At 33.9% G+C, this 113,338-nt stretch overlaps 15 protein-coding genes, 1 long non-coding RNA gene and 1 other non-coding gene across 38 annotated transcripts; 7 read left to right on the forward strand and 10 right to left on the reverse strand.

Annotated features, from left to right (window-relative positions):
- Positions 1 to 1,681: 1,681 nt before the first annotated feature.
- On the reverse strand, positions 1,682 to 12,458 carry UGT80B1 (UDP-Glycosyltransferase superfamily protein). 2 transcript variants are annotated; one of them, XM_023695045.2, is made up of 15 exons: positions 12,023 to 12,456; positions 11,534 to 11,743; positions 10,075 to 10,468; positions 9,501 to 9,746; positions 8,916 to 9,027; positions 7,409 to 7,579; positions 7,103 to 7,166; positions 6,221 to 6,278; positions 5,907 to 6,084; positions 4,678 to 4,808; positions 4,215 to 4,317; positions 3,322 to 3,398; positions 3,026 to 3,073; positions 2,803 to 2,952; positions 1,682 to 2,684 (listed from the first exon to the last, which is right to left on the reverse strand). In XM_023695045.2, the coding sequence occupies exons 3-15, from the start codon at positions 10,138 to 10,140 to the stop codon at positions 2,478 to 2,480; spliced, it is 1,611 nt and encodes a 536-aa protein (XP_023550813.2). In that variant the 5' UTR covers positions 10,141 to 10,468; positions 11,534 to 11,743; positions 12,023 to 12,456; the 3' UTR covers positions 1,682 to 2,477. The 2 variants fall into 2 exon arrangements, with proteins under 2 accessions (XP_023550813.2, XP_023550814.2); XM_023695046.2 differs by having other exon boundaries at positions 2,517 to 2,684; positions 2,766 to 2,952; positions 12,023 to 12,458.
- Positions 12,459 to 13,670: 1,212 nt separating this feature from the next.
- On the forward strand, positions 13,671 to 17,615 carry LOC111808848 (G-box-binding factor 4). Of its 2 annotated transcripts, XM_023695050.2 has the most exons (4): positions 13,672 to 14,670; positions 14,792 to 14,863; positions 15,765 to 15,794; positions 16,943 to 17,615. In XM_023695050.2, the coding sequence occupies exons 1-4, from the start codon at positions 13,900 to 13,902 to the stop codon at positions 17,021 to 17,023; spliced, it is 954 nt and encodes a 317-aa protein (XP_023550818.2). In that variant the 5' UTR covers positions 13,672 to 13,899; the 3' UTR covers positions 17,024 to 17,615. The 2 variants fall into 2 exon arrangements, with proteins under 2 accessions (XP_086985648.1, XP_023550818.2); XM_087129522.1 differs by lacking the exon at positions 15,765 to 15,794 and having other exon boundaries at positions 13,671 to 14,670.
- Positions 17,616 to 19,886: 2,271 nt separating this feature from the next.
- LOC111809299 (Cupredoxin superfamily protein) lies at positions 19,887 to 21,823 on the forward strand. Its single transcript, XM_023695741.2, has 4 exons — positions 19,887 to 20,206; positions 20,301 to 20,416; positions 20,741 to 21,133; positions 21,573 to 21,823. The coding sequence occupies exons 1-4, from the start codon at positions 20,056 to 20,058 to the stop codon at positions 21,636 to 21,638; spliced, it is 726 nt and encodes a 241-aa protein (XP_023551509.2). The 5' UTR covers positions 19,887 to 20,055; the 3' UTR covers positions 21,639 to 21,823.
- On the reverse strand, positions 21,645 to 24,491 carry LOC147789758 (uncharacterized). The gene is made up of 2 exons (XR_015411536.1): positions 24,284 to 24,491; positions 21,645 to 24,155 (listed from the first exon to the last, which is right to left on the reverse strand). It is a non-coding gene; the product is annotated as an uncharacterized LOC147789758 (long non-coding RNA).
- A 500-nt stretch (positions 24,492 to 24,991) lies between these two features.
- LOC111808846 (protein ROH1D) lies at positions 24,992 to 26,993 on the reverse strand. Its single transcript, XM_023695047.2, has one exon. It carries the CDS (start codon positions 26,599 to 26,601, stop codon positions 25,426 to 25,428), a length of 1,176 nt encoding a protein of 391 aa, XP_023550815.2. The 5' UTR covers positions 26,602 to 26,993; the 3' UTR covers positions 24,992 to 25,425.
- A 2,858-nt stretch (positions 26,994 to 29,851) lies between these two features.
- On the reverse strand, positions 29,852 to 38,399 carry LOC111808847 (uncharacterized). 4 transcript variants are annotated; one of them, XM_087117093.1, is made up of 14 exons: positions 38,187 to 38,399; positions 38,028 to 38,093; positions 36,624 to 36,689; positions 36,465 to 36,540; positions 36,181 to 36,258; positions 35,195 to 35,292; positions 34,706 to 34,779; positions 33,445 to 33,532; positions 33,192 to 33,349; positions 32,771 to 32,813; positions 32,603 to 32,668; positions 31,509 to 31,586; positions 30,844 to 30,988; positions 29,852 to 30,685 (listed from the first exon to the last, which is right to left on the reverse strand). In XM_087117093.1, exons 1-13 carry the CDS (start codon positions 38,283 to 38,285, stop codon positions 30,872 to 30,874), a joined length of 1,107 nt encoding a protein of 368 aa, XP_086973219.1. In that variant the 5' UTR covers positions 38,286 to 38,399; the 3' UTR covers positions 29,852 to 30,685; positions 30,844 to 30,871. The 4 variants fall into 4 exon arrangements, with proteins under 4 accessions (XP_086973219.1, XP_023550817.2, XP_086973220.1 ...); XM_023695049.2 differs by lacking the exon at positions 29,852 to 30,685 and having other exon boundaries at positions 30,695 to 30,988; XM_087117094.1 differs by lacking the exon at positions 29,852 to 30,685 and having other exon boundaries at positions 30,695 to 30,988; positions 38,028 to 38,083; positions 38,187 to 38,385.
- Positions 38,400 to 39,207: 808 nt separating this feature from the next.
- COG0212 (NagB/RpiA/CoA transferase-like superfamily protein) lies at positions 39,208 to 42,466 on the forward strand. Its single transcript, XM_023695824.2, has 6 exons — positions 39,208 to 39,737; positions 39,854 to 39,944; positions 40,587 to 40,813; positions 41,091 to 41,166; positions 41,763 to 41,888; positions 42,135 to 42,466. The coding sequence occupies exons 1-6, from the start codon at positions 39,318 to 39,320 to the stop codon at positions 42,311 to 42,313; spliced, it is 1,119 nt and encodes a 372-aa protein (XP_023551592.2). The 5' UTR covers positions 39,208 to 39,317; the 3' UTR covers positions 42,314 to 42,466.
- A 71-nt stretch (positions 42,467 to 42,537) lies between these two features.
- TRNAN-GUU (transfer RNA asparagine (anticodon GUU)) lies at positions 42,538 to 42,611 on the reverse strand. Its single transcript has one exon. It is a non-coding gene; the product is annotated as a tRNA-Asn (tRNA).
- A 5,744-nt stretch (positions 42,612 to 48,355) lies between these two features.
- On the forward strand, positions 48,356 to 50,122 carry LOC111809177 (uncharacterized). The gene is made up of 2 exons (XM_023695558.2): positions 48,356 to 49,120; positions 49,307 to 50,122. The coding sequence occupies exons 1-2, from the start codon at positions 48,655 to 48,657 to the stop codon at positions 50,020 to 50,022; spliced, it is 1,182 nt and encodes a 393-aa protein (XP_023551326.2). The 5' UTR covers positions 48,356 to 48,654; the 3' UTR covers positions 50,023 to 50,122.
- Positions 50,123 to 54,639: 4,517 nt separating this feature from the next.
- Positions 54,640 to 61,609, reverse strand: LOC111808980 (protein S-acyltransferase 8-like). Of its 2 annotated transcripts, XM_023695254.2 has the most exons (5): positions 61,193 to 61,609; positions 57,928 to 58,113; positions 56,364 to 56,669; positions 56,034 to 56,267; positions 54,640 to 55,582 (listed from the first exon to the last, which is right to left on the reverse strand). In XM_023695254.2, exons 1-5 carry the CDS (start codon positions 61,229 to 61,231, stop codon positions 55,067 to 55,069), a joined length of 1,281 nt encoding a protein of 426 aa, XP_023551022.1. In that variant the 5' UTR covers positions 61,232 to 61,609; the 3' UTR covers positions 54,640 to 55,066. The 2 variants fall into 2 exon arrangements, with proteins under 2 accessions (XP_023551022.1, XP_086973096.1); XM_087116970.1 differs by lacking the exon at positions 57,928 to 58,113.
- Positions 61,610 to 65,848: 4,239 nt separating this feature from the next.
- Positions 65,849 to 78,230, forward strand: ASHH1 (SET domain group 26). 4 transcript variants are annotated; one of them, XR_002817155.2, is made up of 12 exons: positions 65,849 to 65,933; positions 66,748 to 66,820; positions 68,729 to 68,793; positions 70,583 to 70,739; positions 72,631 to 72,717; positions 73,359 to 73,443; positions 73,524 to 73,617; positions 73,767 to 73,965; positions 74,139 to 74,173; positions 74,806 to 75,298; positions 75,442 to 75,860; positions 78,019 to 78,230. XR_002817155.2 is itself a non-coding variant. In XM_023695183.2 (11 exons), exons 2-11 carry the CDS (start codon positions 66,818 to 66,820, stop codon positions 75,715 to 75,717), a joined length of 1,494 nt encoding a protein of 497 aa, XP_023550951.2. In that variant the 5' UTR covers positions 65,849 to 65,933; positions 66,748 to 66,817; the 3' UTR covers positions 75,718 to 75,985. The 4 variants fall into 4 exon arrangements, 1 of the variants encoding a protein (XP_023550951.2); XR_002817156.2 differs by having other exon boundaries at positions 78,039 to 78,230; XR_002817158.2 differs by lacking the exon at positions 65,849 to 65,933 and adding an exon at positions 66,100 to 66,122.
- A 1,900-nt stretch (positions 78,231 to 80,130) lies between these two features.
- LOC111809418 (phytosulfokine receptor 2) lies at positions 80,131 to 81,708 on the forward strand. The gene has a single exon (XM_023695874.2). It carries the CDS (start codon positions 80,288 to 80,290, stop codon positions 81,431 to 81,433), a length of 1,146 nt encoding a protein of 381 aa, XP_023551642.2. The 5' UTR covers positions 80,131 to 80,287; the 3' UTR covers positions 81,434 to 81,708.
- Positions 81,709 to 84,037: 2,329 nt separating this feature from the next.
- On the reverse strand, positions 84,038 to 85,547 carry LOC111809407 (light-harvesting complex-like protein OHP2, chloroplastic). The gene is made up of 2 exons (XM_023695858.2): positions 84,887 to 85,547; positions 84,038 to 84,286 (listed from the first exon to the last, which is right to left on the reverse strand). Exons 1-2 carry the CDS (start codon positions 85,339 to 85,341, stop codon positions 84,172 to 84,174), a joined length of 570 nt encoding a protein of 189 aa, XP_023551626.1. The 5' UTR covers positions 85,342 to 85,547; the 3' UTR covers positions 84,038 to 84,171.
- A 1,525-nt stretch (positions 85,548 to 87,072) lies between these two features.
- On the reverse strand, positions 87,073 to 89,800 carry LOC111809268 (uncharacterized). Of its 12 annotated transcripts, none has more exons than XM_087129601.1 (5): positions 89,616 to 89,800; positions 89,166 to 89,294; positions 88,449 to 88,517; positions 87,790 to 88,244; positions 87,073 to 87,520 (listed from the first exon to the last, which is right to left on the reverse strand). In XM_087129601.1, exons 4-5 carry the CDS (start codon positions 88,227 to 88,229, stop codon positions 87,454 to 87,456), a joined length of 507 nt encoding a protein of 168 aa, XP_086985727.1. In that variant the 5' UTR covers positions 88,230 to 88,244; positions 88,449 to 88,517; positions 89,166 to 89,294; positions 89,616 to 89,800; the 3' UTR covers positions 87,073 to 87,453. The 12 variants fall into 12 exon arrangements, with proteins under 12 accessions (XP_086985727.1, XP_023551472.1, XP_023551476.1 ...); XM_023695704.2 differs by having other exon boundaries at positions 87,790 to 88,347; XM_023695708.2 differs by having other exon boundaries at positions 88,449 to 88,530.
- A 4,684-nt stretch (positions 89,801 to 94,484) lies between these two features.
- LOC111809162 (UDP-rhamnose/UDP-galactose transporter 6) lies at positions 94,485 to 98,176 on the forward strand. 2 transcript variants are annotated; one of them, XM_023695539.2, is made up of 6 exons: positions 94,485 to 94,749; positions 95,157 to 95,357; positions 96,652 to 96,836; positions 96,924 to 97,124; positions 97,352 to 97,513; positions 97,600 to 98,176. In XM_023695539.2, the coding sequence occupies exons 2-6, from the start codon at positions 95,228 to 95,230 to the stop codon at positions 97,930 to 97,932; spliced, it is 1,011 nt and encodes a 336-aa protein (XP_023551307.2). In that variant the 5' UTR covers positions 94,485 to 94,749; positions 95,157 to 95,227; the 3' UTR covers positions 97,933 to 98,176. The 2 variants fall into 2 exon arrangements, with proteins under 2 accessions (XP_023551307.2, XP_023551306.2); XM_023695538.2 differs by having other exon boundaries at positions 94,486 to 94,749; positions 95,115 to 95,357.
- An 825-nt stretch (positions 98,177 to 99,001) lies between these two features.
- On the reverse strand, positions 99,002 to 100,929 carry LOC111809441 (small ribosomal subunit protein uS13z/uS13y/uS13x). The gene is made up of 4 exons (XM_023695906.2): positions 100,773 to 100,929; positions 100,494 to 100,654; positions 99,845 to 100,033; positions 99,002 to 99,308 (listed from the first exon to the last, which is right to left on the reverse strand). The coding sequence occupies exons 1-4, from the start codon at positions 100,773 to 100,775 to the stop codon at positions 99,203 to 99,205; spliced, it is 459 nt and encodes a 152-aa protein (XP_023551674.1). The 5' UTR covers positions 100,776 to 100,929; the 3' UTR covers positions 99,002 to 99,202.
- A 1,362-nt stretch (positions 100,930 to 102,291) lies between these two features.
- Positions 102,292 to 110,275, reverse strand: LOC111808293 (protein GIGANTEA). Its single transcript, XM_023694185.2, has 16 exons — positions 110,062 to 110,275; positions 109,604 to 109,704; positions 109,273 to 109,475; positions 108,965 to 109,036; positions 108,790 to 108,844; positions 108,535 to 108,677; positions 108,169 to 108,440; positions 107,745 to 107,800; positions 107,330 to 107,570; positions 107,088 to 107,238; positions 105,749 to 105,958; positions 104,094 to 105,638; positions 103,950 to 104,018; positions 103,492 to 103,710; positions 103,179 to 103,271; positions 102,292 to 103,016 (listed from the first exon to the last, which is right to left on the reverse strand). The coding sequence occupies exons 3-16, from the start codon at positions 109,360 to 109,362 to the stop codon at positions 102,717 to 102,719; spliced, it is 3,516 nt and encodes a 1,171-aa protein (XP_023549953.1). The 5' UTR covers positions 109,363 to 109,475; positions 109,604 to 109,704; positions 110,062 to 110,275; the 3' UTR covers positions 102,292 to 102,716.
- Between the last annotated feature and the right edge of the window lie 3,063 nt (positions 110,276 to 113,338).

Consider the following 113,338-nt stretch of genomic DNA (forward strand, 5'->3'; position numbering starts at 1 on the left):
TTTTTTAAACATTCATACACTAAACTTCTAATTTAACTTATTCTTTACTCATCTTCACGTTCTTAAAGATGTTATTGCATTTATAATACTAAACCACGTTTCGAACGTATGTAACTGTGTGTATAAGTCGAAATGTTGTTCAATTTTTTTCATCGGGTAGTAAAAGTAAGCATAACTCAACAGTAATTAACATGTACCGTTACCCACAAAGTCGGTGGTTCAAAAAAATTGATCGAGTAATTCAAATACAAGTAACGAGTAAATAAACTATATAGTAAAACGTATATACAAGAAATAGTGTGACAGACTTACGAGAAGTGAGCACCATATACAAATATCCACCCTAAATTCAAATCATTCAACCTTCAATCTTCATCTTCTTCATCTTCTTCATCTTGTTTGCCCTAATTTTCATGGTGGGGTTCTCAGTTTCCTCTTCAATGGCGGTTCTTCCTCCATGGATTCCCACAAAATGGCTCTCTTTCTCTCTAACACATGAATTTATATACCAAATATTGGGTTTTTTTTTAATTTTTTTTAATATAATGTATAATATAATGTAATGATTACAAAATTATATGTATTATAATCTGAAACAAAATAACGTTTGATTCTTTAAGATCAAATCCCCCAAATAAGATTGATTTTAAATAGAGGGAGATGGTGGGCAATAACCCATGATTTAGAGAGAGAATTAAATGTTCATTAGTGATATATAATGGTGTTTAATTAACATAAGAGAAGATAATTAATTCATTAATGATATTTTTTTGGTAATGCAAAGTTGCTTTATCATAGTTTTTTGGTATAAATTTGTTAAAGGTGATGCATATGAGCTCCATTGATCATTTTAAATTAAACAACTCAATTATCTCACATATATGATATACTGATTAATATATTGGTAAGCGTGAAGCAATAATCATGATTAAATTAAAACCCCAAGGGCCGTTTTGTACCTTCCGATGCAATTAATGATAATTATTGGATATAACGAGAGAACTTTCTGTTTCAATTAACGATAAAGGTACCAATTAACATATAAAAGATCGATAATGGGATCTTTCACTCTGCTCTAATTACTGTAAATTCGAGTACAACTTCTCAAAGATTGACTGTATAACAACTCAAGTTCACTGCTAGTAGATATTGTCCTCTTTGTGCTTTTCCTTTCTAGCTTCTCCTTTAGGTTTTTAAAACGTGTTTGATAGGGAGAGGTTTCCTCACCCCTATAAAAAAATGTTTCGTTCTCCTCCCCAACTGATGTGAGATCTATGGGAGAGTAGATCGTGAGATCCCACATCGATTGGAGAGAAGAACGAAACATTCTTTATAAGGGTGTGAAAATCTCTCCCTAATAAATGCGCTTTAAAAATCTTAAGGAAAAACTTGAAAAGAAAAGTCCAAGAGAACCATATCTGCTACAGTGGGCTTGAGCTATTACAAACAGTGGTTCGATTTTCCATCCTGCAATGGTTGAATTCAATTCGAGTATAATTTAGTAGATAAAACACTCGTTATCATCTTAGATAGGGACGTTGTTCGATCTTCCAACTGCCCAAAATTACAATTCAATGCTCTTAAAGGTAGCAAAAGTTGAAAGGTTGAGAAGCTCAAAGGAAGGAGGGATTAATTAGCAACTAAAGATAATTAATTAGGGGGCACCACTTATAATGGGGAGTTACATAAACTCATCAACTTCACTTCATAAATAAACCAAATCCCATCATTTTTCCACAAGTACAGAAAATAAACAGAATCCTTCCCTATATAAACCCTACACTACAGAAAACACTAGCAAACAAAGAAACTTAGCTTCCTTGTCATCCATTACCAAATGGCCTACCTTCCAAACCTCTTCATTCTCACATGTCTTCTAGTTTTCGCCTTCTCATCCATGGCGGAGTCGACGCCGAACCTAACAGTAAGCTTAGCAACACGATTGAAGGTAGAAGGCAATGCCTCAGAATGCTGGGGATCTCTGTTTCAACTCCAAGCATGTAGCAGCGAAATCATCACATTCTTTCTTAATGGAAAGATTCACTTAAGTCCCAAATGTTGTCACTCAATCGATATCATCCAGCATAAGTGTTGGCCAACATTACTCAGCTCATTGGGATACACAGTAGAAGAAGGCAACATTCTAGAGGTCTATTGTGACAATACTGGTAGCAAACCTCCAACTCCACCCTCACCTCCACTGCCACCATCCATGGAGCCTGAAGGTCTTGCTCCTTGAGAACTAAAGGGATCTTAATCGTAGGCTTCTAGCTATTATGAGTTTATGCTATGCTTATCTATGTCTTAAATCTTTACATTTTGCTTATTATGAACTACCATTGACATACTGCTACAATAACATGATTTTATTTTCATCTAGCAAGCTTTATGAATTAATGTATTTGAATGAATGAAATACAAAAACTAAGAATGAGAAGAACATATTTCTGTACCTATACCTACAATAGCATTGCAGATCAAAACCTGAGACCACAGGGAAGGCAGCACCATTTTTCCACCTTTAGAAGAAGCCATTGGAGAGGGCTAGCGAAGTCTTCCTCGTCGACAGATACAGGTGGAAGAGGCAACTCTGGAGGTAAATGATGATGAAATGCATTAACAGCTGCTACAACCCCGTCCTCGCTCTCTATAAGTTCTGCTATTTCAGCTGCTCGACGTTTTACCTGGTTCATTTGATTCTCATTAAGATCCAATATGCATCGAAAAAACCGAACATTCTTTCCAACTTTAAGTTGAAAGCCTACATCTATCAGTTTGAACAATCGTTATTGACAATCCCACCTCAGGCTGGAGCATAAAATTTATAGCATTTGACAGATTCCCGACGTTTAGCTGAGATATAGGGATTGGTATCGGTCCAAGGCCCTTCTGATGTGTTGTCTCGCCCCAGAAAAATTGATCTCCAAAGAACGGTACTATGGTCGTAGGGCACTGAATTTCAAATTTTAAAATCAGAACTCAAACAAATTTCCCATCAGAACTGAATCATCTAGACAGTTCTTACCCCAGCTTTTAGTCCTGTGCTCGTAGTTCCAGCACCACCATGATGAACCTGCAGCCCCAGATATAATATAAATAGTTCACTATGCATTAATACAGTATCCCTTAAGAAAACATATTTTAAAGTGATTTCCTAGTGATGAGCCAATTCCTCCAAAAATAATGTATGCTGAGGGTGGGCTGTGAAAGTTACAAGAACAGTAAAAATTCAGGGAAGTGAACATGACGAATGCTGAAAAGATTCAGCCTTTGGAGTCTGCTTCATGAAAGATAATGTTTTAGAAAGTAAGTAGCACTCACCACAGCTGAACATCGACGAAATAGCCAATCATGGGGGTAGTCTTGTATAAGGAGTACATTTTCAGGAACTTTTATACCTGTATAAGACAATTCTATTCAGGAACTTCTCTCTAAACCGCATGGCTACAATCTCCAAAGTTATCATAGTTAACAGGATCAGAATAATATTGTCCCTTTCTAAGGAAAGACACTAAATCTAAATCAAATTCTCTAAATACTAGCTTATCTAAATCTAATAATAATCCCTAGATACTAGGTAACTAAACCTAAATAATCCGATCCTAAATAACTAAATCTAAATAATAATCCTATAAATCCAACCAGATAAATTAGGATGGTCAACTATAGATATCATTCATTCTTAACTTGGATACCAACTCATGAATTACAAAAATATCTCATAACTTAAAGGCTAATTCTTTCGACGAGTTCTATTAATTGGAGAAAAGATTTTCACTTCACACCGTTACTTCTAGCGGGTAAGCTCTTGGTAATTATTGATATCCCATCATATCCTGTTGCCTAAAATCAGATATTACAGTGATATTGGAAAGTTGACGTTAAAATAAATTTGTTAAAATTGATTCCAGGAATTTGGATGAACATGAAGGAACAGTAACTGGAAGGAAACAAGGAGAACCGAGAAAACAGAATGCATAAATGGGAGACAATCAGATGAAAATGAAAACAATATGTTTTACTATTGATGCATATTCTCGCTAGACCGACAGACTAAACTACTACCACTATTGGCAAGTATCAAATCCATAGCTTGTGGTGTCTAAGAAAAGATAGGTATAGAGTGTCCACAGTAACTAAAAGCAGTGAAGAGAGGTAGAATACAACCATTAAATGGAATAACTTTAAAATGTAAGATGGAATAATACACTTACAATTTCCTAGGCCTCCTAAACCCCGGTCAATTATCCCTCGTTGCCCTGTTTCCTTTAATGCCTCCAATATGATATCAGTTGTCCTCTGAGGCTCCGCAAGAGGCTGATCAAGCAAAAGTAAAAGTTCAATAGCTTTTACGCCATGGGTTCACATACTTGAAAAACATTTATAAGAAAAAACAATGGGCACATTGAATAGTAATTAACAAATGTTAAATCACTATTTAACTCAAAAGCTTAAACTAATGCCTATTGGGTTAGGATAACTATAATCTCTTACCAATACTTTTTAACACTCCCCTAAAATTCCTATCAAAGAATTTTAAAATGATACACTTACAACCAAGGATCCTACCCAATGATTGCAAGATAAAATGAATTGCAAGAAAAATGGAGTCCATGACATTTGAGATTTGACCAACAATGTTATAAAAATACATATATTGTGGTGAGGTCACTATACCATACTCCCGAATCCTACATATATGGGTTTTGTTCCTTTTTGAATCCACTGGACGACCGCCTCTTCAGGCTGATACTTGAATCCACGGTCCAAAAAACAATAGCCAACAACATCAACTAAAGGCCCCCAATCTGCAAATAAGTTGCACCATATGTATAAAACAATTATATGTATTCAGAAACTCCAAGCACAACACAATAAGAATATAGGTAGAAATCAGAGTTGGCAATGACGTAAGACATCCTAAACTTGTAAAAGAAAAGGTGAGCAAAAGAAGACGAAGTTTAAGTTCTAAAAAACAATATTAAATTCATATGAATAATGGTCACTAAACTTTGTGCAAAGAGGTTAAAATAGTGAATGAAGAAGACAGATACCGAAGAGGTTTTTTTTCTATTTGGTTCTCTACTTCCATATTCGGAATAGAATACCAAAAGAAAAAACTAGTTTAAAAGTTAAGCAAATATCAATTTTGAACACCCCAACCAGATAATCCTTCCAAGCCAAGCTCTAATTGCTTCCTTCTTAAATAATCTTACTGCTCCTCGATAATGCCCATTGGGCCCGAATCAATGAGTAGAATCTGTTCTCTTTAGACTACAAATGTAAACATGATTCGTAGCATAATGGTGGAGTACAGTTTTCAACTTCAGTTAAGCTATAGATCTCAGACCAAAATGGATCCCTGTGCCCAGTAATGAGGATTGTTAACTCCACCCACATCCAACGATTTGGAGATGGAAGCAAGCAGAGGATGATGATTTGACTGGGTGGTCATCTCTTTGATCATCTCTTGCTATAAATACCAAGCCTCGACAGTGAAAACCACTGCAAATTTGATTGCAATGAATGAGAGAAATGAAGCCCAGTAGGAGCACTCATGACAGAATCCAAGGTTTTCCTTCGTAGCTCACTTGTCCAGAGAGTTACAAATTGTTCAAATAAATATCATCCAGCAATTAGAGAAGAACGTGTTGCTACTTTGCCAAATTTCAATTGATCTCTCTCCTAATGGCTTAGCCCAGACCATCCATCCAATTACTGACTAACTAATCATTAATGCGTATTCAATTGATACTTACCATATCCCCGTTATGTAAGGCCTTCAAATAACAGTAAATAATAAGAAAAAGTAAGCAAAGGCATAATAAACACCAAAAAAAAAAAAAAAAAAGATGAATAAAAATAATTTTTCAATTTTTTTATTTAATTCAGACATTGCATTGTACCCTTTGGCTTTGGCACAACGGAAGGACTCCACATGTAGGCTGTAGGCAAATGAGAAATTGATCCACGATACGTACTAAAATATGCAATGGGAGCAAGATTCAGCTTCTTCCTCCTGAACTCATTAATGGAACCCCTTATTCCCCACCATATCAGTAGTTCCACAATGATGTAAGAAATCTGGATAATGCAATAATGGTGATCGAACATCGTTACTGGTGAAATCAGCTAAACAGCTGACTCATGAAAAGAAAATTTTGCGATTACAAGAGAGAGAGAGAGAGAGAGATTTCAGGCTCCAAACAAGAATACATACCCAATAACCTGTATTTTGGGGTACACGTGCCAATGGATGGGGAAATTCATTTGTTGGCCTGCCTATCAATAGAAAACGTAAGAAGAAGTGATCTTACATTTTTATCCATATTGATTTAATTCAGAAATTAGGAGACAATAACCAGACATAAGCTTAAAGAATTACAGGTCCTTTTTCCTTCTTTAAACTTTGGCCTGCCCAACCTATGCAACTAGGAACAGCTTCCTCATAGATCAACCTACCCAGTCAATAGCATTGTCTAGGTTGTTGCATGGTAAAATACACCTCACCATCAGCTATCAAAACAAATTTCTTTCATACTGAGGTATGTAAAAGAGAAAAAAAAAAGTTGAGAAATATGGAATGAGGTGTGTAAAAGAGCAATCGAATTTCCTATGAATGTAATCCAAATCGCTGAATAGAAGCCAAACTCAAAAGTCCTTTTGTCCAATGCTATTGAAGCCATCCTTTCAGTTTGGGAGATATGGATGGGAGGAATAAAGGAATCTTCAAATAGAATAATTGGAGTTTCCCAGAGATTTGGATCTTTTTAGACACTCAGACTCAAGATGGTGCATTGTATACAAACTTCATTGTAACTATGTCCTAATTTTCTGTTCGATCAAGTGCAGTGCCGTTTTGCAAGCTATATGGCTGCTTGGGAGATTCACTATCGCCCTCTTTTGTATTTGGGTTTAGTAAATGTGTTTGTTTCTTATTTTAAGAAAAAAGTGAACATAATCCAAACCAAGCACCCCATGAGAAATCCTAAAAGGAAGGTCACTGATCTTTCTTTTCCACAAGATTAGAATGGAATCTTCTTCCCAAAATGTGTACTAGAAACTATCAACATCAGCACAATGACAATTATAATCAACTTACGTCCAAGGCATTGTAAAGAAGATATGTAAAGGTACACGAAGAGCTTCAGCAACATGTGTATGCCCTGCACCACAAATTAAATAAATAAGCACAATATGAAATTTGGAAACTAACCTTTCAAAAAAAAAATATATATATATAGTCGAAAAGCAACTAACAAAAACGATACTGATGACCCAGACCTGTTTTCAGTAAAACTTGTAAGACATCAAGAAATAATTCAAATGGTTGATGTGCATCTGTTGGAAAACACACCTGAAGAATGATATTGAAGTGAGATGCTTAACTTTGCCTACAATCACTCACCATAAGCAGGAGCGTTTGCAATAATTGCCTGAGCCCTAAAAGGCATCCCAGTTTCTAGATCTGGTTCAGTGCAAGCAGGAAGTGTGGACTCTATAATGACCTTTAGATGTTTCCTTTGGACAGATATTTCTCCTGGTCCAGACGGAATGAAACCCTTGTTTCTGGTCATATCTAAAATTGAATTTTACAAAATCATTAATGCACGACAAGCAACTGAGAAAGAAAGAAAATAAAAAGACAATAGTAAGAAAGCAAGCTCAATTATATTATTATTGTTTTTTGGATAAGAAGAGAGAAAACTCTAATGATTATACTAACCATATCAGGCATAATTAGAGAACTATAATAGTATTAGCAAGCTTTTTTCCTTTTCACAAGAACCTCCATGAGAATCTCATAGTTAATAGAAAATGAGTATATCATTGAAGCGATAGAGCACCTTCCTATTCCTTTAAATCCCTCTCTCAACATCCATATTTGAAGAGCAGATAGCTAAGAGATTAAGAGAGTCGTCCTTATCCTAAGATCTTTTTAAAAAAAAGTCTGGATTGGGCGGATTAAATACTCAGGGACAAGAGTCAACCAAGATGTCCAAGTGGACAAGAGAAATGAATTGATTACCTACTTAGCGACCTTTCATTTTTTATTTAGGAGAGTTTTTTATCACTTCCATTTGCACAGGTTTTCCTCTTATGTGGACAGCTAAACTTTGTGGCTCAATGCAATTAGAGTTACTGTTAAGGAAGCATGACTAGAGAAAACTAGGATAATATTTCAGGGTTGAGTTCATCAATGGGGGAGTTTAAGGGAAATAGTGTTCTTTTCTCCTCTTGGCGGTCTCCCCATCAAGAGTTTGGTAATTGTGGTCTTGCGACTTTGTAGAGGGTCTCTGTCATTTGGCTTTTGTTTATTAAATTTAATCGAATCAATGAAATTAAAGTCAGTTCCTCATAGAAGACATGAATGAGTAAATCAAGATGTCAAACTCAAATGTAGAAAGATCTAAATAAAGTCAAGAAAGTTGTGGATTGTTAAATTTATTAAAGAGCTTCTGATGGGCAGTAGCCACAATATCAGTCTTGACACATTGCAAGATCAAAGGATTTCTTTAATGGAGGAATAAAAGATGCTTCTGCTCAATCAGTGGTCGTGAAATTATAAACGAATAGATATTCTGGTGATCCATGGTATAGTTTAAGATGTAATTGAATTTTATCATAGCCATTCTGTTCAAATACAAAGAATGAAAATATATCATATTCAGGACTTCATTTTATTAACTGAATAATGTCAAATTGGATGTCTTCTGACATAATTGGTCATATTCAAAAGCATCAATAACCAACAGACCTTCAGAAGATGGAGATATAAATTTGTCTAAGGCCCTAATTGAAAAAAAATTTGTTTTACACTTATCAAATGAATTCTATAATAATGCAATCAAGAATAGGTAAAGAAGTGTGTAAGACATAGTGCATATAAGTCTTTAAAATTTAGGGCATCTTACATTCAGCCAAACCACGAGAGTCACCACCCAGAGGATAAAAGTCAACATCAGCAGACTTCACAAAGTTTCTGAAATTAGTATGAGTGGCAAGCCTAACACGATGGCCAAATTCCTGCAAGCAAGCTCAGAGAATTATACAGAGTTAACAAGAAAAGGAAAGAAAAAAAAAACAAGAAGAAGAAGTCACTACAGAGCATCAACCACAATGATTTTTTTATTAATAACTTCAATTTTTTAGTAATGGGAAATGGATTAAAAAATTATTCTAATTAATCCCTGAAATTGAACATTGAGATACAGACTCTAGATGCAGTGCTAAAGAGGCAAATCCAGCACCTTTTCCAATCAGGGCAATTCACTATCGTAATAATTTCATGATGACAAAATCTTCTTTAACAATTTGTGTAGACAAAATCCAGTTGAAAAATGATCGACAAATTAACTCACTTGCACCTCTAAGATCAATATACAACCATAGTTCAATGACGGCCAGATCACGAGTTCAAAAAAAAAAATATGGTGAAACAGAAAGAGAATAAAAATAAAGTGCAGGTAGTGAAAACTAATAAACTATTTCAAACATGCCTGAAGCTTCTTTGCGATGGCCAAGAACGGCTGCACGTCTCCTCTTGTTCCAACAACAAGTATTGCAATGTTCAGCCTTGGAATCAATTTGATGGACTCAGGAATGATGTCATCAACTTTGGGAGATGACCCTTTCAAGGTAGGATGAAGCTTCAAGAGTTCTGAAGCAGCAGGGGCATTTTTCTCTATATCAACTTCTACAGTCCCATCATGTTGTATCTTTACTAGATCTGCAACTAATTGTTTCTGCCAGCCAACAGAGATATTAAACATTGAATCAAAGCATATCTAAACTAGAGCAAGGAACATGGAGCAAGAACGAAAGAACAATAAAAAAGCAAGAATGTCTATATTTTCCCTCAGAAACACCAAATCACGAAATTAGGCCCAAGTATAAAGGCATCTTCCACCTAGATAATTACAAGGATTACAAGAATAAGCCACTAAACATGTGAAATAAGTTACAAAGAAACGTCTAGGCACACTTATCATTATGCATGATGAACCGAGCATATCAAGCAGTAGATGCATGAGCTCAAATTTTTTAATGAGAACATGGTATTCTAATAACTACCTCTTTATCCCCTGACAATTCATCAAATTTGAAGTCAGGCCTCTGTGTACCTATCCACTCAGTCATGGATATGAAAAAAGTGACGTTTTCCTCCTCTAATAGTAGACTTCTTCCACTGCTGATAGGTGCACTAACGCACTGTTCCTATAAATGGGGATACCTAGCAATCTAGCCTCCAAGTGTCGAGCACATTTTATTCACATTGTGGTGGATCATTACACAGTCATTAGAATATGATTGCAGAGGACTGGTGTAGTAAGCTCCTTGCAAGTGGAGAAAATCCAGATTTTTTTTGTGGAGAGTCGAGTAAATCACTTATCGTGCTTCGCTCGCTTTATCACTGACGTGATAGTGCGTTTCTCTACTGTCTGTATCCTCCATATGCCGCAGTGCTCTGTGAAACATGACACTTTTATGTTCCATCTCAACCAATTGCAATTAGCAGTCTAAATTTCAAGTGTTAAAGAAATAACAATGATGCAACATTTTTCTAACTAATTTGCAAGTAAAGATCTCAGACGTCCAAAGTAAGATATCAAGATGACCATAAAGATGCAGTTGCCATATGGAAAAACAAAACAAAACAAAGCAAGTTCTTGGAGGTGCAGCCAAATTAAATTGTTTAGTTCCGATTCTCAGCACAGCATTTGAAAATTTAGCTACTGTAGTCAGATGTCCTAGGATATAAATATAATTAGTAACAAAAATTTCAATGATTTCATTTTTCTGAAAATGTCACTAGAAACTCTAGAAAAGATCATCCAGAGAAAAAGTTATACAAATTGTTTGAAATATTGGATACCAAGTAAAACATTCTTCAAGTAATCCCAGAATAATCATTATTAGTCATTATTTTCATGCATAAACATGATGTTAGTAGATTTACACTAACATGAAAATTATTCAGCACCTGAATATTATAATTTTTACATAGCAAAGTGCAAATAAATGAAATAATTTAGACACATAAAAATAAAAATAAAAAACGGTAGAATACATGAAGTCCAGAACATGGACTAGACCAGAAGCTTTTATGTTAACAACTTGCTGAAAGGAAGATTTTACGAACGTGTTGTTAACGATGGTCACCAATTATCAAGGTCAACACTTCGTGTTGTAGGCAATATAACAATAATATACTTGGAAGGCCAAAAGTCTGAGTTCAACGAGTAGGATTGGCGACTATACGCCTTAATCAATTGAATTGTGCTTAAGTTGGCAACACCTAAAGTTAAGATTGAGGCCTACTGTATTTGAAGAACTCTTAATGACCTAGGACTTCTACTATACATTAAGTATTACACATATATATAACAAACTAATTTCATCAAAGCGTGATCAAGCAATTCACATAAACTATTTCTTAATACTTAAAATATCAACTCAATGTTATAGTTTCAATGTTCAAAATATATGTAACCATAAAGAATAGTAGAACTTGAGATTGCTGTACACTGACCTCTTGAAGTAGAGGAACTAACATTCTTGAACTCAAGAGACTAAAAGATCTCAAAAATTGGTAATTGATGAATTGGATATGTTTCAACTGCTACACATATAGATTCTGAGTAAAAAATTTCACGCAAATGCTTGCTAACTAAAGGCCCACGTGCACCCTTGGCCACAAGCACATCCTTCTTCACTCCTAGGCTGCTAGTGCTAGCTCCCTCTGCCAATTTTTCAGAAGCATGGTCAAATTCAACTTTGACACAGTTAAGAACGCCCCAAATAGAAGAAACCCACAATCCCAGAAGTCTCAATCAACATTATTAAAGTCCCAAATCAGTAAATTAAGCACACTTTGAGCTGGAAACAAAAGAGAATAACATGGGTACTTCGCAGCTAAGACTAGCAAACCTCGTCTAATGCGTACACGAAAGTTCATGGTGCCTATTTTAAACCAAGCCGCCAATATTAGCGACCAAAAACATGGGAAAAGAAAACTAACCCACTACACAGCCAGTGAAGAAGTCACACGAGCAGCGCCTTAGTCTCGAGACTCTCGGCAAATAGAGATACACAGAAAACTAACTCCGAGAAGCAGGACAGGGACAGGGATTAAGCACAGATATTGGCGCCATACAAGTCAAAGAAATCCATTTGAACGTAAGAATTCTGCATTCGTAATCGCTTCGCTGATTAAACAGATAACAGGAACAGAATTTAATGGAATTTAAGGCACCCACGGAGGATTGTCTCTTTTCGTCTAGCTCTATGCGTCTCTGGTACTGAAATTATGGCTCCAAAACGAACCCAATAAACTGAAACCCGCAATTAAGCTTCGTAATGGATCACGTGAAACATGATTTCGCTAACTGTTTGGCGCTTCAAGAAAAAAAAGAAAACTCAAATGTCGGCCAAAGTGAATCAGAATCGAAAATTGAGGTCCAATTTCTATCGTCTTCCTTTAAGTAATCGACCCCTAACTTTTTCCCCTAAATATTTTCACATCATCCTTATTTTTATTTATTTTTTCCATTTAATTCTTTTTTTTAACTTAAAACACAACTTAATCATTTAATTTATACCATTCAATTAAGTAAATTTAAATGAATATTTTACCAATACGAGTTCGTTTATAAGTCTCGTAAATTTATTTTTTTATTTTTAAATAATCCACATTTCTCTGAACTTTCTAGAAAGAAATATAAATATTTTAGTTTATTTGTATATAATAGCAATTAATCCATGCATAATTTAAAATCAATTAAACATTAATTTAATTCAGCACGATTATTATTGTTAATTTGAAATTAATTATTTATTAATTTAAGTATGATTCAATTAGTTAAAATCTTATGGTTGTTAATATTAAAATTAATTTAAATATTAAGGTTTACCAAACAAATTGTTATATAATATTATTTGTGGGTTTGGTAAATAAATTAAGAAATTATATTTGTTTTAATAATACAATGGGTAATAAATTTTTTAAAAATTATAAATATTTTTTTAAATAAAAGTAAAGTTTAGAAGTATTTTTCATTTTTATTTTATAAGTAACACGAATAATTATTATCGATAAGTATTTATTTTATTTTTACTAATGTGACGTCATTTTCTTAATTATTGCTGCTCGCATATTCCACTCTAAAAATTATTGTAATAGCAATTAATGATATTATAAAGCCCAACCAACAATAATAAATTTGTATTATTTATTGAATTTAATTTTGATATGGGTAGATGTGACAAATAAATTTTACCTTTAAATCTAATTTTAACATTTAAACCGATCTTATGTAAGAGCTTAAGTTTACTGTTAGTAGATATTATCTGTTTTAGTTCGTTATTGTCGGTCTTATAGTTTTACCGTTATAAGGAATGCTTCGTTCTTTTCTTCAACCAATGTGAGATCTAACAATCTATCCCTTGGGGTCCAGCGGCCGTTATGTATCATTGTCAGTCTCACAGTTTTATGAAATGTTTCGTTTCCCTCTTCAATCGATGTGAGATCTAATAATCCACTTTTGTAGGGGTCAGTATCCTCGCTAGCACATCGTTCTCATGTCTAGTTTTGATACCATTTATAATAGTTTAAACCCATCACTGGTAAATACAGTCACGTCCCTATTAAGTATAGTCGGTCTGAACTTCACGCGCTCTCAGTCGCCATCTTTCTTCCTGCGTGCCCTCGCCCAGACCAAAATCAACCACCATAGGCCAAAAAAACAGGAAGATCGAAACAAAAACCTTGCCGCGCACAATCCAAATCGATAGAGGTAGCCATAAATTCTTCCCAAATTTTGTTTTTGTCTCTAGAAAGATTCCCACTCGAGTTTCGAGAGAATCTCTGCGAATTCCTTGCCTATTTTGACGAACATAATGGCATCATACAAGCTCCTGGCATCTTCCAATTCGCGAAATTCGGATCTATCGCGAGGTTCTTCTTCTTCTTCTTCCTCTTCTGCTTCTCTTTTAGAATCCCAATTTCTTTCGAATCACCTGAGGAATAATGACATCCCGACTCGCAATCGAAGCCATAGTCGTAGCTCAATGACCGTCGATGGCTTACTTGGCAATGGGTACGATTCCAATCCCACGGAGTCGTCCATTCTCTTAGATGCCCAGATTACTCTTGTTGATTCCCATAACCCTTCTTCTCTTCCCATGAATACGACTACAACAACCACCACCACCACCACTAATTCCTCTGCCGTCATTGATAGCAATCACAATACCTCCTCCGGTGCGGCGCCCAAAACTGTGGATGATGTGTGGAGGGAGATTGTTTCTGGTGAGAGGAAGGAGTTGAAGGAGGAGGTTGCTGACGAGTTCATAACCCTCGAGGATTATCTCTTGAGAACTGGAGTTATGCCTGTTGAGGATGTCAAATTGCCGCAGACGGAGAGGCTGAGTGGAGGGATTTTTTCGTTTGATCCAATTCCGGCCAGCACATTTCAGGCATTGGATAAGGTCGAAGGATCCATTATTGGATTTGCTAATGGGGTCGATTTGATCGGTAGTGGAGGAAGTGGGGGGAGAGGCAAAAGAGGGCGAGCTGCTTTGGAACCTTTAGATAAGGCTGCAGAGCAAAGACAGAGGAGGATGATCAAGAATAGGGAGTCTGCAGCAAGATCAAGGGAACGGAAGCAGGTGACTGAATCTGCTCTTTATAAACAACTTTCATTTCCAAATTCTTGTTTGATTCTATATTTTGGTGTGATAAAGTGTTTGATAGTGTACTTTTTGAACTTTTTTGGTTTTGGGATCTCAGGCTTATCAAGTGGAATTAGAATCATTAGCTGTAAGACTAGAGGAGGAGAAGGAGCGGCTTTTGAGGGAAAAGGTACTCTTTCCCCCACCACCCCCAAATATTCATACATATGAGAACATCTTTCTGATTCAATTTTCTATTCCACTGGATTTGGGATCTATTTTTTTATTGCTTGCATTCATTTTAATCGCGTTCCTTGAGAATCTGTAAGACGAAGCTGCGAGACCGATAGGGAGAGGGGCGAAGCGGTCAGGTCCGCCCCCATTCGAATTGAGAACCTCATGCAGAACGTGTCACTGAGATTGCTTTTCTTCTTATGCAAGCTACAAGCTATACATTTAGATCCAGAGAGACCTTATAATATGTTCTTCCTCCATTTGATTCCTTTTTTCTTTTTGTATTTTCCTTATCCTTGAGACCTCCCTGAAGTTTCTCTTTATCAATTTCACTCCAATTCCCTGTTTTTAGTTTCCAACAACAACAAACTAGGATATAATTTAAACACATTGGTGCGATGAATTTCTATCATGTTATTGAATCAATAATTCATCATCCTAGCGGTTTATGTCTTTCAGCTCGATCTAACTACAATTGGGCTGCATCAAATCTTTTTTCTTATGTTAATATTTTTGTTATTAGTTTATATATTAGATCATAAGCCATTTTACAGCAGTGCATATTGAAGAATCATTTGTTTGATTAGGACTAATGTTGGATCATTTTCAATCAAACTTATTATTTAGTGCCGAGCATTCTTGGTTTGCTGTGTTTGGAGGCGTAATTAAAGTAGGATTAAAATTGGTGATTAAGAGCTTAAAATTCTTGATAAAATTGGTGATTGAGAGCTTAAAATTGGTGATTAAGAGCTGAGTTGTAGATCTATAAACTTGTAGCTATGTAAACAGAAGACTGTTGTCTGTTTGTAGTTGTGTTGATTACATATTAGCGTTTCATAATTATCTCTCTTTTGCAGGCTGAGAGGACTAAAGAGAGGTTCGAGCAGGTATTGATTTAAACTTTGATCCTATTGTTATTCTGTAATGAAAAAGTTTTTGCGTTGAATATTATCTTTCAGCCCTCTTGTTGATTAAAAATTCTGTTGTTGAAAAGTGACGAAAAATTCTGTATGGACAATCTCCATCGTCTAGCCTTCTTTAGATTTCTAATTTCTCTTAGAAAGAACTTTATAGTACATCGTAGGATAACTAGCGTTCATTAGAAACTAGAAAGCCACAATATCTTTCACTATAAGTTTTGATTATTCACTGGCTAAAAAGAAAGGTCTTAGTTATTCCCAAAAATAAAAAAGAAAACAGTTCAGTGAGCTTCATCAAGTGCTGCAATATCAAGGTGTTCTGGAAGTTGAATAAGAGATTAATATTATGCTGCTTCTTACATAAATTTGTTTTGATTAAAGAAGTCGTAATGTGAGATTCATCTATATATAGTTTGCAAAATTAAGGCTAAGTTTGGCCTTTAGTATAATACTGAGGACGTCAGTTTTTGTAGTTTAGGGGGATTCAAAGCAAATGATGTCGGTGTCGTTGATTTGATTATTGGTTCTTTCTTTTTGGGGTCTGCATATATTTACTTAGATCTGAGATCCCTCATCGGTTGGGGAAGAGAACAAAGCATTCTTTATAAGGGCATGGAAACCTCTCCCTAGCAGACGCGTTTTAAAACCCTTGAGGGAAAACCCGAGAGGACAATATCTGCTAGCGGTAGGTTTCGGCTTTTACATAGTGTCTATTTGAAATATATGATGTCCCACATTGGTTGGGGAGGAGAACAAACAAACCACAATTTATAAGGGTGTGGAAACCTTCTCCTAGCAGACGCGTCTTAAAGCCTTGAGGGAAGCCCGAAAGGGAAAGCCCAAAGAGGACAATATCTGCTAGCGGTGGATCTGGGTCGTTACAAAATGACTTTCATAAGAGTATTTTTAATCATTTAGAAAGTCATTCCAAACTGACCCTTATTAATTTAAAAACTTTTATGCATATACTTGTCTTATAAATTTGACAAACAGGGGTTCATCTGTTAGCTCAATGTTTTGGTTTTGATTATACGGTGACAAGTCCAAAGTTCAACTACATCATAGGTATTTTACATGGTAATGATACATCCTGGTCTGATCTTTCTCTGGCGCAGCTAATGGAAAAGGTGATTCCTGTGGTAGAAAAGCGACGACCCCCACGAGTAATTCGGCGAGTTAATTCCATGAAATGGTGAACCATTGTTTCTCCACAAGACAGGTTCAACAGACAAGGAAACCTGTAGGAGCAAGAAGCAGAAGAAGCAGAAGAAGCAGAAGAGATAGGCGGCATAGTATTAAGAGTTACTGAAAACACATTCTTTGCAGCTGATGATGGGTGAGGAGCATTAGAGGTGTCTGCTGCAAGCAAAAATGCCGGCGATCACAATCCTTTTACCAAACAACAGATTTAACAGAGACAAAACTAACACAGGATACATGAAAGAAGAAGATGATGATTTATAGGCGCTATTAAAACAAAGCGGATCAGAGCTAATAAAGCTACAAAACTTTGAGGTACTCAGCTCTCTGTCTCATTTTCTGTTTTTTGTTGAATGCATGAGAGAGTAAAAGAGGAAGAAGTTGAGTTGAGTAGCAATTTTATAGCATTTTTTTTAATGGTTTTGTTGGATAGAGGAAATTTGTTATAGTAGTTGGTAGTGTAGTTTGGTGATATTAGAGGTATATTATTTTTTTCCCTCTTAATGTTATATTTTTTAGTTAAGAAAAGACTATTGGTGACTGTAATTTCATGTAATTAAGAATATGGTATAGTAATAATTTAGTCTATACTACAGTATTTAATCTATATAGTTTATGAAATTATAATTTTTACTATAAAGTATTTTATTTGCGTTGAACGTCTTTTATTGTTTCAAGTTTTTATATAGTGTGACCATTTTTAAATGTCTCTAAAGAATAAAATTATTGGTTCGAATTTTGAATAGAAATTATGAATTGACGGTAACTTAGAACGATGTGACTTGAGTAGAAATTAGTTAGAATTTAGGGTCTGACAATAACCTAAAACGATCTTAATTTGGCTCCATTAATCTTTCTTCAGTCTGTCTTTGTTGTTCAATATACTATCAGGTAATAAAAAAATATAATAGACAACGGTCTTTAATTTGACTCTCCGTGTAGATTTTATTCGATTTTAGTTAGAATCTTGTTTTTTTTTTTTTCTACTAATTTTAATATACTTGAATTTATTTTTAAAATATTTATGCATAAGACTTATTTAAATACAATTATTAATATAAATTATAGAGACATTGGAACAAAATAGAAAGCGTTTGTCACAATCACACTTTTGTTGCAACAAGACAGTGATTATGAGACACTTATTCTAACTCAAACGAATAAGTGACGAATAAGTGACGAGTGTAAAAAACATTTTTGTTGCAACATGACAGCAATTAGGAGACACTTATTCTAAATCAACGAATAAGTGGCCAGTGTAAAAAACATTTTTGTTGCAACAAGACAGCGATTATAAGACACTTATTATAACTCAATGAATAAGTGGCCAGTGTAAAAAACATTTTTGTTGCAACAAGACAGCGATTATGAGACACTTATTCTAACTCAACGAATAAATGGCCAGTGTAAAAAAACATTTTTGTTGCAACAAGACTGACTAGTGTAAAAATAAAACAGTACAGATCAATTGAATACATGATTGAGCCTCGAATACTTTTATTTAAGTGATTTTTAGTTTGTTTTTAAATGAAATTGAATGAAAATATGTACAGATTATTAACCATCGAAATTATCAATCTTTTGAACATTAATTAATTCAGCCAAAGATTATGATAAAATGATTTGTTTCAAACATATATGAAAATGGTCAAGATTCCAGGAGCATGCACATTACACACAGCACTTTATCATTTTCTTTTTTTAACTTTAATATTTAATAATATCAGATAGGGCCAAAAATTCACCAACAACAAGAAATCCTGAGAATTCAATTCCTAGGAAGCATCTATTTTTATTTTTTATTATTTACTTTTGCAGCAAATGATAAATAATAATTAATAAATGGGTTAGAGATCGAATTAATCTAAATCCTCTTTTCTCATCTCAGTTTAGATTACTTAATTTCAAGGCTAAAATTCAACTTAAAATAACTTTTTATTTTATTTTTGGGTTAAAAAATATAAAAATAATGGAAAAGGGAAAGAAAACATAAAATAATGCCCTAAAAATGCATCAAAGTATGAGCATCATGAGCTTTGTGTAAAGCAAAGATTAGGTAATCTATAAACAAAGGTAGAGATTTCAAGAAAGGAAAGATAAAGATAACATTATATTATATCATATGGTTTTAAAATATTAAATAAAAGTCTTTGAGAATGAGGTAATCATTTAAGAATAATAATCCCCATCATCACTCCTTACACCCACTCAAACCTCTTATATATATAATATATATATATATATATACATACATATATATAAGATTGTATGAGTATTTGTTCTTGCCAACTTAGGTCGTCGTTGGTCAGGACGACACATGCACACGGCTCTAACCCTGTTCTTAGAAAACAGTTTCTAATGACATAGAATTTTGATAAACGTTTGAAAAGTAATGTTATCCACTCTCAAACAATAGGCAACAATGACGACATTAATAACATATAGCTCAGATAAGAAGAATTGACAACTAGTTGTATCCCCCATAACATATTTTGAGATAAATACTCCAACATCGTGGTTCATAGCCACGTGCTTTAATCCCCTGAGTTACAGGTCCCACCCCGTCTCCACTGGATTTGTTCTCGAGATACCCTAAAAAAGAGTAGCCTTTCTTCTCCCCAGTCATTTCCCATTTCGGGTTAAGAAGATGTGAAAGAATAAACGTCTTAAATACTAAAATTGAGAAGTACTTTAGGATTAAAACGTTATCTAAGTTGGAAAAAGGAAAAGGAAAAGGAAAAGGAAAAGTTCCGTTGCAGTGTTGTTGATGCCCAATTTCACTTCTTTTTCTTGGAATTTCTATGGCTGTTTTTCCACAAACCAAAATCATTACAACTTTTACTGTATAAAAAAATGCATGAAGTGCACATTCTTCAACATTTTGTCTGTCATCCATTCAAAGCTTTTGCAATGGCAGAGCCCCCAACACTTACTGTCATTTCCACTTCACCTTCTTTCCTTTCTCTCTCTGTTTTCAAAACTCCAAGTTTCAGAAGAACTGAAACTTTAAGAACATTTCTTAAGGAAGATGAAGATGAAGACGAAGATCCATTTATTAGTGGTTGTGTTCTTCGGCTTTCAAGCGTTGTTGATTCAGCTTTGTTGCTCCTCTGCTACCATTGTTGTTGATGGAGTTTCACAATGGAAGAATCCCTCTGTTCATATTGGAGATTCCATCAGTAAGTACTTTGAAATATATTTATGTTGTCTTCTTTTGAATGTCTTGCTCTGTTTTCTGAATCTTTTTGCCTTTTTTCTTTGGCTTGTTCTTAGTTTTCAAGCACAAGTTTCATTATGAGCTCTTTATTTTCCATAATCAAAGGGCTTTTGATCTCTGCAACTACACTCATGCCACACTTCTCAGCAAACCCAATTCCACAGTATTCATGGTATCTCTCTCCCTCTTTATCTCTGTTTTTTGAGTTCAAACGTCGATGTATCGAGTCGAAGTCGATGGTAGATGTCTAAACCAACTGAGTTATGGTCGGGTTGAGGGAAGGAACTTGAATTGATCGTTCTTAAAAGGGCTCATTCCCCCATTTTTCTATGTGGGGTTTACAAAATTAGTGGAAATTTGTCATTTTTATCCAAATTCCTATATGGGTTTTGAGTTTCCACTCCTTTTTAGTGGAAAATGTTCTTCTTTCCCCAAATTTCCATCTGGGTTTTGAGTTTTTGATCGGATATCTCTGTTTTTGAACTTTAAAATTCAGTGGCATCCATCACGGCTTGGTGTTTTCTTCTTTGCCTTCAACAACGGCTCTAAAAGCTCCTGCAATGGCTCTCAAAAGCTAGCTGTGAAGGTCACTGATTCAGCCCCACCTCAAAGTTCCCACCTTTCTCCACATAACCCTCCAATGGCAGCTCCAGCACCAATTTCCGGCGGAGTTCTGCCGTCTACTCCAGCTTACCCGTGGCCGTTTCACCCTCGGCAGGGAGCGCCGTCGCCGAGTCTCCCTCCGAGTGAAAGTTTGCCTCTGACAGTGCCGGAGAAAGGTGGAAGTCTGCCGTTTATCAACAGTAATCCGGCGGTTCCACTACCCACCGGCGAAGTGGACACTGCCACTATTCGCCCGTTGCCAACTTCAGCCCATGGAACACATAGGGTACCGTCTCTCTCTCTCTCTCTCTCTCTCTCTCTCTCTCTCTCTTCATAGGGCTAAAATGGTCATTTCAAGCTTATTCCTCTCTCGTTCTAATTACTCTTAAAAACCTGAATTTAATTACCTTAAAGTTCAAATCTCCATATTTCAACTAACAATAGTAATAATAAACAATACCCAAATTTTGTTCTTCCAAAGTAACTTCTATGTCACTGCTAAAAAGTTGACAATTAATGGTTATTTTTTTAAAAAAAATTATCCTTCTTTATCGAATTTTAAAAAAAGTTGGGCAAAAGTCAAAAAGAGAAAAGGTAATGCTTGATTGAAGGAATGGGTGTGGGTTAATTTTATGGCATGATGATGAACTTTTTACCCTTCAATTTCTGTCTTTCATGATTGGGATTTCTTGCTAATACAAATCTCTTTGTATGTCAAAATTCAGGCAATCATGGGCTTTCCTCTTCCACTTAAATTGGCTCTAATTTCAACCTTCTTCTTATTGCAATAAACAAAAAAAAAAAAAAAAAAAAAAAAAAAAAAAAAAGGAGAGATTTTTAGGGTTTAGGGTTTCTTAGATGTGATGATTTTGGGGGGTTTTTCCCAATTTTTGTGTAAAAAAAATGATGATGCTATGGTTGATGATGATGAGATATAATCAAATCAATGCATTTGGATGTTATTTTTAGTACTAAATTTTGGCATATGCTCCTTTAGTTATATAAAACTTCTCTCTCCCACTTAGATAATATATTTTAAAAGTTAACATTATGATGTTGGCCATATTTATGTGTCTGAGCCTATTGTAATGGAGAGGGCAGGTTATGAAACAGGTTGTATATGTCCTTTCTTTTGCTTTCGGCTGGATTAATGTTATTTCAACCTTAAATGGGTTAAGTTGGAGGTTTTGTTTCTTTTTTAGATGTTAGAACAAATACTTAATCTTCGAGATGTTCTAAGTTTAGGTTTTCTTATGGGTGACCCAACTCGACCTGTGTATTTGACTCAAATCCATGTTTGATGGAACCTGTCGATGACATGATTACATAATTGATGGTAAGTCTTGAGTACTCCATTAGTGTTTCTAGAGTTTTTAGAGATTTGATCCTCTAACCTTAAATAAAGAAGAATATCTCTATTACCTGTTGATCGGCCTAACCATGGGTGGATTAAATGGGCACTTAACTGTGTCATCTTAGTTGCAATGAATGCCCTACCTATATATATCTCTTCCTTCTCTCTTTTCAATAATGGTGGAAATGGACTTTGAAATACTCCTCTAATCAATCCCGATTGTCCACCTTTTCTTATTGACATGATCAGACATTTAAGCTAGCAAATTAAATCATGGGTTCTCATTAAGAAAGGCAAGTGAATCAATCGTCAAGGCTGTTCTCACTTTGACATATTCTTCTTATTTGAATAAGAGTACACTGGTAGGTTAGGTAGGGAAACCTATCGTTCGGTGTTTAAAGGATTTCTAATTGAAGTTTGGTATCGTTTTTACCACAAAGTTGAGTTCAAAATAAATTCAACACGACCTTTTTTTTTTCTTTCTATTTTCGAGCCAACGTCTAATAATTTAAAAGCAAAGAATAGAATAAGCTTTCGATCCTTTTGATTGTCCATCAATAAGCTTTCGATCTTTTCCCTATTTCTCCATTATATCTCATCCATGGAGATGCTATTTGCATAGGGCCAAATCCCAGGTCAATGCTATTTGCATAGGTACACGACAGGGAATAGTAGCTCAAAATTATGGATGAAATTATTACAAAGCTCTATTATTAACAAGTAATTAGTCATTTTCCTCGAGGGGTCATCTTACATTGGCTTATCGTCTAATAATTTGGTTCGTGATTATTGGCAAGAACTTATTGTAGGTCACCTAGGCAAAACGCTCCAACCATAGGCTCACGATACATACAAAGTTCATTAAATTCCGGGTCTAAGAATCTTTCAAGATTCTGAATGAATGGTCAACTTTATAAACATAAAACCCCAGGCGTCTTTTCATGCTGAAAGGATATGATTTTTTTGGTGGGTGGCTCTACTCCTTTATCATGAAAAGAATATCATGAACTAATGGTTAGCAGAAAAGAGTGAGTTAACATCAAAGATGATGAAGAAAGGGACCCTGTCCCATGATTTGTAGGGGGCCGTAGCCAGTTCATCAACTGAGGAGAGGATGATAAGGGCTACCCCAAAGGGTAGAATCAATGAGGAATAGAAGAAACCAGAATTCCCAAGATGTCAAACCCTATAAAGCTGAGTGGCCTAAGTGGGGTTCAATAAAATGTCAACTTTTATCAGAAGGGATCCTATGGACAGCAGAAATTCCAGCACTAACAAGAATTGAGTGAAGGTTTGATTACAATGAATAGCAGAAGTCAAACTCTACCAAAAGAACGACCTCGGTCGTCGGTGGAATTCGATATAGGTTCGAATTTCACTAGTCGAGAAAGCTTGAAAAGATTGTACTTCAACAACAACCAGCACCATAGAAAAAGATGGAAGATTTTAGATATCGTGCATTGTAGAAGTCAAACTCTACAAAAGGAAGGACACCTTGGTGGAATTTGATTAGAATTTCTTGACTTAACCAGCTCCAGAAATAATCTAATGAAGTTTAAGTAACAGTACACACAGACATGCTAGAAACACAAAACAAAGCAAGGCAGAGGCAGAAACACAAAGAAATGGCAGCAGTGAAATCAATCCAAGAGTGTTATGCTTAAACAAAACAGAGAATTGTCATGACTAAAGCATACGAAGAACCAGACAAGGACCATTAACTGTATTGTGCAGAGAAGGCCTTACCTCCATCCATGATGACGAACAAAGCCACTGAAAGCTCCAACTCCCCCTCTTTGTAACCGCCCAAATCCACCGTGAGCAAATATTGCCCTCTTTGAACTTTCCCTCAAAGTTATTAAAACGCACCCGCTAGAGAGAGATTTCCTCACCCTTATAAAGAATGTCTCGTTCTCTGTGGGATCTCACGTCTAGAGTAACTTTAGGATTATCACTGTAAAAAAGGTGTTGTGGAGAAAGGAGACAGTCAAACAGAAGAAGATAAAGTCCAAACATGTTGGTTAGGACAATTTTTCCAAGTTAAATTTAGACTTTGACTAAAAGTGTAGGAATAAATCTTACCATTATTGCTGACCAAGTAGTCAACCTCTTTCTCTTTCCTTCAAGGGACAACATCCACGAACTTGGCAGATCCTGCGGAAGACCAAGTCAAGATCAGATCTCTGTAATAAACTAACCAGTAAGCTTATCAATTTGTCAAAGCTTCCACCCAAGACCATTAAAATTCTGTCAGTAACAATTTTCAATGGTCACAGACAAGGAACATGACAGGCACCTCAAAGTGTAAAATCTGGACCACCATATCCTCCATTGTAGCCACATACCAGAGTGGTGCAGGATAGTTTCTCCCACACTATGGGGCAGCTTAACAAAGTTCAAACAAACTAAAAACACATTCATTCATCTGGTCAGAAACAAAAAATTGCGAGTTTATTTGAAAAAATACATTCATTCATCACTAATTCAAAGGAAGAAGGAAAAAAAAAACAATGGGTATGACAAAAGGTAATTTCCCAAGATGAGTGTTCCACTGAATTTTTTAACCTTTCTGTTCTTGAAAAGAGTTCCTTCCTTTCAGTATATCAAAAGGTCATCTAGACTTAAGATAACAGGCACCTCAAAGAAAATTTTCCTGAGGGCAAGAACTCTAAAATTTTCTCACAATTTTTCTTAGAATGAACACCGAGAGAACACGAATCTAGTGTCGAAAGAAACAAATGAGACAATTGATAGTAATGTCATATTTTGCAGCAGAATTAGAACAAAACATGGACCAACAGACAACTTTGTAAGAATGAACAATACATGTCAACAATGGGCTGATAAATATGGCATTTGTGAAACAATGTGACATTACCAAGGCCACCAGATGGAGAAGATCCATGCCAATGTTTCCATATCCAAATTTCTTTACACAATATACGCTGAGTAAATAAATACAAAGAGTCCCCTCACCACTTTATAACCTTCACTCTCTTCTTCATATTTTCATCCTCTCTTTCTCTTATTCCTAGAAACCATGAAAACCAAAGTAGAACATGTTCTGAAATTCCAACAATTCTATTCAGAATGATTCGCTCGTCCCATCGAGTCGAGCCCTTCAGTCCTGCTGCGAACAACCCTGTGAAAAGCTTCCCTCGCCTGCCGTTCCAATGAGTCTAATCCAAAGAGTGATTTTGCTTTGTTCTGAAATTCCAACAATTCTATTCAGAATGATTTGCTCGTCCCAACGAGTCGAGCCCTTCAGTCCTGCTGCGAACAACCCTGTGAAAAACTTCCCTCACCTGCCGTTCCAATGAGTCAAGTCCAGTCCTCAGAGTATTACAAACCGTAGTTAGCTCTTGCACTCTCTCTCTCAGCTCTGCTTCTCTCTCCTCGGCCAATGGGAACTGAGCTGTGTCGGCCAAATCATTCATGAGACGCGTGCACTTTTCAATCTGGTGAATCTCCTTCAACAGCCCACATGAGTTCCTTCGATCTCGCTTCTTGGACTCCTCCACAATTCGATCATGCAGTTGAAGGATTGGAACCGCCCATGGGGAGTTTCGGGACAAAGAGAAATGAACCTGTAAACCCCGATCCTGGCAAGGAATAGCCGCCACCAACGCCCACATTACAAACAATAACACCATGTTCATGGTAAAGATAGGAACTGCAAGCCCATTTGTAGCCAAAAGCTCAGTCGCTTTAGGGGCCGCCAAATTGTTACCAATGGATTGCAGCTGCCTGGCAGCCGACCACGATCGTGAAACGCTCCACGAGAGCGATCGGAAGTGGCCCAATGACCGTGGATCCTTCGAGGCATTGTTCCGTCCGAAAGAACGGTTGCGGTGGGCTATAGCAGAGGCATGCGAATCTTTCTCATCAAGCATACAAATAGCCAAATCGATGAGGGCCTTCTTGGCACGACGAAATTGACCCTCGCCAAGAGTCTTCTGGTGATTACAATTGTCCAACGCACTTAGAACAATCTCCAAAAGCTTCTGCCATTGCCGGAGCTGCTCAATCCCATCACGAATCGCATTACACACATCAAGCGCCTTGACGGTTCTCTCCGAGTAATCAGCAACCAAACGGTCCAAAGGGGGTTTAGAGATTTGAGATTTGTGGTTGATGAGAACGAATTTAAACTCCTCCTGGCAGCACAAGAAGGAATCCAGAAGCTTCTGAACCCATGATAAGGAAAGCAACTCATCAGGACCAACCGAGGCAAGGTCCATGAACCGTTCAGCAACTTGCCTCTGAAAGGAGTCAAGATCCTGCTCCTGAGACGTCGGAGAACCATCCATTGCGTAAAGCTGATCTCGCCGAATACTCTGAACCGGACGTCCAATGTTGGTACAAGCAGCCGACGAACCCTGATAATCTGTAGCTGGCATCCTCGCACAGAGAAACTCCTTTTTTACATATCACGCACCAGAAACCCTAATCACCAAATTCCTCAATCCAACAAACGAAATTAAATACCTCGACCGATAATCAATCAATCAGTCAATCAATCCCCTTTCACCAAACCAAAATTCAGATCTCCAAAATGGATTTCCCCCCAAACTCAATTCAACGCCACACCCAACACCCACTCGGCTAAATCAACGCCAAAATTTTGAAACCCAGATCCAAATTCCACCATTCAAATCGAAGAACAGAGCTTTAGAGAGAAAGAAGGATCGAAAGAGAGAGAAAAATGGCGAATGAATTGAAAATTTTTAGAAACGGCGATGATAGATGATGACGATGAGAGAATGTTAGATAAACAAAACCTAGGGGACGCCCCTTTTATTGGGAGAACTGACGACCGCATGTCTTAGTTTCTTTTTTTTTTTTTTTTGGCAAAAATACCTCTATATTTTTTGTAATTTACAATATCACCCTTCATATTTTTTAAATTAAAAATTATTTATATTATTCTCAAATAAAATTAAAACATGAAATGGTGATTTAATCTTTAAAATTAATTTAAAATTGAAAGAATATGAATATTCTAAATTTACCCATCAAAATATTTATTTATATTTTAATTAATATGATATAATTTAAGCTACTATCCTTATAATATCTAAAATATGAATGCGACATCCATCAAACTTATACAAAGTAATTAAAGATCTTAAAGACGGATTCAAAATACTCCACCTATATATATATATAATTATTATAAGTAAAGAAAATGCATTTATTACACTTAAGACATTCAACCCATCTTTTAAATTTTTATTTTTGGCTCTATATTATATTATTACTTAATTTCAATTTGACCCTTGTAGCTTTTTAAGAATTGTGATTTGATCCTATAATTTGTTAAATTTATTTTCAATGACCCTAGGGGTTTTGTTGTATTAATTGGAAAATTTTCCATTTTTATTATAAAATAAGGAATAAAGTAAAATTGGATTTATTTAAAGGGGTGGACTAATAAATATTAGAAAAATAAGATGTATGATTGATTCTGACCAGGTAAGGGGAATGTCTTTTATTACATTATAAAGTTTTATTAATATAGAAATGATCGCTAAGATGTTTTTTTTTTTTTTTTTTTTGGAGAATAATACCTAAGATACTTGAATATTGCCACTTTGCTTGACATTTCATTTATGAGCACATGTATTATAAATGTCATATTTATTTTAATATGGAGAAAGGGTATCCAATGTATGGAAAACGATGCACTTATTTTATTTATTTACATGAGTTTTTAATTTTTTTTTCAATTTATTATTATTATTATTTTTGAATCCATCATATCTCACTGGTTGGATTTCAAATTTGAAAATTATATTTAGGTGTAACATTTGAATAAAAGAAGGATACATAAATAAAGAGATCATTATCATTTTCATAATAATATTGAAAATATAATAGTCAAAATACTTTTAAAAATATAATAATAAAGAAATAATAGAAGGATATATGAAAAAAATTCAATTTTTTTTAATGTGTTGCGTTGAAATTGAATTAAAAAAAAAAAACTATGACAAAAATAATCAATTTCAAATTACAGGTCAAATTGGATAAAAATTAAGAACACTCCAAGTTGAAAATATATAAAAATTAAAAAAAAAACACATAATTTCATTTATACTAAAGAAATAGGCATGGATGAAAACTCACAAGATATATATATATATAATATATATTATTGAAACATGTCTTCGTTAAATTTTTGTCCTAAAACGGTAAAAAAAAAGTATATTTATATATATTGGCCACTAGCGATTTAACTATTATAAAAAAACTACATCATCATTTTCTTTTAAAACAATAAACATCTCTTTTATTACTTCAAACTTTTTGGATTTATATATTTTTTAGGAATATGTGTAATATAATAATAATTTACAAAAATAGAAAAAGTTAAAAACTTTTTTATAAAAAAAAAAAAACCCATCTAGACCCCTAAATATGGAAGTTTGCATCATTAATAATTCTATTAATGAAAACCCTAATTAATTTTCATAGTTTAGTCAATTTAAAAACGTTAATGCACCATCTTCACATGATTTCAAATATAGAAACTAATATATAATTAACAGTCGATTCAGCATATTCTTGATTCCTTCTAATCTTCTCTGTCTATTAAAGAAGAAAGAAAGAGTCTAAACGGATTAAATTTCAAAAGTTTAAAATTTAAATTGATACCAATGTTAATTTGAAATTTTAACAAATACAATCCTCCAAATTTAAGAATACAAATTAGATTTTTGTTTTTAATGTATAACCTCAATATGAAATATGGTATCCAATAGAAATAAATGTGACAAAAAAAACCCCAAAAACTATATATATATATATATTAAGGTCTAAAAAATCCAAATATTTAAAATATTTTAATGAGACAGGGAAAAAAAAGAAAAGGAATAAATAAGCATATGGTCACACATCATATATTATATAAATTAAGAATTTAAGTTAGATAGGGAGGAAAAAAATAATTGGAAAGAAAAGGAAAGGTGTGGGAGGTTGATATTTTATTGGTATGAGGCAATTTGTGGCCCTAAAAGAATAGGATATGATGGTCGATAAATTGGAAATAAATAATAGATAAATAAAAGAGTGGGGGCCAAAAAAGAAGAGGTGATGTGAAAAGTAGCAAATTGAGGGATCTAAATGCAAAGTGCATGTAATTGGAATACAGATTTGTCATTGGCCTAACAAGAAAGAAATGGTCTCTCAGTCAAAATACAAAACCCACTTGCATCATTCTTATACCTTCCCACCTTACTTCACTTTCAGGTTTTTTCTTTTCTTCACGTTTCTTACTCTCATCATAAAGACCATAATTAACCCATTTAAGAAGGCTTGGTATCTGGAATCTAGCTATTTATCAAGCAAACCTATGATTTGTAATTTTTCTTTCATGTTTTTATTTTATATTTACTAGGATATATATACATATATTTGATAATTTGGTCGGTTTTTTTTTTAAAAAAAAAATCTTATCTTCTATTTTTCTCTACTTAGAAAAAATTATTTGAATTTTTTTATTTACATAGATTTCAAATGAATTTATTTGAAATTTTAGTTAGTATAACCCTAAAGTAAATTTAGGGAGAGGAGAGGAGTGGCAGACAGATTCTGAAATTAAGACAAAGATCGTGAATCCACTGATTGTATACGTAACACGAAAAAAAAAACAGACAATAAAACAAACAATATTTACTATGTCTATGATTTTGATGCAAAGTATAAAGAAGAATAACATGCTTGAAAGTTTAGAGACCAGATCAAATAAGAAACAAAGAAAAAGGATCAAAATAGAATTTAAACCTAAAATGAAAAGGGCAGGAAGAAGGAGATGTGACGGGAAGAAATGTGATGGAGGAACAGCTAAGACAGCCATATTAGATAGTGTAAGTTGATGGCAGTTGGTGGGCTGTTTGATCAGATGGATGATATCAGAGGAGAAGGGCCCTACGTTTTTCAGGTTTTCCTGGTTGCTGTGATGAAGAAAGGGATTAAAACTCCACAAACGCAACCCAACCAGAGGGCACAGCAAAACCCCAGATCCAGCATTTCTTGACCCTTTGACTTTGAAATGTTCATAATTGAGTTTAGAAAGCCTCAAACTGACCCATAGCTTTCAAGTCTGTCCTAATCCTAACCAAGTGAATGATTTATTTGCCAAATCTATCTCAAAATGACCCAGTCCAATCAAGCGGTTCCTTGTTGCTAAGACTGGTTTGATTGACCTCAAGAATCCATTTCATTCAGATTTGCTTCACCATAGCAACCGAAATTGAAATAAACGAAACGACCGTGATGAGAGAGTCGAAATCCCCACCTAGTTGTTGTATTAGAAGAATTTTTTGTATCCTATGGCTAGGGAATCTAGCTTTCCTCCTCTTTTTGTAATATTTCACACCACTAAATAAATATGTGTTTCTACCGTAACAACAATTATTATGAGGTTGCTTAAATAATATGTGGAGTAAGGGTTTACCTCATGTGCAAGGGTACTAGAATCACCTAACAATGTATAAAGCAAACTGCTGGATCAGTACTAGTAGACAGTGCATTGAATAATAAGCATTCTGATGGGAAATAAATCAAAGGATTGTTTGACTAAAACCTAACTAGCTGCTTCAGTACTAACTTAAAATTATTGATATCAGGAGGAAGAGTACCGTTAAGAGAAGACAGCAGAAGATGGACTCAGGAAAGGCCATTGACGAAGCCATTTGAAGTGTCCGCTTTGCTGTCATTGGCAACATCTGTCAAGAAGATGCTACCTGAATCACACCATCCGCCTAAGACATCCCTCCTGCAGCTCTGAAATTTGACATAGAATCGATATGTCATAATCATTTTCCCCGAACAGCACGAGGAATTGTCATTATATTGATTATAAGGTCAATACAAATTTCTCGAAGAAACAATAATGATTTGACATCACATTAGCCTTTTGTAAGGTAGAAAAATCTTAAGTTTTAATAAATGCTGATTATTTGTCAATATGCTTTGCTTTCCCCAAACACCTTCCATGAAATGGGGAATTATTCAAGACTTTCAATTATGACTGTAGCAAATATATTTCTATTATCCAATTTCGGTTGCTAGTAACTGAGGTGATGTTCGAGGTAGCATGATGACAGAATTATCCAAGGACAAGATGTCAGGTTCAGTTTACTCTACGGTCAAGTTAATAACATACAAACTTGACGTGCTCGCGAAAAATTAACCAATTTCAGCATTGAACTTTACTCAGCCAAAATAACTTCAAATTTAGCAAAGGATTTTTTATTGGCTCAAACAGAACAAAATTGATGCAACATAAAGAGACATTTAATACCTTACTAAACCCAAGCCAATTTGAGTCTCCTCTTAATGAAAATACTTTCTTGCTTTCTTTCCACTGACCACAGAAAACCTGCATGATCTCCACGTTCGTGTTAACATTCAGAGAATTCCCCCTTATCAGTAGAAGAGCACCATATGAGGCATTATAAAGCCATCGTTCTAACATGTAAATGTTATGATAATGAGATCCTTTGCTAAGTTTCACGGGAAAATTGAATTACTGAGGAAATGTGCAAGTTCAATAGATACCTCAACCAGGACATGGAATAGAACACACATGACGTACAGCCCCAAATTGGAGGCCTCAAAAATGAAGAAAACAGAACAAGAATGAGATTAAAACTAAAGGAACTTCATCAGTATCATCATACAAAATATCAATTTGTCAGCATAACGAGATGTACTTTCTTCAATGAGAGGCAAGGCTTTCATTTAAAACGAAGAAAAGAATATAAATGGGTCGAACAAAAAAATAACAAAGCCACAGCATGAAGAGACAAAGCAGATCTACTTGGTTATGAGATAGGCTATTACAGAACTACTTGGTTATGGACCCCGTGGTGTTGAACGTAACCATAGACCTCACCTCCTCTAAGGACTCCTAATCCATCAAAACAAATTCAAGCCAAACAGTCCATAAAATACCAAGAATAATTGCACACAAAAGCGCCCCTCCAATATCCTGAAAATTCAGTGTTTTTCCTCATCGAGCAACAGGATTTATTACAAGCCAAAAACACACCGAAAGTAACCAAAGAAAGCCATCCAAACGAAATTTGGGAAATGAAATTCCCCAAAGGCACACGATGCATCATTGAGATGCACTTCACAGTCAAATGAGAAATACCCATATATTTTTTGAACGTGCTGATTTTAGAATAATTTGAGTATGAACATTACTACCCTAGGAAAAGTATGATGAGACCAGTTTTGGTTTCCTAGGCCAAGATACTAAGCATAGAGGAATTTCCCCCACATAAGAGTTAGATGGCTCAGCTAAGGGATAATATATATATATATATCAATGAGAAAGACTCCATGACCTTTCTAATTGATAGAAAGAAACGTATTAATTGAGAAGCTTACCTCATAGTCAACTCCCTGGACATAAATGTAATCGGAGTCAATTGATGAGAAAGCCAGTCCCGTAATCTGCAAATAAGAAAGATGGGGGCATTGGTGGAAAAATTAAAAGAAACCTACTCGTCGGAAACAATAATTTTCACGGGGGGATTGGTGGAAAGTCTCACTAACCTCATACTTCGAGCAGTGAACCCATCTTGTTAATGCTGACCACCTAAATTTTGAATGTGAATTACATCATTTAGTTGTGGTGAATATGCAATTGAAAGCATGCTAACACTCTATTTTCTCACCACATATCCTTGTAGAGCATAATTAACGGATCACTGACAATCATGTACAGTCAATACAGTTATACCATTTGGCATTATAATGTTGTGAACGTGTGCATTGTTTATGAATGAAAGACTTATATCAAAAGTGTACATCTCAAGAATCGGAATTCCTTGAGCAAATCTCCATACATGAAAGTAATTTCAAACAGATAAACCCGTGTTCTGGTCTCAAAATAATTCAGTACAAAAATCAAGACGGCTTGGAAGAAAAGAAACATATGCAGGTTGTATTTGTAAAAAGGTTCAACAGCAATCACCTTCGAGGATCATAGATTGTTACAGTTCGATCAGCCCCACCCACTGCAATATTACCATTTGAGGATGTGCAGACAGCATAAAAGTTATCACCTACAGAGCCACAGATTCTTTGCACACAACCACCGTTTTCTTTCATTCTCAAATCCCATATCGTCAACTGCAGTTATTGCATTAGATGAAAAGGAAAGCCACCATGGAAAACAAAGTAAAAGACCTATTAGGTAGTAAACGTGGTCTCAAAAACACTTTTACCTGACAACCTTCGGTGACAGCTAATATAGAACTTCCATCCTCAGAAGAAAGATTCTGAATAAAGCTCAATGCAGTTGGATACCAGAGTCTGAAACAATTATTTTATTAAAAAAACACACACACAAAATCTTTATCTTTTTAGCAGGGGAAAAAAAAGAACAGATGTTCAAGAATTCATTTAATGACAAAATGAAGAAGCTTAAAAATGAAGCCCTAAAAAGGCCATAATATGCCACCACAAAGAAAGAAACTGGCCTCTTACACATTATTTCTCAAAGAGTTCTCAAGAGAAAAACTTCTTATTAGCATGACAATAGTGCACATAAAAGAAATCCAAGCAGAATTCAACAGCCTTGTAACGGAGCTCAAAAGGATAATTCCAAGACATCCTTAATCATTCAAACTGAAATGATTCAAAAATGTTAAAAGCAAAGAAAATTGAACCGTTCAAGTTCTTGTTAAATCTTGTCATATTTCTAGCTCTTCTCCTTGAGCAAATTTCTCATAAATCCTTCGAGTTCTAATCCCATTGGATTATTGGAATCTCTTGCTGAGCACCCATTGTCCTCATAGACCCACTACAAGACTTCTCAACTCAGCCCAAAATGAATTTCTATCATGGTAAGAAGTAGGATCATGAAGCCCTGTTATCCAAACTATCATGCATCAATAAAAGAGAACTTAATGGATCAATGTAAAGGCCCCTTTTTAGATCCTCCAGACTGGCACTGTATTAGGGAGAATTTCTGAGAAGCTTGATAGGCGAAAGAAAGGGGACGTTCCAAAGGATAGAAGTGTAATCCCTGCTCCATCTGTACTGCTTTTTTAATAAGAAACTGAATCGACTTGGTTCAATGTTCAACACTTCCATTTATTACCCTCTATGTTTAAAGATCCAAAAAAGAAAAAGTGGCCATACAACTAGAGAGGTATATTAGGAAGTTAATTAATATGGAAAATCTGAAAGGAAACCCTCAAAATGACAATCTTGAGCATGGTAATTTGGCAACCTATTGTCATTGCTTGCAAAATGTTTGATGTTATACCTCTATGTGCTCTCTAAGGTGATATTTTCTGTTAGCTTATTAACTTTTATAGTCAACTATCGTTCCTACTGCTAACAGAACCAAATAGAATGCAGTTATGTTGCCTTCCTTGTGAACTCCGTTTTCAATGCGGATAGACCTGATAAGGTAATGAACCTCACCAAAAAGGTATCACAATAAATAGAATGAATAAAGCAACTAATGTCAGTACTTACGTGCGTAATGTTCGAACATGGACATCCTGGTCATAAATATCAACAGTTCTGCCAAAGCTATGAGCAACAGCTGCCTGAAAGAAATTTAAAACATGATGGTACCTAGTGGGTTACTGTAGTCTGAAGGTCTAGATCAATATGAAAAAAGATAACTCTTCTGATTAAATAAAGGTAGAAAAGAGCATCTGATATTTCTTTTTTTTAACACTCTGCCGCCGTCCTTTAATTCTAAAATCAGGTTTCAGGATGCAAGTGTACGTGCGTCTGCATTAGAACTTGAAACTTAGAGAGTTACATAATGAAAAATCAAGGATGGGAATCGGCAATCACTAATTAAGTTTTACCTACGGTTACACAATATGCAGAAACTTTTTATTCTGAAGATGTATGTTTGTATGCGTATATATGTGTGACTAGTAAGCATCTTGAACATGGCAGAAGGAATGACTTCTAAGCATTTAAAAACTCTTAAATTAAGAAATAGAAAACCGTGAACATTTCACTTGGACTGAAGCATAATCCTGCCCAACTGCCCTCACCAAGACCTGAATTTTGAGGGAGTACAGAATACGTAAACCTGTCTGCATCTGAAATTTGAAGAAAAATTGTAAGGTTAGGTGTACATTTGAAGAGATTATATAACAAAATAGAAGACAACGAGAACAGTTAACAGAAGCACAGGCATGCAAAAAAGGCAAATTTTAAGAGAAGTAAAGGTGACCGATAGACCATGAATGGGAAATGAACATCTACGAAAAAGAAAAAAAAAGGAAGAATATACAACAATCAAGTTTATATTTTAATATCTTGTTGTAAGAAACAATTTCATTGAGGTATTAAATTAACAAAAGGGATGAATAATCCACGGTGATTTCAAAAGGCTTTCCCAATTGGAAGAAAGGGAAACATAACCACATGAAGCAAAGATGTTCAACAATTTACACCAAGAAATAGCATAATAAATGACAAGATCAAAAAACACTTCAAATGTGTGCTTTTGTTTAAAAACTCTTTGATTTTGCTCGTTCCAAATAACCAAAAAGAATACCCTGTCGATTGGATGCTTTTAGATAACGTTGTTTTCTATCTAACCTTCTATTGCAGTTAATTTTGTAACTTATTTTGGTAGATGCTCTTGAGGGAATTAAAAGCAAGTACGGAGGTAAGAAACCCTATAACACAGCTATGACGCACCAAAAGCCAAGTTGAAAGTGGGCATTGCAAAAAACATAAAGAAACGAATCCACTTTTAATTGTCATTAGTAAAGGTTAGTTACAACAAAATTGAATTAAGAGCACGATGTTAGTTTTAATATGCACCATGTCAATGAAAGTCATGACACGTGTTTGTATCATGTACAAACATCATGCAGCTTATTCGACTAATATTAAAAAAAAGCTCCAGATATTCTATGATGGAACTTGACTGTAAATCATTGGTATCCTGACAACAAAACAGTGTAAAGATATTGTACCTTTGCCAGTGGCGTCTAACTTAGAAACAATGAGGTGACCATAGGAGTCAACTGTCCCCAGTAAGAGGTCATTGGATCCTGAATTAATGCACCATATCAATAATTATGATAATAATAATAAATGAATCTTGGAGACTTTGGTTTGTATAGTGTGTTGATGTCCAACTCATAGAAAATGATGTGTCGTTGATTCTTTGTTTTTTATGTGGCTATAAATATACATATTTTATTTGCGGCATTCTATACATGTACAACAGGTGCGAGCAAGAATAAGCTGACTTAACTATCAACTTCAGCCAGGACCAAGCTCTGGATCTCTGAGCGATGAGGACAGCGATTCAGCAATAAAGAGTCTAGAACCTTCAATAAGCAAATTGATATACCAAATAGGTAACCTTAAGCAATTGATATACCATGACTAAAACTATAATATGTTACTATACCTTTGTCTGTACAGGAATCAGTAAGCTATCTTTTCCCTCGACGACTGATGATTCTTCCATGGAAATCTAAAGAAAATAGAGTGGAATATATTGCAATCAATATTTTACCAAAAATGAAAGGCAGGCGCAAAAGAAAATAGATTTAGTACATTAACCATTAATATATGTTGCCAGTTGCCACTGCATTCAAACAGTCACCTTATTCAGGTCTTACCTAAATATGCAGAAATAACCCCTAGATTCAAGCACTACACGCATAAAGAAGGGGCAACAGTCAACGTGACAGCATCTCCCATCAACATGACAATCCAAGCCAATTTTTAGCAAAAACCAACCTTTTAAATGGCTTTCCATAGATAAGGTATGACTCTCTCTTGGGGTTGAAGAAAGAGAGATTTGTAGAGGGACCCCAAAGAGCTCAGATTCCAAATCAAATAATCACCTAATGACAAGGACAAGCTAATTCGAAATAAATTATAACATATCTATCCATTCTAAAACTTCCCTATTGATTAAGAGGCATTCAGAGAAGAAAATTCCACAAATTAGCTCCCGCAGTTCCTTCATTGATTGGCAGTAAAACTTTAAGAAATTGCTGGATAAAAAAAAATCTCAAAATTTGTCCTGTTAAAGAGGATCAGAAGTCCAAGAATAGGCCCCAAAATCAACCTCTACCAAATTTCACATCGAAGCCTCTTTCATATCCTCCTTGCAAATGGAAATGAATGTAAAGGACTCGTATAATTAGTAACCAGAGTTATAGCAGTAAACCAACCACTTCCATTAATCCCGAACTTAAGGGCTATGCCTTTCTAACTGTAATCTCATGCCAAAGAGATCCTCCTTCTTTATGAAAGTATCACGTCCATTAAGAGGAGAAAGCAACATTCCTCCTCCTTAAGTTGCCAACTCCAAGCCTACGTTCATCGTCCAATAAAACTACTGCCATCCTCAAAAGTAATAGCAGGCCACAAAATACTTATGGAGCTTTTCTCGATGAATTAGGAAGTCTTCGTTGGGATTCAAAACAATATAAAATCCAAGTATGAGCACTAGATAGAACATATTGATTGAGAGTTAACTGACACAGACCTCCTTTAGACAAGCAAACAAACATCAAGGAATTGGAGGTGACTATGAGAACCTCCTTCATAGCTCATTTACGGCACTTTGACAATAGAAGAAATACATAAAACTAAAAGCATCAAAGAATCAGTTTGAATCGCCAAAATCCATCCGCATTGCAATCCGCCACACAATGCTATACTTACTAGCAACAACAAAATGGCCTTGTTTTCCGATACAACTCTATTACGAACAGATACATCTAACATCAAAGCACCACACGACGCATTAGTTCGCATTTTGCAATATCAAGACGCTCAAAAGCATACAGCAGCATACCTGGAGTTTAAAAACGCGGGAACCGGAAGCGATGAAGACATAGCAGGAAGAACCATCTGGACTAACCTAGAAGGAGAACGGAAACCAAAATAGATTGAAAGAGACGGAACAAAGAGCTTAGGGTGGATGAATGAGCAGTAAGAAAAACAAAATACGTACATGGAGGGCGAGACGAGTGGGCTGGAGGTTCCCGGGAGAAGGATCGCCGATGAGAGCGGGCGGCACAACCGCCTTCCTCAGACCTTTTGCCTTCAACATTGCTTTGCTGCAGAGGCGGGAAAATTCTCCGGCGGTGGACTGAAAGTTGATACACCAAGCCCAGAAAGGAAATCGCCCGGTAATGAAACCGATGCTACCCGGCCGAATTTTCCGCCATTTTAGGTTTAAATAAGGTTTGTTAATTAAATTATAAAAAAAAATTATTTTTTCTTTTTTATGTGTATTAATAAAGTTTAACCATGCTCATTTTTTAATTTAACTTTATTAAAAAAAAATTAAATTTTAGAAGTATTTTTGAAATAATTAATAATGTTTTTAGAATTTATACTACACAATAATATTAATAATAAAAAAACAGTTTGTTAATTATATTTTAAAAATTTAAGTTTTTTTTTTCCTTTTTTATGTGTATTAATAGTAATTTTTTAAAGTTAAACAATGCTAATTTTTTAATTTAACTTAATTTTTTTTAAGTTAAACAATGCTAATTTTTTAATTTAACTTTAATAAAAAAACTAAAATTTTAAAAATATTTTTGAAATAATTAATAATGGTTTTCGCCAATAATAATAATAATTTTTACCTCATAATTATTTATTTTTTATAATTAAAACATTTATTGTTTTTAGAATTTATAGTACACAATAATATTAATAATAAAAAAAAGGTTTGGTTAATTATATTTAAAAAAATTAAATTTTTTTTTTCCTTTTTTATGTGTATTAATAGTAATTTTTCAAAGTTAAACAATGCTAATTTTTTAATTTAACTTTAATAAAAAATTTAAAAGTTTAAAAATATTTTTGAAATAATTAATAATGGTTTTCGCCAATAATAATAATAATTTTTACCTCATAATTATTTATTTTTTATAATTAAAACGTTTATCGTTTTTATAATTTATATTACACAATAATATTAATAATAATAATAATAATAAAAGAAAAAAAAACCGTTTTTAGAAACAAATTGTCGTTGGATGAAGAATTATCTTATCGTCTTCGGGGCCGAACTATCCGCGAGGCGCGAACACTCGCAGTCATCAGTTCATCCCGACTGAAATTTTCTTTGATGGATTCAAGCTTCCTGCAATTATCTCGTCCACTATCAGTCAAATCCACATTTCTCAACGCGATTCGAAAGACTAGTTCCATTTATTCGATCCCCGTCGGAAGAAATTTTCAGTTCCGAAGGCATTTCAAGCTGGAGAGCAGTAAAAACGGCGGCAGAAAAACTCAACGCGAAGGCGCTTTCGACGAAGCTGCATTCGAGGCCGAGAGATCTCGCCTCGACGCCCTAGCTATGAAATCCATGGCCGAAGCTTCTGTAAGGGACACTGAAGGCGCTTCGGACGACGATCCGAAAGCTTGGAAGTGGGTGATCCGGAAACGAATCTGGGATTTTATGGAATCTCAAAACATTGCTGCTAATCCCCGACCTGTTCATCATCGAATCCCTAATTTTGTCGGCGCCATGGAAGCTGCTAATAGAGTGAGCTCCTTAATTCCTGAATTGTTTTGTTGGAAAGAAAATGTTTGAGTCGATCTTTTCTTTGTTGGAAATTTTGATTCCTTCCGTATATACCTGATGAAATTGAGTTGTATCAGTTGTGCGATTTGGAAGTGTTCAGGGATTCGCAGTGCGTGAAGGTTAATCCGGATTCCCCTCAGAAGGGTGTGAGGCTTCTTACACTTATGGGTCAGTTCTGCTGATACTTTTAATGAAATATCTACCACTGTCTGCCATTTACAATATCGTCAAGAGACTATGTTTCAATGCAAGTGAACAATACATTTTTTGCTTTTCTGCACAACCCTTTAGTGATTATCAAGAACAGAGTTCACTCAAGGATGTTGGATTTGAATCTTACAAAGCCCAAGTGCAAAATTGTATGGCAAAAGACTGGCACGAGTGATGTGAGGGGAAACTCAAAATGTGTCAACTGGTCATGTCTTAGTTTAGTTTATTACTAAAACTAAGAAAGATTTGAAATTATGAATTTCTCTTGGCAAACGTGGTGGTTGGATGAGTGGACGACGTAGTCCGATTTAATTATCATTTTTAGGTGGTTGAATGTGAGATCCCACATCGGTTGGAGAAGGCAACGAAGCATTCCTTATAAGGGTGTGGAAACTTCTTCCTAGTAGACGTGTTTTAAAACCTCGAGGGGAAGCCCTTGAAGGGAAAGCCCAAAGAGGACAATATCTACTAGCGGTAGGCTTGGACAAGCAAACTTCCACTAAATCATATGTATCATCTTTGATTCCCGACGAGCATGACAAGCATGACAGATTTTTTCAGGTTAAATCACAAACTAAATTGTATTTTGATTATGATCAGGTGGCAAAAAACTATTAACACCTCAGCCTCGGTTGAGAACAGGTTTTTTCTCCATAGTCGAATCCGGAATGCTGACTTCTGCTACCATCAAGGAGGCCTGCACTTCTGTTGGGGTAGCAAAGTATGGAAAGCCAATTGGACTTGATGAAAAGATCAAAGTTGATCTGATCGTCATTGGCTCTGTTGCTGTTGATCCCAGAACAGGTGCTCGCCTTGGCAAGGGTGAGGTAAGAGTGTTACTGTTGGCTTAAAACATATTTGCTCGGAAGATTTGATAATCCTCGGTTTTGCCTCTTTGGAAATGGAATGTATTGATTAAGGGTCTGTTTGAAATAGCTTGCTTAAAGAAAGTGTTTTTAAGCCCTTAGAAAGTGAATTTGAACAAGCCCTCTTATGCGATGGAACGAGTATACTTGATTCTATCTATGTTTCTTTACTCGATTCAAACAAACTCTAAAAGTTTATAAACCAAACTTATAATTTAACCTCCACTATAAAGTGCAGGGATTTGCAGAACTGGAATATGGAATGCTTCGGTACATGGGCGCCATTGATGACTCGACTCCAATTGTTACTTCTGGTTGTATAACTGCTCTGCTTCTATCTTATCTTGTAGCATCTCATTCTTTTCATTATTTTCAGCAACATGATGTTGTGTTGATAAATTGCAGTTCTTGATATCAAAATATTCTTTACAATGAACTTTGATCGTGCAATTTTAGCCGTGTAGATAGTTTAGCAGTTAGTTCCCCAATATATATCATTTTCAGACCTCCCCATCCTCAATAAAAGAGAGCTTGTTTTCAAATTATCGGTCGAGATACCTTTTGTCGAGCTGTTGAGATAATACGTGTGCAGAGAGCTGTTGGTAAACAACCAGAAGTTTAGGTACAAATTGATAGCTTACATGTCATTGAGTTCCTCTGTTTGCAAGTTCATAGTGTCTTTGTGAGATCCCACATCGGTTGGAGACGAAAACGAAATATTCTATATAAGGGTGTAGAAACCTCTTCCTAGTAGACACGTTTTAAAAACTTTGAGAGAAACCCCGAAAGAGAAAACCAAAGATGAAAATATCTGCTAACGGTGGGTTTGGGCCGTTATAGCCTTTGTACTTTTAGGTTGTACATGTTTATCAAATGTCCCGTCGTAATACGAACTTCCAATGTCTTGCAGTGCATGATTGCCAATTGGTTGATGATATTCCAGTTGAGAAGCTATTAGTCCACGACGTGCCCGTAGACATCATATGCACACCAACGCAGGTCATTTTAACCAACACGAAAATCCCTAAACCCCAAGGTTAGCAGCTTTGCTTTATCCATGCCAAACTCCCCTCTTGAAATACAAGTCCTGTTATTTCAGGTGCCTGCATCTATATTCAATACTTGTAGAACTTTAAGTCAAATTTTTTCCTAGTAAAGATGTCTTTTCTTTTCATATTTCAAAAGAATTCTTGAGATTGGGGGGACACGAGTATATGAACAAGTTTGTCAAGTATCAATTAAGAGAGTCTCATATAACACCCCAAAATGTTCTGAATTGCAGGCATTTACTGGGAAATGTTGTCTCCTGAGAAGCTGAGCCAAGTTCGAATACTCAGGGAGCTCAAACGTCGGATCGAACGGGAGACCGGAAAACCGCTGCCGTGTGGCCCATCGGAGAAATTACCACCAACAGCTCAACGAAGCTCGAAACCTGGACGACGTGCTTCCTCTAAGAACTGATCAAGGGGAAATGGAGAGAAGAAGAAACAAGCCTGCATCAGTTTTTTTCTTTTCTTGTCTTTCTTCCTTAGTTTTGGTGTTGAATAAAAACTCTCCTCCAAGGAAGATTTGAAAGCAACAAAGAAATGAAAATATAAATATATACTTTAAGGAGTTCGACAGTGGCAATAATTTCAATAAAAATAAATAAATAAATAAATAAAAGGTATAAAATAGAAGAAAAACGCTAGAAGGAGGGCTTGAACCTCCGACCTTGTGGTTAACAGCCACACGCTCTAACCAACTGAGCTATTCCAGCTTTGTTAATACAGATGAAACATTATTTATTTAATCTATTTAAAATTAACTTTTTTATTTCCCAAATTGTCACAGATATTACGTAAATTGTATTTAAATTACGGCCCAAAAAATTATATTCAACCATTTAAATAATTCAAACATAGAGATTTGAACCTAAATATTTAATTTATTAAATGGTTCGGTTTATTTATTTATTTATTATTTTTATAATAAGGTTGAATAACTATTTTTTTATTCTCGTCTTATATCAAACTAATCTAAATTTTTTTTATTTCAATTTATTTTTAGAAAAAAAAAAAAAAAAACTAAATTTCGAAGTCTTTTGATTGAACTTTATTTTGCTTATTGGATTATAAGTACCAGTTTAACAAGCTGCTATCAAGCTTTTTGGATTAATTTTATTTTTTTTCTCTCTCAAGTGACTTGCTAATTAATTATTTTATTTATTTGAAAAAATAATTATTTAGATTTAAAAAAAAAATTATTTAATTAACCAAATATTTATTATTATTATTTTCACTAGAAATTCAATGTTTTTTTCAAGAAATGTGGAAGCATAAAGAAATTGAGAAAAAAAAAACGTATATTTTTTAATATATAAAATTAAAAGATAAAAATTAGTTATGAATAAAATAAATCATACCCACAGAATTCAAATTATTGCATCAGGTTGGTAGAAAAAGTAATTAAGAAAAAATAGTCAAAAGTCAAAGCAAAGCAGCATGCGATGATCCATTATATCAACTCTCAAAATAAATATTTCCAAACTCAAAAGTCAACGCCCAAAAGAGATGATTTTAAACCACTCATTCAAAAACAAAAAAAAAAAACAAAAAATAAATAAATTAAATTCGACCATTTTAAAGTAACGTGCGAATATTTGATGTATGAAGTACGAAAGTTTAGTTAATTGTAACATTATAATATATAGATAATATTTTTTAATATAATTTTAAGAAAAAATAACTTAACAAACACGACCTAATCAAACTCGAAAATAGAGGGTCGGGTTGCTCGAGCTAAAATATTTTCCTATATCTAATTAAAATTAAAATTTATGAACCTCCAAATAAAAATTAAAAAAATAATAATTTATTTACAAAAAGAAAAAGAAAATGGAAATAATTAATTCCACTAAAAATTTGAGAAGTTGGCAAACCCATGTCCCAAAATCAATTATTTGGTCAATTAAATTTATGTTTTTGTAAAAAAGTTTGAAGATTCTTTTCTCACTTCTTAAAACACTCTCTTTTTCCCTAACCTTTAATCTTCTCTCAATTTGTGAGTCAAATCTTCAATATATTCTTCTTTGGTCATAGGGTTGAATTTATATATATATATATATATTAATGCTCGTAATTTTAGAATCAAGTTTCAATACCTAATCGTCTCAATCTTCCCCGCCCACGATCATTTTACATATTTATCTTCACTCAAACATTTATTAGAAAGAAAAAAAATCAAAACTTTGTTTTAAGCTAAACATACTTCACAGTAGAGTTCTTATGATTGAATTACCGAACAGTATAATATACCTTGTTAGTATAAATATTAATTATGAAGCATTTCTCGACGATAAATTTATATTTTTAAGATATTCTCATTTAGTCTTAATTCAAATTTGAATTTTTGAAAACTAGATTCATGCACGAGCATTTAATATTATTTACTAAAATATTAATTTCATTCAAATTTAAAAAAAAAAACAAATCAAACTCATTGCCAAAAATAGTGAACTCAAAAAAAAATCTAACCTTTCATAATTAACCCTTAATGGATTTTTAGCCACTCATATAAATTCTATTAATTTTATTTATTTGACTTTTTTTTTTTTTTTTGGAAAATTTTTCCTTAAGCATGTTTTAAATAATTATTAATTTCCCATACTTTTATTATTATTTGAAAAAAAAAACACCCTTCACTTAAAATTTGTGAAAACTGAGTTTATTTCAAAATATTTTTATTTTTTATTTTTTTTATCGAAGGTATTTAAAAAAATGGTTGCAAAGTTTTTTTTATTTTTATTATTAAATTAAATAATTTAATTGAGAATTAGTTAGGAAACTCCATACTTCTTGTGACGCGTGTCCTCTTATAATTATGTTTTTTTTTTAATTCAATTAACTTTTTTTTTTATTAATTAAAATTATGACTCTTGCACGGGTGTGGGATTGGCACGCCCCCAACCAAATTCCTTCCATTTAATTATTTTGCCCCCGCACGTGCCAATCAACATCCTTTTTCTTGATTTGGTCGCACAAAAGTACCATTTTATTTATTTATTTTTAAATAGACATTAATTTTTAGAAAAACATTATTTCAATGTAGCTTTTATAATTACAGCTTTATTTATTTAAAACAATATTCCACGTCAGCAATTCTTTGGTATGTTTAAAATAGACAATATAATAAACAGACTATATCATGACAGTTTAGCGTCCTATTAACTTAAATTTGATCTGTTTAATTTATTGTGATATCCCACATTGGTTGGAGAGGAGAAGTATCCTTTATAAGGGTGTCAAAATCTTCCCATAACAAACGCGTTTTAAAGCTTGAGGGAAAGCCTAAAAAAGACAATATATGCTAGCGGTGGATCTGGGTCGTTACAATTATGCACTAGTCATATTGATGACGTAGCATTGAAATGATGATTTATTTCATTTTTTTAATAATTATTACGGTAAAAAACAATGTATCATTGCTATTAAGAGGAGATTATTGCACAAATCAGGGACACGAGGCAAAGAGTGGAAGCGAATCCGATGATAATGATACTTCATCATATTTATTTAAAATTTATATATATATATATATATATACATATATATATATATAGCTGACAAAGCTGTCAACCAATGAGCCAAACGAAAAAGAACGGAAAGCAAATAAAATGAATTGATTGATAATAATAATTCATGGCTATTGTCCATAAAATAAACGTGACAAAATTAATTTAGAATGTCTATTCTGCAAAACCAAATTATGTAATTAATTCGAAGTATCTAAATTAAATGAACCCACAAAATTAATATTTTATTTGCAATTCATAAATTTTTAATGTCTTACCGTTAAAATATCATTTTTTAAAATGTTTGCTTAATACAAAAGTTATCTTATTTATAATTAAATAAATTACGAAAATAATAATAAATAAAAATAACAACAAATAGAAAAGGTAATTACTTACCTATTTTTCTTATAATAAAATATCAAATATGATATATATATATATATGGTGAACTATAATTTATTAGTAAATATACTTAACAAATTTATTTATTATATTATTAATTATCGTCACAATAAATTTTAAATTAAACCATTCAATATTAGTTTTTAGAAAAAGAATTGGTAAAATAATCACATTAATTTTTATGCAAGAAAAAAGTGACTAATAAATTCAACTATTATTAAGATTTCAAATAATTAAAAAAAAAATAAAAAAAATAAAACATTGTTAGCAAGGGACATGCAAGCATCCTTTTCCTCGTTGTCGGCCGGAGACTTTCGACAAATCGGACCAGATCCATTCCCTCGCCTCGAAAAATCCAAAAAGTACTAATTATTATCTTTTTAAAAATATAATAATATATAATTATAAAATCAGCAAAATCTTTCTTTACATTTACGTTATGCTATTGCTCGCTATAATTATTAACTAATTATTTTTAATTATTCCATCCATCCACCATTCCAATCAAAAGGTAAATGGTAATTTTTTTTTTTTACTACCTTCCAATTCTAATTTAAATTACCATTTAAGATAACTTTATTACATAACTAATCTCGTGTAATAATTTATTTAGTTGTTATAAAATAAGATTAGAGAATTTAAACGTGATTAATCATCTCTTAATTTAATAAGATGGTCCAAAAATTGGTGGGAAGCCGTTGAATTTATTCAATGTGTGAACTGATTAAATTAATTTAAATTAATTAAAAGTAGATAAATATGAAATTAATTAATTAATTAATTTATTTATTATTATTATATGATAATAAATTTAACAATTCGAAAATGGATTAGGCGGATGAAGCCGTTGAAAAGTTCACAATCCCTTTCATGATTGGCGGGCGGTGCCAACTAAGCCTCTTTAGTGGACCCCACTTTCACCACATCTAGTCCACGTACGATTTCAAAGTTTGACCAAATGCATTTTGACTTCAAAATCTCATAATAAAAAAAATATTTTTAATATTTTAATTTTATTAAGACAAATAATTAAATTATAGGATTTTTAATTAAAATATTTTAATATATTAATTTAGATTTATTGTTTTAAAGTGTTTATAATATATGGAAAATAAAATTAAATTTGCATAAATAAAGTTTCCAATACGACAAAAATCACCGAATCTAGAGAGAGACATGTGAGAGAAAAGTTACTTACGGCCAAACTACAACCTTTTATTATTATTTATATTTATGTTTTTTTTTTTCAATTAAATTCCTATTTTATTAATGTTCTACCGAACAAAGATTTGTAAACCAATGACCACGTGTCTAAAAAAAAGTGAATCCCCGACAAAATATTTTAAAAAATCAAATCCAAATTTAAATTTCGGTCTTTTCCTTTTTTCCAAAATTAAAGTTATAATTTTTTTAAAAAATATTTATACTGTTTTTTATCGAATTATTCTATTAATCATTTAATATAAATTTAAGGTACTTTAGTCAAAATTGTCCGTCTCGAATAATTTAAATTCTTATTCTTTAGAAAATTCTAATAATAACAATTAAAAATTCATTTATAATTAAAAAAAAGTATAATATTTAAATTATTAAGAAGTTGGAAATTTCAAAAATTGTTTCTTACAAGTATAAAAAGCTTGATTATTAGAATTAATTTAATTTGACTTAATAATTCAGTCAAAGTCAACCATCCCCAGTTTACCCTTTTATTTTCTAATTTTAATAACAATAATAATAATATTTATGTGGATAAATCTAAACATATGTCTACCTAGTATTAGTATTTAAATGTAGATTACTTGTCAATCTTATCTTCCCATTAATTATTATTTATTTTTATTTTTCTAAATATGGGATAATATTGGCTTTTAGTAATTATTATAATCTTTGTTATTTAATTATTATATATAAATTATAAGTTAATTAAGATAATTTTATAGCTAGTTTAATTGCACAAGATTCTTCCAAGCTAAAATTGAGTTAGGTCAAATTACAATTATACCACTCGAGTCTTCTAGTTTTACAAATAAACCAAAGGCTATAATTATAATAAAACAAAAAACTATTATTGTCTTTATTCTTGCATTTATTTCAAAATTTGTATTTAATAAATATTTTATTTTTAAATATGCATCCCATAAATTTATAATATATTTGAAAATTATAATTCTAAACACATTTATAGTATTTTTTAATATATTTTATTAAAAACGGGTCATTAGGGGGAGATCAACTCTGTACATCTCTATATTAATATAATATTGTTGATTTTAGTCAAACCCTTCATCGTTCTATATTAATAGATATCATATCTTATCTATTTTTAATATTTTCTCGGAGGAATGCACTGTTGAACAATTTATAGTAGGTTGATATTAGACAAGCTCGATAAAAAATTTAAAAAATCAAGATCAGATAAAATGAGACACAACTTTAAAAGTTTAAAGATATCGGGAAAAGTTGATAATTTTAATTTTTTTATTAAAAGAAATAAACAAAAATGCTTGAAATTCAATTACTAAAAATAAGAAGGAAAAAAAAAAAGGGATATGCAATTTTCAGTCGGCGAAACAGAGAACAATTCCAATATAAATTCTCTGGTTGTCTTAAAAAAAGGATTGAACTCGACCGACTATATAAAATTCATATCCAAAATCTTCATTTTTTGTTGTTGTTTTTTTAACTAATCGGTAGAACAGAGATTCCCTGTTCGAATTTCGGCGGCGCGTGTTTAAAAATCCCCCAATTTCGCATCTCCTTAACGAAATCGAATTCAACTCGAGAAAAAAACAAAAACCCTCTGTTTTTTTTTTGTTGGGTTTTCGATTTTTAGCAAGGATTTTGCATGTGCTCGTTGAAAGTGGCGAATCCGCGAGGAATTGGAAGTGACTTGGCACAATTTCCAAGTGACGGCGCCGGAGATGGCGACGGCGACAGCGGTGGCGACGACCCTCATAGACTATTATTCTACAGTCAACACGATGACGGCGATTATTACTCCGCTGTCGGCGAGGTATCGACGATTGTGTCCACGTTAACTAACGTCATGTCAGGACAGGGAGCTGGCGAGTGGAGCTATGGCGGCAGCCAGGGTTTTGCGACGGGATTTGTTTCTTCTTCTTCTTCTTCTTCTTCTTCGTCGTCGTCGGCGTCGGCGTCGGCATCGGCATCGGCATCGGCATCGGCATCGGCTTCTTCTCCTCTGTCGGCGTACTCGTCGGGTTCTGAACGGAGCTATGCTTCGGCGATGAGTTCTTGCGGTGGTTATTGGGTTGGGCAGAAACGAATGCGTGAAGAAGAAAGTGTTCAAGGTTTCGTGTTCTTAATTTTCTCAAATTTTCAAATATTTTTGTGTTTTTTTAATTTTTAAAAACTATTATTTTAATTTAATGGAATTATCGTTGTTCAGATTATTAAGCAATATAACAGTAAATAAGATTTTATTTATTTATTTTTTGGTGTTAAATTTATAAATTTTTACTTCCATTTTTCAACAGTGAAAGAAGAAATTCCAATTCCAATTCCAAACACGGTGGCTTCAAATCCCGCCGCCGTTTTAGCGTTTCCGGTGACCTCCAACGAGGCGGCGGCTGCCACCGGCGAGAGAAGACGGAGATACAGAGGAGTACGTCAGCGGCCATGGGGGAAATGGGCGGCGGAGATTCGCGATCCACATAAGGCAGCAAGGGTCTGGCTCGGCACCTTCGATACGGCGGAGGCTGCCGCCCGAGCCTACGACGAAGCTGCCCTCAGATTCAGAGGAAACAGAGCAAAACTCAATTTCCCTGAACATGTCAGATTAATTCCACCGACGCAAGACATTTCGGCCACCGCTTCATCTGCCGGTCCCCTGTTTACTCCGCCGCAGGCAGCCGCGTTTCAGACACAAAATTACCGGGATTATATTGAATACTCCAATTTGCTTCAAAACTCCGGCGAATTCCTTGGCCAACCTTCGAGTTTACAGCAAATGTTTTATAATGCGCAGTTGGCTCCATTTCCATCCTCGTCCTCTCCGGTGCCGGCGCCAGCGCCGTCAATGTCATCCGTTTCGAATTCTGTTTTTTTCCCTCCGCCGCCGCAACAGCAGCAGCAAATGGGGTTTTTCCGGCAGCAGCCGCCGCAAAACCAAAACCAAGCTGGCTCCAATTACTTTCCGGCTACGTCGTGGAATGATCCCGGCGGCCAGTACCCTCCTCCGTCGTCCGGTTGATTATACGATTTTCCCCCCTTTTTAGAAGTAAAATAAAAAGCATTTTTGTTTTGGATTTATTTTTGCTCAATAGTTAAATCATTCCATTTTTTAGTTATTAGATTTTTTTTTTTTTTTTTTTTGTAATTTATTTATCCAAAGTTTTGCATGTATTTTTTTTCCATTATCATATGATCCAATATTAATTATATAAAATATTTATTTTATCGAATACAATTTTTCATCCCTAAGCTTAATTTACAATATCTAGAGACCATAACTATATCTAAAATAGATACTTAATTATATTTAAATCGTAATTATTTTAAAATAAGGAACACAAAATAATTTCATGATAACGTTACTCGAAAAAAAATATAAAATAAAATGGTAAGTAATTTAGATAATGTTAAAAAAGTTTAATAGGTAATTTCTTACTTATTTTATTGATTTTTTTTTAATAATTAAATTGAAATCTTAATTCACATTTTTCAATAAAGAAACAAGACAAACATTCCTTTCAAATTGAAGTCAAACAATTTGAACAAATGGGAAGATTTTGCTTTTGGTTAAGTAAACAAGAAGATTAATTCACCCTTTATTTATTTTTAGTTCTGTTATTTGAAATTTCATTAAAAAAATATTATTAAATGATTGTATACGTGGAAATTACACGCTAAAATAATATAAAATATCGATATATATGATTACTTCAAAGAAGTATTTATTCTCGAGTCAAATTTACAAAAACGAAAAAAAATATATAATAGTATTCCATACTTATTTTTGTACCTTAGTCCATTATTGACGATGTAATTGTCACTTTTTTTTTTCTAAAGTTTTTTTTTTTTACTAAAAGTAAAAATTCCAATTTATGATATTCTACCATAAATAAATTACATTTTTCTCAATATTTCTCAATATTTCACGTAAAGAAAATTTAAATAAAATAAATAATATTCTATTAGTCATTGAAAATGAAATAATTTTTTATCTATTTATTGTAGTAATTGACTGAGGTAATTATTTAATTAAGGATAAAAATAATTCGCTGATTATTATTTTTTATAATTATTTTCATTAGATTCGATTCAATTGAATGTTTACATCGATCAAATGGGAATGATTGCCTGTTTTTGGTCCCCACATGCACAGGTGTCGTTTTTCTATTCGTTTATACGAGCACATGTTTCTAGAAACATGACAGGTGGCAAATCCTCTAGAATAAATAATAATCACTCATAACCTAAATTGAAAAAAATAAAAAAAAGTAAACAAATTATTTTTTTTATTCAATTTCAATCGACCACGTTCACGTGTTGCTTACTTTTGAACGTTCGAGAGTTGAATTTGTAATTTTTATAATGATAGGTACCTGATAAATGAAATATATACTAATTTGATAAATAAATTATTTATTTATTTAATTTATTATTTTAAATATTTTCGACATGTGAAAATTTAGAGTATAAATTAATATAGTTTGTTTAAATAAATTAAAAATCAATTAACATTTTTTTTAAATATTATCTTAATTTTAAAATTTTCAATGTTAAGATAATAAATTCGATATTTATTGTTTTTTTTTTTAATTATTATTTACCATAAATTTACTTGAAATCCCGAACGAAAAGCGATTTTACTTAAATACCCCTTGATGTGAACCATACGTCATGATATGTTAGGTCGGTTGCCCGTTTGGTCAGTTACCTACCGCAGATTTATAGGGTACGATGAGAACCCATGAAGGAGGATACGGATGTTTGTCCAGTTGTGTTCATTATCCAATAAAGAGCTTCCACGTCAGATTAAGTCAGCGTTGACCATCTTAGAATGGGACCCACCAATCAAGAGTCCCTTTGCATTACGATTGTTTTTCTTTTTTTAATTATCGTTTTGACAACGGAAGAAGGTTGGCGAAGAACTGAGAAAAATGTTAAATTTTGTCGTTTAGCTTCGCATGAACTCATTGATTTTTAATTTTAAATATTCAGTTTTTTTTTTTTTTTTTTAAATCCATATAATTCGATAACTCGACGCTTTCGAATTACCCAACTCAAATCATAAAATGGGGTTCGGTTAAAATTTTTAAAAATAAAAAAATTTGGGAGAATTTGATGGTTTAACCTAACAAATCTGAAAACAACGTTAAAATACGAATGGGTCGATTAGTAAATCATTCCTATATTATTTTTTTAATTTACACTTTTTTATTGATATATGTTAAACCACCTTACGACGTGTTAGGAATGAGATAACAAGTTGGCATAATTTTATTTGAAGAATGAAATTACACGTAATAGAAAAATTTATACGGGGAAATTATGATTTTTTTTTATTTAATTTTTAATATATATATTAAAAAGTGGGCAAAATAAGGCAATTTTTAGGTGTAGGTAGCTAGTAATTGCAGCCTCTATTTTGTAGTAGAAGGCAGCTAGAATGGTGACAGAAAAAAACCAACAAAAAAAGAAATATGAAAAAGTACCATAGATTTTGATGTCAAATCTTGTTAGATTAGTAAGGAAGCTGTCACTTCAATATCGAGATAAATTTATAGTGTTCCGATCTAATTTTTTGAAGTGCGACACTCGAGTGATCGAAGTGTACATGAATTAATCGAGACAGTCTAAATGCGAGTGACCCGAAAAGTTAAAAAAAATTGACATTAATGTCTGTACCAACACAGTGTTCCTTCATTTTTTTTTTAATCATAAGAATTTCAAAATTAAACGTGCAGAACATGAAGTGTGCGGTGTAATTATATTGCAGAAAAAATGTCGAGATCATTAGATGCCGAATTCGAAGGGTTTAAATTAAAAAATATTTTAAAAAGAAAAATGAAGACTACTTGGGTGACTGCTTTGTATTTTTGTGCTTTATAGTACTAAAGTTTGGTCGGTAATTGATGAGTTATTCTTTTTTTTTTTTTATTCTCTATTATTAGTATATTGATTTTATTTATTTATTTTTTGAATCTAAATAAAGTTTATATCTTCTTTGAAAAATGGGTTTCAAACACTTAATAATTGGTTTTTTTTTTTTTTTTTTCAAAATTTAGTTAAAAGTTTCAACTGGATTTGAAAAAATGGAAAAGGAAAAGAAAAAAAGAAAAAGAAATTAATATTATTAACAAACGTGTAAAAAAAAATACAAAGAGCTATTGATGAGTGGTTTTGAAATATATATATATATATATATATATATATATATCGAATTATTTTAAAGGATTTTTCCTTGGGGGTTTTGTAAAAAGATATAATTATTATCTATGATTTGATATTTACTTTATTGATCGAAAAAATAAATTATTTGTGGAATAAAAAACTAAAAGATTAGATTAAACAAAAAAAAAATAAAACATTTTTATATTTTGTGGATAATTATTATTAAGAAAGTATAAGACAAGTAGATGAATTCGACCTACAAAACTCACTTCGTGAAATTATTTTTTTATATTAAAAATTACGATCTAGTTTGATAATTATTTTATTTTTTAATTATATATATAATTATTTTTTTATATTAAAAAAATTAAGAATCTCGTTTAATTCTTAACCAACTAGTTTCATAACATAATTGTTATCTAATCCTATTTTCTTTTTCAAATACAACGATAATTATTTTATTTTTTAATTAATTAATTAATTAATTAATTAATTATATATATATATATATATATATATATATATATATAAAATTTATAAACGGTAATTCTAATTATAGTTTTATTGTTTTATGACCTACAAAGCCAATAAAATTATTTTTTAAAGAAAAAAATAATAATAAGCAAAGAACAAGAGGCTATGATAAATTTTTTGTTTTCATTTAAAAATAAAATAATAATAATAATAATAATTTGTTTGAAATTAAGAAGTGACCCAAACCAAACTTGGAACAGCTAAGGATTAAATTAAATTGTGGGGTTTCTAAACCTAATTTTCTTTAAAAATGGATGGTCCAAATAGGGATAAAATATTAATTTTTTTTTTTTTTTTTTTTTTTTTTGAATTTTGGGGTATTTTTTAAAATCACTGCCAATCTGTGCCTCTAATTGAGGCAGTCCACCATTGCCATGACCCTTGCCTAATTTTTTTTAAGATTCTTCACACTTTAGTCCCTAAACTTTCATTACCTTTGCAAAGATGGGTACTTCTTTTATGTTAATCACATTTCGGTCCAAATGTTTGAACAGACAATAATAAACCAACTATCGAGTTTTAGATTTATGTGTAAAACATGCATTCTAGTTATCGAGCAACCCCAATGGAGTTTTACCCTATCCAAGCATTCACGATCAAGGCATGCTAGAACGTGTTTTAGGTGCGCCAAATCCAAAAGACGGAAGATCGAAAAATTTTACAGTTAACTGGACTCAACAGTTCCTTCCTACTACTTCCTGCTATTCTATATTTCCTTAAAAAGGGTGCTCAAATGAATGGAAAGATCTCCAAGCTCAATTCAAACATTCACGACCAAGAAATACTAGAACGTGTTTTAGGTGGGCCAAATCTAATAGAATGAAAATTGGAAAATTTTACGGTTCAATGAAGTCAACCCTGCGTTCTTGCTATTCTATATTTTCTAGAAAAGGGTGCTCAAACGAAAAGAAAGATCTCCCGCCATGATTCGTTCGACTTTTAATACGAAAAATATCTGACTAAATTCAACTGATACATCAGAGTTCAAACTTCAAAGAGGCATTACAACTTGATTGTTCTTGTTTTTTTTTTTTTTTTTTTTTTTTTTTTTTTTGAAGTCCAAGCTTCATGTAGTGACTAATTACACAAAGAATAAACCACACAGGAAATAACTCAGTTCACAGACAATGTTACACAAATTATCAACATCAAAGACGAGAATGAAAGCAGAGTAGATTTTGGCAGAAACATTCTTTCACCTTCTTCCAGCAACCAACAATTAGAAGCAGCATTTCCACAAAATATTAGAGCATACCTTAATGCCTGAAGTGAACAAATTCCGTTTCTCCAGCGTCTTTTCGACACCTGAATTTGATTGTTAGAATCATGGTTTGTATTCGGAATGGCTGATACGATAAACCTCGTCACTGACGAGTTTCTTTGGAAGGGGCATAGGCTTTGCTTTCAGTAACATTGGCATTGGCAAGAACCTCGGATGCTATGTCCCAGCTTCCGCTTCTGCGACCCCAACTTGAGTGACGAGCATCTGATCGAATTGTGGGAGCTCGATGATCAGAACCCAAACTAGAGTCAGCCTCTGAGACATTAAGCTGAGGACCAGTGCTCCCTCTGCTGCGTATATCCTCGTTAATGTCGTCGATATTATGTCGCTGGGAAATCTTCAGTAGGTCCTCACCAATATCTAGATCATCTTCAACCTTTGACCGTGGATCCCCGCCCAAATCATCTTGTTCGGCTGCTCCCATCCCGCGTAAAGGAGGGGCTGGAGGTGGCAGTACCTCCTCTTGCACAAAGGCTCGGAACTTGTTCTTTGAGGGCTCTACTTTTGAGCAAAATACTTCCAGAAAATTATTCAGACAACCTCGATTGTAGACATTTGACCTGCTGTCAGCTCGGTACCGGAAATTTTCATAGGTGGTCTGGAAAAATGGAGCGATATCAAGCTGGGTATTACAAATCAAACTCACACATATTGTAACAATCCAAACCCACCGCTAAGCAAATACACATACACACAAAGTACAATGCTAGACACCAAGAGTAATGCTAATTCCAGCCACAACTTTCAGAACTTCAAATTGAAGCTCAAACAATTCAGGCCTATATCTTTCATAGTTGAGAGGCAGATACAGATCCATCATTAAATACAAACAAAATTTGAAAATCAAAGACTCGACAAGTTCTTCCAGTGTTCTTCAATAAGCAAGCTTGTAATCTATTTATTAATAGGATAAAGACATACGGTTAGTAAAATCCTAGCCAAATCCCTATTTATCCCACATGAGTATCCCACTAATTGGTCTTTCATGAATTGAGCATATCATATGTGGATGCAAAAACTGGATATTAACAAAGCAGGACTTAACCAACCTGGTTCGTGCCTATAAGGTACAAATGGAAGCCTGTGAGTCCACCGACGAACCACAGAGAGATGAAACAGTAGGCCATTAGAATAACTGATGCAGGGGACTCCTTCATTGCCTTCCAGACAGTGCTGCTATTTTCCTCCATCAGAACTTTAATGTAAAAGGCCGACATTGCAAATATGTAGATGCAAAGAAGAGTTGAAGACGACACAAACATAAAGAAGTAGCGATAATTACGCTGCACAAGTACAAAAGATAATAAAAAATAATTTAGCTAGGACAGTCAAGAACTTAAAAGATAATAAAGTAATGGAGATGGAGTTTAAGAGCATACAAGACCAATGCATTGGCCAACCCACGGGCAATGGTGATCAAATTTTTGAACGCAATTGTTGCAAATAGAACAATGGGAGCAACGAGGAGGACGGTAGAGCATACATGTGTCACAGTATTTCACCCTCACAGCAACACCATTGACTATAACTTCTTTTGTTCGAGGAAATTGTCGGCCTGGTGTTTGTCTTCCCCCATGCTCAAGTGATAAAGAGGACGCATAAGGAATTTCCTCTTCTGGGGGATGTGAGTTTCGTGGAATTATACCCGGGTCCCGAGAGGAAGTAAGAAAAAGCAGCACCAAAACCTATGGAAGCAAACCAAGTGACCACTTTATACCAAATCTTGGGAACCTTTTTTTTTTTTTTTTTTTATCCTTCTCAAGCAAAAGTACATTGGAATTTCATATCGTAGTAAAAAAAATACATGGCCTCAAAAGTCGACCCGATACTTATAATCCTGGCCTGGAAACATTGTCAAATACAGGTGTAGACATGCCACAAGAATGTGCAGGTATGCAGTGAATATACATAATAGCATTAAGTTTGATTATTTGACACAAAAGAACTATATCATTGAAATTTATATTTATCCGTGGTACCATAAATCCAGGATAAAGTATGCCAAGATGTGTTGCAGGATGAGATAAGTTGCAATATGATTCTCGACCTTTCATAAATATTTCAGAACTACTCTTGGAGTATAAACACCGTTAGAATGCTGAACAAAACGTCAATGTATCTAAATATCATTCTTTCAAACTTAAAAACCAAACAAGTGTTCTATTCACTGCTACGTCAATTTTTTGTCCCACATTTTAAAGGAGCTCTACTCCAAGGAAAGTTTTAAAACATTTATAAAAACGTCAAAGGTAATATTGCAACTTTTAAAAAAATAGACGTATATGTGAAACAAGGGGTAAGTTCATAAGATAGCTCTACGAGGCGATTAACAGAATGGAAGCCTATATAATCTCTCATTTTTACTTTGATCTCTGTAGCCTCATCTATTTCCTTACTCCCCTCCCGTTTTCAAATGCATTCCCCACATATTCCAGCTATCTTTTGAATATCCAAGTTAAAATATATACCTAATACATCTCTGGGATAAAATTTTCTCCCTATCCTTCGATCCGTGTCATCTTGTATCCCCACTAGCATATTTTTATCATCGCTTTGAATAGATAAAATCAGATTGTTGCCTTCCTTATCATTACACAAGTGCACAAAGCTAGGCCTATACTGGTTCTTGACCTACACCATACTCATCCTCCAACTTAAACTTGGCGAGCATTATTCTAACACCTTAAGTGCCCTTGAAGGATCTATATAATAATGACAATCATGACCGTGTTCAAAGCCCAAATCAATATGCTGTAGGTCAAATGATCAAATTACAAACTCTAAAGACTTCAAATAATGTTTAAATGAAGACGAAACAGTGCTTCTAAGCATATTAATCCATAACATAAACATGGCACACAATCTGAAGAGACTTCAAATAATGTTTAAATAAATGTCAAAACACTCGAACTCGACCAGACATAAAGGTCAAAGAATACATACGTGGATTGTAAACACAACAGCTACCACCAGAACTGCATATCCAGCATTATATGACTTAAATTCATGCACAAGATTCCTTGCAACAAATGCACAAAATATTATAACGGGAACAGTGATCAGTGATATAGTCACAAGAAGTGATCTAGCATCAGGCCCAAATATTAGCCTTCCTCCAAGGATAAACTTCTGCAAGAGATAGGTCAAAAAAGTTTTCAGAAAATATATTGAAGAAAACATGAGTTTAGACAGAGGAAAAACATTTGAACAAGTAGACTTTTTCACGGTTCATCTTAATCCAAATAAACACAAAAACTCTCTCAACAGTCATCAAAGAGAATGCAACAGAACATGGTTAACTTGGAAAACAACAATAAAGCAATTGACTTAACATTTCATTTTATGAGAAAAGCTTACAAAAGAAATTCAGTTCATCTTAATACATGTGTGTATTAGATTCAATTCAAAATCTAATACACACATGTATTAGAGAGCCCGGGGTCGGAGTGGAGAGAGATCAGTAAACTGAACAAAAAAATCCAATTCCACGTAAAACCACGAGGATGAGTGGATGAAACGAAGGATAATTTTAATGTCCAAATAACTAAAATTCATATGTAGAAGACGTGTACATCTGGCAATATCTTAGTTCAGATTCTAACTTCTCTGCATGGTTCCTTCATTTTCAGGATGATAATTAGAAAACTGAAACATGATGTATGATAGGTACAAACAACATTTTTACATGTTGTTCGTGCAATAGTGCCAATATCAAATCCATTGAATACTGGGGAGTCGAAGGGGTTTTGCCGATGAAAATTTCTATAATTACTGATAATAGCTATCATTTAAAAAATTTGTTCAGAAAAAAGGGAACAGAAATAATCGGTAAAATAATTCCAAATGAGACATGAGATGAGATAGCCTCAAAATAATTTCAAATAGCCTCAAAATATCTATGACATGAGATAGTTTTACTACAGCACTGAAGTCTCAGATTAATCCAAGAAGCCAAAAACATGCATAAGGACAAAGCTAACCACCATTCTATCCAGGGTTCCAGATCATAAACTCTGTTTGAAGCCCAAGATAGAACGACATACAAGAGAAAAATAGCACCAAGGGGATATATACGAGAAAAATAGCACCAAGGGGATATATACGAGAACATGTGTAACAGCCCAAGCCCACCCTTAGCAAATATTGTCCTCTTTGGGCTGTCCCTTCCAGGCTTTCGCTCAAGGTTTTAAAATGCGTCTGTTAGGGAGAGGTTTCCACACCCTTATAAAGAATACTTTGTTTCCCTCTCCAACCAATGTGGGCTCTCACAATCCACCCCCCTTGGGGCCCAACATCCTCATTGGCACACTACCTAGTGTCTGGCTCTGATACCACTTGTAACAGCTCAAACCCACCACTAGCAGATACTATCCTCCTTGGGCTTTCCCTTCCGAGCTTCCCCTCAAGGTTTTAAAACGCGTCTGTTAGGGAGAAGTTTCCACACCTTATAAAAAATGTTTTGTTCCCCTCTCCAACAAATGTGGGATCTCACAACATGTCTACCTTCAATGTGACAGCAAGAGCCTAAAGTAACATTTTTTTCTTGCCAACATGTTCAATATGTTAATTGACCTTACCACAGGTCAATTTTTTTTTTCTTCTCCATTTTGAATGTTCTGATATTTTAACTTGAATCTAATCTAATTTCCATCATTATCAGTGGGTTTAACAAATCTTCCCTTCCCATTTTACTGTACGTGAGGGAGATATATATACCTAGTTTCATGGGGCGGGTTCCATTGTTTGTAAATGACGATTGATGACCTATACCTATTCAACAGGATTAAATATGAAGAACATACAAAACGAACTCCATTAAATGATACTTACAATATGCATTCACAACTTTTTACTCATAGTTTGAAAATCTACCAAAATGCCTACCATGATCTTGTTAATTTCACCCATAATTAACTAAAAGCACCTGTATTCCAAAAAACTATTTCCACAAGACCCCCAACATCAGAAAATCTTTTCACAATAAGATGCATGTGTTGGGACATATCATGAAACTACTCCGGCCCCATTTGATAACCATTTATTTTTTAGTAATCTATCTTTTGAGAATTAAACTTATAAACACTTCTTTCTCCCATGTACATCTTTGTTTTGTTATCTACTTTAATACATTTCCAGTTTCTTAAAAAATAAAAATATTATAGAAACCATATGTTAGAATTCAAATGTCCACTTAAAAGGAATAAATGGAAAACAACATTGATTACCCCCGTATGCTATCCATTACGTTTATGAAAATTGTGCTTGTTTACTCATAATTTCTTTACGGTTCTTTTCATCTTTTCTAAGGAAACATTTGAGTTCATAACCATCTTTTTTTTAGAAAAAAAGTTTCTAAAACTTTTTTTTAGTTTTCAAAATTTGACTTGGATTTCAAAAACATCCCTAAATAAGTAGACAACAAAACAAAGGAACCTACATATTGAAGTAGTGTTTACAAGCTTAATTTTCAAAAACCAAAAATCAAATAGTTAGCATAATCAAACGGAGCCTTAGTAATCTCAATTCTATTCACAATCAATGCATTGGACTCTTGACTGCAAATAAACACCGTTAATATTGATCCTTCCGAGAGACTCACAGCTATTCACAACGTAAACAAAAGCCAGCATACACGTCCAATCTAAAATGGCACAAACCGGAAGCTGGCTCAGAACACAACACATATATACTGAACTCTAAACCAACAATTAGATATCAAAAGCAAGCCGCCTCCCCTATAACGAACTTAGGCCCCATATCTCCCTAAAACCTGCCTGGACAAGAAGCTGCCGTTTCAATGTATCAAAATCTTGACGGGACTGTAAGGAATTGAGAGGGGATAGTTACGATTTAAAGAACCCATTTGCTTGAAAGAACGGAAAACAAGCTCTCTAGTCGACTAAACCATCGAGTTCGGCAATTTCAAGGGCAAGAAAAATAATAAACAAAAACAGGAAGTTTCGAATTTATCCTCGTTGCCTCCACTTACTAACCAAACCCATGGAAATAACGAGCTACAAAAGCATGGAGACCTAATTGGACCTAATTTCAAGCTTCATCAAATCAAATGCAAAGCAATACAAAATCCAATCATAAGCCACAAAAGTTCCCTCGAAATTTCAAAAATCAAAGAATACGCAGATGATAAAAAAAAAAGAAAACAAAAGCGAAATTGAATCGAAAACGAGCAGAGTAATAAGAAGCTCACATTACTCCCTTTCCAGACTTGGTACACGCGCTTCGCCATGATGGCACGGAGTCCTCTCGAAGCTAAGCAGGAAGAGAGTCGAATATTTGGAACTTGTGGACGCTCATTTCATCGGCATTCAGACCGACCGAGGTAAAAAAGCCACAGGGGACGTTTCACCCCGATCAGTCACGGCGATTTATGGAGCAAACTGAAGCTCGGATTCGGGTTTTTGCGGCTAATGACGATTTCTATTTCCAATTCTGAAAGGATTTGGCAAAGAAACGAAGAACAGGATTTACAGTGTCGCCCTCGTTCTCCCCAACTGTGTGAAAAATCTTTCGCGAACGAATTGAAAAACTGAATTAAGCCTTCGGGAAAGGAAAACTCTCCTCGCTCTGCTCGTTCACACTCCAATTTGGTACTTTTTTGCTCCCCTCCTTTTTTTTTTCTTTTTTCAATTTTCAACTTTTTCCAGCGAAATTACACATTTAGCCTTTTATACCATCCTTTGACCTTCTATGCTCTGGTTGGTTTAATTTAATATTTGAATATAATTATTTTCTAAAAATAATTAATTTATTGCCCCTTATGAAATATGTTTTTTTTCAATAATAATAATAATAATAAAATAGAGTTGACATGGGCTGTGCAATTATATTTCCTTTCATGTTTGGACAAATTTTCAACCATCTCTAAAATATATATTATTACCTCGAACATTCTGACTGATAATAGCTTGACAATATGGAATAATATAAATCTTATTGATAAGCATCGATAGTCGTGAACTAAAATCCAACGTTAGCTTCAATACTTGTGGTAATGAATATGAGTCTGTCGTTCATGATTCTCGAAAGAACGGGGTGAAAAAATATTTTAAAATATTATAAGAGATAAACATTAAATATTATTAAATGTAATTGTACCGAGAATCTAATATGATCTATTTTATTGAGGTATTTTATGGCCGTTGTTGTTTGATTGTGTAATTTCATATTTGTATTGGTTTTTTTTATTGATGTCAACCTCGAAATAATGTCGATTTGAATTATTGAGCTAATAAGTATTGAGTAATTTCTACGAATCAATTGAACTCAAATTTTCTATATCTCTCTCTTTTTGTATATTAAATTAAAAAAGACGTTAACTCACACATAATTATTAATCTCGATTAAAATATTTAACAATTGTTTAAGAATAATTCAATGTTCTCCTTTAACAAAACTATATTCTTTTAATTTTATTTTTAATATGTCGATATAATCGATATTTACTATAATTTTTAGTATGTTGCTTATATAATTATACTGACCATATAATTCATATTAAAAAACAAAAACAAATTTTATTTATTTATTTATTTTTAAATTCATTTCAAATTTTAAAGTTTTAAAATTTTATTAACACAAATTTAAACTTCATTTAAATTTATAAATTTTAGTGACTGTAATATAAAAAAATAAAAAAATAAACAACTTAACACCTAGAATGTAATTATGATCTTATGGTAAGATAGCAACATTTTAATATCCAAATTAATGTAATTATGGTGGTAAATAATGATTAGTATAAGTCGTACGGTAAATTATTAAAACCTAGAATAATATGTCACTGATATATGATCATTTCATATATAGAAGACACTGTCACTAATAACTTAATTGGTAATATTATCATGCATGTGAGGTATGTCATTAGTACCTTAATTGACGGTCATATAAGACATGCAAGATATGTCATTGGTACCTTAACTGATGGTCATATAAGACATGTGAGATATGTAATTAGTACCTTGACCGATAGTTATAACATGCATTAGAGATATGTCACTAGTACTTCGATTGACGGTCTTATCAAGCATTTGAGACATGTAACTAGTACTTTGATTGATGGTCACATTAGTCGTGTGAGACATGTCGCTAGTAACTTAGTCGAAGGTTGTCTCAAACATACGAGGCATGCTACTAGTAGCTTGATCCATATGAGACATGTTGCTAATACCATGACCAATTGGCATCTCATCCCGACAAGACACATCCTCTATCAAGGTAAGTCGATTGGCTTGTGATCTGGATGTTGATTTTGTCGTCGATATTGTTTCGGTCTCAATGCGTCAAGGAGCTAACTTGGCTCTGATACCATTTGTCACAATCGCACTTCTATGAGCAACGAACTTTGCGATTGTGCGACACTCACTCTTAACTTGGATTTCGTTGCCTATGACCTGACAACATATGCTCAAGCCTTTAACCTCATTTAAAGTTTTAGAAAATTGGGGCAGAGAGATTTTCAAGAGTGAGTTTAAAAGTAAGAATGACCATTTATTTTTTATATGTTCATGGTAGCTTTTAATCCTTAATCTCAATTTAATTAATTAATTGAGTAATATTTGGATGATAAGATATTTTAATTACTAATAATTCTAGTATTTTAAACTATTTATAGTATATAAAATAACGATACAATAAGCTTTAAATCACTCAAATCATTGACTATAATGAGTAAGTGATAGATGAAAAAATAACGATACAATACGCTTTAAATCACTCAAATCATTGACTATAATGAGTAAGTGATAGCTGAAAAAATAACGATACAATACGCTTCAAATCACTCAAATCATTGACTATAATAAGTAAGTGATAGCTGAAAAAATAACAATACAATACGCTTTAAATCACTCAAATCATTGACTATAATGAGTAAGTGATAGCTGAAACTAGAGTAGAAAAACAACTTAATTAATGATATCTTGAGTGGTTTTTAAAATAAAATAATTATATATAATAATATTATATTTGAAAATATAAAATAAATAAATAATTTTAAATATTATTTGAAAATCAAAGAAATTTAAATGTATGGTTATTGGCATTATTATTATTCTCATCATTATTATTTTAAATTAAGTCTTTTTTTTTAATTTAAATTTATTTTATTCTCATGGCTAATATACAATTATTTTGTAATCAGTAATCCTTTCTCTTTTTAAAATATCTGTCACTACAATCCGTAGGTTAACTAAGGAAAGAAAGATAGAACGATGCATTCTTAAAGGAAAGCGTTTTGCCTTACGTATGATGCAAAATCAAATTGGATGATGCAAGCAGCTGGAGGGGATCCCAGTTCATGTGAAATGTAGGTTTCAGAAAAAAAGAACCGAGGTTATGAGAGTAAGTGGAGTTGGGCGGGCTACTCTCCAGGGCCTCAATCATATCTCGAGGGGTGCGTTAGTCTTTCTTGAGGGACAAGTCAGTGTACTTTCGGAAGCTGACGAGTACCCGATCAGATAGAATTGAAATGTCTAATCAAATTTTGTATTTTGTTTTTGTTTATAGCTACGTATATGAAACTCTTTATATATAAACATGTGAGAAATGGCGGAACATGGATAAATATTCCTTTAAGAATCAGCTTGTGGGTATTTCCTTCTCTAAGATAGAATCTGCACTCAAATTAAAGTTATCAAACAAATAGACGGCAAATCAAAATTGGAACGGGCTCAATTTGTAGAATTGCAATTCGCTCCTGTTTATGTTGTCGATAAACTATTTAGAATCGATTGGTAAAATGTTATGTGACAGGCCTCCATTCATGGCCGGCCTAATATATATATATACTAATTTGTTACATATTTATAATTTATTGTGAATAATTTATAAATTTATTAAATAAATATAATTTCGTTCTAATAATAAAATTTATTTTTATATTTTTGTTAAGTATAAATTATATTAAAAAATAAAATTTGTCGACAAATTTTTTTTCGTCTGAAATAAAACCGGATTAAAATTTATGATCGATTCTAAATTGTAAATTCTACCGAATGTTGAAAGATGTTAGATTGGTTGAATATATATATATATTTATTGGACATAAATTAAATGCATATAAACATAGCGAAAACATAAAACATGATACAACTCCACAACACTTCACATTATACATCCATCACCATATTACCTAAATTCATTTCATGGAAAAGCTACTATCTAATGAAACATATCAACATGCATGCACCAAGCGATCTCTACAAGTATTTGTTCATAAAATTTCGTATAATGACTTATATGTCATTTCGTTTAGCGTTCATACGTGTTCAAAAATACTGATTTTTCTCTCTTAGATCGTAATTCACCTCTAAATGAGGTTACGTTGAATTTAGGATGGAAATCGGACAAACAGAAAACGAACGAGTGAAATTGTAGAACATATTAATTGTCACGACGGCTCTATGCAACATGGATATCTTTTAGGGGTGTCACGACCTTTTTTTGATAGAAGGTGTCATTGTTGAAGCTGAATTATGCATGATTCATTTGTCCCATGTTCTCTCAATTTACTATTCCCGTCTAACGTTAATAAATAGTATTATTTATTTATGAATTCATAGGTTTAAGTTATAATAAAAGAATTGTATAATTATTAAATAAAAAACTACTAAATATTTTTAAATTTATAAAGATATTTTATTAAATTATATTAGATAATAATATGCATTAAAAAAATTGGATGAAAGTAATATATTTAAAAAAAATGGAAAAAAATTTCGACCATAAATTAAATTTTAATTAATTTAACTAATAATTTTCTTGGACTACTTTTAAGACATTTGAATTGAATCGAGGATATTTTAGTAATTTCGTATCTTGTAATAAAAAATATTCTGTTTCGTGTTATTTTACCCTTAATTTTTGTCAGACCGCGTATCATTCACCTGCGCGCCAAGCGCAATCGCGTCCAATCCAGAATCATCAAGGTTGGTCTCTATTTTGTTTGGAATGTTTACGGTTCGGATTTTCAGCAGTATTTTGAGCCTGTAATGATCGAATCTTAGTTGATTATTATTTTGCGATATTATGATTGTGTTTTGAGCTGCTGCACTTACATTGACTGATTATACAGACTATTTTATCACGTTCATCATCGAAAGAAAGGGGAAGTTGTAGTGAGAAATTTCTTGTACATTGTTTTGTTAGTTCCTCCTCGTTTGACAATGAATCTGAAACTTTAGGCTGCTGCAAGAGAAACTTGAAAGTTTAAGCAATTTTTCTTGTTTAGCGTTTGAACAAGTGAAAGGGATAAAATTACTCCGAAATTTGGTTCCTAAATTTTCAGTTTCATTATTGAAGACTTCATATTTGTGATCTAGTCGCAAGTTAAATTGCTAGTTTCATTTGTTTTTTCTTCGTTGTCAATTCGCGTAACACCATCTGCTGTATTTACTTAGTAATTAGGTCTGGTTTATTCTGTCACCTTGATTTTCTTCTATGATTTGTACAGTATTTATTTCTGTTTCATAATCTTGAAGGTTGTCAATGAAGATAGGTTTTGCCCCCTTTCTGATGTGTCGTAGAAGTTCATATTTGTTAGGAATCAGGAAAATGTGAAATGTGCCTATGGATAATGAAGGGGAATTTTAACTGCATTAAAATTTAATGACACTTTTTTTTTTGAAATCTGAAAGTTGAGTTTAATGCCTTGAAAGAGAATGGTATGAAGAGTTCGTCTCATATATCATTATGTATTTGGATTTAGATTGTGTTACGGGGTTAACTCAATGCTTTGTGCAGGTATTCAATGCGGCAGATGAAGAACGTGGTCCTTGCAGAACCTTGATGATTTCAGATTTTTAATCACTTTATGGTTAGTTGACTCCCGATTCTGATTAGATGTTTTTCTTAAGATGTTCTCTCTGAAAAGGGTTCTGGAATAACTCCCTGATATCCACCTTTGGCTGTGTGCAGCATTTTAAAAAGAATTCTCCCATCGATCCATCTAGTCTCAGCCACTGCCTATCTCTCCATCATTCTTCGATCCCCAAACTATTACCAACATCACACAACATTTCTGAAATAAAGTTCCTCCTACTGATTTCTAACATCATGTGAAGAAACGTCTCTCCCTCCCTCCCCATGGTCTCCCCCGTCCCAATATTGCTTTGCTAGAAACATATTTTACTTTCCTTCTGGATGACATCGTACAACTGCCACTTCATTAGTTTTCTTTTCTTTCCATTACCTTGCTCCATACAGCCCCCTCTGTAGTTACCCAATACTTCCTGCTCCCATACTTTTTGCTGTCTCGTCCGATCTTCTTGGTTTCTGATGGAGTTCAAATCTAGGATGCAACTAATTTATCTTTTGCCTGTCAAGACCCCAGTAATTGATTAACTCTAGGTGCTTCACCCACATTACCTGATTTGAATGGAAATTTGCCAAACTGATCTTGTCTCAAGAAGTACTAGACCATCATTAGATGCTATCCATTTTTCTTCATTGTTGATCATAAAATTTAGTTTTTTTAGCTTTGAGACATGAAATCTATCTGATGATGATTGGGTTGGATCTTTTCTCTAATTCGACTGAATAGAAGAGTTTATTTATTTATTTATTAAATTTTTTCCTCTGCTTTCATCTTTAAACGATAAAGTTATTCAAACTAGACTGTCATCCTCTGGCTTTTCTGAAAATCTCAACAATTGACCATCATAATCTAAAGTAAGCCACCTTCTTAGTCCTATTCAACCTTACGTATGACTTTTCTTAGTTGACTCAATCTTAGTAGCTAATGAGATTTCTGATAGGAAGAAAATAATTAATTCAATCTTAGTAGCTATTGAAGCTGTGGAATTTGGAAAACGAACAGTTGGATAAACCTCACAATTATAAGAAATCATGACGTAGTTGACTAGAAGTTTTTGGAGGATGTATTGAAGCAAAGTGAATTTAATCCTCTATGTATAAGATGGATCATGGGGTGCATAAGAGGAACTAATTTCTATATTTTCTGATATAGTAGGCTGGGACAAATTGTAGTTACTCAAAGGCTTAGGCAGGGTAATCAATGTGTTATGTAGACTGATAAATGAAAGAACACGGGTAGATTCAATGGTAGGTTTTTTTTTTTTTTTTCTTCTTTCTATTAGGGAGAAATGGAGTCCATACTCTATAATCTATTGATGGTACATTCCTTTTTGTAGAAACAGGCTAATTGGTGGCGAGAGGGTAAATTATATGACATTTATGGTAGGTTAAGTTGCATAGGTGGTGAATATCTTATGAGGTAGCTTGAAATGCTTTTTGGCACTAATCTTATAAGGGAGGAGTTACTGAACCAGTTGAAGAGACGATATTGGGGAGATTAGCATGATGTAAGAACTCATTGAATTCTAAAAGTTGCATATTAGCCCCGATACAATTGATTATGTAGGCCTTTTTGACATACATCTTATTTGTTTCCTGTACTCCGAGGTTGTGAAAATAAATAAGTAGTTTCGTCAACAGTCTGTTCTTTAGTTTATAGCTTCTCTTGTATAAAGGTGTAAACTTCTGGAAGATGGATTGCTGTTAGACACTCTGGAATGTATATATACCACACTGTCCTTGATCTCAGTAAAATTTGCCTTCTAGATGAACCTTTCATTGATATTTTTTGGTCATCTTTTCCTGTGAATATTTCATGGAAATGAGGCATTAATTGATGTATTGATTTATCTATCTTCTGATTTGGAACTTTACAAGAAAGTTAATAACAGTGTTATTGTGTTTGAAGGATCAACATATTGAAGGACTGCCACATTACAAAGATATCAAACAAAATGAATTCTGTTATCGAAAGTAAGATATTTTAATCATTTTCACCATCTCCTTGTTTTCAGTATGTTATATATTTCAATGAATGTTTTCATGAGTTTTATTGTACATAACAGAATGTGTGTTTTTTTTCTAAGTGGGATAAAGCAGCTTTAACCATCAACCACATTTAATTTGACGATAAGACAACTCCTTTCTCATCCACCTCAAAGAATGAATTTCTTCAGTCTTCTAAAAATTTCTTTGAGTTATTCTTGTGGCTGAATGTCAACTTGTGTAAACCAAAGATTATGGATCTCCTCCAAACGTTAATGCAAAGGGCATCATTTTCTGGAATCCTGTTGTCAAACAAGCTTCAAAGTCAGAAAACATTGATTTTATGGGAATGTGGTAGATTGACCCTCATCCAAGCCTTTCTCTCAAACCTTCCTACTTCTTTTATGTCATCTTTTTATGTCCTTACTCCTTAGTGGCTTCCGATATAGGTAGATTTGAGTAATTTCTAATAGGTTAGGTAAGTCTCTCATCCAGTAGTTGGAACAAGGTAAAGCGTCAATTTTTTCTGGTGTTTGACTTTGGAAACTGGAACCTCTATTTTTTGGGTTCGAAATTGGAGTTTTGGGTGGTTAATGGTGATTACATGAGATGCTGGGAAGACGTTTTTAAAAGGAAATAAGTCTCTATTTCAAGTTTCAAGAATCTCTGCAATTTCCAACTAGCAAAACTTCCTTATTAGTCAAATTTGGTTGGCAGCCTCCCCTTTGGATTTAGCCAATAGAAGCAACTTAATTGACTTGAAGAATTAAGAATGAATATCTCTGAGGGTTTCTGAAAAAAAAAAACCTAGTTGCTATCCACCACTAAATTGGTGTACTACATGTGCCATGCTAGTACCAAAAACCCTTGATGTCTTGGGGGTTCAGGCCTTGGAGTAGACGTCGGTGGTCTGGGGTATAAGAGCACAACTCCAGCTCCTGGTTATCACACACACTCTCGAGCACGCCCAAAGAAAAAAAAAAGAAAAAAGACAAAGCTGAAGACCATTGCTTCATCAACTATCCTTTGGCCTTTCAATTTAGGCCTAGTTCCTTTTGCGGGTTGATTGCCTCACCTTGCAATATCAGAAGCCTTCTCATCTTTGCCTTGGCAGTCTTCCTTTTCACTTTGTAGCTTGAAGCTTGTGGCCAAATATTATAAGTATTTTTGTGATGGTAACCAAGCCCTTTTATGTGTACCTCAACTAATTTCAAGAGGACAATTGTTTGACCCTAGAAACATCTAGTTAAGAAATTCAGGGTTTAAATATACCAGCCACCATGACGCTTGAATTCATACTCTAGAATCACGTTACTTTTTTCACTTGCCCTTGTGGCTATTAGGCCAATCAATGGTAGTTTAGTTTTCACAAGCCTTTAATTTAATTTAGATACAAATTGAAAGTTAGTTCTATTAGATACAAAATTCAAATTTCTATCAAGTAGAATAATTAATTTTTTAAAAACTTAAATTTTCAAAGACCTACTAGACTCAAAATTGAAAGTTTAGGGACCAACTAGATACTTATGAAAGTCTGGAGACCAAATAAACACAAACCTCAAAGTTTTGAGGCTAAATTTGTAATTTAACCTTTAATCTTTATTGTTTATCATTTTCTTTTTCTAATTGAAGTTTAGAAATATTTTTTTGTAACTCCCTCAGCTTGGTTTGAGACTCTCCTCACCCCTTTTGGTTATTTTGTCATTTTAAAGAAATAGTTTCTTGTATTACAAAAAAGGTTCTATTGGAAATTTTATGAATGGTTTTTTCTCCATAGACACAAGAAGCAGAAGGAGGAGGATATTGCCGTCTGTGTCTGCAAATTTGACGCTAACGATAACGATAGTGGTTGTGGGGAAGGGTGCTTGAATGTACTGACCAGCACTGAGTGTACTCCTGGATATTGTCCCTCTGGTGTTCATTGCAGAAATCAGGTAATCACGAGGCTACTTGATAACATGTCTATATAACAGATTTCACATACAGTAGTTATTTATTAATATTATTTTTAATTTATTGTCCAATCATTATACTATGTGGTACACTTTACTCGATGTGTGTGAATGAATGTGTTTTGACTTATCTACTGATTTGCAATTAACATTCTTGTGGCGTTTCTCTTTTCTTTTGATTTCTTTAAAAATTTGTTCTACTATTCGTATGTGAAGTATAAATTCACGAGGCCTTCTGCTATGCTCTATAGTGAACTCTCTGTCAATCTGTCTGTTGTTTACAAGTTATGCAACATAACAGTTACTTAGGCCCGTTTGACAACCAATTTATTTATTTTATTTTTGTTTTTAGAGTATAGGTATGTTTGACAACCTATTTTTTTTAATATAAAATTGAAAGTCGTTTTTTTGAAATATATAAAGAAATGAGAAAACAGAAAAAAAAAAATGGTATTTAAAAACTAGTTTTGGTTTTCAAATCAGGCTGACCGTGTGTGGTGGGGGTATGGGAGATATGCATGGTGAGTTGTGGCTTGTGACTTTGTAAGTGAATGTCTGTCTGTCCGTCTCTATCTTCAGCTTTTGTTTTGTTTTGTTTTGTTTATTTATTTGTTTTTTCTTTTGAGTTCTTTTAATCTTTTAATATGTTAATTTAATTATTTCCATGTATAATATACTATTTCGGGTTCAGAATTACATATTATTTTAAACTAAAAAAATAACAATATGTTATTTTGATTTCTTTTTTTCTCAATAATTTTTTTCTAAATATAGGTAATTTAAATACAACTTGTAAAATTCAATGACTAATTTGTTAAAAGTTAGATTTTAGGGATGAAATCTTTAACTCAATGAAATATAGAAATCAAAAGTAATTTTTTAATTTATTTTAACATTATATCTTCATAGATTATGTTAAAACTCAAGTACTATCTTATTAGTTAGGCAACCTTTAAAAGAAATAATTATGTTTTGAGTGATTTATTTAAATGAAATGTTATTTTTCCAAGATAAAAGTAAGGGTATTGTTTACATTATAAACAAATTTAACTAATACATTGTTTGTATATATTTGACTTTTTTTTTTTTTTTTTTTATAAATTTTATTGTGGGATTTGATGGTCATACTTTAGGACATTGTTTGGTTATTTATCTTTTGCTTGATGTCACTAAAAAACATTTTAAATCTTTCCAATTGTTGTATATTATAAAAAAAAATGGTAAGATATGATTTGGTTTTGTTATTGTACAAACAATATATAAATATAACATAAATAACAAACACTCCTCAGTTGTTATATTTTTATATAACCAAAAACCAAAACACAATTATAAAAAAGTTAATAATTTTTTTAACATTAAAAAGAAAATTGTACTTATCAAACAAATTTGGTTTCTATACATCATGTTATAAATTCATTTGTTTTTTTTTTCAAAAATTAGAGTATGTATATTAAATATATTATAAATTATAAGATATTGTAAAGTAATAATGATGCGAAGTATAACATAAACATGGTTTTAAATTAGTTACCAATAGTTTAGAATCAACCTAATATTTAGTTGTTAACTTGAACTATTTTGTGGTTTATAAATATATTATCCAATACATTTTGAACAATTGTAAATTAGGATCTAGATTCTAACCTGCTTCCAAACGCATATTGAAAACATGAAAAAACTTGAAATACCAATCTGTTTCTTATTGAATATTTTGTTTTTAGAGTAATGTTTTATATAATCTAGTTTTACAATTGGTCTGTTATTGGTAGCACCTGTTTGTATGCGCCTGGAATGAGGATTAGAACAATGGTTTGCAGTCGTTACTTGTTTAGCTAAACTAAACTATCCTTCAATTCCCAATATGTAACAGAGGTTTCAGAAATGTGAGTATGCAAGAACAAAGTTGTTCAACACTGAAGGTCGTGGGTGGGGCCTTTTAGCTGATGAGAATATAAAGGTATTTACTTGACAAGGTAGATAGATGTATTTGTTAAGTATCTCATTTATATTGTTGTATTTGTCATATGTCTCATTGGACGATTACTGTTCTTCAATATGGGATCAAATCTCTTTTATTTGTCCTTTTTATCTGCTGGTGCTTATACTTTGTTGATCCTTACAGCCACCTTGCTAATGTGATCAGATTGATGATTTCATCAGTGTTCTAAGGTGTAATTGATTTGACAAATTTATTTTTAAGATGATGTTGGAATATCTCCATTAGTTTTTGGGTATCCAACCCACTGTTTGTATACTTTTCTTATAATAGTGATCAATTAATTTGGTTCCGAAGTAAGATGCAGTTGATGATTTTGAAGAGTAACAGACTTGAGATGCAGCTTACGCACCAACTTGATTTTAGTATCAACTATGGCATCTTTGAGTCCTGTTATTATATTTACTCACCTAAATCTCATGTAGCATTATAAAAAATCATATTTGTTAAGATTGCTTGCTACAGAGGTATTCTTGTGCCAACAACAAAAGACTTAAATGAGGGGAGTTTATTTTAAATTCATCTTTACTTGACTAACTAAATTGAACTTTCTTCTCTAAAGATTGTTTTCCGTTTCATTTTGTTTCATGGGGACAACGTAGAGTGGACAATTTATCATTGAATATTGTGGGGAAGTTATATCTTGGAAGGAAGCAAAACGGAGATCCCACACTTATGAAAATCAGGGTAACATATCAATTTTATCAAATTTCATCTCTTATGCGCAATATAGCAAATTTAGATAATTTTCTGTACCTTGATGGTAGGACTCAAAGATGCTTACATCATCTCACTCAATGCCTCTGAATCAATTGATGCAACTAGGAAGGGAAGTCTTGCTAGATTTATAAATCATTCGTGGTGAGCTGTTTATCCTGAATATACCATATATTATATATACAATATATATATATATATATACACCAGGGGAAGAGTGAAAGTATGCCAGTAAACATAATTTACCTTTATTACTTTGTTGTTGTCGTTAATTAGTTATTATACCCTTGCAGCTGTCCGAACTGTGAGACAAGGAAGTGGAATGTGTTGGGTGAAATAAGGGTTGGAATATTTGCAAAGCAAGACATTACCATTGGGACTGAATTGTCATATGATTATAATTTCGAATGGTATGGAGGTGCCAAGGTTCGCTGCCTCTGTGGTGCAAGCAGCTGTTCAGGATTCCTTGGAGCCAAGTCTCGTGGGTTCCTGGTAATTCTTTATTTGTGGAGTAGTTTTACTTTTAAAAATAGAGAACACAAGTTGGATGTGATCATGGTTCCTGATGAGAGGGTGTAAATTCATCACAAATTGGATAACTGCAAATTTTTTTTTTTTTTTTTTTGGGTATTTTCTGACGTACATCAATCTGTTTTCCTTGTCAGGAGGATACCTATTTGTGGGAAGATGACGATGATAGGTAAAGTCTTGTTTATGGAAAATATCCAATGTATAAGGTTTGGGTACCAACAGACTGAGGGCCTTGGTGGAGTGAGAAAACTTCTCATTCTAAAGCCAGGATGTAGTTAGATTTAGTACAAAAGAAAATATTTAGAAAATGATTCAATTATACCTGTTGATTAATTGTATGGATGGAAGGATGTCTCTGAAAATGTTATGATTTGGGAAGCAATACCCCAAAATTCTCTGGGCTTCATGTATGCATGGAATTAAAATTTGGGTGTTAACCTAATTATATTACGTTTTAAGAGTCGGGAAACCTGAGATGCTTAATAACTCGTGTAGGTGGCTCATGGCTGAAAGAACTCCTAACCAGATTACAATAACATTTGATTGCTATGCCAAATTATTGATAATGTTTAGTCCCAAATAGTGAACATAATGTGATCATATTATTAGCGCGGTTAATGACAATGCTTTCATGAACAGCAGTGGTATTAAATTTCTTGCACTGTTAGTATCCTTTAGTTTTCTATCACAGCTATTTGAAATTTATTATTCAGATATCTATATGGAGGCCTTTTTGTTTTGTCATGCTCTTCTTGCTTATTTTCTAACAAGACAGCCGTTTATCATCCTGCTTGGTTTTAGGTATTCTGTTGAGAAAATTCCACTGTACGATTCTGCAGAGGATGAGCCATTCGTTAAGCTCCACACTGTATTAAATAACCCATATTCGGAGTTTGAGGGTTATCTGAAAAATGAGAACCCAATGATCTTGGACGATAATTTGGGAGCTGAACAGCAGCTGGTATCCACTGCATTAATTGATACCTCGAAGAATTCAGTTCAATTACAAAATATAGTTGTGGGAGAAATTAAAAATGAAGCAAAAGAGGAGCCAGAAGACCATCCACAGAATACGCAGCAGACCTTTTCCCAGCAGAATGCAATGATATCTCGAATCCGAAGTAACACCGCATGCCGTAATTATCGCATTGGACCTGGACCTGCGGCCAAAAAACGAGCAAGAAACTTAACGAATGGAAGGACGAAAAATTTTACCCTGAAGCAAGTAGATGCAAAATATGTTGCTCGATTGTTAGAGTTGAAGGAAGCACAAGAAGAAGTCTTACAGTACGAGGTAATAAATGCGTTTTACTATACTCTTTGTTGTCCAGCTGTGGATTGCTGATAAAATATCCTTTCATTTGGTGTCTTAACGAGAAAACACTTTGGTAGGCTTCAAAACCATTGCTCCGCTGATATGTTAATTTTTTCATGAAGGAAACGAAGAATAAAGCTACCTCCGAACTTGATTTGTTGTACAATGAAATACGACCCGCCATAGAAGAATATGAGAGGGACAGCCAAGACAGTGTAGCTACCAGTGTTGCGGAAAAGTGGATAGAAGCAAGCTGTTTGAAACTGAAGGCGGAATTTGATCTGTATTCTTCTATAGTCAGAAATGTTGCTTGCACTCCTTTAAGGTCAGGTGTCTCTACTGAACCTCAACCTCTTGAAGTGGATGGCGACAACGACCTGAAATTATTAACTAATTAGTTTGCTTGTCTCTAATAATATGGAGCTTAATTAATTACTTTGGTAAACCATTTCTGTCGTTCATTGGTTGATGGTCGGGGCACGCTAGTTCTTATGGGAGCCAGCCTGCAGGGTCTGTGGAGCAAAGTGTACTCAGCTTTGAGGTAATCGAAGCCTTCAATTATGATCGTATTTTTCATGCTATTCTTTCAAGGATTATTGTCTCCTATCTGCTACCTATTGCTGCACTTGTTTTAAATCAGAATCATTTGATCTGATAATTGTAAAAGTGGATTAGGAAAAAAGAAATGGGTTTAGATAGAAATGATAGCGAGAAGCGTTTGATAGAATTAAAAGGCATATACTTGCATTGAAGTTAGAAACATCAACTCTGTGGGTTCATCTGCTGTGTTTCATGTTAATTTGAGTTGCCCTTAATCATTTAAACTTTGAGTTAATTTAGTTTATTCTTTATTAAATTTAAAGGCTTTGTTCGTAGTTTAATGTTTTGGTGTTTTTTTCTTCAATTTAGTCATTATTGATTAAAAAGTTTTAAATTAGTCTCTTGTATTTTTACTGTTTTCAATTTAGTCCCGTATATATATAGTTCTCATTTTAGTCCCTTGCTATTGATAAATGTTAGAATTGATTGACGATAAACTTAGAACTTGCATGACATAATACTTAGTATTCTTCCCAAGTATTGTACATTTAACATTATTGGCTACTTGAGAATAACACAGTTGGTCAAGGTGTTGTACCATTGATTAAAAAGAATTAGAGGTACAAATCCTTATTCCTACATGAACTAAAAAAAGTCTTTATCCATTGTAACATAGGGACGAAATAAAAAAAATATCCAAAATTTAAAGACTAAAAATATGTATTGAGCCTCAATTTATTATAAAAGCTAATAAAGATTTTAGTTCCTAGAATTCTCCCCTTGAAAATCAAAATCATATTAATCATATTGATTGGTCTGATGGTCAATAATGGTCAACAAGGACTGTAAAAGTAGTAAAAGACTGTAAAAGTAGTAAAAGACCTCAATTGAATAAATTCAAGCCATGATGACAGTCTACCTAGAATTTTGAATCCTATATGTTTTCTTGACAACCAAATATAATAAGAACAGACAATTATTTTGTCAAAATAGTTGAGTTGTGCATAAACTAGCATAGAGACTGTAGTTATTTAAAAATAAACCTTCTCTTCGGGTGAAATCACTATTCATTCTAATAAGAATTAAGTTCAAAAAATGGTTAAAGTAACCAATACATCACTTCATAATCTTGCCACCAGAAGACTTCTAACTCAACCACTGGCCATGATTAGCCTCCCCACGAAGTCTCATCTTGCTATAGGGAAGTCTTTATCTATTGATGAATCTCCATAAAGACTTCAATTCAACTTCGAAGTCAAACAGCTAAAACTAGCACCCACTCAAAATTGTCTAGCTATGATTGCCCAAAACAGGAATTTGGAGGTTTGAGATTTAAGTTAATAAACTAAAACTAAATACAATGAAAAAAAAAAAGAAAAAAGAACAAAACAAAACAAAAGTTGTCTTGACAATTTGTTCTGGGATTTCATTTTTTCAATGTCGATTCTCCTGGAGTGGGATTATTTTAATTGAGTCTTTTGTGTGTAATTTGTTTGGAACATTGGTGTATGATTTCTGCACTCTATGACCTCCTTTCATAGGCTGCACACGGTCTTTTATTCATTCATTCGTGTGCTTCTGTTATATAGTTTTTTACGGCGTGAGATTTATGTGTATTTGGTCCTTCAACTTTCAAAATTACAAATTTAGTTCATGAGTCTTCAAATTTTTTAAAATTCACTTATGTTCTACCCGGCACAAAATTGAAAGTTCATGGACTTTTAAGATATATTTTGGGTTAGGTATATTCTGTACTCTTTTAGTAGTATAAGTTTACCATTATTTTGAGAATTTGTGATATTTCTGTACCCCGGAGTGGTATGGAATACTCTGGAAAATCACAGAGCTTTCTACCCATTTATTGAAATGTGAACTATAAAATTATTTGATGCAAGAAATGAGACCCGTAAAGCAGGCAATGTTGCTGTTTCTACACGGTGGAAGTATGTGGAGTCTAGCTGACTAAATTTACTTCTAGTCTTTGTTTCTCTGTATTCACGGATTTGATTTGAAAAAGGAAATGCCGTGTGGGTCCTTCCGTTCATGATTTTATCTTTTGATGCAAATATCCTTCTGCCTTAAGCTTTTTCCACTAAAGAAAACCTTCATGGATAATTCTCCAAATTTATTATTATGCTTTTGATGCTAATTCATCACAGGTATTGGCTCTGGACTACAGGGAAATGCTTCTGTTCAACACGTCCATTTCAGGTACTTAAAGTTGGAAAGATATTCACTCCTTCAAGAGTTTTTCTTATAATTATTTGATGCTATGCCACTGAACCCTATATCACTCTTAAATGATATTAACCTTCTATCGTTCTTAAATGATATTAACGTGATTGATAATAAATAGTATTGGAATTTTTGACGCATTATGTCTAAGTTTCAATGCTTTTCTATTTTCTTTTTGAAAATTACATAACGTGTAGGGTCGGGGTGGGGCTTGAACGTAGGAGCAGTAACTATTAACATCAAATAGTAATTATTTGTTCGAAATGTTATTGTTTATGAGTTTTAACAAATATGTTTACTTCAGAGGGAAAAAAACTATTGTTAAAGTCTGATATTTGACTGTGTCATATGAAGAAGAACAGCATATTTCAGAATATTCATAGCATCTTAATTTTAATATTTGTTATTAATACTATTAGTCCACAGACATTCCTTTATAAAATCACATTACAAAATTTTCCTTTACTATATTTCTTTATATAGTAAAACTAAAGCCATGTCCTTACCTAATATGGATCTTATTGTTCTTTTTTCTTTCTTTTAAGTTCACATTATGTCTCTCTTGTAAGAAGGTTAGCTTTTTAGTTTATTTATTCTTTAAAAATATAATATTGATTGCATTTTAGTTATGAACGTATACGTCACGCTCGAATCGAATTTGAATTGTTACTATTTTTTTTTCCATTAAAAGTTCTAGTCAATGTGGCTTTTCCTAAGTTAAGAGTAATGCTTGAGTTAATTGAACCCATTTTTGAACTGTTCAAATGTTCTATTGAAAGCTGTATTATTATTATAATAATTCAATATAGATCTTTCATTATTCCGTTTGGATTAATAAATTATAGGATTGCGTTGTCAAACAAACTACTCTATTGGATGAGTGTTGTGGGCAAATTATGAAATTAATAATTGTTGTATTTATGTGCTTATTATAACTTCCAATTATTTGGGCTTTTTTTTTTTTTTTTTTTCTCCACGGACAATTACTCCACTCAACAATATTTATATTATCTGGAGAAAATTGAATATCGTACAATAATATTTATATAATGTGAGGCTAGCAAATAAAATAAAATATACTTTGAGAAGGATAGAATTTTAATAAAATTGCCTCTAAATTTCCTGGAATTAGTCACTTCAACTGTCTTTTATGATTATAGAGGTATCCAAAATACAAACGAGTTGGATGTTTGTTGTCCCAACTATTTTTCTAAGTGGCGATCCTCATAAGGAAAAGGGTCTCTTTTCTCATTTTGACCTTGTGATTGAACTCCCCCAGCTCCGCTCTATGGTGCGAAACTGTCTCAAGGTCATGAGATTGCGCTCCTCCTCCTCCCTTTTCTTTCTTTCTTCTTTTTCGAGTGAATCCCTGAGAAAGTCCTGTGGGTATGATTGAACAACCTCTAAAGGAGAAGGGAATGTCTGCGTTTGTTGTTGATATGGGTCAAAAGGTAGAGGTACCGATCACCCAAATTCTCGATTTAAGGATAAGAATGGTAGCTTGAGAATTTGTTCAAAAGAACTGGCGTTCCTAGGCACGCCTTCATAATTTTTTTTTTAGCATTTCAGCATTTAATAACAGATGTCTTAATTTTCAAGTTCTTAAATTTATTGAACTAAAAAAATTAAGGTCTACAAATTGTGCCAAACTATCGTTAGATTTATTATTATACCTAAATTTATATATATATATATATATATATATATAATATTCTTAATTTAAAAAAAGGGCCCAATTTATATATCTATATATATATAATAATGTTAATTAAAAAAAGGAATAGATGGGGCCCACCACAATAAATTGTCAGCTTGCGTCCTATAAATGTATTAGATGAACACATGGGGGCAGTGACTTAATGCAACAATTTTGACTTGGCCAAACTTTGATGATTGAAGAATACCAAGAGATCGCATTAAATAAAGACCAATAAAATATATTATTAATTTATATAATATTTATTTGTAAAGTTTTGAAAGTCAGATAATTAACAAGTTTTGACTGTTCGAAACACATAGGATTGAGTAGCGACCCCAGACGGCAATGGCAGATTCCTCGAAACCTCCTTCTTGATCTTCGCAGGCCGCCTTCCCTTTTCCTTTTCTTCTCCTCTCAATCTCTGATTCCGCCATTGAAATTCCTTCAACTTTCTCTCTCAGATCGCAGCAGATCGGAGCAGATCAGAGCAGGCCATGCAACCCACCCCAATCCTGATTTTCGCATCCATCGCCAGTTTCTCCGTCGCAACCCTATTCCTCTTCTGCGTCTTCTTACTCTTCCGAAAGCTCAAATCGAAGCATCGAACTCCCCGCCAACAGCAAAATCGCAACCGCAATTTGGATCTCTCTTCCATCTCCGTCGATGAGAGCGCCTCCTTCGATCCTTCACTTCGAATCTCCATGGCCGAACTCCGAGCCGCTACCAAAAATTTCAGCAACGATTTAATCGTCGGCGATGGCTCTTTCGGCCTCGTCTACAAGGCTCGCCTCTCCTCCGGCGATACTGTTGCCATCAAGAAGCTTAATCCCGACGCCTTCCAAGGATTCCGAGAATTCCGAGCCGAGATGGAGACTCTCGGAAAACTCCGCCATCGGAACATCGTCAAAATGTTAGGATACTGTATTTCCGGCTCCGATAGGCTTTTGATCTACGAATTCATTGAGAGAGGAAGTCTGGATAATTGCTTGTACGAGACGTCGACTTCGGCGGAGGCCGATGAGGAGTCCGATGGATATTTGCCCTCGCGGCTACCATTGCCATGGGAGACAAGGCTGAAGATCATGAGGGGCGTTGCTAATGGGCTTTCGTACTTACATGGGCTTTCTCAGCCCATTATCCACAGAGATATAAAGGCCGGCAATGTCTTATTGGACTCCGAATTCGAGGCCCATATCGCGGATTTTGGGCTGGCCCGTATGATTGAGAGTTCTAATTCCCACGTGTCCACTCAGTTCGCCGGAACCATGGGCTACATGCCGCCGGAGTACAGGAACGGATTGACGGGGGCCACGTTGAAGGCTGACGTGTACAGTTTTGGGATTTTAATGTTCGAGGTTGCTATGGGCCGGAGGCCCAATTTACCTATGGTATTGGACGACAAAGAAGTGGGCTTAATAGAATGGGCTCGGATTTTAGTGGCCCAAAACAGACACATGGAAATGGTCGATGCTAGCATTTCGAGGGAGGAACTTATGGAGGCCAATGTGAAGGAGTATTTTAGGATTGCTTGTTTGTGCACGAGTGAGAGGTCCAAGGAAAGGCCTCCTATGTCTAATGTTGTCGAGTTTCTGGATCGAATTTGCGACGTGAAGTTGTGTGATGATGATAACGGCGAGTAGCAAACTAAGGTCGACAAGTACTTTTGGCAATAACCGCGAGACCATCGTCATTCGTGTGGATGAGATGAAATGAGATGGGACAACATTTCAATTATAAGGAATGTAAATAGTGAGTTGAGCCAATTTTTTTCAAGTGGGTCCAAATGTAGAGTGAGGTTGCAGAGAGTTCTTAGTTCTTTTGTTCTCTTTTTATAGACATTGCTGAGAGAAATTTGAATCTTTCAATTATATTCTTAAACTAACACAAACTTGGGGTTGATGTGTTTGGTCGTTTATATTGGTATGTATATTTGCTATCATGGAAGTTGGAAGCTTATTATTATAATGCATCATTATTAAAGTTGTCATAAAATCTCCGACAAAAAAAGAGTTACTGTAACACTTCAAATCCACCGTTACTAGATATTGTCTTTTTTGGACTTTTTGCACTGCCCCTAGATATACTCTTTTTTTGGACTTTTTGCACTGCTACCAGATATTCTCCTCTTTCTACTTTTTCTTTTGGGCTTCCCCTAAACTAGGGAGAACACCCTTACAACAAAAAAAAATGCTTCGTTTTCCTCTTCAACCGAGGTAAGATCTCACAATTCACCCCCTTTTGGGGCCAGCGTCCTCACCGGCACTCGTTTCTCTCTCCAATTGATGTGGGAACAAAACGCCGGCACTCGTTTCTCTCTCCAATTGATGTGGGAACAAAACATTCTTTATAAAGGTGTGGAAATCTCTTCTTAGCAAACACGTTTCAAAACATTAAGGGAAGCCCGAAAGAAAAAGTCCAAAGAAGACAATATCTGGTAGCGGTGGGCTTAGGTTGTTACAAAACATTAAGAGAAGCCCGACAGAAAACAGGAAAAGTCCAAAAAAGACAATATCGGGTAGTGGTGGGCTTAAGTTGTTACGGTTAGAGGTGAATTTTAATTTTCTTATGGTTGGAAGTGATCAGTTGAGTTATAGGAAAATGGCTAAAAGAATCATTTAAAAATGGGTTTAATCCGACAATTTTGACCCCAAAAAATCCCACATCCATTCATGAGAAAAGGGTGGTGGGGGAAGCAAGGACACTCAACTCAATACAACTCATATATCGTCAAGTTGAATCCATTTAACTATGGACGGTGCAAAAAATAAAGAGAAATAAAACACAAATGGTACTCCCCTAACCAACAAAATTTCCAAGCTCAAGTCACCTAGCTTAGAAATGAAACACTGACGAGAGAACAAAAAAGAGTGATGGATAATTGACGATTGCAGCTGAGGCTTGAGAGAGAACGAAACAGAGGGATGTTGGTTGAGAGAGGAAAGATGGTTAAAGGTGACGATGAGACCACGGTGGAGGGCGACGATAGACAAGAGTCGTGATGAGAAGTTGGAGAGGGACAAACAAATACAATGGTAAATGAGAGACATGTAGAGGAATTGTTTAGTTGCAAAAAGTAAAATCCTAAAACTATGTATATATTCGGTTCAATTTGAGTTGAACCGTACATTTATTCTAAACTCGTAAACCAATTCGAACCAAACTGATTAGTTCTTAACAAAATGAACGCTACCCAACTCTTATAATTCAAGTTTGACTACTTTTAGGTGTGGAAATCTGAAGTTCAAATGGAACCATTCTTCTCCTCAAGATTCATCTGGCTTTTGGGAAAGCTCAAGATTCATCTAAATTTCAAGCTAGGCTACTAGGGATGCAGGTTCATTCCATATGATTAAGAATGAATTGAGAGAGACAGGAAGTCAAATGCTAAACAAAAAAGGAAACTCCGACTATAGAATAATATCGATCGATACTAATTATCGGCATAAACCGAAAGATGGGAGGAGGAGGCAGGTCTATCCCTAGTTGAACAATGATGCAACAGGAAGCAATGTAAATAACGAAGGTAAGAAAAAATCTATCATATGATAAAGAATGAATTGAGAGAGATAAGAAGTCAAATGCTAAACAAAAAAGGAAACTCCGACTATAGAATAATATCGATCGATATCAATCATCGACAAAAATCGAAAGATGGGAAGAGGAGGGCAGGTCTATCTCTAGTTGAATAATGATGCAACAGGAAGCAATGTAAGTAACAAAAGTAAGAAGAAATCTATCATATGATTAAGAATGAATTGAGAGAGACAAGAAGTCAAATGCTAAACAAAAAAGGAAACTCTGACTATAGAATAATATCAATCGATATCAATCATACAGGTCTATCCCTAGTTGAACAATGATGCAACAGGAAGCAATGTAAGTAACAAAAGTAAGAAGAAATCTATCATATGATTAAGAATGAATTGAGAGAGACAAGAAATCAAATGCTAAACAAAAAAGGAAACTCCACTATAGAATAATATTGATCGATATCAATCATCGACGAAAACTGAAAGACGGGAAGAGGAGGGCAGGTCTATCCCTAGTTGAACAATGATGCAACAGGAAGCAATGTAAGTAACAAAAGTAAGAAGAAATCTATCATATTTTCGAGTTCTATTATGTAACCTTCAATGAATGAAGGTACAGATCCCCAGTGAATTGCACAGACTCATACAGATCCCCAGTGAATTGCACAGACTCATAAGAGGAAGACTTTATATATAACAGAGAAGAACAGTGAGTATTGGCAAGGAGCACACACTTATATGGCCATTAAGAGTATCAATTCATGAAGACTATCAGATGAATTACAAGAAGTAGATATATAAACTATAGCAATTGGAAAAATATAGCAACATGGACCTTGTATATGGTGTCATTCGAGGTCTACTATCCCAAAATTTGAGAGAAGGATCTTTACTTGATCAACAAAGTTTGAACCAGTTGCATACTCTGTCAGCAATCCAACGGCAAACCCAAACATCGCCCACCTGTTTAGTGCAAATCAACCCAGTAAGAGTAGTGATGATCCACCCATAACCAGCAAATTGAACAGCTGATTTCTACTAGAAGCTATGAGATTCAATAAATTATCTCAATCCGATGCAAATCTTCAGGAGAAACATCAAAATCAAATAAACGCCATTCCCATATAAGTACGAACAAAATCAATACACTGAATTGGAAAACGCTTGAAATCTGAATAAAATCAGCACAAAACACAGTGGATATGATTTCTCAAACAGAGGAAGTGTTGCAAACGAATCTGTATTGGAAATGGATTGGTTATCCATAAAGATCAAGTAAAGAAATGGAGTTCAGGCAGTTGAACATAATCAAAACTTGCAGCAAATCATAAGGTTACCAAGAGATCCTTAGAGATTGTATCCCTCGAAGAAAATTGAAAGAGGAGCCAATCCAAATATCAACAAGAGAATGAGTCAAATCGCAGTCAATTGTTGGCAGGATCTATTGTTAATTAAATTGCAAAAGAATATCATAACAGCCAGCAAGAACAAATGAGATTATATCACTTCAAAATTTAGTAATCACGAGAGAAACGGAGGAGAAAAAGTGGAAACTAAATCGACCTTCCATTGGAAATTTCATTTTTCCCGATGAAGCCAAAGAACGGTCCCTGATCAGCCTCATCAAGCTTCTTCTGCTTAAAGTACTCCTGAAGCTCCTTAGCCTTCTGTCTCTGGAACTCCAATGTGATCACATTATCCAGTTTCGCAGCATACGCCGGCGACGGAGGCGTTTGCGATGGAGGAGGAGTCGGCTTGAGAGGAGGCGTCGGCGAAGGTGGCGACGGCGGCGATGGCTCTCTCAGAGAAGGAGCCGCCGGTCTCCGAAGAGGGCCTTCAGTCTGGGAACTCCTAATGGTGAAGACGAAAGGCTTGGAGGAAGAGAATCTGATGGAACTGTGAGCCGACGATGAAGAAGCGGAAGAGGTGGCTGACGCCGACGGAGAAGCGGTGGCCGGCGAGGAGGAAGTGGCCGGGATTTTGATCTTGGCGAAGGGGATTGAACAGGCCCCCGACATTTCTGTTTCTCTCAGAAATTTCTGTTTCTCTCAGAAATTTCTGTTTCAGATTGTTGAGGAACTGAAATGGAATCAGAATTGGGGAATTGAAGCCAAAGATTGATTGCTTGTGGATTTTTGGAAGAAATGGATTAGGGATATGTTTGGTGTGGATAAGATGTCGCCAAGTTTCAGTAAAATACAAGCCATTGAGGAGCTTAGAGAATGAAGAAACAAAGATGATGGCTGATCCATCGATTTTCAACCATGCGATTGCTTTTTTTTTTCTTTTTTTTTTTTTTTTTTTTTGTACCTCTCAACTAAAGTTCCATTTCATGTTTTTTCAGTGTACTTTTTGGTTTATCCAAATTTTTTGCATTATATTTTAATAAATCTTGGTACAAGTTAAAATGTCTCGAATTAACTTTATGTCTAATAAACTTAAATATGGTTAGGAATCACGACTCTTCACAATAATATGATCTTGTTCACTTTTAGTTTGACTTCATAAAAGGCCTCACACTAATTGAGAGACTCTCCACAATCATATGATATTGTCCACTTTGAATATAAGTTGCTTGCTTTAAATTCTCAAAAGGCCTCATACTCCCCACTTATAAACTATAAGCTGCTTGCTTTGACTTCCAAAAAATACCCACTTATAAACTATAAGCTGCTTGCTTTGACTTCCAAAAAATAGTATTTCCCATTTATAAACCGATGATCTTCCACTAAATTAACCAACGTGTAACTCACTCCCAATAATCTTCAACGTATATGTCTCTAGACTTTTAAAATGTTGAGTATATTTTTTAATTTTTAATTTTATATGAATATTTAAAATTTTCAAACTTTATTTGATGCATTAAATAAAAAAAACTAAATTTTATTTATAATAAAATCCTAAAATTTAAGAGCAATCCTAATAAACATAAAATTAAAAATTTTAAAATATATTAGACATAAAATTTTAAATTTTAATTTGTGTTAGACACTTATTATCAAATATTTATTTGGCAAAAAAATTAAATTTTTAAATATTTATTAGACAGGGTAGGAATTAAATATACACCAATCCAAAAATCTAGGTAGAACCCCTATTCCTATGTTGCTTTAATTTTCAATAATAAATATACTTGAAATTTTATGGTTACAGGTTTTGTTATTTCCAAATCATATTTTAATTTTGGCAATGTTTTAGTCCACAAATAAATTAATCTCCATAGTCTTTAGGGATTTAATCTCTCTTTTTTTTAATCAAGATTATAATAATTATTATAAACTTGTTTTGACTTATTTAAAAAAAATTAATGTTAATACTTGTGTTCATGTACAACCTTACATTTTTCTTCATTTTAAATAAAATATTAAGAGAAAAATAAAAGAACAAATTCAAATAATAATTAAAGGACATTTTCCATAATTTAACTATGTCTAGCTTATACTTAAACAGAAAAATTCGAGTCGTAATGAATAGACTTTCACTGTTAATCCCGGAAACCTTTCTATAGATAGAGCATTAGCTCATCTGATCTTAATTTAGTAGATAAAATACTAATTAGACCGACAAATGTCTCTAATTCATTTTTCAATCCCGTAATTATAGAGCTAAAAAACAAGGAATGGAACCGACTTGAATCTAATCTAAGATAAACCACACGAGAGCATTGAATCAACAAACAGAGCTCATATGGCAATAGTCACTGCACATCATAATTTTATCTTAATATCAATCAACAAAAGCCCTTAATCTAATCAAAAGCTTCCTTCTAAATACTCAATAGTAATGAAATACCCCAAAAAATTGTTCATACAGGGAGAAAAAAACCACGAAATGAACAGAGTAATAGAGACAAAGAACTAAGGAACAATACAGTGAAAAAGCAACAAAAAGTGCTTAAAAGTGGAGGCCATCCATGTGAAAACAAAATTAAAAAAGAAAAACTTACTGAAATCAGCACTACCACGGATAAGATATCACCATGAAGACTTCCTGGATGGTTCCTGCTTGTCTAGACAGCTTCATCTGTCTTGGAAAATTCTCGAGCAAACAAGTTTGATTCGATTCAAGTCAGCAGATCTTTGAGAATCTTGTGCAAACGTCATCGATGGTAAATATGGGTTTTGAATGAATTACATGATATTGCACAAACACCTTGTTTTCCCAATATCATTTTCATCGTCAGATGCATTTATTTCACTGCATTTGGGGATGAACAAACTTAAGATAGGATGTAATGCCAGTTCTCATCAGTAATATCTAAGCAACTGGGTTATGTTTTAGTCATTTATTAGGCTAAGTGTATCATCAAGACTTGTACTTCGTGACTAAATGCACAATAATGTCAATGAAGATTTGAAATTTTCCATTGTTCAAAAGGGATGATATGAAGAACATTGAAGAACACATGGAACATGAACCTATATGCAAGCTTCAAAACAAAAGATATGCTTTTGAAGTTTTCATACCTTGGTTCAAATTCTTTGACTTCAGCAAGCTCGCTTCCACAAGTATCTGTCCACTGTACTTTCCTTCTTTCTACATGACTAGAATCATAACTACCCTTTTCTCCCAATGCTTCATTTCCACCAGCATTCTGTACAGAAACTGCAGGAGCATCCGATGCCTTTTTCAAGCTACTTTTAAGCACCATTTTTCTTGCAAGATTATCGTCATCTGAACTAGGAACATGATCCTTGCCATTATCTGAAAGAGGAGATGTTCTTGAACTGTCTTGGCGCTGTGTAGAGGCCGCTTTCTTCAAAGGAGATGGAATTGGCCCTGCAGGGTTCCACCGGAAGCAGCGAAGGGAGGGGGAGGCGCACCTCCAGGAAATCCACGTCTTTCTTGAAGCCAGCTGGTTGTTGAGGTCAGGCTCTCGGTCCACCAAGAACGGCAAAACTCTCATGGGATTATCTTCGCTCTTCTGACCCAAAAGAAGAAGGGTCAGGCTACTGCTATAACCAGAAGCTGAAGAAGAAAAGAACCCTCCCCCTTCTACTGCCAAGAACATTGGTTGAGCTCATCTGGGAACCCAAAAAGAATTTTGACAAAAATCTCTAAGAATATTATGAACACACCCTCTCATTCATCCATCTATAACTCAGAATCAGAATGGCCATCGTACCTATCACCATCGAAAGTGTTCCCCAGCTCGTATGATCCACCTCTGATGTTAAAATTTCTTTCTAATAATCTGTACCGGTTGGCTGTTGTTTAGAACAATGTTAAAATGGTTCTAGATTCACAAGGCATTCAAATGCATACTCAAAGCTTAAATCGGTGGTCGTGGGGGAACACAAACAACAAAATCCTACGGAGTTTGAACTTAAAATGAAAATGATTCACCATCGTCATGCCCTTATCAGTCACAAATTACTTAAAGTTATCGCTGAATAATGTGCCAAAATGAATGAAGAGATCAAAGCCAGGATGTGCATTCAATGCATAGAAATTCTATGTCAGAATCGAGGAATGAAAACAGCAACAGATAAGATCATGATATGATAATAACATTCTTACGCGTTTTTAATGCAGAAAATGTTCTTCCTCTCCTACAAGTTATCCGAAACTGAAAACTGGAGGCTACGGCACGGAAATTTCAACATTCTATACAATTGAAATCTATGAACTGCTAGATTACTTGCTTCAGCTAAGCTTTTGGATCCAGCGGCGATTTCACGCGGCAGAGAGAATTTACAAATTATCAACATTATTGAAACAAAAAACGGAACATATTCATTGCAGATACGAAGGGGAAAAACAAGAAAATAACAGACGAACTAATAAATAATTGGAATAGATAAAATTAATTTGTGGAAGGGGAAATAAAGAGCTACCGGACCACATGGAAAGAATCTTCCGCCGTTATTCTAATCTTCACGAAACTCGATAAGATATAACTTTCTGCTTTTGTTCTGAAACGCTCAAACGCGTTCAAAAACTCCGATAACGAATTCAAATCTACAATCTCCTGCGCAAAAATTGAACAAAAATCAATAGTCAAATCGAACATCTCACTAGCCATAGCGCTCGGTTCACGAACTCTGAAATGCAGACAACTCGTATCGAAAAAAAACTTGGACAAGAACAATACAACCATTTCAGAAATCTGAAAATAACTTCCACTTGAGAAAACAACTATCAATTATCAAACAAAATCAAGCAAAATGAGGATTCACATTCTCCGAAACGAACACAAATTCGAAGAACGATCTATTCGATTCGATTCGATTCGATACCTCATGTACACAAAAATGAGATCGAACGGAGAGGAAGAGAATTGTGGCTGTACCTGACTGCAGATTCAGACTACGTGTGACAGAGAATAGCAGTAGAGATAAAAATCGGCAGCGTTTCGGAAGTGAATCGGCGGCTCTGACGGTTTTGCTCCTGGAAATGGCAGTAGAGATAAAAATCGCCGAGTAATTGGGTGAGAGAGGAGAATATTTTAAAGAATAAAAGAAAAAGAAAAAGAAAAAAAAAAAAAAGAGTCAGAGCCGTCTCTGGCTTACATTATTTTCGGGAAGACAAAGATGGTTCGCTCTCAGGCGCATAATAGTGATGGGCCCCACCTATTATTTTTATATTTTTAATTATCTTCCATTTATAATTATTATGTTTTTATCTTATAATCAAGCAATAAATTGTTTTTAGATGGACAGATAAAAGTGAGTGTGGGCCCAATCGTCATTTCCGATGGCGATTTTAATTTTAAATTCTCTTTCCAATAAATGGAGACAAATTTTAATAATTTCTCGACAACAAATAGTCCAACTATTTAATACGGTCGCCTTATATTATAAATATTTTTATTATTTTTTTAAACCAAAATATATTTTTTCTTACTATAAACAAACCTTAAACCAATTAATTTTGAAAAGTAATTTTGATGGGTTCATTTACTGAGAGGACAAAAAGGTAAAATAATATTTAGTTGAGATTTAAAAGAAATATAATATTTAATAACCATGTCACGACAAAAGTTATATTCTTAGAGTAATTATATATATATATATATATAAACTAATTTTTAATACAAAATTTATTACCATTTGAAAGTTTTAAAGACCAAATATATATAAAAAAATAAATGTAAAATTAAAAAAAAAAAAACAGCAATAAATACAAAATTTATTCCTTGGCAATTAGAGGAATGAAGGAAAGATTAAATTTATCGTGAGAATTGGTTTTTAGGCATCAAAATTGCTTCTATTTAGGGAACACTCATATGATTTTGAGCTAAAAATCATTGTAATTTTGCTTTTCATTAATTACATATTTGTCCTCTCCTTTACTCTTTCTTTTAATCAATAATAATTAATGCTTACCATTCACTTTTAATACCAATTTCCAACTGTTTTTATTAGATATTTTAAAATTTATAATTTAAATATACAAAATTTAAAATATTTAACATAACCGAGTATTAATGTATAACTATGTTTTTAAGATTTTAATTATATTATGGATAAATTCTATTCTTTAAAATAAATAAAAAATTAATCTGACAACCTAACCCAACTCACACACGATACTAATGAACCTCGGGTAGTCTTGGCTTCAACTCTGATTCTAATTGTGACTGGCAACTGTTCTGCCCACTCTGGCGCTCTTGACACACTTGCAAGGTCTTCGATCAACTCTTGAGTTCATTTCTCTTGAAGGTCTTGTCCGATTAGACACACAAAGTGTTGCTCTGATACCAACTGTCATGGTCCTATTTTTTTTACCGCGCGGCATCGTGATCTTGACATGCTCATGACCAACCTTAAAAGGGATATGATTAGTTGTCAACTTCTCCCTACTCGATAGTTATATGCTGTAAGCCGTTGATGTTGTTTTTTTGCTTGCATCACATGTAACACAAATTTCAATCTCTCAAATCTTTCTTTCAAAACTCCCTTTCGAAATGTCTCTACCCCCGTTTTCTAAAACTTTCTTCTTGAATCGAGGCCAGAGGCTCAAGCATACATCGCTTGGTCATAGACGATGCAAGAATGATTTGACTTGACTCACTTCTTGCTGGGAAGTGAGTGCCGCACGGTGAAACAAATAGTTGAATTGGGTTGGATTGTGAACTCAATTTGAGTTACTTGAGTCACCAACTCAACTAACCCAATGTTTCGGGTTGGTTCAAAATATTTTTCTAACCTAACTCAACTCAACTCGTTTACACTAATACTAGAGTTCTTAATAAATTAAATGATTAATATCTTAATAAATTAAATTAATTTATGTCCGTATATATATATATAAATAATTAACAAACTCCAAAATTTGATGTAAAAACAAAAGAAAGGTTTGTGGAGGTTTTGAATGGGTTCTGTAAGATTTGACATTTCTGACATGGAAACGACAGTGGTTGGCAGTCTGAGAAAAAGGATTCAATGGATGAATTTCATTATTCTGTCCCTAACCAGTTCCTCGAGGCCACTTAATACATAACTTGATGCCTTCGTGGGCCCAAACAAGGCCCAACATACCCCCTCTCTCTCCTCCATTCAAGTAAGAGAGAGAAATTAATTTAAAAAATAAAATTTTAATTTCTAATTTTCAAATTACTACTCAAATTATAAATTCTTAATTTTATATCTAATCTAATAAGTTTTTTTTTTTTTTAATTTTATATTTGATGGAATTAAAAACAATTGTTTAAAATATATTTAGGGAATTACATATTTTAAATTCAAAAACTAAAATTCGCATAAACATTTTAAATATTTAAAGATGGGAATAAAGTAAATTTACGAGAGTAAGATACAAAATGAATTTAAACTAAATCTAATTTCATATTTATAAGTAAATTTTAAGGAATATAATTAGTTTTATTTTAGAAGTTGAGATAAATTAATATTAAATATAAATTTTAAATAATTCGAATATTTAATAAGAGAAAATAAAAAGAATTAGACAAAGTTCCTCAAAACACGCGAGGGACAACTGGAATAACAATTTAAGGAGATGGAACAGAGTGTATTTTTTTTTAATAATGTCGTAATAAAAGAATAATACTAATTATTTTAATTTTTAATAAACTAAAATATTATATCACCCTAATTATTATTTAAGCTAAATTAATAAAAAAAAATTATATATTTGAATTAAAAATATTACGACTTTTAGTTTATTTAATTTTAATTAAGATTTACCATTCATTTAATTTTATTGGATTAAAATTTCAACTGAAATAAGTAACTAATTAATACATTCAATTAGATTCCATTTTTTTTAACTTTTAAAATTTAATTTTAGTTATTTAACTTATAATTTTAAAATTCAGACAGAAAAAATATTTATATTTATTTTAAAACTAAATTTTATTTTTTATTTGTTAGAAACTAATTAAAATTAAAATTAAAAATTAAGAAATCTATAAAATACAAATTTTAAATTTTAAGAATCTATTTTATATATATATATATATATATATATATATATATATATATATATATATATTTTTTTTTTTTTTTTTAATACGAAATTTTATAGATAAAATTTAATTTTATCATAAGAATTTATTTTTATAATTTTAGAGATAAATTTAATTTTATAATATTGTTCACTTTGAGAACATCTTCGGAACAAAATACACCATCGAGTCTTACCTTAAACAGTTGTATCTATCTATTTAGCACTATTTAGACGACCCATATTCTCTATAGTGCATTTTCGAGACTTCTTATTCAACACACTAGTCATTACTGCATGACTAAGTTAAAATAAGGTCACGACCATGATTCTATTGATAAGAGTAACAAACCTTCACGATGATATGATATTTTAACTCGTATATGCGTTAATATGAATAATAGACATCATCTACCAGTGATGTCGGGTTGCAAAAATTTCTCCGATAATATTTTATTACGTCGTTGATGGGTGTGTATGTTTCTCTTTAATATATTTTTTAAATTGAGATATATTATATAAATTCGAGGGGTTTTATAAGATTGAATTATGAACGTGACATCAACGATTAATGTAATATTTAATATGCTTCATATAATTGTATAAGCATATAATATAATATAATATATGGTTATTAATTGTCGAATATTATTTCACATGAGCTCTTCATTCCTATGACGCGTGGAGAGTTGCCAGCTGACTACTTTGCGGGAGGACATGGGACAACAGAATCACAAGCCATGATCGAATTCATATTTATTAAAAAAAATAAAGAAAAAATAAAAAATTATTATATATAATTGTCATTAAATTATTACATGATAGAGAAATTTACCAAATTGTTACCATTAAATAATATTTTTCTCGTTCCTAAAATTGAAAATACTTAAGAAATTGATATATTATTTGTCTAAATAAAATTAGATTTGAGTGATAAAATCACTTTGCTAAAATTAGGCTTAAATATATTTTTACCAATTATACTAAAAAAATGATGAAAATTTATTATAGTTGCCTATTTTATGATGAAATTTTTTATATGGTTTTTTTCGATATATTAAAATCATCGATATAAATTATTAGTCGGCTTTTTTAGTTCCTCAATCACTTTTTTAGCACCAAATTTTTGTTCGAGTTAGAATAATTAAGACCTATGATCAAAATTCTTAGCTCGAGAATGAAATATCTTAAAATTTTGACATTTCGTTCGAGATTATATGTTATAACCAATCAAGTGACCATAAGGCTTCTCGTCCCTGCCACCTATCTTAATTTCCATCCCTGTCAAAATTTTCAACTATTTTTTTCAAAAATTAAAAATTTCCCTAGTGAAAATCACCGGGATTGAATTCCTCCCGTAATATTTTTTCTATTATATATGTTACGACATATTTTATATGATAAAATTAATACTATCTCGTAAAAAATATAATATAATATTCTACTAGCATAATTTTTAAATATTTAAAATTAAATATTTTTAACATCCTTAAAAAAACAAATAAATATATTTATTTATTTTCTAAACTCATAAATAAATATATAATAGGTTAAATAGATATTTACTAATTAAATAAAAATAATAATAGATGAGAACTCAAATGAAAAAAGTTGGTAACACGTGTTGACACGCTATAAGGCAGAGCGAGGGAGTGGGCCCCACGAGAGCCCAAACTAGGAAATCGTGGGCATCAAAATCTTGCCACCAGCCCTTCATTGGGCAACTGACCTTCTGCCCGCCCACCCCCTGCCGCTTCCATTTCCATTTCCATTTCTATTTCCATTTCTATTTCTTACAAATCAAAACACATCCAAAAAAGAAGGGGAAGAAAAAGGAAAACAAAAAAAACTCTGAATCTCACAAACGCTAACTCTCAGTCAATAAAATCCATACTCGTTCGAAATCCTAACTCTGAGCTTCTCCATTTCAATCTGCCCTAACTGACCTCTCCTCTCTGTCACTCTTCCTCTCCGTTTCTTCAGCCACACCGTGCGCTCATGCTTCCATCGATTTGACGGTATGTGCCGTTTCTTCTGATTCTAAATTCTGTTTTCATGTGATTGTGGAGTGGTGGAGTGTGATTTGGTTTGTGTTTGGTTGAATCGGCGATGGATCTGTGTTTGCTTTTGCTCAATTCTTTGATTTTCGATCTTCTGTGTCTGCCTTTGATTTTCATTTTCTATTTAGATCTGTTTCGGCTTTAATATCGCGTTTCGATGGCGCTGTTTCGTTCTGCATTGATTGCGTTTTTTTTTTCTTGCTGGATCTGTTGTATTATTGTCGACTTGTTTGATTAGGATGAATTTGCTACTGCTGATAATGTGTAATCGTGCGAGTTCTACGTTTTTTTAGTTTCTGACTTGATGATGTTTGGATTTACAGTATATCTCGTTACTTCTGCTGTAAACTATGGAATTTGTGTAGATGCGATCGAATTTCATGGAAGCTGAGGGATAAAGGTTTTCGCAGAAGACGTATAAGAAAATTTTGTGAAAATGGCTCCATCTAGCAAAGCTGACAAGAAAGCGGCTGTAGATGCAGCCGCTTGGATGTTTAACGTTGTAACTTCTGTTGGAATTATAATCGTGAATAAGGCTCTTATGGCTACGTATGGCTTCAGCTTCGGTAATTATTTTCTTCATCGCTTCCGTTTCAATTATCTGTATCTTCTTTGTGTTCATCATGTCTATTTCTTTAGCATGTAGTTATTAGGGGTTATTTTCTGAAATTGTACATGGTTGCTTGAGAGTTTAGTGACGTTCTCTTATTTCCAAGTTTGGTCTATGATCGGCATTCTCCTCTGTTTCCATTATTAGTCTTATCATTTCCTGTTTAAGAAGGTTCCTGCTATCTTCAGTACTTCTGTTTGTTTTCTGGTGCTGTTTATGCGATTGCTTGAGAAATAATAACACTCTCAAGTTTCATCCACTGTCTAAATTTGCACACTTGCTTTTCCTTCTTAAAGCAAAATTAAAATCCATATCTTCAGTTTATCCTAGTAGGAAACATAGCTGTAATCTGCGTACATGGCTATAGTCATAAATTATACATATAAATAAGTTTAAAAAGGGGAAGAAATGAAAAACTGATATGCATTTGTTAGGTGCTCTCCCTATTATAAAATTATTAGATTAGCTAGAAAATGCGATGACTAGAAAATTTCTTCCCAAACAAAAGCCAAGGAGATTAAAGTAAGGCTCACCAAGCGGCTTAGCTAAAAAATAGGTTGGTTGTAGAATACGAGGGATAGGTGCTTATAATTAAACGTTGCAGCTGATTTTTATTGCTTACCAATAACTGGATATATGTTTTTGGAGTTTTCTAATACTATTCATTTCACCTAAAATAAAGTCATTCCATAATGTTATCCGTTCTAAGTGAGCTTCAGCTTGTTTACTTTTTTTTAACAAAAAAAGTATTTGAATGGAAATTGGTAGAGAATCATGTAGTGTAGCATGAATCAAACATCAGGTGGAATACGGTTGAGCATTAATCTTGAAGATTGATTTACTGATGCATTGAACGAGTGAGAGTTTTATTTACCCTGTGTAAAACAGTTGAGTGATAGTGTTAGGAAACACACAAGTGATCTCATTACTAATCTTGTTATTCATGTTGGTATATTAAACATGTGTTGGGGGGGAATGTTGTATGTGCATTATTGCTTTGAGCACTTTTTGGATTTAAGTTCAATGGATAATATATTGTATATAAGAAAGAAACCGGTAAAACATTTCAATCCAATTGCTCTAGTTTGGCAATGAACCTAGAAAAGGTAGGTATGGGATATGAGCCTCTTAAGTTTGAAGTGTGATTGTGAAGTTTGGTAATTGGTGGTTTTAAACTGTAGATCGTAGTAGTGATCGTATAATTTGATTCATGTTCTTTTTCTAATTATGCATACAACAATATCTTGCAGCCACAACTTTAACAGGTTTGCATTTTGCGACAACCACACTGATGACTGTTATTCTAAGGTGGCTGGGGTATATTCAACCCTCCCACCTCCCTCTACCAGAGCTTCTAAAGTTTGTACTATTTGCCAACTTCTCTATTGTTGGAATGAATGTTAGCCTGATGTGGAATTCAGTGGGATTTTATCAGGTAAATTCAACTCTTAGTAAGCCTTTCTGTTTTCTTGGAGTATCATAACTGTTCTCAAATTTCATACCGATCTTGTTCTGTTGTCAGATTGCAAAGCTAAGTATGATACCCGTCTCTTGCTTGTTGGAAGTGGTCTTGGACAAGATTCGGTACTCCAGAGACACGAAGCTGAGCATTGGAGTTGTTCTCTTGGGTGTTGGAGTATGCACTGTAACTGATGTCAGTGTTAATACCAGAGGCTTTATTGCTGCCATTATCGCCGTATGGAGCACTTCTCTGCAGCAATACGTGAGTTATTCACATTCCTCTTAACATTTATCCCTAAATCTTCTTTGTTTCCGGATCATGCTTGTAGATTTCTTTTTGGAACAGAAAGCATAAATACCCACCACTCGTTTCTAACTAAGAATCACCTAGCATGCACATCCAATTCCTAAACACACACACAAAAGAATGGCAACCTTTCTCCAAATTCCTTGTAACAATATTGAATTTGATTAAAATTTGACATGCAGTATGTGCATTTCCTCCAACGGAAGTATTCGCTCAGTTCCTTCAACCTGTTAGGACATACAGCACCAGCTCAGGCCGGGTCTCTTCTACTGATCGGACCGTTTCTCGACTACTGGTTGACAACCAAAAGGATAGACCAATATAACTACAACTTAGCCTCTACCGTAAGTTAACGTATTACTTGAAGCCCACTTTTATTCCCCTCATGAACTTGATTGCTCAATACTCACCCATTTGGCACATTTGACAGATATTCATAATTCTGTCCTGCACCATTGCCATGGGGACCAATCTCAGCCAGTTCATCTGCATAGGCAGATTCACAGCTGTGTCATTTCAAGTTCTTGGCCACATGAAGACAATCCTTGTCTTGGTAATGGGATTCTTCTTCTTTGGGAAGGAGGGGCTTAATATGCAGGTAGTTTTGGGAATGATAATAGCTGTCATTGGGATGATCTGGTACGGTAACGCCTCGTCGAAACCTGGTGGAAAAGAACGTCGAACCCACACGCTCCCGACGTCTAGACAACCAAAACATGGTGGTGGTTTAACAGATTCTACTGAACACGAGGGGAAGGTCTAAAGGAGAGTTGGTTCATTCCATAAAGAAAATTTTTAATTTAATTTGCTGAGTTTAGAATGACGATCCATATTTCTCATATTTATTCATCCCTCTATTTCTCTAAATTTCTTTTTTTTCTTTTCCAGAGTATTCGATTTCTCAGAGAGCGGCATTGTGTAATTCAGGATAGGGAAGTGTTCTTGGAATTTTCATTTTTTCTTTAATTGTTATCACAATCACAGCTACCACTAATTTTGGCCATAAACATTTTGATTCAAACCCAACAGGCGGTCTGTTGGCTTGACATCTTTTATTACGAGAAAAAAGCTCATAAAATCAACCTTGACATTTATTTTACCAAAGACTGTTTTTCAAAAAATAATAAAATTAATTAAAATCTGAAACTTAATTTAGACATTTGTAAATTTAGAACTTTCTTAGATAAAATAACTTTGACATTTATTTTGCATAAAATAGTTTTGAGTTGATTTTAAATAGAATTAAGTGGAAGTAGTTATATATTAGCAACAAAATTTTAAAATAATTCACTCATCAGTTTAAAAAATAGAATTAGATGGATCTTTAAAGATTATAATTTAAAACTTCTGGATAGAAATCTAAATTTTAAATTACAAAAATTAAAACGAACACATTTCCTCACAGATAAATTATTGCAGGGTACCATAAAATATTAGAAATTAAAATGTTGAATTTAGAAATAACAAAGCAAAAATTTCCAATATTGTGGCTTACGTGAAGCTATGAACTGCATAATCATTTAAAATTTATTTTTAGTTTAATATTAATTAACATACTAATAAGTTGATTAAATAATATATGCAAAAAAAAAAAAAATTATATACATATTTATAATTAAAACACATTATAATTATTTAGGAAAATTAATATATTTTTCTAAAATCTTTTTGACAGGTAAAGAAGGTTGTAGTTTTGGAATAAAATTAGTTATCATATATAAATTTTAAAAAACATAATATTCGATAACAATAATAAATTAAAATTCAAAGTGGCAAAAACATTAAAATTCAATTCAAAGAGAACACAGATGGATGATGGAGAAGATAAATAATAAACCCAAATGGGATTTCAATCTCTATTATAAGGAGCAAAAATGAATGAGCGAAATGAAATATAAGCGAGCCAAAGGTTTCAAAAACCCAAGCCAAAATCCAAAGAGATCCAAACCCAAAATCTCAAACACTAATAACATTCATCTAGTACTTCATCCAACCGAAAAATCGCTTGCAAAATAAGAAAGGGATTAAGATTATTAACGCTTCTTCGAGACACCAACAGTCTTCCCTCGGCGACCAGTAGTCTTAGTGTGCTGACCACGGACACGAAGACCCCAGTAGTGCCTCAGCCCACGGTGGTTCCTGCACACGATTATATCACCGAGCTTAGTATTAAGAGAATAGGTCGAGTTTGCATCATCAGAATCAGGCCAGAAAGAGTAAAAGATAAACAATGCTCTGCCCTGGCATCGTACTCGAACATTTATCAAAACTAGAGAAGATGATCACAACAGTCGTAAGCAGAGGTTTTATAATGGTAAGTGGATACAAAGCTCTGCCCCGGCGTCTTACTCATATTGTTCGCTCGAATATATCAGGGACAATCTATCTAAGCCTTCTTCCAACAACCATAAATACTTTGAGATTACGTATATACACCATAGTAAAGGATCGACAACTTCAAAACTTGGTTGATCCATTAGGAAACTTTCTACTTCGGCGAAGATTATCCTTTCCGGTTTCTAAACGGCAAATTACTAATACATTATATCTTGACGGGACGGATAGACAACTAACAATGTCAAATGGCAATAAAGTTAACAGTTTAAAGAGCCTTATAATCTAATATTGTGTGCTCAATGAAAGCAAAAACATATGTTGTTGCTAATAAGAATCACCTGATCTTCTTCAATCGCTCCAAGTCGTCTCTCAGCTTCATGTCGAGAGCATTCGATACCACCTGTGAGTACTTACCATCCTTGTAGTCCTTCTGTCTATTCAAAAACCAATCAGGAATTTTGAACTGTCGGGGGTTCGCAACAACCACCATGAGATTGTCCAGCTCGGCCGCAGTTAATTCACCAGCCCTAAAGTCAGAAGAACACATTTTAAAAAAAATATATTAAGGGAGATTACACAAATGTAAACAACAAATCCTCAACGATAAACTACCAAGATTATATCCTAAACAATCAACGTTTAGATTGAATACGAATCCATTGAAAAACATTATTGCTTCTGCATAGGCAGAAGAACATGAACTCAGTCGCTTTGTTTTTCTCTCATGATACTCCTAAACTACATTAGTTACCTTAAATCCTAGAAAAATACCAACTACGTTAATCTTTAATTTGGATCTTGACACCACAAACACAGAATATCGAGCAAATACAGCATTGTAAACAAGTATGAGCTTGTGGAACTGTTCTAAAAACAATCTGTTTACGAACATAAACCTAATGAAAACATATCTGATTAACTTAGACTACAAAAAAGAGATCTCCTTACGATCTCATGGATCAATAACATGAACAAGCAAAAGAATACCTTTTGTTCATGTCAACATCGGCTTTTTTGCAGACCATGTTGGCGAGACGCCTTCCAATACCTTTGATGGAAGTAAGAGCGAACATAATCTTCTGCTTCCCATCGACATTAGTGTTGAGCACACGCAAAATGTGCTGGAAATCTTCGTTCGCAACCAACGACTGTATCGACGATAAAAAGAAAACATTAAGAAGTTCGTAAAGAGATAGAGGTTGTTGATCCGATTAAGGAGAAGAAATAGTACAACAATGGTGAAGAAAATAAGGCATCGAGGTTCACCATTTTGACGGCAGACGGCGAGCGGCTTCGTCCTGATGCTTCTTCTCCCAGAGGCTGCAACAAAACGAACGACTTACCTGGTGAAAGAAGCCGAAAATTAGGGTTTTATATTAGGCCTGTTTTTCTTCTAGGGTTGATTGTTTCTGTGAAAAGCCTACTTTACCCTTTAAATGAATTTCATAAATGCCTGTTCAGGACATTTCGAACTCGGCCCATTTACAGGCCTGGTTTTCGTTTAAGATCTGGCCCATTTATTTTTAATTTAATTGAAATTTGTCATATAACTATTTTTTTTTTTAGCTATTTAAATTTTTGTTTTTCATAACTAATTCTATTGATCTTTTTTTTTTTTCTTTTTTTTTTTTTTAACTCAATTGAAATTTGAATTTATTGGTAATTTTTCTTACTTTTGCATAGTTATAATATAGTTTCTACCATCTTGGATATTCTAATTTACACAAATTATACTTTAATGAGATATTTACTATTTTTTTTTTTTTATTGACTTATTAAGCGTTTAATTGTAGCATTGGACAATGATTCGAGGTTGTTCCGACCACCATTGCCCACCACCAGTCACCACCCACTGCCGACGACCACCATACCATGGCAGTTGCCCACCACCAGTCACCACCCACTACCGACGACCAGCATTGCCCACCACCAGTCACCACCTACTGTCGACGACCACCATACCATGACAATTGTCGTTGCCCACCACCAATTACCACCTACTACCGACGACCACCATACCATTGGTCATAGCATTTTAGATATAAATTTAAACTTTATACTCTTCGTTTTCGTTAATAATAGTTCACTTTATAGCAACTCGATATTGGCACATTTTCTAAATTGATTTTTTAAATTTAATATTTAAAATTAAAATCGAACCACCAACCTTAATACCAATGTTTAAACAAAATATGTGAATTTTTCTTAAAAGCCAGAATACCATATTTCATATATTCCAAAATAATATTATTCTTATAATAAAATTAACTAAATATCTTCTAGATCGGTTAAGAACTTTCAACTTTTTAGCACCACAATTAGAGTCAGATATAAAACAAATAGTACAAAATGACACCGGCTCCATATCTCATAGCCTTTGCACGCAGGAAAGACCTGTGTGCAACATACCGATCACATCTTTGTGTTCCAAAAGCCTTCCCAATTGGTCACTCCCATCAAACTAGCCTGCTCTGGACTGATGATTACCTCGGAAGTGTTCGTCTCAACTCGGGAAAGAACAAGGAACTGAACATCAGGATCACATGGGAACCGAGATCGACCATACTAGAAATGGCCCGAGCATAGCCAGGTCTTGTTCAAAACCATTTGCTGCCATGACTAAACTATCAAATGACACCAAAACCGACGACACCGTGGCATGAACATATTATACGAACCTCATAAGAATCCTTATTTAGCATAGCTGCAAAACCGACCGGGTGTGAGATCCATTAGGAATGAAATGGAGATAACATATGAAGAATTTACCTGGAGAAACAGAAAATAACAGAAGATAGAGCAGTGCCAACAAGTTCATGCTACTCTTAATTCATTTGATGGGTAAGAAGATCCAAATTACATGTGCTAGACCGACCAGACCAATCACTGAAATAACACAGGGTTTATAACACATACAAAACAGATACAACTAGATAACAAGATAGGTGAGGGACTTGGTTACTCTGTCATAGTGTTACTGTACTGTACATGATCATTTCATCATATGAAAAAGTACCAACCTCTGGCCAGAATAAGGAACTATGATGACATTATGAGGTTTTATTTCTCAAACAGAATGAGAAAGCCTAGTAGTAGTAGCTAATAATACGAAACCCGCTTCTTTCGAATCAATCAATACTTACTATTTCTCTATGTAAGTCTCTCGCCTATCGTCCCCGAGTAAATTTGCAGCCAATGCCCGAGTTAATTTCACAAAGAAATAGAGCACCCTAATTCCTTGGCAGCAACGTGAAGACCCTCGATGGGCATTCCAGTTACGAGTCGACTATGAGCTTCCCAAGTTAAGCATTTTTCAAGGTCATCTTTCCAGTTAATGGCTTCCATGTCGAAGTACTGAAAAGATGAACTGTGAACACCGTTTATGTTCTTATGTGCGGATCTACCGACATATGAACCAGTTTGCAGAATATCGCGAAGAACTGATGTACTCAAAGTACGGACATGTGCACTTGGATGAGAAAGGCACCGAACCGTAGCTGGTAGGCGACACTGTATGAACAAGTTCATTTCTATCAACGTGCAGTTTATTGACAATTGGGTTATGATTTCTGATTTTAGGGGCATAATCAATTTAACAAGTCCAACCATGATGTCAAGTTTCCTTGAATCAAAATTTATTTGAGCAACCACTCGGAAAAAGAAAAAAAATACCTTCAAAAGGTTGGCAAGACCGTCTGCGATGGACAACCCGGATTCTCCCAACTCCAGCACAGGTCGAACTGCTCGAGCGGTTGCTTCCAGGAGCTGTCCATATAAATGAGAAATTTAAATACCAACAAGCAACTAACTTCATAGTGTTACAACTAAAATGTATCTTATCTTCAGTGTTCAATTGTTCCTCCCTCCCATCTCTTTGATTTTTCACCTCTCAAGAGTATAGGTTGCTTTGTTTTTATCCCAAACCTTTCCCCCTTTATGCCCACGTAAAGTCGTGAAATTTTTGAGGTCAGAATTTTATATTCACCTCGAGTTGGGGCAAAGTGCAAGCTTCTCCGTCTACCAGCATTCCATCTGTAGCACGTAAAAGAAGGTCGGATGCGCTTGCTAAAGTTATTAATGATTCCAGCGTATCATGATTTCTCATGAGTTCAACAATCAATTTGATGATCCGCTGGTTGATTCTCCACATCTTCTGCCCTTGGTTATCATCTTTAGCAATCCAAGGCTGGAATTCTTTATCAGCCTGACAATCCCAGAAAGCAATAGACTCAACTATAATACATGAAGCATTCAATAGAGATAAAGCCATAAATCGTTCGCCTAGCACAATTTTTTGCTACATGGGAAAAGGGGTTCTCCGCTATTATAAAAAAATTGATGGCATTAACACATTTATTTACCACGAATAGGAATCGTGATAGTTCTAATGAAAATGATATAAGAATAAATTGAAGCAATAAACAAGTTGACTAGAAAATAAACCTGAAGCACAACAGCTGCAGCTGCTTTTGCTGGGGATGCAGATACAACATTGCATAATGCATCGACTACCTATAAAATTGAAGCATATTTGTCAGTCATAATCCTTGCTTACAATGGACAGAAAGAAGGCAGAAGTTAGCTTACCTGTCTCCATCCCTGCAGAGCAGACGTGCCTTCCGCACTGGGTTGAATTTCGGGGGTCGCAATTAACTTGTGCCATAAAAGTGAAACAACGGAGAAACATAACTCTTGCTTCTCTGCCAGAACTGATCTCAAGAGAATTTGTGCACATCCGTTGAATCCTATATGCCTATCAATTGTGAGAAAATTTGCGAGTTCAGAAGCATCTAACTGGAAACTCGCTATACGCTTTCCCAACGTGTTTTCCAAGTCAACATTTGAATCTGATGCTCTTTCAAATGAAAGTTTCGATCTAACATGGCATGACTCTTCGGATTTAGGGACAGATTGCTGTCCAGTCTCGAAGTAGACATGGTCATCGTGTTGAGTTGGCTTTCGGCCTGCTGAAGACACACAAGAGTATTCAGAAGTTGGTGCATGCACTAAGTGCACTTCTAATGGCTCAGCCCTATTGACAATAGATGCAACAGCTTTGCTGTGAATATCAATGAGGTTGTAAAGCGATGAAGCCCGGGTGTAAATTTCTTCGTCCCACTTGCACCGCATCAAAACGGAGAGCGCATGCATGCAAGCTCTTGACCGTCGAAATAGTTCTGAAACATGAGCAGCAACCATAGCAGCAGCAACTATTTCATTTGAACTGTAACTCCAGGATGTTCCGAGAGATGAAGGCTTCAGGGAAAAGAGAGCCTCCAAAATTGATAAGATTCTGTGAGTATGGCGAATTGCCGAGTCAATACTACTTTGAAGTTCAAAAGAAGATCCATTTATTTTGACTAACTTGGCCACATCTTGCAAACTTTTGAAACTCGAATGCTTCCTTCCCCGTGACATCAATGGAAATAGCTGCAGTTCACAAGCAAGAGCACAAACAGCAGCAAGAACATAAGAATCAAAAGCTGATACAGGTCCTTGTTTATTCATCCTACTTTTTGTTTCTTTTCTTTTTCTGGACATGTCTTGATCGGGCTCAACCCTTTCTTCTTCCTGAAAATTCCCACTATCGCTTCTTCTTTTCTTTCTTCCGTTCGATTGAGCTTCGTGACTTACACAAACAGTTAACACAATAAAAAGTAAACGTGAAGCAAGCTCTTCAGAGGCACACGATTCTAAGAAAAGAGAGTGAACCATCATCCGGAGCTCCGATAGTGAAAGGTTTTTAGAGGCACAGCCAATTCCAGAAAGATATTTGAGTTTCCTTGTACGCTCTGATGAAGTCTCGGATGGAAATGCTCTTTGAAGAATCGCTTCTACCGTAGCAACAAATATCTTCATCAGACATGCTTCGGATGGACTGCCACGAGGAAGATATTCAAGGACCTTAAGAAGTGGTATGTACAGATTCCAAGACAATAGGGGAGGTTGTAGTGGCGTTGCAACAACAATTTCTGGAAGATCAACTGCAGAAGAACTTAACGGAATCAAGCCATAAGCAGCTTCCCAAATGGTACAGATTCTCCATTCAACTTCCAGACCATGGGCACAAAGCATGGATGCAATCCCTTGGGCAGTTGCTTCAATTGTCGCTTCTGCTGCTGGAACTTCTATCTGGAATAAGCCAATATAGCTTGAATGTTAGAAACTATAATAATTGTAACAGACGAGCATTCATAACATCCCAAGTTATAATTTTGTGTTAAGTGCAGTCCAACAGGTACCTGTCTCCGGTAGGACGATATATAATCACCCAATGGTTCGTGTTGAATTTCAGCTCCCTCAACTTGCCTCAAAGGAGGAAAAAGCAATGCAGGTTGGGAGAGTATCCGGAAAAGTAACGCTGCTGCAGCGTCAGCAGCAATACCGACTCGCATTGACATTGCAGTTCCTATGGCACGTAAGAAATGCAAGTGCATCCAGTTCCTAGGAAGCTGCAGTAAATAAAATTCGATTAAGATATAGATGAAATAGATACATGACGAGTCAATTAGCAACTGTATCACATCTTATCCATACAAATGAAAAAAGAGGAGAAGATATAGACATAGAAGATCCATTAACCGATCAATAGCAATCAGCAGATAATTTTTCCATCAACTGGAGATAATTCCTGGAATTCAATAACTATGTATACCTGTTTACCAACTATGCAAGCAAGCGAGACGAACCATATCTATACCACTTCAACATTTAAATCTTTTCGTGTGTGGAACAAACCCTGCAGTTGGGTTCAATGAAGTTATGGATGGGTACCATATTTTGAATAAAATTAGTTTATTATGTGCCTTATTATATTGGTCTAGTCTTAGACTCTAGGATGCCTGCAAATTTAAGGAACAAAACAAGAATGTTGTTATATATAGTTGTTCACAATTCTTTTTTTTTTTTTCAAATATGTTCACTCCCATCCAACATCACTTCCCTCCTAAATTTTAGAGAGAAGATTAAATGAAGTGGAAATTCAAAAAAGGGACTGACATAATTCTATTTTTCTCAGCTGGCTTGCATCTTCAGAAAAGATAATCAAAATCAGTTGATACTAAAACTACATTAATATTTGGGAATCAACCATCAAACCTTGAATTTGTTCTCATTTTTTGTTTTCATCCGTTGGTTGGGTAGCTTGCTTTTATGTGGAAATAAGAACTGGTTGCTTTAAATTAATAAATGGATAACTTTAATTTATGAAATAATAAAAGGCTAGTCACTCCTAAGCATCCCAAGGACATCACGATGCAGGAGTTAATGAATATTTTTGTTGTTATGTCTGCTCAAAATTTAATTTTATCATAGGACAAAGATTTTATGTAACTAAGAAAACTGGTGATAGCAATTATGTTAAGCCTACTGGGGCATAATATTCTTGGCTTGCAGGTTTTGTTCAAGAATTGAGCAATTGTTCCTTTTTGGCATAAACTTTTTTGCCCTTTTTTCCGATTCTTTTCTACCTTTCTCTCTTTTTCCAAAATCTCCAACAGAAGTGAATAATTTCAAGGGAGTGAAAAGGAAAAAGAAAGTATGTGAAGGAAAATAATAGCATCAACACTAAAACTGGCTTACTCTTATTCCAGACGCGTAGTCTTCAGCAGCCCGAAGGAGTTCTACAAGCTGAACTGCCGCATCAAGAGCATCGGGAGCCCATGAAGGAGGTGCTTCTAGAAGCCCAAGAAGAAGTCTTTGAGTAGCACTTGGAGTAGCGATAGCATAATACCTAAGTAAAAAATATATGAGTATGCCATTGAGGCTAAGTTGAAAATATTTAAAAAATTCATTCATTTCTTTCTTCCAAATTAGAATTTGACCTGTGAAATAAACGTGCATAGGGCTCTAAAGCAGGTAGGCCAGCAACTAGATGCTCATCCAAGGCTGTAGTGGGTGGAGGAAGTAAAAGTGCAGGAACAGCTGCTGCTGTTAAAGTGGCAGTCTCATAACGAGCGACTTCTTCATCACATACACTTAATATAACACCAGCACCATTAGCAACCGCCCATCTTGGAGTTGACGGTACAAGTTGTGGATGCTTTCCAGACCCACGAGATGTAGCTATGAGAAAGAAAGAAAAAAAAAAAAAAGATAGCATTGAAAGCCCTTGTCTCGATATGGAAATACTAACCAATCTTTTGGGTAATAAATTTATATCATACATTAATGGAAGAAGAAAAGAGTAACATCAAAGAAGAAATTTCATTCAGTTCGTTAAAAGGATAATGGGCAAACCAGTTGTAGGCGGCTTTAGTTCTCCAGCTGCATATTTACCCATAACACCACTACACCTGTCGGATGCAAATCATTGTAAGATCAGGTAAAATAATCTGACAGAAAAATCAAAACGATCACGCTTAGAGCATAAATGGACTTCAACAGTTGAAACACATTTCTTTCCTTACAAATGGATTTTAACTCTTTGAACTCCAAATAAGTTCAGAGTCGAGTCCGAGGCTTAACCACGACCATATCATTACTAACACTTCTAGTTAAATATGAATCTGAAGAAATTAAAGGTGACCCTCTCTTTTATAGCGTCCAAGTACACATACAGATTCAAAATTGGTTTCCATGATTGCATATGCACGACAGATAACCTCCCGAGTCCTACTACTTTCGTTGATGTAAATACTAAAATTTGAACATAACTGCTCACCAGCGGAAGTAGTCGCTTCTGATGCCTAGAGGTGCCGCAAGCAATATGTCCGTGATCCACGGAGAAAGGGGCCTTAAGGGTTTCCTTTCCTGATTCGAAGGTGTCTGGCTGGGTGCCACATTGCTAGAGTCACTGGTTGTTGTATCGGTGTCACAACCACTTCTTTCTCCTTCCATATTCTGTTGTTCCGTCTTATATATGGGACGATTATAATGAGTCAAAATTCTCAAGATCTCACCACATGCCAGAGCCCACTGTTCAGAGTAATCGTGCTGAGGAAAACAATACATGTGAGGCAACATACAACTCTGAATCTAATAGAAGCTAAAAAGAGAAGATAAAGTAGGAAATCACCATTTAAATTACCTCTGCGTCCGGGCAGAATAAGGATATGAAAGATGAAAAGGGAGAACCACTCTTGCAATACACCATAGAACCATCAATAATACAAGAAATAATTGGAAGAATAACCGCATGTCCGTGCTCCGGATGATGAAGAACAAAAGTTGCTGGACGATAATTTCAACGGTAAAGGGCAATTATTTAGTGCTCAATCGTAGAACATTTAATGACAATGAAATGAAAATTAAACTACTGATGACAAGATAGATTGGCCCTTACCCAAGACATCATCAATGAGGCGCTTTTCCTTCCATGGATAATGGCTACGTATTAACTGCAGCAAGAGTACACATCAAGAAGCTACACTCATAACCACTAAAAGTCTTAGGTCTCCACAAAACTTAGGATTTCTTGAGAGTATAATATTCGAGTAGAAAACGGGTAAGGGAAAAACCTCTGCAATATCCTCCGGAAATTGTTCTGATGTGAACTGACCCAAGCACTCAACATAAGTAGTGATTTCAGCCTAAACGCCAAGGTTTAAGATAGCACGTGTTAGTTACCGCTCAAATGAAAATAAATATAATTTGATTCACAGGAAAGTTGAGTCATCATATCTAAAAGCATGTGACAAACATTCAAGAACCAACAATTTTCCCAGGTTTCACTATCTAAACAAAAGTAAAACCAACAACAAGGCAAAATGTTTTTGAAAAATGAATGGATTCTCAAGTGAATTGGAGAGATGGAAACTTGGCTCACTTTTCTTTGTTGCTCGTCTCGAGGCGGAGTCCAAAACAAGGACGAAAACTGGAGACGATCTATCCACCTTTCAGATGAACTAGCCATCATACAGAACAAGAAAGAGTCTACTTAAATAACCACTGGGAATAGTCCACAATTTCGCCAGCCTCTCATTTACCATCCAAAAGATAAACCTCAAGCTTTAACGTCCAACACCACCGCTACCAGTCAAAAATCAAAATAGCGTAACTCAACATCCCAGATAGGCACCCGATTAAGATTAGCAAAATTGAAATAAAAATAAACTGAAAATCAAGGCAACTGGAGCAGCTCCTTCAAAGAAATTTACAAGTATGAGCAGCTCAAAGCTTCCAGTAATCCAGCCTTTCAAATCTGCTCCAGAGCTACAACGCCTTCAAAGTTACGAAAGAATACGCAGAAATCTGATTTCTGTTCAAAGAGAGAGCCATAAAATCAGAGGAAACGACGTGAAATGAAACAAATAACCCGAAATTCTATCTAAATGAGCCGAAATAAGACAAGAATTACAAAAGAAAATAAACCGATACACATAAATTTATGATTATAACCTAATATTATCATAAGACCTTCATTAAGGAAGCATATGAGCTCTATTTCGACGGAAAAACAGGGTACAGAGATCGCAAAAATAGATCGGAAATTCAGAACCACAGACTGAGAGATAAATCGTATAAAATTCAACCAGATTAACATCCAGAACCCGAAAGAAAGAGGAAAAGGCCAAAAATCAAAAAACAAAAAACAAAAACAAAATAGAACAGAAACCTGGAAGATTTCAGTCGAACGAGCGGCTGAACAAGCAACTCCGATGGCCGAGGAAGCAAAAAAATTACTGTAACAACTGAGATTGCGATATTACACAAACAAAAAAAATATAGGGATTTTTACAGAATTATTTTCAGCGACTGAGTTTTGGTTCAAGAGTAGAGAGAGAATGATGAAGAGAGAGGAGAGAGAAAGCGAGAAGGAAAGATATGACAGATCTTTAGCAGGGCTCTAGGCTTAAGTTGGCTGCATACGTGGCACTGATATTTTCCTCTCGCCTTGGGGACTAAGCGCAGTTGCCGCGTCATGCCCATCGGGAGAGGTCCATGCATGCCCCCATCCCATGTATACATCACATCCATACCCACGTGGCTTCTTTTTCCTTTTCCTTTTCTTTTCTTTTTTATGGTTATTCGAACTAAAAGCGAATTTCCTCAAAAATCATAAAAATATTATTCTTCTCTCTTTTTTTTTTTCTTTTTTTTTTTATATCACAAAAATATTAATTTATTCACTTTACCATTTTTTTAATTAAATAAAAAAACAATAATTTCTCGTTTTTTCTTCACTAGTTTTCGTGTCTCCTCGTCAAAAATTGTTGTCACAAAGATGTTAAATATGACGTGACAAAAATATAATATGATACAGACATACTAAAATTAATTAAATATATTAAATTAATTATAGTTCGATTAGCTAATACTAAACTTTACTTTAAAAATTTATAAAGATGTATATTATATGTATGCATTGACAAATATAAAATTACTCGACCAAATCAAAATATTATTCTCTTGCAATTACGATTTTATTCATCCAAATCTCACTTAAACTCAAAGTTTGAAAATTAAAATATTAATTATGTCATTCATAAAGTTTTTTTTTTTAAATTAAAGAATATTTTGCCACGAATATTTAATTGTTACACTTTAGTTAATATTATAATAATCCAACTAATTAAATTGTTTTTAGGTTTAGAATCTTGTAAGATAAATATTCAAATTCTAGACTATAAGATTTTATTCTAACCAAAAAAAAAAAATGATATCTTTTACCTATTTAAAACAATAGATTGAATTATTTTATTTTATAAGGTAAGAATATAGAAAAAAATAATAAATTAGTTGAAAAATGATAACGAATAAACCGTATTTATAACTGACCTTAGATATTTTGAGAGTTTTAATCACGTGTGGCTACAATGTATTTATCCACTTTCACGCGAGTCGTTGACTTTAATGTACAGTTTTCGTGAGATGTTGACTGTGGTAGTACGTGAAGTTAAGATGATAATCAATTTTTTTTTCTTTTCTAATTTTTTAGTTCAAGTAATTCGAGACATTTAGTTAGTAGTAATACTCTTCGATTTCAAACTTAAATAGTTATTGCAATTTTAATCTTAAACTCGAGAAGAAAACATTAAAAAAATAAAAATAAAGCTATATATATATATATATATATATTTATTTATTTATTATTATTATTTTTTTTTTGGTGTTAGTTCTGACATAATTATTTAATCGTAGTGTAAAATTAATAAGATTGATAGTATACTATACAATTTTAATATTTTAATATTTAAATATTTAAAATTAATAAGTGCTTGAAAAAGAGTTGACTTAATTTTGTTATAAAATATTTAAATATTGGAGCTTAGTGGGAGAAGAGATGCATAGAGGGACGGCCACTTTTCAAAGTGGAAGCACTCGAGAATCAATTCGAGTCAAAAGATGGTAAATTAATTTTTATTGTTTGTGCTTCTCCACTTCATTTGACCTTATTAATAAATATTATAATTTTATGAATTTGTGCTTCTAATTTACTAATAATTTATAGTTCCTTAAAAGTTTATTTTATTATTAAAAAAAAATAACTATTTCAAAAATTTGAAGGTTTTGGTTTAAATTGACAAGGTTCAATGGGACAGACCGACCATAGAAAAGTGTCTCTGTAGATTTTATCATGACTCTCCCAAAAAGGGAGTATGGGTTTTGACTATGGTGGACCGACTCACCAACAAAAAGAAAATTGCAAATTTCTTGCAACGAGACCGTCCATATTCCTTAAATGGGTAAAACCCTCTACTCCATTAGGTATTAAACCGTGGGTCATGAATGATAGTTGGCATTAGGGTCACGCTTTGTGCGTGTAGTCAAACAAGAAAGTTGGAAAATGAACCCGAGGGTATGATATTTGTGTTGTCAGTCTCAATAACAATTTGAGAGTTGAAGCTAGGCCGCTCGAGATTCAAAAGTGTCTTGTGTCGACACGTCGTTGGGAGGAGTCTTACCCGTCATGCAAAAAAAACCAAACTAATTTGTTAAGGGCTCGAGAAACTAAAAAATGGACAACAAATCATTATAAAGTGTATGAAATAGAGTGTCTTTCAAAGAACGGCTATCGTAAGAGGAATAATATTAATGGTATCTCGTCAAATCGTTAAAATATGATCTAACATAAAAATAAATTTTAATAGAGTTATTAAAGGTTATACAATATTCTCATTTTTTAATTTTAATTTGAAAAGGCATTTAAAATAATATATCTAAATATTATGCTTTCCATCGTAATGCTTTTGATGAATGAAATATGCGATCACAATGTCCACTTGGTATTCCACTTTCTCAAAGACTCGACACATTTTTTCCTTAAAAAAGAAAACATCTGTAACTTTTAAATTTGTCACATTCAAAATTCGAATTTGTTGTCCAATGACCCCGACATTTCCCTACATCTTTACAACATGATTATATAACCTACTTCTTAAGAGTGGTATGCTTTGTGTAACGCACCGTGTCTATAATTTGGATCAGGGTTCAAAATTCAAATTCAACACCTGATGGCCCCGACATTCTCCCACATCCCTGTAACATGGTCACGTTACCTACTCACCACTTCTTTTAAGAGTGAAAACTATCCCCACAAATCATTTCAGCATATTTTGTTATCGCTCACATGGCATAACCACGACCAAACCATCTTTTTTTTTTTTTTTTTTTTTAGGATACTCGAGAACAACTTCTACGAGTCGACCAATTCTTTTTTAGGCCAACTCATGTATGGGTCAACCAAGATCCACTTTGTCCTCTCCAAGTAAGAATCGACTAATAACGTCACATATCAACGATATAAGGAATCAGACAAAGTTTATCCAAGTGACCTATAAAAAGGTTGGTTCAAGCCTACGAACAATTGGATGAGTGAGTCAAGAGACCAAACCTTCACGCTCCGAAAGAATAAGAAACTTGGTAACCGTGGACGTGATTTAACGTCACAC

This window comes from Cucurbita pepo, chromosome 13 (assembly GCF_057944985.1).
Source record: "Cucurbita pepo subsp. pepo isolate OVF chromosome 13, ASM5794498v1, whole genome shotgun sequence".
Taxonomy (NCBI): Eukaryota; Viridiplantae; Streptophyta; class Magnoliopsida; order Cucurbitales; family Cucurbitaceae; genus Cucurbita; species Cucurbita pepo.

Excerpts from the sequence above, each read along its gene's own strand:
- LOC111809441 (XM_023695906.2), bottom strand. Across the intron at positions 100,034-100,493 it reads GATGTTGACATGAACAAAAG|GGCTGGTGAATTAACTGCGG; the intron begins GTATTCTTTTGC and ends TTCTGACTTTAG. Across the intron at positions 99,309-99,844 it reads GAGCGATTGAAGAAGATCAG|GAACCACCGTGGGCTGAGGC; the intron begins GTGATTCTTATT and ends AATCGTGTGCAG.
- LOC111809299 (XM_023695741.2), top strand. The coding sequence starts at position 20,056 with ATGAAGATGAAGACGAAGATCCATTTATTAGTGGTTGTGTTCTTCGGC. Across the intron at positions 20,417-20,740 it reads CCAATTCCACAGTATTCATG|TGGCATCCATCACGGCTTGG; the intron begins GTATCTCTCTCC and ends TTTAAAATTCAG. Across the intron at positions 21,134-21,572 it reads CAGCCCATGGAACACATAGG|GCAATCATGGGCTTTCCTCT; the intron begins GTACCGTCTCTC and ends GTCAAAATTCAG.
- LOC111808293 (XM_023694185.2), bottom strand. The coding sequence starts at position 109,362 with ATGATGGCTAGTTCATCTGAAAGGTGGATAGATCGTCTCCAGTTTTCG. Across the intron at positions 107,801-108,168 it reads AGAAGCGACTACTTCCGCTG|GTGTAGTGGTGTTATGGGTA; the intron begins GTGAGCAGTTAT and ends TGCATCCGACAG. Across the intron at positions 107,571-107,744 it reads ACTAAAGCCGCCTACAACTG|CTACATCTCGTGGGTCTGGA; the intron begins GTTTGCCCATTA and ends TCTTTCTCATAG.
- LOC111808848 (XM_023695050.2), top strand. The coding sequence starts at position 13,900 with ATGGCATCATACAAGCTCCTGGCATCTTCCAATTCGCGAAATTCGGAT. Across the intron at positions 14,864-15,764 it reads AGCGGCTTTTGAGGGAAAAG|GCTGAGAGGACTAAAGAGAG; the intron begins GTACTCTTTCCC and ends TCTCTTTTGCAG. Across the intron at positions 15,795-16,942 it reads CTAAAGAGAGGTTCGAGCAG|CTAATGGAAAAGGTGATTCC; the intron begins GTATTGATTTAA and ends TCTCTGGCGCAG.
- LOC111809418 (XM_023695874.2), top strand. The coding sequence starts at position 80,288 with ATGCAACCCACCCCAATCCTGATTTTCGCATCCATCGCCAGTTTCTCC.
- LOC111809177 (XM_023695558.2), top strand. The coding sequence starts at position 48,655 with ATGTGCTCGTTGAAAGTGGCGAATCCGCGAGGAATTGGAAGTGACTTG. Across the intron at positions 49,121-49,306 it reads TGAAGAAGAAAGTGTTCAAG|TGAAAGAAGAAATTCCAATT; the intron begins GTTTCGTGTTCT and ends ATTTTTCAACAG.
- LOC111808980 (XM_023695254.2), bottom strand. The coding sequence starts at position 61,231 with ATGGCGAAGCGCGTGTACCAAGTCTGGAAAGGGAGTAAT. Across the intron at positions 56,670-57,927 it reads CTGTTGTGTTTACAATCCAC|GTTTTGGTGCTGCTTTTTCT; the intron begins GTATGTATTCTT and ends TTGCTTCCATAG. Across the intron at positions 56,268-56,363 it reads TTGGCCAATGCATTGGTCTT|CGTAATTATCGCTACTTCTT; the intron begins GTATGCTCTTAA and ends GTACTTGTGCAG.
- UGT80B1 (XM_023695045.2), bottom strand. The coding sequence starts at position 10,140 with ATGACTGAGTGGATAGGTACACAGAGGCCTGACTTCAAATTTGATGAA. Across the intron at positions 7,580-8,915 it reads CTCTCGTGGTTTGGCTGAAT|ATATGACCAGAAACAAGGGT; the intron begins GTAAGATGCCCT and ends ATTCAATTTTAG. Across the intron at positions 6,085-6,220 it reads CCCAAAATACAGGTTATTGG|ATTTCTTACATCATTGTGGA; the intron begins GTATGTATTCTT and ends TGCATTATCCAG.
- LOC111808846 (XM_023695047.2), bottom strand. The coding sequence starts at position 26,601 with ATGCCAGCTACAGATTATCAGGGTTCGTCGGCTGCTTGTACCAACATT.
- LOC111808847 (XM_087117093.1), bottom strand. The coding sequence starts at position 38,285 with ATGTTGAAGGCAAAAGGTCTGAGGAAGGCGGTTGTGCCGCCCGCTCTC. Across the intron at positions 32,814-33,191 it reads ACAATCTATGATCCTCGAAG|GTGGTCAGCATTAACAAGAT; the intron begins GTGATTGCTGTT and ends TTCAAAATTTAG. Across the intron at positions 31,587-32,602 it reads TCCAGGGAGTTGACTATGAG|GTTTTCTGTGGTCAGTGGAA; the intron begins GTAAGCTTCTCA and ends GAGATCATGCAG.
- ASHH1 (XM_023695183.2), top strand. Across the intron at positions 70,740-72,630 it reads GTGTTCATTGCAGAAATCAG|AGGTTTCAGAAATGTGAGTA; the intron begins GTAATCACGAGG and ends AATATGTAACAG. Across the intron at positions 73,444-73,523 it reads CCACACTTATGAAAATCAGG|GACTCAAAGATGCTTACATC; the intron begins GTAACATATCAA and ends CCTTGATGGTAG.
- LOC111809162 (XM_023695539.2), top strand. The coding sequence starts at position 95,228 with ATGGCTCCATCTAGCAAAGCTGACAAGAAAGCGGCTGTAGATGCAGCC. Across the intron at positions 95,358-96,651 it reads TACGTATGGCTTCAGCTTCG|CCACAACTTTAACAGGTTTG; the intron begins GTAATTATTTTC and ends AATATCTTGCAG. Across the intron at positions 96,837-96,923 it reads ATTCAGTGGGATTTTATCAG|ATTGCAAAGCTAAGTATGAT; the intron begins GTAAATTCAACT and ends TTCTGTTGTCAG.
- COG0212 (XM_023695824.2), top strand. The coding sequence starts at position 39,318 with ATGGATTCAAGCTTCCTGCAATTATCTCGTCCACTATCAGTCAAATCC. Across the intron at positions 39,738-39,853 it reads CCATGGAAGCTGCTAATAGA|TTGTGCGATTTGGAAGTGTT; the intron begins GTGAGCTCCTTA and ends GAGTTGTATCAG. Across the intron at positions 41,167-41,762 it reads GACTCCAATTGTTACTTCTG|TGCATGATTGCCAATTGGTT; the intron begins GTTGTATAACTG and ends AATGTCTTGCAG.
- LOC111809407 (XM_023695858.2), bottom strand. The coding sequence starts at position 85,341 with ATGTCGGGGGCCTGTTCAATCCCCTTCGCCAAGATCAAAATCCCGGCC. Across the intron at positions 84,287-84,886 it reads AATGAAATTTCCAATGGAAG|GTGGGCGATGTTTGGGTTTG; the intron begins GTCGATTTAGTT and ends TGCACTAAACAG.
- LOC111809268 (XM_023695704.2), bottom strand. The coding sequence starts at position 88,334 with ATGTTCTTGGCAGTAGAAGGGGGAGGGTTCTTTTCTTCTTCAGCTTCT. Across the intron at positions 87,521-87,789 it reads GTCAAAGAATTTGAACCAAG|TGAAATAAATGCATCTGACG; the intron begins GTATGAAAACTT and ends CCCCAAATGCAG.